This window comes from Lygodium microphyllum, chromosome 28 (assembly GCF_053477565.2).
Source record: "Lygodium microphyllum isolate KBCC chromosome 28, Lygodium_microphyllum_v1.1.10, whole genome shotgun sequence".
NCBI lineage: Eukaryota > Viridiplantae > Streptophyta > Polypodiopsida > Schizaeales > Lygodiaceae > Lygodium > Lygodium microphyllum.
In genome coordinates, this window is record NC_141162.1 from 124,098,239 (window position 1) to 124,242,417 (window position 144,179).

Genomic DNA, 144,179 nt, shown 5'->3' on the forward strand with positions numbered 1-144,179 from the left:
GATTTGAAATTTGTAACTTATGTATTTACTTTCAATCGATACAACTGAAACTGCAGTATATCCTAAATTTGCTATCCATAACCTTGTGGGTAAAAAATGAGGCTTGAAACGGCCTTGGATGGCCAAAAAAGCAATAAAAAAGCGCTAAAGAAGGGCATATATTTAGAATTTACAATGCTTTGCTCATACACTAAATCTCATAGCAATTTGAGATTTTTGTAGTAGCCTGCTTTCGATGCCTCCATAGGCTCTATCTGAGAGAGTGAAAGAATGAGAGAGCTTCTTATCCATTGCTTACTTGCTCAGATCCTTGCTTATTCTCGTTCACTTTGGCCATCAAAACCAACCTCTCAATGGTGCTACTCTAATACCATGTTAAGAATCGTGTGGTGGGGAGACTTGCTGAGCTACTACACTAAACACACACCATACACAAAATAGGAAGCTCACTCAAGAATATAAGAGAGGAGACTAAAACCTTTAATTGCTGGTTTCTTCTTCTTCTTTTACACACTACAATGTACACAAAGTATAGGATTGTGATATCTCCCACATAAATGTTGTTAAGATGGTCTAGGAAATTGCCTCCCAATGACATGTAGCTCCAGCAGTACTTCAAGCAATATCCCTCTACCAAAGTTGGGGGTCTATTCAATAATCTTTGGACACCATGATAAAAAAGGTCTACTCTCTATCTACAATCCTTTGAAACTCTGATCGCTACCTAATGGCGAGCAATTAGATAGCCAACATTGTTGGACTCTCCACAATCTGTGGTCCATAGTCTCTAGTGTATAACATAGATATTTATGTATGCATTACTTAATGCTCATAAACACACATTAGGGATCCAACATGAGTGATGATAAAGAAGGATTGTGATATCTCCCACACAAATGTTGTCAAGATGGTCTAGGAAATTGCCTCCCAATGACATGTAGCTCCAATAGTTTCCAAGGAATATCCCTCTACCAAAGTTGGGTCTATTCAATAGTCTTTGGACACCACAATAAAAAAGGTCTACTACTCTCCATCTACAATCCTTTGAAACTTTGATTGCCACCATATTGGTCCTTTGAACTCTCTACATTGTGAAGTTGCCTCCAATAATCCAAGACTCAACGTCATGTAAGCTAGCGACCATCTCAACTAGAAAGTAGTATGTTATTTGGCTCTTTGTCAACATACAAATATTGAGGATTCGAATGGAAGAGTATCTAGTTTGATCCAAAGAGCCCAATCTACACAATAGTCCCATGGCTTCTCACATAAGATAGAAGCCTCGGTCAATCAACGTACAAACCCCTTCGCTTAACATTGGGTAAAAACAAGTATACTCAAGAGTTAGCAAATGAGACATCTAGAAGCACTTTTCTAAAGTGGATGGCCTACAAGCAAGAAAGCTTATGTTTGTATCAATGCAAAGATGACTTGCAAGGGCTAGTTGCAACTTGTATTAGCCCATCAACTTTCTATGTTTGGTCAGTTTACTTAAGAGAGGTTATTGGCATTCTAATATGTTAGATTGATACTTGTGATAATTACTATGGTCATCTCAACAGTTTGTTGCTCACTATGGTTAATGATGAGGATGAAGGTGAAGTATAAGACTTGGAGACACTTCCTATCTATTTAGAGGGTGACACCCATACCATTAGAATAGCTTAGGACTATAGTAAGGGAATGATATCTACTCCGTCCAACAATACATTAAGCCTCCATCAACTAGGTTGTCGGAGGTGCCTTTGATGACATGTCTAAGCGGGCAACTTGTACTAACCTCTCTTATCATGTCCATGAGAGGATGCTATAGGGAGATGAGATTATCTTGCTCCAACTTGCTATTTGATTTACATCATTCAAATGAGCCCCTTTTGTATAAGAAATTGTAACCCTCCTACACCCAACCATTGCAATATATGCTCCTCCACCTAGCCCCTGATGGTCCCTTCATTTTCTCCTTAGTTCAATTGCTAACGATGTTCCTTTTCGATGACTATGTTGGGCTTGGAAGAATTCCTCTTCCAACTCACAACGGGGGAGGGGGCTTTGATTATGAGGTGGGCTCTTCCTATGAGGCCTTTTGCCCAAATAGGGTCAATGAATGATTGAACTTGTAGCACAACATATATTGGTTGGATTGCCTAAATGAAAATGACTATCTAGTAGTATGATGCTACTTGCAGCTATCATGTGGTCCACATCCATGCGCTAATCATTACATCTACAAATGATGTTAGCAAAATGGTCCCAACGAGATCATTGGGGTCTTGCACAAAGTGGTAGAACTTCACAACTAGTCTTGGTAAAAAAAGTGATGGAGTGCAAGGAGCATGGTGGCAATACTGAAAATATGAGATAATGAAGTTGCTCCACCAATATGAGAAGTTTTTAACATTTTCCCATGTGGGAAAAGGGGCCCTTTCCCCTTGTTTTTCACTATAGTGTTCAACATCTTGAGTTTTTTCTTCGAAAGCACTCTATACCTAGCTAGGTGCAGCTGAGGATAAGGGGATGTTGGCCCTTACAACCGCTTAACCCCAACTGCACTTACCTAGGTATGCCATCCCTCCCTCCTAGAAGCTCATGATGTTGTAATTCACAATGTGGAAATTTGTCTAAAATTTCATGGTAGATGATGCAGTTCCCATAGACCACAAAGAAGAGTAACCATGAAATGGCATATGCCCCATTAAAAGTCGCCTTAAAAATGTCAATGATATCAATGTGCAAGATGGAGTAAAGCCAATCTCAAAGAAGGGGAGCTATCTAACAACCCGTCCTTAAGGAAAGATCTCTTCATACTTTTAGGTTGCCCACATTGATTGGAGTGTTTTTCTTGGGTAGAAGGGCATTTCTATGAGGACAGAGGGATCCCAACAACAAGAAGCTAGCTAAGGGGATGGGAGAGGTAGGTGAGAGGAAGAGGAGACAACAATGTAGTGGCCAGTGGAAGAGCATAAATAGCATGGGGGATGCACGAAGTTGAGAGTGGGCAAAGGTGGCTAGAAAAGTAAACGTGAAGCATTCAACCTTTAAATATATAATGAAGCCTCACATATCAGGTGGGTTGTGGTTATATGCACTAGTTTTAATAAAAACATGCTCAAAAGGAGGCTTTTTCCATTTCTTCTAGCATTGCTTTGAATTGCTTTTCACGCAACGCTACTACCATATCCAAGACAACTTTCGCACATGGCTTGAAAGAAGCAAGACATTCTTTTCAACACCCACAATAATGGCCTATGAAGTTCAATGGTCTTAAGAGTAACCTCTTAGAGTGATTTTTTTGTGATACTAAACAAAAGCCTATGTGCCTAACTTCCTTAAGAGGATATAACTATGTTAACCTTTGATGAAGTAAACTTGTTGATTCAAGCACAAAGTCAAGCATGTGTGCCCCAATCTCGCTTAGATTAAACCTTGTAGGGTGTAAATCAAAATGCCGATTGTTATCATGGCTTCGATTGCAAGGCAAGCTTGTGATCCTATGGTACCCTTGGTTTGCATTAATTTTTTGGTGGTGGTTTCACATAATCTTGGTAGGCTTTGGCTTTATTGGTGCTTTTATGATTTCTTATTCTTTCTCCCTTTGTGTTATAGGTATGTCAATATGGATGATAGGAGTTGGAAGTGCAACTACCTCATCATCATTAATCTATTCATCCATAAAAATCTAAAATAAACAAAAAGCACAAGAAAGTGCTTTGGTAGAATGGAAATTAATGGAACCCTATTGATCTTTTGTTAATAATGTCAAGTGTAACTTACCTTTGTGATCTACTTTTTATTACAATTTAGATGCACAAGTTTCCTAGTGAATTTGATATCTAGAACAAAAAGTGGCTAGGATCTAAACGATGTGCATACCTAGATCTCTACTCTATAGTGTCGACAGTTAATCCCAAACTCTTAGTACAAACATTAGGATGTTTCCAACTTCTTTCTTTCGTACTTCATTACATCTTGTGTGCGTTATTGTAAATCTATGGTCACTAGGATACCATTTAAATCCTTCTACACTATATAAGTTCCAAATCTTCTAAGAGAATGTGATAAGTACGTGCACTTCAAGAAAGAAACCCTCCAAATCTTTAAGTTAAATGCTTTTATGTATGTATAAAAAATGTTATTCTCCAATGCTACTTACTCGTCTCTACTTAGCTTTAGCAACTTGTTTTCTTTTTGTGCCAATGGCACCCCAAAGTGGATTGTAAATAAAATTTTGATGTGTCTCTCTGTCTTGTACACCTCTTAAAGGATGTTTTACAACTTTCTTTCTTGCTTGCTTTCTCCTATCTACCGTTTTGACATAAATCATGCGTGGTCTACCTTTTTGCTTAAAATTGCTCTATATGTTTTTAATTTATTTCGCTTCACCAGACTAGTGAAACTGAACGTCTTTTGAGGTGAAGCTAGCTGCTAGAGGTGAAATGAAAAGGGGGGCAAAAAGTATCAGAGTCAACATTTTCAACTAACCAAGTATGATCTCTATTGTAAGAAATTGAACCTTGATAACGTGCCCATGCTAAATTCATGAATCCATGTCTACCTACATGTGCTAGACATCTATATCTAGCTGCCTCTACAAAGACCATCGAAACAAAACTTGGAACATAACCCTTGCAACAAATTCCAACAGCCACCATATATACTAGTACAATGGCTGTGTTTATCTTTGAAAGACTAGTAGGCTACTAGGGTGATCCATAAGAGAATGAATAACACGGCCATTAAAGTCTACATGTTGTATTTGAAATAACACCACACAATAGGCCTTCCAAATGAGGATCAATATCAAATATGTATATATTGGAAAGTACCTCTATTCCATGATAAGACATAATCTATTAACACAATAAAACTATATTTGTGACATACAAAAAGAAACAATCTTTCATTCTTGTTTCTATAGTTTAATAATTGAGTTTATAACTCAAGAGTAGCTTTCTTCTCACTTATATGTAAGGATTTTGTTGCATTGGGAATACATATAGGAAATACATTGGGAATACATATAAGAATAAGATAGGTGAAATGATATTCTAAGTGAGGCACAGTTATGGCCATGCACTCAAAAAATGTTGAATGTATTAGCAGACTGCAATGGTTATACTTACCTAGAGCGAGGGACGCAATCGACCCTTCTCACCAAGGTAGTCGTCGCTGTCGCGCATGTTGTGGTACAGATAGGAGCCTTGCGCACGGAACCCTAGCTGCAACTTCTCTGCAGAAAAACCTCTGTACTTGTCCTGCAAATAGGCATCTGTGATGTCCCCCATTCTTGTCAGCATGGTGCTCATGCTATTGAATGGCTGAGCTCGAAATTCATCCCAAGGCATCCACTGCATGCAATATGTGCTGATTCGTATCAATGCAATGGAATTGTGCGTTTATGTCTTGATTCGTATCAATTGATGGAATTATGGAGGAATAATTCTCGTTGTATAGGTGCTGATTTATGGAGCTAAGGGTCTAGCACAATGTGTTGATTTCGATGGAACTACAGAGGATTAAATCATATTGATCCAATGAGAATAGAGGAATATCCAAATCAATGTAACTGCAGAGGATCAAAACATATTGATTCAATGAAATTACGGAGGGCCCACTCTTTGCTAGTTGATTGAGAGTTGCAATGCAAGCTTGCTATCTTGAAACCATTGAACTATGATATCAATGGAACTACAGAGGAGTAATTCTTGTGGATTCATATCAACATAATGGGGTTATATGTTTCTGTTAATTCATATCAATTCTAAGCAACTAGAGGAGTAAATCCCGTTGTATGGGTGTTGACTTATGGACCTCGGGTCAAGCACAGTGTGTTGATTTGTAACAAGTCAAATGGAGTTAATTCTTGTTGTACAGGTTGATTTATGGACCTTGTCAGCGCGCAAAGGTGTGATTTGATTCAATTTCAATTTCAGCTTCAAAGAGTCTAAAAAGATTTTGAACCAGCAGTATTGTATGATGCATACAGTCCAATGGAATCATGAAGAAGTTAATTCTTGTTGTATAGAGCGAGACAGATCTACGGGTCTCCCAAAGGTGTAATTCAATTCAATTTCAATCTCAACTTCAAAGAATGCAAGGAGGTTTTGAATCAGTGCTGTTGTACCTTTGCATCAGCGATTTCAGTTTCTTGTATTACTATCTCGGAAGTTAAAGGTTGGAGCATACAGAGGAAGAAGAGATCAGATTTCCCAAATGCCATCCCATGCACCTGCCTGCAGGTATGGAGACAAATGGAATTATAGAGGAATAATTCTGTTGCGTGGATGACCCCTTACCTACCTTAAAAACTACTATTGGGTCCATTTTGAAGTACGGACTCATCAAAATAAGCATTGTCAGAGAAGAGTATGGATTGAGTCTATGTTACACACTTCAACAAAAAAAACTCGGTGGAAGAACAGGCACCTGAAGGCTAGAACTTCCATGAATTCACAATCCACCTGCCAAGATGCAAATAGCTATAACTTAATGGATCAGTTAATGGTGCACATAAGAGAGAGATTGTTCATATCTCAGACTACTACAGCCATGTTTGATTGACATACCCCAGTTTCCTCTTTGACTTCCCTCAGCACTCCATCTTTAATATCCTCTGACTGCCCTTAGACCCAAAAAAGATTACATTTCGGTATTAGACACAAAATTCACTGTGAAGTTCAGGTGGTACCATGTAATACAGCACTGAATAAACAGACCGCCTGCTAGTAGCAAAGAGAGCACTTGAAAATATGAGAGAGAATGATTGCATTGAAACTGTTGTACAAGGGAAAGAGTATCAGATAAGCTACACTAGATTAATCTTTGAGTTTAAAACTAGAGTGGCTATGTAGAAGATTCGTCATGACAGACATGTAATATTATTATTACATGGCTCATAAGTGCTTCATGTACCTTGTGGAAAAGCTAAAGGTATTAGCTTCAAAAACACACTCAAGATTGTTCATTTCCATCAAACTCACCTTCAAGAACACTGCCCATTTGAAAACAAAAAGCAGTCCACTAGAAGACCAATGACTGCTTACACTTCCCTTTTCTCAAGATCACAATTCCCTTTTAAGCAGCTAATAACTGCACATCACAATGCAACTTTTATTTGAGTTAACAATGCATATTCTCAATCACTCCTCTTTATCCTTGCAGAATTTTTTCTTACTAAAAATGTCTTTCATTACTGTTGGTTCCCAATGCAACTTGATGCAAAACACAGGTCTCTGAACAATTCGTTTTTGAGCCATAATTGTCCATACATAATATTCTCAATCACTCCTCTTTATCCTTGCACAATTTTTTCTTACTAAAAATGTATTTCATTACTGTTGGTTCCCAATGCAACTTGATGCAAAACACAGGTCTCTGAACAATTCGTTTTTGATCCTTAATTGTCCATACATAATAGCTAGGTTCCAACTTAAGCATGAGATACATATACACTTTGTTGTCTTGCAATCTGTCTAACATACAAATGGTGGACACAATCTTGGACAAGCGAACAGCATTCAGATCCAATGACAAGGACAATCATGGGCTTCAAGCATCTACTGTCTTACAATGTCTTACTGTCTCTCAAGCTAGATCAATTTTTATCCCCTTGTCTAATTTTTAAATTGTGTAGACAACTTCTCCAAGCTTTAGCAGGCTTTTCTAGCTGATTCTGATATGCTAATGTCATGTGACAGCAATTAGACAGATCCAAAGAAAGCTTTACTAATACTTCCGAGTTCACGGTTATGTATGAAGCAAAAACCCTTTGAATTATCCATAACAATTTATCTTGAATAAGTTGAGGCCATCGCAAGGCCATTGCTCTTTGGTCCTAGGATACTCTGCTACTAGGTCATAGCAGCCCCAAAAGCTGAGTTTAGATTATGATACTCTACTCTGGATCACATCTTCATGATTCAAGCCATCATTGAGGAGGGTAGAGCTCATGGGAGGAGAGTCTACTGTTGCTTTGAGAATTTAGGCAAAGTTTTCTGACTCAATGCTACATGAAGGTGATGAGATGGGGGATCTTAGCCTTAGTCAAAGGTAGGTCCAAGCCTCGAGAGGGACGTTAGAGGAGGTTGTCAACACCATTGGAGTGAAGCAGGGTTGCCTGCTACCACTTGCACTCCTCAAGATACATTGATGAGATGATAGATCTCTAATTGCATTGATAGGCTAGGATGGTTGAGAGCCGGACTTGAAGTAGCACTGATTCCACTTTTGCTCTATGCTGATGATATTGTATTCATCGCAGACACACCAGAGTGGTTGCAAAAGCACTTGAAGGCATTACAGACCTTCTGTAACCAACCTTTTATACATCAACAATTGTCAAGATGTATTGGCTCAATGATTCAGATTGATTTGATGCTCATTGAGCTTGAAATGTGATTTGTGTTTTCTTTGAGTATTTAAAAATAGGTTAAATGCTCATTTGTTCATTCAAAGGTGGCCAATGGCCAAAATGCCTTGTAGTTACATTTGGGTCATCATGGATGATATGCCCAATGTTGAGCTAAAACATGCTTTTCAGCTGATTAGCATTCTTAAACAGCCCCAAAACACACTTAATTAATGAAAAACTCTAAAAAGGGGAGTGGTCCGAGAGAGTTTCAATGGTCCCCCAAAAGCTCTAATTCTTTGGGGCACCCTTCAACATCTATAAATAGACAGGCTGCCCCCATTCAGCCTTATCCCTCCCGTGTAGGTTTCTCACCCTTGTGTGTAGATCTCAGCCATTAGTCTCCCACCACGTGGCGGTTTAACCTTAACGATTCCTGCCATCACCTCGTTCTACTGCTGCATTTTACCGCCGTGTTTTATTGTGGCGTTTTACTGGGGCGTTCTATTGCAGCATTCTATTGCTGCGTTTTACTGCCGCATTTTATTGTGACGTTCTACTGCTGCGTTTTATTGCAGCATTCTACTGCTACGTTTTGCTGCTTCACCCACATCATCAAGCATCATCCTCTGCAGTCGCCTCAGTCTCCTCACACTCTAGTGATCAGTGTTTGTTGTTTCTCTCACTCCGTCACTTCGATTGGTGGTCACAACACTTCAGATCCGTTTTTGGTGGATGCCATTCTCCGACACATTGCTATGCCCTTGAGTATCTGTACACTCTTACATTCATTTGCAGTATTCATTCACTTCAGAGTTGTGTTCTTCTCTCCCTTCTTCTGTTTGTGTTTGAGTTTTTGTGTTGGAGTTTTGAGTTTTTGTGTTCAAGGTTTGAGTTTTGCTTTCAGTGTTTGTATCTGTCTCTTTGTGTTTCTGTCGTGGTTGTACACTCTGTGTTTCCTCAGTGCAAACCCTAGCGGTTTTCTTCACTTGGTATCAAAGCCGATGCTCTTGTGAAGAGTATCCTGCGGATATTGTGGAGAGCTAGTCTTTGTGCGAGGCACACAATACGACTCGTAACCGAATCACAATGTCCCAGACACCTTCTTCTCCCGTTCCTATGATGTCCTATCAGACTTCTCCATCATTGGAGGCCCTAAGACGGCAATATCCACTCGGTGAGGAGGACGACACTCCACTTTCACCTTCACCTTTTTTTTCTTCTCCTATTCCAGATTTCACTAACATGATAGAGGACTTTGAGGAGTACTATCGCAACATGTACGGTAATGTTTACACCCCTCCTACAAGCTTTGCTACCACATTTGGACCAGTTGGTGAGGCTGACCACCTCTCTGATCATGGAGGATATACGGCATTCGGAACGTCTAGTGATTCATCTTCATCATCTCAGCCAGGTCCAATGTTAGGTTTGTACAATCCTTTTGAGTTGCATGGATCAAAACCCTCACTTGTTTCTTCTTTTGAGGTGCAGGGTCCGGATGGCTTTGCGTATGCGAACTTCAATAGAGGGGGCTCATGAAACAGACGGAATTCACGTACATCTACAGCTTCTGTTTCATTTGAGCATGTAACACACTTCTCACTTTCCTCCCATCCCACCCTCTTCTATCTCCACCCTTGATCATCTCTCATCATCCTTTCAAAATCTTGGATTACACTCAACATCCGCTTCACATACACTAGGGGTTAGATCTTCCACCTCCGCTCCTAGCACCTTCTCCTTCTCTACCCCATTCTCTACCTCTTTGCACCATGGTACTTTGTTAGGGAGAATGCCACCCTTTAACACAGTGCCTCTCACCTTTCCACAAATGAGTACACCCATTGTACCTTAGACAGTTGTGTTGGGCGTTCCCCTCGCTACCCCCAGATTCACCTCTCATATGACCACTCAAATGTAGGGGATTCCATCCTCGGCTTATGGGGCGTCATCCCACTTACCTTGGGTTACACCTGCGCAGGGATTTCCATATTTTGCTCCACGTGTTCCCATCCCACCTCCACCATGGGCTACTCATGTGGCTCCCATGCCCATGGCCAGTCCATCCCTACCTATGGATCCACCTTGCACACTCATGGTATGCCTGGTGGGCACTCTGGGACCCATTCCCAAGTGTACTCCACTCCCCCATTCTACCCACATTACCCTTTTCCCCACTACCTATTTCCGAGCACTACCCCTCCTGTTACAACGGCCACAAATGCTTTCACGGATAAGACTCGTTTTAACGGATCGAATTTCACCACTTGGTTGAATTTCATGCAACAAGTGCTTGAGTCTCAAGGTCTTTGGGACCTCATCATTGGTCTAGAGCCTATGCCTAGCTCACCCTGACTACACTCGTTAATGGAGAGCCTGCAATGCCACCGCCAATATTGAGCTGATGCAAGGATTGCTTCCTGAGTTTCACTCTCAGTCACAGCACTTTCCGCTCGTGTCAGAGAGTTGGAGTCACCTTCTCGATCACTATGCAGCCCGTGATCGTACTTAGCGCATAAATCTCGACTTTGAGCTTCAAGAGTTCTCTATTAAGGAAGGGGATGATTTGAAAGTCAAGCTGGCTGAATATAAGCAGTTACTCGCCAAGTTCGCCACTACTGGCTCTCCAAAGTCAGACGACGATCAGGTTACGTTCTTCTTGAATAAGTTGCCCGAAAAATACTTCAATTTCATTCAGCACATCATCTCACAGCCTCGATTGCCAACCTTCTACGAGTTTGAGTGTCAGTTCTTGCATTACGCACGGTTGCATGATCAAGTCCACAAGAAATCCTCATCACAACCTTATTCAAAACAAAGGGGGTTGGTTGCCTCTCCTTTTGGGAGGGAAAACCAACAATGGCAAGACCTCAAAAGATGTGAAGGCAAGCCAATCAAAGGGTGACTCCTCTTCCTCAGATGGAACCAAAGAATCTAGACCTATCTAGTAGCAACTTCCTAAGAAAAACCGGTTTTGCACACATTGTCAGAGAGCACGCCATGTATATGAGGAGTGTCGCTCCAAGGCCCAAGGTTTTCCACCTAAAAAGCCTCAGCAGACCGTTGTGACTGCATAGTCCAATGGAGCTACGCCTTCCACTCCTGCTTCATCTACTCCTTCAGCACCCGTTATTACTGTTGGACATGTGGCCCGAGCACAGCCTCAGTAGACAATCTCTTTCACTACCCCTGGGGGACTCACTGATTGATCTGCAGGTCCCAATCCCGTTGCACTTCATGCATCCATCTCACCTTTCTCTCCACCTCGTCAGGCATTCCCTTGGCAGAGCCCTACTACTGGGCGTAAGCGATGGTGACCACCTTCTTAGACTAGGATGTCTCTAGGTCCTTTAGGATACCCTAGGTTAGTCTAGCACCCATTTTTTCGCGGTCCTAGAGTCGGGCCCATAGGATTCATTGTCCTTAGCTTTTCCATTCTTAAGTCTTTCACTGCATTTACTCACACACATACACATTCATTGCATTGTCTTTTTACTTATATTGTACCGTACCTTATAAAATCATAAGGTACCAATTAGTACCGTATTTTATCGTACCGTACCGTATCATATCTCTTTCGTACTTGACAACCCTGGATTGTCGTTCTCTCTGTTTCTGCACTTCAGTTTATTTCCAAATAGTTTGCCATGCAAGTTTCTGCTACTTCAACAGGAAGAGGAAATAGGCCACCACATAGAGCCTGTGTCATGATGGTAATATGTTTCCGCCATTGTGGAATGAACTTCTTGTGGAAAGTGGCTTTGGTAATAAGAATCTCCAACTCTTCAATGGCAGCAGAAACTTTGCAAACATCCATTGAATTCTTCTCTTCTTGGCAATGCCATTTCTCTCATTTTCAGCCTCTTCTAATACTTGTTGATGGTAGACTTCCGATAACTTCGACTTGGCCATTATCTTGAGAGGGTGTTGCATAAGAATTTGCAAGCCTGATAGCAACCAAAAGACCTTGAATAATCCCCATTTCTTCTTCATATGCATCCATTTTTGCAATAGTATCAGTCACAAGATGAATAATATGAATAAGAGAGGCACTTTGAGTAGCCAAGAAATTGATAGAGGAGTTTGGTGGGGTCTGGTACTTAGAAGAAGTCTACAGACTAGTGATAAAGTCTTCTTCCTAATTTTCCTCTTTAGTATTTGATTCACATTTTCCAACTTGAATTGCAAGTTTTCTAGGAGGGGGTATTAAAGTAGGCTTTTGATCATCTACGTACATCTTACATAGGGCATCTTCTTCTCTACATAGTGTAGTCTCAAGGTATTCATGGAATCTGTAGAAATTGTAATGCAATCTCCAAGCAACCCTAACCGCTTCATCAAGATAAGAGCCCTCCATTTCATTTTCAATCAAAATCATGATGAGTGAGCACTAAGGCAGAAAGGGTTCCATCTGCCAAAAAATGTGTGAAGCCAAGACATGAGAGCGACCGGGTTTGGTAACGACTTCAAAGTCGAACTCTTGAAACAAAAGGAGCCATCTCATCATTCTTCCCTTCACATCGGCCTTGTTCATCAGGAAGGACATGGCTTCATGGTCCACGTCACTGTGTAATTTTGCTCCCTGTTAGTTACTTTCCAACTTGCATAATAGATTGGTCCTTTTGGAAGGGGCATCTACGACCAAAGAATGATTATTATTGAGTGATTATTGAGTATTGTAGTGAGGAAATGATGTACTATTGATTGAGAGAGAAAGAGAGAGTCAAAGATAGCCAATTCTATGCAAAACAATGTATCTATCTATAAGAGACTGTGAGAGAAAACTATGAAGACAATAAGATGAATACTATGTGATAGTTTTTCATTCAAAGTGGTGTTTCTCTTGTGTTCTCTTTGATTGGTTGATGAATTCTATGAAGAATATAAAGAGAATGGTGAATTTGTTGAAGTTAAAGCCGTGGGAGAATTGTTTCTATGAAGCTGCGTGAAGATTTCTTGCTCGTGGTGTTCTTTTTCTTGTTATGGTTCTCTAAAGAATGAAACAAGAGGTTGTTGATGTTATAAGATAGATTTTATTGCAGTAGAAACCCTTTTTCCTTAGTGTCTCTCTTGGGGCTCCAAAAATCAACTTGCTGCCTGAAGTTTGTAGAAATTAGAGTTTTAAAACCCTCATTTTCAGAATTGCAGCAAATCAGTCCTTTTATATATGGTTCAAGCACTTGGTGCTCGTGGTTTGGTTTCAATAAATTCCTAAAAGGGGGAGGGTTCAGTTTCCCTCTCAACATGGTGTCGACTCTCTCTCTCTCTCTCTCTCTCTCTCGGTGCCGATCACACCTTTCTCAGTTTCTCACTCCTCACCTCATTACCATCACCACCTGCAGATATCATACCCCACATGCATACTACCATACACTTCACTCATGAGCTCTCACATGTTTACTCACAGCATCTGGAGGAGCACATCACGTCACTTGATCCATACGCACCCCTTGATACACTGACCACTGATATCACACGCATTCTGCATGATTCTGCTACACTCAGTTTTCCACATCACACATACACGCACCCCCCTCGGACCGGTACCATGCCACAGAACAGGTGGTATGATCAGAGCAGGGATTCATAGAGATTCCGAGATATATGCAGATCTATATGCCACATCGATTGAGAGTTCTTATTGGACAGCTCAGGGTATCATCACATCAGCTTATGATTGAGAGTGGCAGAGCCAGTGGCATCCCACGGGAGGAGAGGATATGCCCCCTTTGCAGATCAGAGGTGGAGAGTGAGGAGCATTTTGTTCTCAGATGCCCGACATACTCAGAGTTGAGATCTAGATACACATTGAGCAGCTCACTTCAGGGATGTATGACTGATATGGATCAGAGATCATTTGGCCGTTTTCTGGGAGAGGCATGGCACATCAGAGAGCAGAGCACACAGCGGGTCCCAGTCAGAGAGGGGCCCACCCAGACGACTATTACACAGTTCTTTCAGACAGACAGAGTGAGAGCTACTGTACCAGCCTCCAGCCAGACCTCCGGGCTCACACTACAGCAGGCTGAGGACCAACGTACCCGACGCCGCACGAGGATCCGTGGGTTTCGGACCCCATAGCCACACCGACAGGAGATCCAGAGGATTCTTGATCTACATCGACAACAGACTGAGATCCGACGACACTCGACACATTGGATCTCAGATCTCCAGTTTGCTCTTTCTCCACCGCCGATGTACCACATCCTGCATCCAGGAGGGATCACCTGCTATTAGCGACTTCGACGACTGCTACTACATCCCAGGATAGTATATCTCCCTGCATCTGTTACATATACACATCGCACCACTTTATCACAGCCGACAGTTGTTCCCCTATCACAGCCGACATTTGTTCCCCTTTTGTAGCCATTATCTGGAGTACCAGAGCTACATATGCACATACACATACACGACACTTATCACACTCACAGCACCGTATTTTCAGTTTCCAGTTTTTAGCTTTTCATTCAGCACTTTTATTTTGGATAGCTGGACCTCATCAGTTGTATCACAGTTTGTCTCATAGGCCAGTTTTGGTCTTTAGAAGACGTTAATATAACTTTCTTTCTCTCTCTCTCTCTCTCTCTCTCTCTCTCTCTCGTGAAGATAATTAAATTAAGTAGTAAATATTTACATCAGACCATCAGGTCAGCATTGAAAATAACAAACATAAAGGAAAGTCTACACAAACTCTAATATAGAAATGTCACACAGAAAGAACAATTGGTGTGGAGAGAACAATATCCAGCCAGGGAGCAACAATGTTAGGAAAAACCAGATCAACAGACACCATACAGGAGATTTGCCACAACACTAAACCACGAATACAGGCCACATGTCCATGAATGCCCAATATCGAATAAAAAATGAAGGCATTCCGACTACACCAAATATGCCGCAAGGCTATCCATCTAAGGAAATGGAAAAGGTAGAAATCATTTGAACGCAAAGAGGTTATAGAGGTTATCTTTTCCATAATCCACGAACAAGCTGATATGCGGTAATGAGTCAACAAGAACCACACATGGGAAACAAAACTCCAAATCTGTCTCGCAACAAGACAAGAGACAAAGAGATGAAGCATTGTCTCATCACATGAAGTGCAAAATACACATCAACCAGCAGAGATCTTGCGCGCACGCAGCACATTCCCAGTAGGAAGAGCCCCAATAAACAGCCTCCACATAAAAACTTTTCCCTGATACGAACCTTAGATTTTTAGAGTTGGATGAATCTATCCTGTCACTTTTGTTTGCTATCCCAAATATGCTATACTTTATTAGCCTTACCCATGACTCATCTCTTGGCCTCCACCATCAGATGATATATTTGGTTAGCTGACCTTTTCTCGAAATCATCAGGAATCACAAACATCCAATCATACCAGGGAGACAATAGCTGCAATGCAGGCAAAGGATAGAACCTCAAAAGTCTGTGCTGTATGGCCAATCAAATATCATGATATCCTCTAGACACCCGAAAGTACTGACGAATACGCCGAAAAGAATAAAGACAAGCCTGCCCAAGAATGACACCATCCAAGACTGTCTACAACCCCAAACAAGCCATCCGATTGAACTTGTCTCGCTGCAAATCTTTATTAGGCCAATCCAACAACCTAAAGGTAGCCAGTACTTCACCTTGCAAGGAATTCTCCTCATGATGAAAATCAGGAGGGCGCCAAACTGCAAAACGTAACATTGCCTACCAAGATGTGATCATATGAGAAAGGAGAAAAGACTGGAAGACCTTAATAGATCTTGTGGAGTTAAGCACATGCCACCAAGAAGCATTAATGACCGTACTGACCGTACTACCATGAGAAATGCCAATTCATTTTATTAAAAAAATTTCTATATTTGTCCAGGGATGACTCTCTACACATAGTGCTTGCAGAAGAGCTAACCTAAAAGCAATCATATGAAAATTAACATCCAAAAGAGCTCCTCCTCCCATCCTTTTAGGACTAGTCACATGCTACCACAAAATCCACACCGGGCCCAGGCGATTTCCTTTCTTTTTCCATAACATGAATCAGATAGGCTGAACCAATTCCAAAAGAGACTTCTTGGTCCAAGGAAGCAATGGCAAGAAAAATAAAATCATGCTAATCATAATGCATTGAGCAACTTTAAGTCTCACATGGAGAGGCCAGCCTTGAGATTTCCAGTACATAAACCAATCATGAATACAAGATGCTATCCAATCCAACAAGGCACAAGGAGCTACCTCCACACCAATAGGATAATCCAAGTGTCTGGTTATATTTCCCTGAGGAATCACAATACCATGCCAGCCCAAAGCCTGCAAATTATTTCCCATACAAGAGAGCAGTGTAGATTTTTTAGCGTTAATATGAAGTCCCGATGCCATAGCAAAAAGTTTCCACGCTACCATTGCCCGATTAACATTCAAGCGATTAGCCTTAAGGAACATAAAGGAATCATATGCCAAAGATTGACCCACAAGTTGTGCCCCACTAGGAAGAGACAAACCAACAATCTCACGCTTCATGAATGGTGTCGCATCTTAAAAGAGGATAGGCCACCACAGCTAGGACTGCATCACTTTTTGAGTTGTTGCATCTTTGTTGAAATGTCCTTTTCCACCACCCTCTTCTCTCTCTTATTTTTCTCCCTTCTCTCTCCCCCTCTTTCTCTCCTTCCCTTCCTCTCTTTTCTCTCTCCTTCTCTTCTTCTCTCCCTCTCTTCTTCCTTTCCTTCTTCTTTTCCTCCTCTTCTCCTTCCTTCTCTCTCCTCCTCTTCTTCTTTCCCTCTTCACTCTCTTCCCTCTTCTCCTCCTCTCCTTCTTCTCCTCTCTTCCCTCTTCTCCTCCTTCTCTCCTTCTTCTCCTCTCTTCCCTCTTCTCCTCCTTCTCTCTCCCTCTTCTCTATGCCCATAGCTAATCCTTTTATTTCTTCCATGAGAAATAAATTAACTATAACGCTTAAAGAACCTAAGTTTGATTCATGTTCGTGGGGGCGTTTATTGTGTTGGTCGCTCCGCTCGCCTCTCCCGCATTATTGGTACCAATGGTAGCCTCAAAAAAGACGAGCTTACATGATCAAATGCCTTTTTAATATCAAGCTGAAGCATAACAACCTGCTAGCCTGAAGCTTTTGCATAGTCAATCCCATTCAAAATGTTGTGCATTATATTCCAGCCCTTAATGAAACCGTATTGACGTGGATGAACCAAATGCAGAAATACTTTCTGCAATCTGTTGGCAATGAGTTTATAGAAGATTTTGTATAAAGAACCCATAACAAAAATGGGTCTCCATTTTTTCAAAAAGGTAGGAGAGGGAACCTTAGGCAATAACCAAATGACTGCAATCTTCTAGTTTGAAGGCATGACACTAGAATTCCATACTTGCTGACACAGGCGAGTCAACAGATCCTCAAACTATTCAACATTGGCTGAAAACAACTCATTAGGAAGCCCATCCCAACCAAGGCAAATGGGACAACACCTCTTCCACTTCATCCTCTGAAATATTAGTATCCATTAAGGCAACCCATTCTGGCTGAACCTAGTTACTAACTAGATCACGAATGTATCGGGGAGCAGAATGTACAGCTTCAAAAAGAATCTCTTGAGGGCCCAACAATGATTTATAAAAATCAACAAACATTTGAATGATGGATGCAGGATCTGTCACCATAACACCTTGCTCATTCTTCAAACGCACAATATTTTCCCGAGCGTATTTCTGATGTAATCAAGCAAAGAATTGATGAGATTGACAGTTATTGTCATGCAAAGCTTCCACTCTGGACAACAATTTGTATTTAGCATATTCCTCTTCTTGTAGAGATTGAACTCAGCCTTTCAACCATTCAATGCATATAAGCAAGTCATCAGTGGTATCTCCCAATTGACATAGAGATAATGAATGGGCCAACAAATATTGCACATGTAACAATTCAATGCGTAAAAAGGAAGCATGCTGAATACCATACTTTCGAGATAACGAACGTGCATCATCCCTAAAAACAGCCCATGCTTCCATCCCTTCTGATAGGACCCTGGAGTGAAACGAATCAATTAATTGCTGAATACATTCCAGAAACTGATTTTGCAGCAGAAAGGATTGATTGAAACAAAGAGGCAAACAAGTTAGGAGAGCCTTATAGACATGAACATGTTGGTGTGCCATTTCCAAGATCAAAGGATAGTGATCAAACAAGACGTGCTATCGCTCCACCCACATATCAATGACTGCAAGGAGGAAAGAATCACTCTGATAAATATAGATCCTATCCAGTCTGGCCCATGTGTTTGGATGTTGAAGAGAACGATAAATATATCCTAATTGAGAAGGATGTATCCAAGACCACATGTCTTGTTTCAAAGACACAGCTGCTAGAGCGTCCCACGCCTGTCACTCTTAGGACCATCCATTGATGTGAAGTCATCTGATCCACAGATGTATGAGCATTAAAATCACACATAACAAAGCCTTGATGAGCCATGGCAAGGCAATGCAAGTCATCCCAAAACTAACAATGTTCACGAGCAGTAGAAGGAGCATACACATCCACTAGCCATAAAACCTCTCCCTCATATAGGATTTCCAAAATCATAAATTTGCCTCGATGGTCCTGAGAAATCAAAGATGGTTTGCAATGAAGATCTGACGGCCAACATAACTCCAGATTTATGTGGAACACGACCACTAAAAAATACTGTATAATCCTTATATACATATGATCCTGCCAAAGCATGTTGTTTATGCTCCACAGCACAAAAAACATCCCAATTCCCAGCTAACACAACTTTCCACAACCGATATTGCTTACTGCCCGAAGAAATACCTTTAACATTCCATAAAGCAATTATCATGATGGATAACAGAAAAGGAAACTACTGAACCCCCACTTTCCCTTTCCCTTTTATATAAACTCCTTTGGCTGCCTGAAATCTCTTCATCTTGCTTCAAATCACATCTACCAAATTTTCCCTTTGCAAACTGGCAATCAAAGCATGAGAAGGAAATTGTTGTTGCTGGAAACGGAAAACATCCCAAGGAGGCACCATCCTCCCACGCAAGTCAAAGCACATAGCAGAATCAGAAACCCTTTTTTCATTCGCACCAACTACAGGAACACGTGAAGGTTGAGGTTTCAAATAGAACCCCCTACCTCTACATTGAAAAGTCTAAGTGATAGGCTGTAGGGTTGGGCAAACAAGAGTTGACCGAGGCTCCTATCTAGCATTACAGCAAGCCACCGTGACCCAAGAATTATCCTGAGGAGCAAGTTCTAACCCACCGAAAGCGATACACGCTCAATACCAGCTTAAGAAGCAACCTTCTTTCCATCATCTTTTCCCTGTTGGACAATCGACTCAAGATCAGCTTTTGGTTGCTGAACCATCCGTTGGGAAGGATGATCTTGCATATCCATGCCAAGATCCATAGATCGCTGCAATACATCATGGCTTCTATCACATTCTGAAATGAAATGTCCCAATTGTCCACATCTGAAACAGTGTCTAGTAAATGTGCCTCATTTCAGCTCATAAACCAAAGTCTGCAACCCCAGAACCTCAAAATGAACTTTGGTCGGGCGAGATTTCCCTATATCCCAAAGCATACAAGCCTTGTTCCTATTGCAGGAGGCCAACCGAGGCTCCACCAGCACCTCACCAAGAGATCTCAAAACCAAGGGAAGAAGTCACCAAAGATGTGCAGGAAAATCAACCACCTCGACCCAAATTGGACATGCCTGCCTAAGTATCTCCTAAAACTCCGCCATAGGCCTCCATGGAACTATATGTACTAACTGTCCATCCATGAACAACGGGATACGTTGCATAATATGAGCATGCACTTCCAGGGAACGAAAAAGGACCTCAAAAAAGCCTCTCGTCCATCATAAATCTCTTCCACAAGGGGGGCCTGCACTTGCCCTAAAGCATCATCCCGACACATCTCCACATTGACAAGCATAGACTGCAACCAAGCACGGATTCTAGTGATCAAAGGAGTCCTTCCCGTAAAGTAAAAGATGGCTGCCCTCTCATGAAAGGTAGCAATCTGCTGTAGAACCAGATCAGTTCCCATAATAGTGATCACATGTTGCCCTTCCGGTAAAGACCTTGCTTTATCCTCATTGGCATGAGCATATTCCAACATAAGATTATTAACAGTGGCCAGCATAAACTGAAAAGACTCATCGATCTGAGAACATGAAGCATGAACATTTTGCTGAGGGAAATTTGGGGCACACAAAGCCAGTTCATTAGCCGACATCTTATGACGTTTACCCATCTCATCCCCATCCAATAACTGCCTAGAATCTTCAGCTGATGAATCACCATCTGATTCCACCAAGTCTTTATCGTCCCCATTCCCAATATGTTGATCTAGAAAGGCCATATCAATACCATTAGACACCTACAAATTTGCCATAACTAAGCTTTATGCTTATTACACAGTTTATCCCAACCCTGACTGTCTGTCATAGAACTGAACTGAATTTGTCACCTTCTACAGGCCGTTGTACCTCAGGACCTCTGCACAAATCTATACTCTGTTGTACTGTTTGTACAAACCTTTACACAATCTCTCCCACTCACACTCTGTCTTACCCGTGAGTAGAGAAGGACGTCACAGATAGACCCTCACACTCAAACGCAGAGCAGGAAGCCACGGTAATGTTACGTCGCAGAGCAAGAATGTTCACAATTCAGGTCGATGATGATTCATAGATGTGCTAGGGCAGGGCATGAGCAGGGCAAAAACGGACCTTACACAGGACAACCAGGGGATCTCAAGTAGCACACAAGACAGATTCAAGCGTTCGGTCAGTTTGCACTGCAGGGCAACCAAGAGTTCTCTAGAAGGCAAGGGCAAGGCTCGAAGTCACCCTGCACTGATCTGAGGAAGGAACTCAGGCAACACACGAGATAGGTGAGCACTTGCACTAGTCAAGGGAAGCACGTCCGCAGGCAGGTAGGCACGTCCGCAAGTCTGCCATTCTCTCTCTCTCTCTCTCTCTCTCTCTCTCTCTCTCTCATTTTCATGGTGATAATTGATCAAGTTGGTTAAGTTTAAAGTATTGTCATTCTCACGTTCTTCCTTGCACTTACAAGTTACAAAGCCGATAGGTTCGTATGAAAGGATAAAGAAAATGATGTCTGGCTACAAAGAGGGTGACCCCATCAAATAGTCTACTATACTCGATCCCCCCTTGGGGTTTCAACATGTGTGCCCTCCTCAACCTGGCCATTGTGACATGCCATTAAAGATTATGACCATTGTGTGATGCACTTCCCGATGCAATGAAATGTCTACCATACTCTATTATCTCCCTAGTGTCATGTGATGATCTCTGCATCTTTGTATCCTCTAAGAAGATCTCTCGATATATGACGCCATGTGTGTCATACATCATTGTTCTAACAAGCGGCAAATGGCCAAATACCTTGCATCCTAGATGGGACTCAATATCATAACAGCCCAGTAATTTGTGCATATGTTATATTCCATCAAATGGAAGCTCACCTGTTGGGCCACATCTCATCTTTCTCTCGCAAGCCAAGCTTTACTGGTCAACCAAGTCCTGTTGTTGGTGAGGCCTAGCATATAGCTTCTTGCTGATGCTTCTCTTCAACCTGTGTTTCTCAATTATGCCACTTAGTTTCAAACTTCTTGTGGTCCAATTCAGATGGATCCAATGATTACCACACCAAACTGGCTTCGTAACTGTCATCAAACACTCATTAGAGGAAGGCTTCAGGATTATTGGCCCAAAGTACCACAGCAAAGCCCTCTTGGGCAAGCTGGTGGTCCAAGGACTCATGCCATATATTCTTCATTTCAGACATCTTCTATAATTGGGATATCCTCAGCAATAGCCCACCATTCTCTTCACCAAAAGTCACGATGCCATGGCATGGCCTGAAAACATTCTCACATTCAAGGACAAGCATATTTCTGTTGAGACTTCAAGCTCATTATCTTGTGTGTGACCGACAGTATCTTAGTTGTGTTCAGTTGTACATGTGTGGGACATTTAATAATTAGTGTGACCTAACCAAAGTTAGTCATGGTTAGTGAAACCTAGTGTATGACTTACTCTTTAGTAAGTGTAGAATGACAATGGAATAATGGAAGAAGAATGAGAGCATGACTTAGCTCTCTGGGGCTCTCCTCTATCTGTGTCTCATTTTTTAACATGGTATCAGAGCCATCTTGGATGGGCTCTCTGCAGCTTAACAAAGTGAAGAAGACCTGAAGATTGAAGAGACAGGATCTCTCTGAAGAGGAGCAGGCTGCCATTGTTCATGCCAAGTAAGTGTTAGGTCATTTTTGTCTCTTTGCTATTGGAGTGTGCTTGGGTCCTCTCTAGAGTATTTAGAGGCTTCATTGACCACATTAGAGAGAGCATTGATCATCATTGTGATGGAGATCTACTGAAACACACTCAGGCTGCCAGCGTGATTGCACCTGATGATGTAGGAGATCCCCTTGGCTGCAAATCAAGGTAACAAGCATTGGTTGAGCTATCAAATGCTTACAAACATACCTTGGAAGGTTGTTGAAGACCCTGGAACTCAATGCTTGCCTGGGAGCTCAGCTATGGACTATGAGACAGAGTACGGATCTGAAATTAAGTGCAGGCCTATTATAAACAGGGAATAGGCAGCATACACTTGATCTTACATGCCGTATAGACCTCATTAAAGCATACATATATCTTGGAAGACATATGCATTATTTTTCATGCCTTTTAGCTGCAATTTCTTGAAGAAAATACACAAATCTGAGAGTTCATGACAGGCTGAAAATCTGTCATAAACTGTTGGTAGCAAGCATTGGTTTATGTTGAAGCACTCCATGACTTTGGTTGGCTCCTGTGAGATGTATGACTTGGCATATGTTTGGTAAAAGTCTTGTGGACTAAGAAGGGGATTGAATGCTAATGGTTGGAGCTGAAAACAAATGTATTAACATGGCTTTGGCCATATATGAACAGTAAATGCATTGTATGACACTAGCTCTTGAAGACAACACCTCTTTGAATGATGAAATGATCATGTATTAAACTCTAGTTGTGGTGGCATATGTATATGACACTTCGAGGAGTTTTTGGGCTGAGGTACATCTTGTTTTGACTGTGCTTGAGCTGGCTGCAACCTGCAGGAAGGTGATTTGACTCTTGTACTTGTTGTACATGAATTACCTTGTGCGCAGATTGACATGTATGGACTCCCATATGCAAAGGGATATATGTGACAAGTATTTTGGATTGAAATATCACTAATCTGAGCAGAGATTGATGCTGAAAACTGTCATTGCATTGTAAGGCTGAAACTGATCAGCTAAGAAGCCTTGGTTTGCAAGTAGTCTTATGGCAGTTTGGTATATTGATTTGGGAGGATGCAGCCTTGTCTTTCACATGATGCGTCTGGGGATAGACTCTTTGCCATGACATATGTAAAAGACAAGCCTTGCATTGGAAGGATGCAGTTTGGTATATTGATTTGGGAGCGTCGAATCATATGATGCCTTATGGTGACTAATTTACTGACATGATGCCTCACAGGAATGGCTATGTATGCACAGGAAATGACACGCAGCATAGCATTGAGCATAAAGGCAAAGTACCTTTAGTGATTCATAATGGTAGAAAGAATAATCTACATGATGTATTGTATATCCCATCTATTACTAAAGTTTGTTGTTTGTGGGTCAAATGACTGAGCAGAATCTACAAGTTCGGTTTAATAAGCATGGATGCTTCATTGAAGAGTTTAGTAATGGTTGCAATTGTTCGTGACCATAGACAAGACAAGATATTCACTTTGGATGCCACTTTACCATAGTTGACATCAGCCATGTTTGCTCATGGCTCAGGCACAATTAGAGACTTAGAAATATGGCATAAGAGAGTGGGACATGTTAATCTTCAGCAGCTACAAATGATGCAAAAGAAACAACTTGTGACAGGTCTACCCAAGTTTGCATACACTGATATTTGTCATGTCTGCGATGCTTGTCAATTTGGTAAACTGTCAAGGTTTCCTTTTGTCAAGCATGTACGGAATAGTACGCAACCATTGCAATCGATTCACTCTGATGTGTGGGAGCTAGCCCATAATGCATCTATATGAGGTTCCAAATACTATGTGATATTCATTGATGACTTTAGCCGCTATACTTGGGTATATATATTGAAAACAAAAGATGAAGTGCTGGCTGTTTTGAAGCAGTTTAGGAAGCAAGTTGAGAAAGAATTTGATTGCTATATCTCTTGTTTGAGATCAGACAGCGGTGGGGGGTATGTATCACATGAATTTGACAATTTTTTTGTTGAAAATGGCATACGTAGGCAGCTTATAAGCAGCTACACTCCACAATAGAATAGAGTAGCTGAACAAAAGAATAGGGTATTGATGGAAGTTGCTCGTGCAATGATGAATGAAAAGAATATGCTGCTCTATTATTGAGTTGAGACTGTTATGACAACCATGTATATCTTGAACAAGACTCCCACTGCGGGTATTCATGATGTGATACCCTTTCAGAGATTATATGGTTACAAACCTAATGTCAATCACATGAAAGTATTTGGGTGTATTATTTATGTACATATTCCTAATGAGAAGCGAAAGAAACTGGATCCGAAAGCACATAAGTGCGTCTTTATTGGTTATGTGCAAGAAAAGAAGGCATTAAAATGTTTTGATCTCTCTACACAGGAGACACTTGTAAGCAGGAATATTGTATTTGATGAGATGGCTACTTGGTATGCATCACCTACAGTAGTACTGTCTTATATGCCCTCTGCACATGCTTTTACAATTGATTTGTGGCAAAGTACTGCATTGATAGGTCCTAGTGTGACGAATGTATCTTCCTCTATATCTCCATGGACAAGGAGATTGCGTAGTTCTGGCTCACCATCCACTAACACCACTATGTCAATAAGGGGAAGATATAATGTGATGGACAGCAAAGGGAAAGAAAAATTCTTTGAGGATGCATCTAGTATGATGACACCTGGCATGATGACTTTAGGCTATGACTCAGCTCGCAATCTAGACAGTGAACTTGGTATTCCAATTGTGTATACGCCTGGTACTAGGCATAGCAAGTACATTCCGCCTCATGAGAGAGGGAAATCGAGTAGTACACCACAGCTCAAACGCTCGCAGAGGGTTAGGTATCCTGTGGATAGATTGACTTACAATGGTTACTCTACGAAGCATTATGCTTATATGACAAAGGTTATGGAAGTTAAGAAACCTGTCACTTATGCTAAAGCAATGATGGATAAGAATTGGTGCACAGCTATGGATGAGGAAACAAATTCCTTGGCTGAAAATAGTACTTGGGATCTTGTTCCACTGTTAGATGGGAAAAAGACCATTGGCTACAAATGGGTCTATAAGATTAAATGCAAGTCCGATGGTAGTGTAGAGAGGTACAAAGCTAGGCTGGTCACTAAGGGTTATGCTCAGCAGTATGGACTAGACTACGAAGAAACTTTCAGCCCTGTTGTCAAGATGGCAAGCATACGAATAGTGATTGCATTGGCCATAGTTTTTCCATACGTGAATCAAACGTCAAACGCAAACGCGTATGAAAGTATGAAACGAGTATGATTCAGACCCTAGACCTGAATCATACGTGACCCTAATTTTTTAACATATTCTTAACAAAATATGAGAAAAATACACAACTTTAAGATATGATAAACATGATAAACATGTGCTAATTTCAAAATAAAAGAACAATGCATAACTCTTGAGCTTTGAAGACTGAGACTCGAGAGTTTGAGTCAATATAGAAGGATTCATGATTCATCATTCAACTTTCAAGGAATTGACATGATACGTGATACATCTGTCATCAAGATTCAAGCCAAGTTGCCCAATGCCAACTGCATAGTAGACTAAAAACTGAAAGGGAACAACCAAAAGCAAAACTGAAAACTGCATAATAGAGTCACATCATATATCATGATTCATAATTCATCTATCATCAACTAATCTACTCATCATCTTCATCATTCTCAAGAGTGCAGTCCTCCTCCTCCTCCTCCTCCTGCTCATCATCATCATCATCAGCATCATTATCATCATCATCATCATCGTCATCATCATCATCCTCCTCCCTCTGATGTGGACCAAGAGAACTCGAGCCAGGAGCATCACTAGTGCTTGCCTCCCTCTGTGGCACTGGCAATGAGGCTACGATATCCTCTTCCTCTCGTATCTGCTGCAATGCAAGCAATCTATCATCATCCTTCTCCTTGTTAAGCATGTCCAATGTAACCTCAATCTTTTCATAGCCTGATTCCTTTTTTTTATTGATAAGACGAAGGTTTGTATGAATATATACAAGCTGCTCAGTAAGTTTTGGAAGCAATTTATTCCTTCTCTTTGTTTGAATCAGTGAAAATGTGCTCCAATTTCTCTCACAAGGAGAGGCACAAGATCCTTGTGAGAGTATTCTTAAAGCCAATTGCTGCAATCTAGGTACGCATGGGCCAAATGTCTCCCACCATTTCACACCCTGATGCATTCTTTTCTCATCTCTTGCAAGTGGCCGAGAAAATGCACCTAATTCCGACTTGTACATGTCAAGCTCATCACATAGAACACCCTGCATATCCACATCATATTTTGTGTACCTCTCTATCACTGTCATCCATCCTTCATGCACCTCCTTATCACTATCAGGATTCTTGGCTCTCCAAACAGGATGCAAAACAAAGGCTGCAGCATGTAAGGGTGAGTGCATCATATCCCATCTGTCAACACAAAGGCCTTTGATTTCTTGCACCCTAGACTCAGTCACTCCTTCCAAGGAATCCATTTTCTCTATCATCCGATCTGTCATCTCATACAAAAGCCCCATCATGGCCCCTTCTCTATCAGCAAGACGGAGGATTTTAAGAATGGGTGCACAAATCTTAACGATCATCTTGGCATCATTCCAAAAACATGCACCCAAAACAATCTCAGCTACTTCCATATATATGAGGGAGTACTCTTGTAGCTCCCTCACCCACGGTCGTGGCGTCGTGTTGTAGCGCGTTGATAGCTCCACCCACCCACCGTGACATAGTCCCTTGCTGAGCCCCCGGTGATCATGTAAATACTTTCCAGCTATGAATATGAAGTGAAGCCCTCAAGATGGGCCCTTGGGTATATCATGTGCCGTGTTATGTGCCATGTCGCGTTCCGTGATGTGTTGGGGTGCCCCGTGACGTGTTGAGGGGTCGAAATGGCAAACTTATGGAATGGGTCTAGTGCTGCCCCGAGGCCTAGACGAGGTCCCCAGGGGATCCCGAGCGGGTCTCTGAGAGTTGGAACATCACACTTGGTATTAGAGCCGCCTTCGCGGGTCCCTTTATTGTACGTGAAGCTTTCTTCCTTACCCAGGCATCACTAACAACCATACGCTGTAAACCATTGTAGCATCTCTCATCCAACAAGTTCACTAACATGATAAACATGTAAGCAAACCGTGTGGTCGATGGCTTCAATAGTTCTTTTTTATTGAATTGGCGATACAATGCCAATATTGTATGCTTGCGTGTAACAAATGTGACAACTTTATTTGCTTTAGCCAACACAGGGGCAATCCAAGCAAGCTTCCCAATATCTTCTAACAGAAGATCCAAGCAATGGCATGTACATCTAGTAAAAAAAATATTAGGCCACTCCTGCTCAATCAAATCACTTGCTCTCACGCAGTTAGCTGCAATGTCTATATATACCTGCACCACATAATCTGGGCCAATATCAAGGATCACATCTTTCAAGATGCCAAAGATAAACTCCTCGGACTTATATTCACCACTAGTATCAACAGCTTTTAAAAACACTGAACCATAAATAGATGTAGCCATAACATTTATAATAGGCCTACGCCTTGCATCTAACCATCCATCACAGACAATGTTGCATCCATATCTCTTCCACTTCTCCCTAATGTCAAGCAATTTACGGTCAATGCATTTGACCTCCTCCACAAGGTCCTTCGTACGTAGACTGTTATACGAAGGTGGTTTGTAGCTCTGACCTACTTGCCCAACTGCCTTTAGCCTGCCAAGAAAATATGGGCTCTTTGCTTTCCAAAATGGAATATCCTCTGTATAGAAGAAGCGACGAACAGCAATATCTGCCTCCTTTCTTACTTGCAAATCCCATGCTTTTGCTAAAGCACCCTGTGATTTGGCCACTTTCTTTTTTTTGCTCACATGCTCTTGAGAGCTTGATTGTCCAAGCTGCCCAACAGTAACACTTACATCTACATTGCCAGAGCCACGCCCACTGATATGAGAAGCATCTCCCAAATCAGATACAGCTGCATCAATGTTTGTTGTGGACCCTTGCTCTCCACCACCCACATGCAATCTACGACATATATCCTTTGCACTTTGTGGTGCAGCAGTGCATTTTTCCACACCAAGCCTTGACAATCCCAAAATATGTGCCCTTATGCGTAGTGGGCCACCATCCCAAGTGTGTCCACAATATTTGCATTTACATGTATTCTGCCCTTTTCCAACTGTTTTGACAACAGTAACATGATCCCATTCAGCTTTCCGCTTTCTTCCCATCTTCAAAAGTTAAAATCTGATACAAATTTAATGAAGACACGAGTCATAAGTCATGACATGATAGTAATTTTGCTGTGATCCATTGACCAGTCACCAATCTGAATTCTGCAGTGCTCTGGAGTCTGGACTCTGGAGTCTGCACTATGCAGCCTTTGAACTTGAAGTTTAAACTTTGAAGGCTGAAGCCTGAAGGCTGAGAGAGAGAGAGAGAGAGAGAGAGAGAGAGAGAGAGAGAGCTCTCAGCTCAGAGGCTCAGATAACCTCACACTGCACAGAACTTACAAACTGAGAGAGAGGCCTGTAATCTTCTCTTGAATCTTCAGACTTCAATGTTCCAACTTCCAAGTTCCAACTGGCCAGTGGCAACAACTTCAGTCTTCAAACTTCATATTCCAAAGGTTCAAAGTTCAAACTTCAGACTTCAGACTCCAGAGTTCAAACTTCAGAGTCCAGAGTCCAGACTTCAGGCTTCAGCTTTCAAATTTCAGAACTTAATTTTCAGCCACTCTGCAGTGACCAGTCACTGCAGTGTGCACTGTGCATTGTGCACTGTAGTCCCACGCTCCAGCCTCCAGGTCTGTAACCTCGAATCTCAATATTCAGCCTTCAGGTCTATAGACTGTGAAGTTGTGAACAGTGAAGAGTCTGGACTCTGAAGACTCACTGCAGTCTGCACTGGGGCAGCAGTATTTCCAAGTAGAGAGCTATGTTTTCCACAGTTTGTGGAGTTCCTCAGGTTGAGTTCAGTCGTTTTCAGTCACGATTCCTCAGGAGTGTGTTTCAGACTGCCTGGATCCAGGGAAAGAGTCGGCAGATAAAGGTGACCACATTCTGTATGCTTTTGTGTAAAGTTGTCAACATTTTTAAATTAAAAAAAACGTCAAGTCTGATATGGGGTTTTCAGACGTCTGTTTTTCAGACATTTACAGACGTCTGAAATTCATTTCAGATGCGTCTGAAAACAACTATGGCATTGGCTACTCCTAAAGGCTGAAAATTGCAATAGATGGATGCCAATAATGCTTTCCTCAATGGTGACTTGGAAAAAGATATTTATATGGATCAGCCCGAAGGATATGTACACCCTGAATTTCAGCATTATGTATGCAAGCATAAAAAAGTATTGTATGGGCTGAAGCATGCTCCAAGAGCCTAGCATACAAGGATCAATAATTACTTGTAGAGTTTGGGACTCACAGTTAGCAAGACTGATCATAGTCTTTTTACGAAAAGGACTGACAGAGGCTTGGTAGTGCTGGTTATTTATGTGGATGATTTAATAATCACAAGTGATGATGACTTTGGGATATAGAATGTTATGAGAATGTTGAAATCTGAATTTGATATGACGGACTCAGGTGAGCTAAAGTACTTCTTGGGTATTGAGGTGATCAAGGCTGAAAATGGTTTATGGCTGATGCAAAAACACTTTGCCATGGAAATGCTGAAGAAATATGGCATGACTAAATGTAAACCGCTTGATATATCTCTTGATCAGAATGTCAAGTTGGACATTAGCACTGGAGCTGAAATTGATGATGTGACTATGTACAAGCAAATGGTTGGAAGTTTAATCTACTTAACCATCACTAGACCTGATTTGAGTTATGCTGTTGGGCTCATAAGTCAGTTCATGCAACAACCCAAAAAGCCACATTTGGATGCTGTTAGACAGATTATGAGATATGTAAAGTCCATTGTAGATTATGGGTGTTCTATGAGAAAGATAAGGCCCTGAAACTGGTTGGATACATGGATGTAGACTGGGCAGGATGAGCATATGATCGCAGGTCTACGAGTGGTTATGCCTTTGGCTTTGAAAGTAGAATGATCAACTGGAGTAGCAAGAAGCAATCAACGGTTGCATTGTCTAGCACTGAGGCAGAGTACAGGGGTGCTGCATTGACAGCATGTGAGATTGCATGGTTACTCAAGCTTATGGGGATTTGGACATACAGGTGGATGCTCCGATGACTTTATTTTGTGTCAATCTCGGTAGTGTACTTCTGGCAACAAATCCAGTATACCAATCTAGAACTAAACACATTGAGGCACACTACCATTTCATCTGTGAGATGGTTCTTGCAGGCAGAGTGAATCTTATGCATGTGAAGACGGATAAGCAGGTAGAAAATATCTTTACCAAGTCTCTGGGTAAAGATAAGTTCAGCTGCTTCCAACAGCTACTTGGTATACACATTTTATCTTGAGCTTGAGGGGGAGTGTTGAGACTTCAAGCTCATTATCTTGTGTATGACCGACAGTATCTTAGTTATGTCCAGCTATACATGTGTGGGACTAAGTCGGATTACTCGGTGTGACCTAACCAAAGTTAGTCATGGTTAGTGAAACCTAGTGTATGACTTACTCTTTAGTAAGTGTAGAATGACAATGGAATAATGGAAGAAGAATGAGAGCATGACTTAGCTCTCTGTGGCTCTCCTCTATTTGTGTCTCATTTTTGAACAATTTCATCATCAAGAGCTGATTGAACAGGCAGTGGTCATCCTCGAGTGTGTTTCTAGCCAAAGCAATGTGGTTGATGACTTCAGTGAGGCTTTACCTTGGAGTTATGGCTGGACCTCATCAGTTAGCACTTGAGAGGACCCTTTTGGGCCACTGGCCCCTCATTTGTTGTCGATCGGCACACACCCTTTTTATCTTCATTTGTGGGTTCTCATCTTCATTATGTTCCCAAAATGTCATTGAGACTGGGTGTTAAGATATTCTGTCTGGCTCCAGTTTGGTCATGCCCAATTTTTGCTCAGAGCTCCTAAGTTTTAGGCACAGTGACCAATCTAGAATAGCATCCCAACAGTTACATACATGTATCTCACCTTTGTACTTTATTTCGAGTGACATTCCACCCCCTCCCCCCAACTCCCCTCCGGGCCCAGTGAGTTGTGTGTTTCTTGCCTTCTGCCTGCAGACGAACCGAATATAAGTTCCAAGTGTCTTAGATGGCCAAATGTCCTCTCTAGTGCAGAAATACTGCCTGTGCATATGTGTGTGGCAGACATCCATACACTGATCTCTACAATGTGAAACCAAATGATTGACGAGGGATAGATGAGGCATTTGCATGAGTGATGGCATTATGGTAAGAAAGATGTTATAAGAGAGACCTTACAAAGTGATTTGGCACACCATTGATGTTATTATTGTTTCTAAACTCATGTCTACAACTTTACTCAATGTATTAATTGTACCTTCTTATGAAAGAAAGTGCCTGAACTTCACCTGAAGAATCACTCCTGTTGGGAACTTCCAAACACCAGACCCTTGCATTGGACCTGAGACTTCTTGAACAACTAGAACCTGTACTTGAAAAAAAAGAAGGTAAAAAGTAACTGTTCATTTAGTACAGGTCATAAGACCAACTACATATTGGAAACAGAAGCATCTATATCAATAAGCTTTTCACATAGCTACAATAGTGGATATACAACCTCCTTTTTGTCATTTATGACAACTGCACCAACACCAACTTGATGAGATGCATTTGCTGGAAGGGTAGAAGAGGTTTCTGGCATCCAGTATGTCAACATAAGGTAATCTGGTTCAGCATGATGATACCCAAACCCAGCCTACAAAAGGGTTGTGATCCACAAATATTTAGTGTTTCCTATCAAAGTGGACAAACACTCAAGCATTAGCTCCACATGGTATACCAGATGCATGATGAACTTTGAAGCTGTACGATCATACATTATAAATCTAGCTTGAGGTTAACCCCCAAGAATATGTATCCCTACTGGTTCATGTAAACAGCACAAGTCCCTTTTAAAAATTTTCAAATTGAAGAGAGAGAAGAAAAAGGCTACATCTGATTGAGACAGATTCCATCCTACATGGACTACTTGAATCAATGCAAGGGTGATATTAGGAGAAATAAAATTCTTCTGTTATTGTGAAGTTTTAGGCATGCATATACAGATACATAGCTTGACTACACCATTACTATTTAATTGTGATTCACATGCTACTGTGCCCTGTATTTCCACTCCTGTGCAAAAAGGTATTTCCTTATGTACTTTTGATTAGGGTAGATTCACTATCATGGCTGGGAAACATACAATTGTGAATAGCTTTTGCAAACTAGGCTTATAAGTTGAAGCAAACATCAGAGTCTTCAGAATCAATTCAACAGTGAAATAGACAGATAACAACCTTTCCATTTCTGGTAACACCAGTGTCTTTTGTGTTATTCTTTATCTACAAGCAGTTTTTCTCAACATAAAGGATCATGATCACATTTAATCAGCTTAAGAAAGCCAAAAGAGTTTACTAAACGAAGACTTACACAGTAAAAAAATACATCTAAATCTTCATCATTGGACATCCTTTTGTATTCAGCTTTGACCAATTGATGAGAAACCCTGGTGCTGCCTCCTCTGTCTAGCATTACGCCATCTCTGGCACTTTGCATTACTCCTCTGTGGCCTAGGTCTACTACCTCCCTCACCCCTAAAGGAGGTTTGGCATTGTTGTATCCCAGGGCATTCTACTGCAAGATGTCCGATCATCCTACATAGGAAGCATTGGTTAGGAAGTCCTATATATGTGATTGGCTTGGTGAGAACCCCCCTGTGGATGGAGGGAATCCTAATGGTCCAAGGAAGGGAGTGTAAGGACTCTGTGTGTGATTAACTCACACTAATGGGTATTTGTATGGGCCTTCCACGACATCATCAGCAAAATGGCAGATAGAGACAGGAGAGGGAGATTGTGTTCAGCAAAGGCAAAGCTTTTTGCATGAGATTCATTTTTTGGGACATTATATCAACTAATGGTGATTTCGCATATAGGCAAAAATTGCCTCAACATTAGAAGATACATAATGCTTCTCGTGTAAGCCTATTAAGATTTCATGAGAATATGCCATGGGATGTATCTGCTAAAATGTAGCTAGAGGTTGAGGAGTTGGATGAAATTTTGGTACTCCAGCAGATATTGGCACATAAGAAAGAAGGATAAGACATAAAGTTTCAAAGCACTATCTAGTGAAGTTTTAGAATTATTCACCTAAGGATGCGAAATCGATGGAAGAGGGTGACTTAGCAAAATATCATCAATTGTTGTAGCTTTATCTCAATGCATTTCAACTTGAGCCGCCGACATAAGATCAGGCTCTTTCAAGTTTAACAAAGCGAGAGGTTCAAAGTACCACCAGATGCTCAAGGGGAAGGTTGTCACAACGACATGAAATTTTAATGCTTTACTTTTACCATTTGATTAAGTTACTAATGAAATGTATTGTGCAAGTCAATTAAGTCACAATTACAAGCCAAGGAGCTTCAGATGTCAGTGGGTGACAAAGGTAAAAGTTGTAATAAGTTATGCTTGATAGGTACTAGGTGGTACCTAGAGACAAATTTAACCTAGATCATTGATAAAACTCATGGTGGATCTGCAGCTAGATTGCTAGCTAAGGTGGAGGGAAATGAAATAGAGCCATTTCAACGAGAAAATGAATAGAAGAAACTAATGAGATAAACACTTGCAAGATAATGCTCCAACAATTACTTCTATTGCTTGTTTGCCATGAGCTAAGTACATCATTTAATAGCTTTTTGATAGTTTCCTCAACTCTCACTTTGCTTATGGGATAGACAACCTTTCCCTTTGGCTTATGCTTCTAGAATGTGCCTTTGGCACCAATCTTTGCTTGTACATATCCCTCTAGCACCACCCTTTCTAACAATAATTTCAGCCTTATTACATCAAAAATAATTTTCAGCAAATGCACGAGAGAAGAAGGTTGTTAAAGACTAGAGAATGGTCATTTCAGCCTAGTGGAGACTAAGAGAGAGAGAGGAGGCTGCCATAGATACCATAGGGCATTCCAGCCAGCTAAAGACCCTATAAGAGGTGGCGACTTGCCCAAAAGGGCCTATAGCAATTTACGATAGTGTTTGGGCAAGCAACAATCCATTTTGGGCTCCCAAGAAGCAGGTGATCACAACAAATGCACTTTGAAACAAGGCAAGAATATTTTCTAGCGGCGAAACTCTTAAATCTCTCTCTACAGTACACTCTCTCATTCTCCAGCCATTTCTTATCTTCCCTCAACAAGTTTCAGCAATTCCAACCACTAGGGGTGGAGAATTCGAAGATTCTCTGCTATAATCCTAATTTACAGTAAAAATTAGGGTTTTGACAGCCACCTTGAAAAGTGCACTAAGATTTTAAGGCCTGGAACTTGAATTCTAGCAACTTGAAATTGAAAGATTTCAAGGAGATTCATGAGGCTAGCTAACCCACATTGAATTTGGGGTTAAATTTTTCTATCAAGCAGCATAGTGAAGGCTAATCTCCATGCAAGCAAGGGGCAAATTGTTTTGAAGGCTTGTTGGTCATATGTGACAGCAAGATGCATTTGGAGAGCGAAGGATATCCAAAGCTATTCCATCCAAATTGCAATACAAGAAAAAGAAATATTGCAAAAGAGCTCCAATTTTGGGGCCAACAAGATATCATTGCATTTTTTAGTCTATGTGAATTTTCTTATTGTTGTAATTAATATAAAGTGTCCAAAACCTAAGTTATGCATTGGGAGACACGGGAAAAGTTGTGATACAGCTTTAAGTTGAAATGGGTTAGCACATTAGATGTGGATAGGCGCAGGCCAATTAGTGGGCAGAAATAAGAGGAGAATTAATTCATTCAATTGCTAATTGCTGAAAATTAAGTCTACAGGCTGAGTTTCACTTTAGAAGCTCTGCCACTTGGCAGCCAAGGAAAGAAGCTGACAGAGGCTGTGGTTGGCTATTTTGGAGGTGGACAACTACTGAGACAGTGGATTCCAGCCACCAAAAAGGCCAAGAAGTGTAAGCAACTGCTCCAGGAGGCCCCATGGCTGCAAATGACAGCATCTACAAGCTCCAGAACTGCACGTGACCTGTTCAAGGGACTGTAGACAGCAGGCAAAAGCATTCCCAAGCCTTGTAACGGCAGACAGCTGCTGTTCAAGGGATTTTATTTTTTTTTCAAGAAAAGAAAATTCTACTATAACATCTCAAAGAAAATCCCAGGTAAATACAAAGTACAAGGAACTCCATCAAGAGTAACTAAGTACATAAAAAATACAATGGTAACTAAGTACAAGGAACTCTATCAAGAGTAACTAAGTACATCAAAAATACAACGGTGTATGAACAACCAATCTCGTGGGCTAAAATGCCAAACTATCTAAGGGATGGTATGAAAGAAGGTGTTTGAATCCCAAATCTATAGGAAAGCCTCTCTTTTCTTCCTCATCCTCTCACATTTGCCTTGTATCCTCTCCCATCTCCCACAAGAGTGTGGACTATCTCTGTCCAAATCCTCAATAAAGACTCCCTACTGGATACATCTTGAACATCAATGGCATTGCTACATCTTGCAGTCCATGTGTTCCAAGCTATGGAGCTGGAAAATCAGCTTCCATCTATGACAATGTCCCTGTGGCCACTGTGTCTACGAGTAGTCTGAGGTAGGGATTGTACCCAGATGCTGTCCAATGATAAGATAAGAATTGCTCCCTTGAACATCATCATAGCCACACGTTGGACCTCCGTCCCGTGACCCAAGCTATAGCCCCCCATGTCATCACCATGGACTTCGATGTGCCATGGAGTACTATCCTAAGAGCTCTCCTCCAAACCTCCTAGGCTCTAGGGTAGTTCCATAGGCAATGTCTCTCTGCCTTCTCTAGCTCACCACATTGTGCCTCTTGAGTTTACTAACATCTTGTCTAGAGTATTGCCCTATAGGGGGAAAAAAACTCTATGAATTAACCCTATCACCAAATCGAGTCCAGTAAGAAGCTCTCGCACAAAATATGTATTTTGACCTAGCTTCCTTCATGGCATCAATCTCTGCTCTGACAATGTGCATCCTTTCAATTGTCCATCTGCATCTTGGATGTCTCTCTTCCTCTCTTCGTAAGGCAACCAATGACACTAGCGTGACTCTTTGCTTCTCTAGGAGGCTTTCTCCTCCTCATGGCCTCTTCTCTAAAGAAGGAACTAATCTCCTGTGGGCTCTCATCCAAGTCACTAGCTACTTGCCCAGTTGAGAAGGGTTTAGATCTCCAAATCTGTGCAATTGTCTCTCTAAGATTGTCTTCATAGAACAAGTGCTCTGGAACCTTAACACTCGAGTGGGGTCCCCCTATTCTCTTCAAGAAAATATGAATAAGTGAGTGGTTGGAGAGGATCATGCTAGGTATGATGCCTATATGGCCACCTCTATCGCAGGTCCAATCATCCACATAAAATCAATCGATCATAGCGAATGTCCTAGCTCCTACTTATAGCCATGTCTCTCTTAGAGAACTAAAGTTAACCTATGGACCTACCAAGCTCCATTGTGAACCACAAGTTCTAGCCTCTGATCTGAAATAAGAACTCCTCCCAAGCAACCTGCACTCCTCCCCTGATGATTTCTCTGTATCTGCCTCTCCTATCCTCAAGAGCCTCCACTATATTAAAGTCACCCCCTAAAATCCAATGATTGACCTATGGTAAAGACTAGTTGAGGGTAGTCCAAAATTGTCTCCTATCTCGCTAGCCATTCGAGGCATAAATGACCAATAGATCAACGAGTGGCTCCTCCACTCCCATCGAGACCCATATGGCTCTCCCAAAAATCAAGATACCGTAGCCCTGTATCAATTGAGTCCACTATTCCCCAAAGATATGCATACGCCATCCTATATCTCAATGGCACCCACAATTGCTGCCCAGTAAGTGTGACTTTGACCTAGCAGTAACTTTTTGCAACAACGAGATATCTTGTCCACCTAAAGATGGTACTCTTGTAGCATGAGAAAATCAATCGATCCTCCTACTAGAGCTTAGTGCAAATCCTGCTACACGAGGCTCCACTCCTGCCTAAAGTGTTGTCCTCCGAAACCTTGCACATTCCATGAGTATCCTCATGGAGTGCTTCTCAACCTCTCAAACCAGCATGGCTCTGCAGTCCATGCATGCATCTACCACCTCCTAGCATACGCCCTATCATGTGTCCTCTCCACTATCTCTATTACAAGGTGTAATGGGGGCCTCAGAGTAGGCATCCGAGTCTTCTACCTCCTACTCATTCTCTTGGGCCATCATGGCTTCCCTTGCTTATTGAATGTCAGGTACCAAAGATGGGCTGAGCTCTAGAAACTCAACCTAATGAGCCAATGGTGTAGGAGACTGTGGTGTTTCTGTAGCCTACTGCGACTCCTAAGGGGCTACTAGTGTTGTTGCCACTATGGCCTATATCACATCAATCCAAGATGTTGCCACAGTCAAGGGCTGAAGGATTTTTGGATCCTAGGCATCGGAGTGTCAATGGGACTTGCGAGGGGCAATAGTGGGTCCGCACACACTTAAGACCTAAGATCCTTGATCACTCTCCACCGTCCCTCTGTCTATCTCTACGACTCTAGGCCATCCTGCCCCTACCTCTTGTCAGTGCACACACTCTATCATCACTAACAATATCTCCTCCTCTATCTAGCCTTGAGTTGCCTCTTAACAGTTTGCATCACTCCTCTGCGTCTCTAGACTACCACCTCCGTCATCCCTGAAGAAGGTCTAACATTGGCATGTCTTGGGGCATTCTACTACAAGATGTCTAATCATCTTATAAGCAAAGCACTAACCAAGGAGGCATGTGTAAGAGATGGGCTGAATGAGGAAGCCCCTATGAATGGAGGAAATTCTACTAGTCTAAAGAAGGGAGTGCAAAGGCTCTGTGGGTACTATCACTCAAACATGTGGGTATCTATGTGGGCCTTCCAAAAATGCATCAATAAAAGTCCTATCCCTCTATATGGCATGGCTGAAAACACTACCAAGGTCAAAAAGGTATGGTGTGAAGTACTCACTAAGGCCAAGAAAAAGGATGGTGATGGCAATGCTATCTCCAAGTGACAAGTAGTGCAACCCTCAATCCATCTATCGAAGTAAGCCACTAAGCCCTTGACATCAAGCAAGCTAGTAGCAAGCACTACCCTCATTTGCTTGGATGAGCTGAAAGGAAGTATGAAGCACCTCTTTCTTCAGGCATGACTGGATGCAATACTTAAAACTACGGATAGTAGGTGGACGATCTCCACCCATTTTAAAGGCTTTTAGTGACAAATTCATCAATTTTATCTCACCTGAACCAGTTTTCATCTCCCTAACATTTCTCTCAGCCATTTTCAGCATTCCTCAACAGCAGCTGATGGGCAATTATTTTTTCTGTCAAAACCCTAAATTATAACACAAATTTAGGGTTTCCCATCCGCTTTGCAGACTGCCCATTAATTGATGACCTGGTGATGAATGTAGCAACTGTGATAGAAGAATTCACGGCTGATCTAATGGGTCAGTCCCTCTGTGTTTGTTTTGGCTTGCATGGGAGTGTTCTAGGACCAATTTGTGTCCAAATTGTAGCTAAATCAAGAGGGAATTTGATTATTGATGCTACTGGTTATTTGTGACAGCCCAGAATGTTGAAATTTGTAGAGGGATCAGCCAATCTCTCTTTGTACTACAAGTTCAAGCAATACAAGCTAGAGCAATACCGCAAGTAGCACCAGTTGTTGGAACTAATCAAGTGTCAACTATCAAAGTTTAGTTGGGTAAAGTCTTATTTCCAGATTTGTGAATTTTATGCTTGCTGTAAATTGTGATTAATCATGTCATCTACCACTCTATATAAGTAGGCAGGTGTAGGGAAGAGTGCGCAATGGGAGTGCAAGACAGAAGTGGAGCAACAGTGAGAGAGAGAGTGAGAGAGAACAAAGAGGTGAGTGTCCCAAATTGTGATGGTACACAAAGAATGAAGAATGTATTTATATGTTAGGGTACAAATAAGGGTGTGGTCACACCCGCAAAACTTTACACAAAGACAAAGGGACTTTACACCCAACAACCTCCCACTTAAAGGCCTGAAGTGGTACCTTTAAGCTAACCAACTCCTACTAATTGGATGCAATGCTCATGTTGAGTTTTTGCAAGACTCTTAGTGAGAACACTTGCAAGGTTATCTTGGGTTTTGATATTAGTCACTGTGACAAGACCATCATCCAAATCATGTTGAATAAAGTGGTACCAAATATCTATGTGTTTGGTACGTGCATGAAACATGGCATTCTTAGCCAAACATATTGAAGTACGTGAAGAAAGACCAAAATCCTTGACCAAACAGCCAAGTGAAATAGCTTCCTTAGAAGGTTCTCTGGCTGAAATATATTCAACCTCTGTATAATACTCAGTGCCACAACTTTCTACAACCTTGAACACCAAGAGATAGGGTGGCGGTAAAGGCACACCAAGGGGCTTAGCATCAACCATATTAAACCTGTCAACTACTTTGCTAACGTACTTATCTTGTGAGAGAAACAAGAAATGCTGCCCTCTTATCTCTTTTAATGTGCATGCCCAAAATGTGTTCAACTGCCCCCAAATCTTTAATAGAAAAGGTTGAACTTATTTACCTTTTAAGAGCATTCAAAGTACTCTTATGCTTTCCTACAATTAGCATGTCATCCACATATAGGACTAGCACAATAAGACTTCCACCATCAACCTTTTTAGTATATAAGCAGTGATCTGTATGATTGCATTTAAATCCATGGCTAAGCATATAGGTATCAAACTTTTTGTACCATTGTTTAGGGGCTTGTTTCGGCCCATATAAGCTACGTTTTCAGCTTCCAAACCAAATGCTCTTTCCCTAGAATGGCAAAACCTTCTAGCTATTTCATGTAAAAGCAATCTTCACATCCATCTGATCCAACTCTAAATCCGAGGATGTAGTGAGAGCAAACAAAACATGAAGTGTAGTCATCTTCACCACTGGTGAAAAGACCTCTCAAAAGTCTATGCCTTCCTTTTGTGTATAGCCCTTAGCAACTAACCGTACTGTGTACTTGGGTTTCCCATCAATGCATTTCACTTTGTAAACCCATTTATTAAAAATAGCTTTCCTATCCTTGGGCAAAGGTACAAGCTCCCAAGTGTTATTTGCATATAGAGACTTCATCTCTTCTTACATAGCAAGCTCCCACTTTCTCTTGTTTTCACATGACTATGCCTCTCTAAATGTCAAAGGCTCACCCTCATTAGTCAACGAAATGCAATTCAAAGATGGCTAAAACGTCTATGGCTACCATCTGACACGTGTAGACCTTACCCAATGATCGATATTGTTGGTGCAATGGGCCTACATCCTTAGGTACGTGGACATCATCACCAAGTTGCTGATATTTAGCATTTTCTTGCTGTTGTAACCTGTTTTCAGCGTGTACCTCTTGCTGTCCTATTCCATCTTGTGCATCTATTTGCTGTCCATTATCTTCTGGCTGTAGCACAATGGGCTGCTGCTCATTTTCAGCACCAAAAGGAACAGAATCTTCAGCTAATGGCTGGTTGTTGATGCTAAAATTTGACCTTCTTTTGTAAAGGTCACCTTGTGTGGCATGTTTCAGTAACTTTGCCTCATTAAATACTACGTCTTAGCTATGTACTATCTTCCTGTCCTGAGGGAGCCAAACTCTATGACCCATCTCTCCCTCATCTCCGTATCCCATAAAGATGCCCTTGATAGATTTCATATCTAGTTTGGTCCTCTTATCTATAGATACATGCATAAAGGCATCACAACCGAAGACATGCAAATGGTCATATGAAGCAGGTTTACCAAACCAAACCTCTTCAAAAATGCCATTTTCCAATGCACAATTTGGAGAGCGATTGCATACATGAACTGTAGTTTTAAGAGTTTCTCCCCAGAACTGCTATGGGAGATTAGCTGTGGACAGCATGTATCTGACTCTCTCACAAAGTGTGCAACTATATCTTTTAGCCACGCCATTTGATGCAAGATTATAAGGGACTGTCAACGTCCTCTTAGTACCATACATCTCACAAAAAATTTTGAACTCATTAGAAACATACTCACCCCCATTATCCGTCCTTTTTGTGTGGTAACAAAAGCATGAAATCTTTTAAAAACATCCAACACTTCCTTTTTGCTCTTTAACATATATACAAATGACTTTCTATTGAAATCATCAATAAAAGTAACAAAATACGATGTACCCCCATATGAATTAAAAGACATAGTGTACACATTAGAGTGTACTAAATCAAGAGCATTGGACTTCTTAACGATACCAGAGTAATAAGAAAACTTCACATATTTTTCATATATGCAATCATTACAAAATTTGAGACCAAAGCCTTTTACATCAAATCTCCCTAAAGATTAGAGAATCTGAAGGCCTTTTTAGCTCATATGGCCAAGTCTTTTGTGCCAAAGTTCCATCTGTGAATGAACTTCAGCCACAACCAAGAACTTGCAAAGTAATGCTTTACAATGCAAATAATACAAAGTCCCCTTTTTGTTGCCTTTAACAATCAGCATAGAGCCCTTATGGACCTTCCAAGATCCACCACCAAAGGTGATAAAATACCCTCTTGCATCAAGTTGCCCAACTGATAGTAGACTTTTCTTTATGCTAGGTACATATCTAACATCCTCTAAAATCAGCTCTTGGCCATTCTCAAGGACCAGATGAATGGTACCTACACCCTCTATCTCACATGCATAGTTGTTGCCCAAGTAAATCTTGCATAGACAACCTGTAGTGTATTCAGAAAATGACTCCAAAGAGGGAGTAACATGAAAAGAGGCACCGCTGTCCACTATCTATGATTGGCACAACCTATCATAAGCTGAAAGTAAGGCATCAATTACCTTCTTTTTAGTGATGTGCATATCACTTGTTGCTGCCATACTGTCTACATCATTGCATGAGGCTACAACAAGTATCTCTCCAATGTTAGAGAGCTCTTTAATGAACACACTAGATTCAACATTTGCCTTTACAACTTCTTTTAAGGGAGAGCTATCTTCATCTTTCTTGTCATCCTTCTTTTTCTTTCCTTGCTGTTTCTTTTTTCTTGCTCTTTCTTGTAATACTGGCACTCCATCTTTTTATGTCCTTTACACCCACACTGATAGCAAGTAACATCTTGTCGTTTGCCCTTGCTTTTACTCCTACTTTTGCCTTTATTTGTTGCACTATCTCTCTTCTCTGACCTATCTCTAAGATGATAGACTGAACCACTACTTTCTCCACTGGACATTCTTCTGATCTCCTCATTGAGGATAGAGCCCCTAACACTATCAAAGGTTAAAGCACGGTTGTTGCTAAGTGAAACAACCAAAGCCTCCCGACTATCAAGTAAAGTCATCAGCAAGAAAATAGACTTCAATTTATCATTGAAGGGCTGCAAGCCAAAGTCTTGCACCTAACTCAAAATTCCTATGAAATATAGGAGGTATGCTCCAATGTATCAAAAGTCAAGAGGTTTCAAGGTACATGCGTCTTCTATTTGATATGGATTCTTCATTTTGTGCATGTGGCTGAAAGCCTTTATCAATTATTAAGGAAGGGAAAAAAGTTTCATTGGGGAAGGCAGCATACAAAGGCTATTCGAAAGCTAAAGAAGTTGCTGAATTTTGCACCAACCTTGAAGAAGGCAGATTATTCAAATGAAAGGCCTATCATCCTTACTATCGATATGAGCCCTATTAGTATTAGATGCGCAGTGGAACAAGATGATGCTAAAAGGAATAGATATGCTATTAGATTTAGAGCAAAGGTGCTCAACGAGAGGCAATAAAAGAATCGGGCATTGCGGTTTATACAAGATATACAGCCAGTCAACAAGGTCACGATAATAAATATAGGTGTAGAACCTATTATAGATGAGTTTACAAAAGCCTTTACTTGCAAGGCTATTTATTCCATGGGGGATTTATACTCTAGCTATGATCAATTTTAGCTTGCATTAGAGAGCCGAGATATCACTATTATCAAAACACCAATTGGCTTGGTGCACATGTATACCCTTCCACAAGGTGCAACTAACTTAGTTGCCCACATGATGAATGCAATGCATAAGGTCTTGAGAGACTATATTCCATAGCTCACAATGCCCTTTCTTGATGATGTCCCTATTAAGGGCTATGAAGTACAAGAAAAGAATAAGGAGTTGGATGGTAGGGCTTGCAGGATATTGTTGTTGATTGTTGAGCTAAAAATGCATTAGCTTCACTCAAACAACCCCAAAACATGCTTAATTAAGGAAGAAACCTTGTTTATTTAAAAAGAAATGTGTTCCTAGAGAGTGTTTATATCCCATAAGCACAAACCCACTTGGGAGGGCCCAAACTTTCTATAAATAGGTATGTGACCCTCCATTTAGCCTTAAACTTGTTTTTACAAATTTCACGTATTTCAGCTTCCTACCCACACCCTGGACATGGAGGACATCGTGGTAAAAGCTGGCCATTGCTATCTACAACAACCTAGTGCCTGTTTCTAGCCTACCACACATTGTTCAGAGCTAATTTCAGCATGCCGATTGCTGCTGCTGGTTTTTTCTGCGTTTCTAGTCTTTCTCTCTCTTGGAACCTGCGTTTTGTCTTTCTCTCTCCTACATTGTCGTCTACGTTAGATCCCACCTTCCTTGGCTGCCTTTACTGGTGTTCGATATCTGGAGACTACCTTGCTGTAATTATCGATTCGTCGGGAGTATGACACACTCTCTAGCTCATTACCCCTGCCCTGATCCTTCAGATACACGAGTTCGAGGTACATTATTCATTCACTACATAGTGTATTTAATGCATGATCATTGTACATTCAATAGTTATATCATTTCATTCATTCTCTGTATTCATTGTCTCTAAGTTACCCTAACCCTTGATATGTTCTTCTATCAGTCTATACTTTGTCGTACGGTGTTATTTGTGTTTCTGTGTTAGGGTATTTCTTTACATGGTATCAGAACCGAGTTCTCTGAGAGAAACTTAGGCCTTGGCTTAAAAGCTCTACACAAGAAACAGGAATAACAGAAGGGCAGATGACATCAAACACTACTTCTGCACCACTTCTCACATCCAAGCTAAATCCATGGAGGAAAGGGTTGGAGTGGGCCTCACAGCTTGCTTTACAAGCTCCCAACATGGCCGGACAAACATTGGACTACCATGGAGTTCCAAGACCTTACGAGATCACTACAGCTAATACAATCTCATTTTGATGCACAAAGCCCAATAGCAGATAGAAGGTAAGCCTGAATTTCATCCTTTAGATTTAGTGCACCGATCTACTGACCATGCAGGAAGGGCAGAATCTCCACATAGGACCGGCCATCCGCAAGTGGGAACTGGCATAGAGTACACTCCATTGCCTTCATTCTTATTCTCTCCGATACCAGGTATGTCTACCATTTCAAATTATGTTAATGATGATTCCCCTTCTCCTATTGGTATAGATAATTTTCATTATGAAGGATGTATGCAAAATATTTTTTTATCTATGAGTAATGAGAAAGACACATATTTCTTTATGAACTCCAGACTAGGTAAGCAGTTGAAACAAGAAACTATAATTACTCCTTCCTCTTTCTTTCCTTCAAACAATTTTGTTTTCAAAGGTCAAAATGAAGTAGCTGCAGTTTAATAATCATTATTTCAATTTAATGCATCTAATGGACAAAAGGAATCCACATTATTCCCCACATCCACATCTATCACAATTCCATTTAATCTCTCTCTCATCCAATTCTCTTATTCCACTGCCGCATCTTTTCAATCCCCATTAACTACACCACATGTTGCCTCTCATATAGGACAACATATGTTTTCATTCACCACACCAGGGGGTTCTTCAAACTTAGACACAGCACTTAGGACCTCATCTCTTCCTCAGCCTCAGCCGAGTGGTGTTCCACCTTTTCGTCGCACACTTTCGAGATCAATGCAGCCTGGGTATTCCCCCCAGTCTCTCCCGAGTGTGGATCAATTGGTGCCACAGTTTGCCTCCATGGCATTACCTAGTGGACCCTCTAGTTATTATGTTGTGTCCTAGCCTATATTTGGATAGGGCTTACATGTCCCAGTGCCTCCACCTCCACCAACACCTTGTGAAAACATTCATGTTCCAGCACCTCCGTATCAATTGGCACTAATTGGACACTCACGACCTATTTCTGCCTACCCACCTCTTCCCCCTCCTTATTAAACACTTGGACCACCACCACCATCTTATCCTCCACATCCATCCTACCCCACATTCCCAACACCTCCTAGTTCTACCTCATCTTCCACCGAGCATGCATTCAATGAGAAAACTCCTTTTAATAGGTCAAACTTTACAACTCGGTCGAACTTAATGAGACATGTCCTTGACTCACAAAACGTATGGAATCTTGTGTAGGGGTTGGAACCCCAACCCCATCCCACACTTTGTTCTATACGAGATCATCCACTCATGGAAGACTAGGAATACCTCTGCTATTGTCGAGTTGATACAGGGCTTATTGCCTAAGTTTCATTCTTAGCTTCAGCATTTTGACTTGGCGTAAGAGAGATGGGCACACTTGACTAACCGCTATGTGGCTCGGGAAAGGACCCGTTGAATAAATCTGGACCTTGAGCTTCAGAACTTCAAAATCTCTGACCAGGATGACTTGAAAGTCAAGTTGGCTAAGTATCGGCGTCTCCTTGCCGAATTCTCCACTACAGGGACTCCTAAGTCCTCTGACAATCAGGCCACCTTGTTTCTTAACAAGCTGCCACGTAAATACTTCAATTTTGTGCAATAAGTGGTTTCTCTGTCCAATTTATCCACATTCTATGAATTTGAATGTCAGCTATTGTGTTTTGCATGGCTGTTTGATCAGTTTCATATGAATAATCCCTCAGAGGGAGCTCTTGTTGCTCATTCTCACAAGGGGCAGCAAGGCAAGGATAAACAAAATCAAACTTTAAATCAAAATCAAAATCAAAATCAAAATCAAGCAAGGGAATCATAAGGAAACTCCCAGTCTCAACTAAAACCAAGGTGGTAGAATGTACCTAAGAAGAATAGGTATTGTCAACATTGTCAAAAGGTTGACCATTTTGACGACGAGTGTCGATCAAAGGCAAGAGGCACAGCATCAAAACCCAAGTCACTGACCCCTGCCCCTCAGTCGGAGCAATCCCCATCAAGGGAGACAGGGTGATTGCAAGGGGCAGTGGAAAGGTCAGACTCACATTGCCACCGGTCAGCCATCTCAATCGACAACATTCTCAACTCCAAAGCGATTGTCTAATTGGTCTTCTGAGACCCACATCATCTCCGTAGAGACATCCGATGTGAGTTTCATCCACATCTGCGAGTTGCCTCCTCACGAGGTTACTGCAGAGGCCTACTCATCACAACAGAGCACATTAGCACCTGTTTGGATTGTGGACAATGGAGCTACACATCACATGACTCCTACAAAGAACATCTTCCGTACCCAAGCCCCTACAACCAGGCGGATTTGCGCTAGAAACAACTCCTCGGTCAAGATCCATTCAAGGTTACATCAGTTTTGCCACTGACAAGGGGTCCAAATCTGGCTTCACTGGACAATGTATATCATATTCCTCAGCTTAGGGTAAACTTGTTATCTGTTCAGTAACTTTGCCAATTGGGGCAAGCAATTTTCTTTACAACGATCACAATCAAGCTCCTTGACTCTTAGACTGCTTTAGTGATTGCTCGCGGTAAGGCTCAACCTAATGGCCTATACCACATGACCCATTTTTTTACCGAGCCGATAGCCAAGGGATTCGTGTTCCATAGCTACCACACATTAGCCACACAATGGAAGTCTACAAACAATGAGCGTCTTTGGCCTTTCTGCCTAGGGCATCTTAGCTATGACTCTCTTTACGAGTTGTCTTGCCGAGACATGCTTGAGAGCCTTCCTCGCCTGAAGCTAGCTCGAGATGTAGCTCGAGAAGCAATACCATATCCCGTTTTCTCAATAATCTAGACATAGAGCTAAGGCGTCTTCTAGATTCATTCACGTTGATCTTTGTGGGCCCACATCCACTGCTGCCTTGAACAGCGTGATGTACTTATTTTTTATAGTGGATAATCATTCGAGATACATGTGGGTGTACTTCCTCAAGCATAAGTCCAATGCTTTTACATATTTCTCTACTTGGGTGCTGCTGGTTCATAACTAAACAGGTCATCGTATTGGTTGTATGAGGAGTGATAATGGTCATGAGTTCATTTTCCATGAGTTTTCAAAGTTTCTACAGTAGCATGGCATCTCTCGCCAGCTCACCTCTACCAACTTCCCCTCTCAGAATGGAGTCGTAGAGCGTCGAAACAGAACAATCATGGAAATGGCATACTCTATGTTATTTACAGTAGAGCTCTCTGAGCGCCTTTGGGTTGAGGCTACTAACACTGCAGTGTATATTCTCAACCGGTGCCCCATTGCAACTCTTCCTTAAAAGACCCGTACAAGGCACTCTTTAGCTCTCAGTCCATCATATCCCACTTCAAAGTCTTCGAGTGTCGTATATACATACACACACCTGATGATAAAATAAAAAAGCTCACTCCCTAAGCTGATCTTCTTACTATTGTAGGGAAACTTCTTTGGTTAATTCATACTAGGCCAAACTTAGCTTACTCTGTCAACATTCTGAGTCAATATTTCACAGTACATACGATGTCACATTGGATTGCCTATCTTTCTGTGTTGCATTAGTTACGGTGTACTTATTCTTATGGCCTCACTTATAGTTATAGTTGATGTTAGCACGGATATATTGATTCTGATTGGGCAAGAGATCCTTACATCCGGTGTTCCCATGGCGGCTACCTCTTCACCTTGGGCACGACTCCCATTTCTTGGTCCAGCCGTAAGCAAGAGACAGTGGCGGCTTCCACGGCCAAGGTTGAGTATAGGGCTCTCTTCGATGGTACCACCAAGGAGCTTACAGGTGGCACTTCACTTGCCTTGTGACTCTCCCACCGTTGTCTACTGCAACAACTAGAGTGCCATTTCCCTTGCGGGCAATCTAATCATCACACCACAGATGTGACATGTGGAAGTCCACTTCCACTTTTCCAAAGAGCAAATTGAGCTAGGCAGTATCCGCCTAGAGTTTATATTTTCATCAAACAATTTTGTAGACATTTTAACCAAAGCAGTCAACTGGCCGGTTCTTGAGTATGGGTACACCCTTCCCTACTTCAAATTGATGGGGAAAGGGTGCTTTCCCTTCCAGTTTGAGAGGGGGCGGCTACTTCTCCTGATAGTGATAGTGATGATGCATACAGCTTTTTACATTCATTCATTCATTTATTCTTTTTGTATTATACTTTGGATATTTGTAACTTCATCCGCACTGTCAAGATAGCATGATTGTAAAAGGGCACTTAGGCAAGTGAACAATTTCCCTGCGAGGGCACTATCCAAGTGGCACCATTGCATTGCATTTTGCATGAGCATGACATCTTGCATCTCCCTTTGCACTATCCCATGCATTGGCATTATATCCATGTAAACATGCATCTCTGCGCATTTATTCCTTTTCGATCTTTTGGATTGGTCGACTCTAGATCCACCATATTCATGCCATTGCACATGGCAATCTCCAAGGTAGTTCTCCCTAGCTTGCTTGCTTGCTTTGCTTGTTTGTCTTACTTCACATCTTTGCTATGTTTGTGTCGTATACCTTAGTCATTTTTCTTTTTCACTGCCACCCAGTAATGGTGAGGATAGTATACTTGTTTTGTGAAGGTCTTGGGTTTGACCATCCCTTATCATTCTCCCGTTTGGGACACGGATACTCAATAGGATGAAAATTGATTTAAAACCCTCACTTAATGTTAAATCTATCAAAACTAGAAAGCCCTATAAAAAAAAGAAAGTCCATAACTTATTCCATCCGCCTTTGTAGAACTTGGTAGGCCACTGGCCAACCAACCTGCACCCTTTGTCTGATGCCCTGGCCTCTCTAGGGTGATCGCTTGGGCTCCCTTAGTAACATAACCATCGTCTCTGTAGTCTTAGTAGACCATTGGGCAGCTCATGAGCACCCTTTGTCCGATGCTCTGGCTACTTTGGGACGGGATGCCTTGGGATAAAAGATTTGGAAGGAAAAAAAAAAAGCTTGGCTGGCGTACTTCTCATGGCACCATTGTTGGGCTTGAAAGAAGGTGTTGAGCTAAAAATGCATTAGCTTCACTTAAACAGCCCTAAAACATGCTTAATTAAGAAAGAAACCTTGTTTATTTAAAAATAAATAAGTTCCTAGAGAGTGTCTGTATCCCATAAGCACAAATCCACTTGGGAGGGCCCAAACTTTCTATAAATAGATATGTTGTCTACCCTCCATTCAGCCTTAATCTCACTTGTACAAATTTCAATTATTTCAGCTTACTGCCCACACCCCGAATGCAGAGGACATCATGGTCCAAGCTAGCCATTGCTATCCATAGTAGCCTGGCACCTGTTTCCAGCCTACCACACATTGTGTAGAGCTGATTTCATTATGCTGACTACTGCTGCAGGTTTTTCCTGTGTTTCTAGTCTCTCTCTCCTGTAGCCTGTGTTTGTTGTTTTCTCTTCTACAGCCAGCGTTTGTTGTTTCCTATGTTTCTAGTGTCTCTCTTCTGTAGCCTGTGTTTGCTGTTTTCTCTCCTGCAGCCAGCGTTTTTAGTATTTCTCTCCCCTCAACTGCATTTTCAGTCTCTCTCTCCCCTGCACTACCATCTACATCAGATCCAACCTTCCTTGGTTGCGTTTGTAGGTGTTTGACATCCAAAGACTGCCTTGCTGTGATTTAGGATCCATTCAGAGTATGACACACTCTCTTGCTCATTACCCTTGCCTTGATCCTTGAGATACAAAAGTTCAAGGTACAATATTCATTCACTACATAGTGTGTTTGCTGTATGAGCATTGTATGTTCAATAGTCGTATCATTTCATTCGTTCTCTGTGTTCATTGTGTCTAAGTTACCCTAACCCTAACTATGTTCTTCTATCAATCTGTGCTTTGTCATGTGGTGTTATTTGTGTTTCTATATTAGGATATTTCTTCACATTGACCACATGACTAATTGTGATAAGATTTCGATCAATTAGAGGAAGTGCATCTCACTCTATCAGGTGCAAAATCTGTCTTTAGTGTTGAGGATGTACTGATTGTAGGGCATATATGTGGCCCCTACAATCAAAAGTCTTCACGAGTTAAGATTGATGGGATTAGAGATGCATGAGGTATACTCCAATGTATCAAAAGTCTGGATGTTTTTGGGTGTACGTATGTTCTATTTGATATGTATTCCTCATTTTGTGAATGTGGTTGAACGTCTTTATCAATTATTAAGGAAGGGGTAAAAGTTTCATTGGGGAAGGTAGCATACAAAAACTATTTGAAAGCTAAAGAAGTTATTGAATTCTGCACCAACCTTGAAAAAGGCAGATTATTCGGATGGAAGGCCTATCATCCTCACTATCAATATGAGCCCTATTGGTATTGGATGGGCAGTGGGATAGGATGATATTGAAGGGAATAAATATGCTATTAGATTTGAAGCAAGGTGTTAAATAAGAGACAACAAATATATCCGCAAAAAGAGGCACCGTTTGGGAGTGGTTACAGCTCTTAAATATAATAGAGAGTATGTTAAGGATGCTCATGTAGTGGTGGAGACATATTGTCTACCATTATTGGGTATGATAACCAATTGTGCTACTCTCGGCATTGCCATGTTGCGTCGGATAGCTTATATTAAATCACTTGACTCTAATTTATAGCATATTGCAAGAAGGAACAACCCAGTGGCTGATATGTTATCACGAGCACACAATGAAAATGAAGATGGCATGATGGATGAGGATGAAGAGAAAGAGTTTCTTCCTAAAAATGATGGAACTATAGCGGGGGCTGGTTATACAACTACTATATATACAGGTACATGTGTCTTAAATGCTGGTACATCTATCATAAATGTTGGAATAGTAATAAATTCAACAAGTACAACATGTATACTATCTGGGAATGTTGCTATTGTAGGAAATTCAGTAACAAAAAAGGAGTTTTCAGCCATGGGAAAAGTAGGTACACCAAGAAGAAAACATCATAGATGTAATATTTCAGCTATGGGGGTTTTCCTAAAAGAGGAATATAAAGGGGAATGGCTGAGAATCGGCCATATCTCAACACTCTATCCAAGATGGAAGAATGGTCAGGAGAGGAGTTCAAGAGGATAAAGAGAAAGGCATATCGTTTCTTCTTGAAGGATGGATGTTTATGGAAGTATACCAAGAAGAGGGGAGCTCCACTACGAGTTCTTGGAGATCAACTTAGTGCTAGTCAAAAAATGTCTAAGCGATGGTTTAGTCCATATGTGGTAAGGCGAGTATTTTACAATACTGCCTATTCACTTGCTGAATTGGATGGGACAAAGTTACACATGCCTATAGCTAGTAAACGGATTAAGCTCTTTAAGCAAAGGGAGTCTACAGCATATAAGTGCAAGGAAGAACATGAGAATGACAATACTTTGAACTTAACCAACTCAATCAATTATCACCATGAAAATCAGGGGAGAGAGAGAGAGAGAGAGGAGTCGATGCCACATTGAGAGAGGAACCGGCCACTCCCCTTTTACAAGAATTTATTGAAACAAAACCACGGGCACCAAGTGTCTCAACTATATATAAAGGAGCCAATTTGCTACAATTGTGAAAATTAGGGTTTTGAAATCCTAATTTCTACAAACTCTAGGCAGCAAATTGATTTTCTTCTTTAGTGTTTGGATTAGATCAAGCTAAGTAGAAAGTGTTTCTTGGTTGAGAGATAGATAGTAGAGTACAAAGCATGTGGTTGAAATTTTAGTATGAGAACTTGTTCCAAATAAAAAGAGAAACCTCCAATATGTAGGTGTGGTTTTTGGGTGCTCAAAAGTGAAAAGTAGAGATTACAAATGACAAGTATTTGTTAAAAATGACAAGTATAGGGACACTTGTCTTTTCAAAATGACACATGTCCTCTCCTAGATGCCGCATGTCACTTTTCTAGAGAAAGAAGCTTCTGAGTCTTCTACTGTGAAAATCTCTCAAATAGTTAAAATTTTGAGATAGCTACTGAAAACAAAATTGTTCCTTACGAAATTCCAAAGCCTTTGATGCGAACAGAATTTCTGTTTGAGCAATTTCCAAAAATAGTAACGTCCTAAATTTTAGTTATCATCAAATTTGGCTTTTGGAGAACTTCATTATATAGCTTTACCGGTTCATGTTTCGTTTCTTCAATCATGAGCATCTGATTTCAATTTCTAAAACCACTCATTATATGGGCTTCTAGTCAATGTGACTATTTGAGTATAAAAATCTTATTCATATAAGCTTTCTGGTCAATTTGACCACCTGACTAAACTTTTAATTTCTCTTAGGTATCTCATCAATGACGACCCAAGTATAATTATAGGGTATTCAAGGCATTGGCCACCCTTAAATAGAAAGATAAACATTTAGTCATATTTTAAAACACTTTACAAATCGCCTTTTAGAGTACATGAGCATCAAAATAATTTGGAATCATTGAGCCAATATGCCTTGGTAACAATTGATATACAAAAGGTTTCTCACACAGCATATGAATTGGATGAGTTGGATGCAGATATTGACCTTGATAGTGTGGAAGAAGAAGAGGATGACATGGATATGGATGAGAAAGACTTTGAATCTATTCAATATTAATACTCTGGCTTATACCAAAGGATGTATAGGTTCATAGGCCCAAGCAAACAAATTGATTGTATGAGACTACAGTAGACAAGCATAGTAGATTTAAAGATGTTAAAAACTATTTTAATCGGAAGCGAATTAATGGCGGCTGGCACATCTAGAATGGGCTTTGATACCCGGGGAAAGCCCCTACAAAGTTTGGTTGACAGCCAAGTTCATACACAGAAATTACAGGGTCGAAAATGGTGATGTCTAGCCAAGATTGCATGCTGTAAAGAATAGATACATGCTATACAAAAAATTTAGAACTGATACATTCAAAATTTGGTCCTAGTTTCTTTAGCAAAGTTGTAGATCACGAGCGGGACTACATTTTTGTTTTTTAAAGCTTAGCAATCCAAGTTACAGTTTGGAAAATACAAGCAGTTTTTTGTAGAGTGGTCCTACTTAAAGATACAACTGAAGATGATGGTAAGTGACTGACTTCTCAATTAGTCAACTTCTCTAACTTACTCATTGTCCCAATAGTAGGAGTTAGTCAAGTGGAGTCTTGAGAGTTCATGACCATGTGGCTTTGAGAGTGATTAGTAGTCACTTGAGTGACTTGTTTTGTGGCCTACGTGGCAAAAAATGAAGCGTGAGATCAAGAACACCATTCAGTGCAGATTTAGGAGCACCAACAAGACTAACTAGGCCACAAAGATGAGTCTTGAGAGTTAATGGCCATGTGGCTTTGAGAGTGATTAGTAGCCACTTAAGTGACTTGTTTTGTAGCCACGTGGTGGAAAATAAAGCGTGAGATCAAGAACACCATTCAGTGGTAGATTTAGGGGCACCAACAAGACTAATTGGGCAGTTGTTGTCTAGCATGACCACAAAGATGAAAGTGATGGCATGCTAACTAGGAGAGGACACAAGGGAAAGAACCAAAGAAAGTAAGTGGGTTGGAGACTCATGCATTGGAGTGGAGAGAGAGTGTGTACTAGGACTATTTTGGAACAATGAAAAATATGCGAAAAGAAGATAACGAGCTGTCCTTAAAGATCTTCATCTCTTACAAGGACTTAAGAGGTGATCTCTCACTTGATTCTTGGTCCCGAATATCAAGGGAGCCTTCCTTGATCATGAGAAAAGAGTTTTGATGGGTTTATGCTTTTCATGTGGACTGTTTTGGGCTATGAATAACAGTCAAGAACAGGGCAGCAAGCTGAAAATGGAGATCTGATGCTCAAACAAGGCTTCTCTTGAGGTCTACCGCTTGATTCTTGATCTCTGCCTTTGGTGAACATAGTATAGATAACAAAGATAGAGTTTCTCTTGGATTTATTCAATATCTATACCATGTTTTACTACTGTAATAAAATTGTAATTACACGGCTGAAGTGCTTTTGAAGGCCCGTAGAGGGTATTTACAAGGATTTATGCATTTCGATTCATGTACCTTGTCCATGGTGGTACTATCTATCATCTTTCATCAATAGATTGATGTATGCATGATATTTTGAGGTGTTACCTATAGCTTTTGGATTATGTTCAACATAGATTATTCATGTATTAGTGTGTATACTGAGCCATAGTCTCAATTTGTGTTAGGCTATCATCTCAAGTGTGTACACGTGCCTTAAGTCACTCAATTTCACCTCTATCTATCTCCATTAAATCTTCCAAATTCTCAATTATCTTTCTTTCATCTTGTTCCATCTCTCAATCTCCCTACACCCTTCTGTCTCTTACCCCTGTGGTGGACTTTCAACCCTACACACTTTGATAACACAACAGGCCGTTATGGAGCTTTGTGCATAGAACATGGCAATGATTCCATGTGAGAGTGAGCAACAAAAACAGAGGAACACGGAGAGGAGAGAAAGAGAGCAAGAGAGAAGATGAAAACACTAATGAAGCTGAAGGAATAACACTCTGATCTGCAGACAATACAAGGCTGCAAACAGTAGGCCCTTGCATGTATGAATGCCAAGTCAGTGAGGATGCCAGATAAATAACAGATGATGAAGATGATGCAGGCGATGATGATGTGACTGAGGTGAAAGACTGCTAGTCATGCAGAAGGCACACGTGTGGTTGCCTAATATAGGCATAGGTCAGAAGACAGGCTGACCTGCAGCTGATGAAATAAGCCGATCTGGTGCCAGTCTAAAAACTGGCCGACCTCTGATCATGGTTAAGCTTGCAACACTCAAAACTGGTCGCCCATCTGGAATACATGCCCCCCTAGCTGCCACATGGCCAAAACATGAAATGCGCTCCTGAAAACAGGTCGTGTACAGTGTGAACAGGCTGAGGACAGCAGTAAATGACAACACCGAATGAATCCACACAAAGAAGGCATGTCAGAGCTCCTCCACCTCCATCTCCATCAAACTCTGAAGGAGCTCACAACCGGAAGATGACAAGATCACAAATACTGCTAATACTAGTTGTCAATAATTATCACTCTGAGGTTTCATAAACTTGATTGGGTTTATAAATGAGCTGCGAGGTAAAATCTACACTAAAAAAACTTGATGCTACAGTTACCAGCCAGTCAGAGTAAGAGTATTTGTGTGTCAATATGACAAGAGCTATAAAACCTGATGCTACACAATCAACCAATAAAAACAAGTATTTGGGTGTATGTCAGTTATATAAGAGAGGAAATCTAACCTTACCTCAACAGCAGGATAAACCAAGTTTGCATTTTTTAAGGGTAATTTCAACCATATGCCCCTTTTTCCCTGTATTACACAGAAATGTACAGCAAAAGAGGATTGAACTCTCTAATAAATTGTGAAATTTTCAGTCTTTCTCTATCATTAAGTACAATTGAATAGCTTGGGAAATCCTGAATACCCTGATCAGTTTAACATTTTCTCACACAAATCAACATAGTGTAACTAGGAATTAGCAGTCAAAATGTAAAATATACCAACATGCGAAAAATTGCACATGCCCAAAGTAATATGGATTTGAAACATGCATAAGAAAACAACAATTAAAAACATCCTGGTATAAACTTTACAATTAGCTTATGAATTGTTGGGTATCTCACACGCCTTACTTACGCCTACGCTCATATGGGAGTGTGCGGGTGATCACTAGGACACTGGGGCACTTTTTACTCTCGGTAGGAGAGGTTTTTTCCCCCAGATTATGTGTACTATTTTGTATGTGCTTGTGGTGCACACTTACGGGCACTTACTGTGTTCGGGTGTGAACAGCCCCTTATAACCCTAAGGTATAAGGGTTATCATTTGTACTTTCAGCTTACACTCTATTCAGTACTATTGCATTGGGTGTCGTGCTCAACTCTGTCTCTCACTCTCACACTGTCTACTGCACTTCAGCTGCACCTCGATCCTCTCCCATCTGACATTTGGTATCAGAGCCGGTCAGCAGCTCTGTTCGGTTCCCGAGGACTTGCGTCAGCACTGACAGCTCGTCAGTACCTGTCTGGTACAGCACGTGCAGCCTGTACCTTCGTCAGCAGCCACGTCACTTGCAGCTCCAGCCGCCAGCGCAGCTCCACCCGCCAGCGTCAGCTCCAGCCGCCAGCGCACAGCTCCACCCGCCAGTTGCAGCGCGCCATCTGCAGACGTCTTCAGTCCAGGCGCAGCCTTCTCTGCCCAGCGCGCTGATTGCAGACGCCCCCAGTGCCACCTGTCCCAGCGTGCCACCTGGCAGGCGCCGTCAACATTTGTACCTGCGCGTGCCACCTGTCTGCAGACGCCGCCTCCTGTACCTACAGAAGCCCGCCACCAGCTACCGACTGCGCAGATCCGTCCCTGTTTCTGCAACCAGCTGACGCCTGGGCCTCTGTTCGCCAGCCTGTTCCTGTGCACAGACATTGCCTCGGGATTCGTGCCTGTCGTCAATCATTCTGCAGAGGTAACATTTTGCATTTTTTATTTCAACACAGGAGTTCGTGCAGCAGCAGGGTCAATTTTCTGCATTGGGACACGTGCTCTGTGTATGTAACAGAGCAGCAGCAGGTTCAGTTTTCAGCATTGGGAAACGTGCTGTGTCTGTCTGTGACACATTGAATGCACATTTTGGGGCTTTTGTAACAGACATTTGTGACAGAAATTTTGGGCAGAAAATTTTGGGGCTTTTGATGTTTTAGTGCTGCTGAGCACTAATTGCACCTTGGGAAGCGTGCATCAGTGACAGTTTTTTTTGAAAGAGTACCCTTTGCACATTAATTGCAGACTTGTGTTTGCTGCAATTTCTGGAAATTTGCAGATTTCCAGCCCGTACTGCATTGACATTGCTCTATTGCCTTTTGGAAAATAATGGCAAATCAGGGAGGAGATGTATTCACCTATGTGTCCAAGGAAGACCGATTGGATGGGAACAATTATTCCCTTTGGTCTTTCATGATGAAGAATGTATTAGTGGCAAAAAATTTGTGGGATTATGTCAGTGGAGAGGAAGCACGACCGGGAGTTGTGGCTCCCGCTACTCCTCCTCCAGGAGGACGTGCAAGAGGGCAACCTCAGCCCCTCCACCTCAGCCCGCTCAGCCACTTCCCCCAAGAACTGCAGCTCAGAAAACTTGGGATACACGGGATGCACAGGCTATGTCGCTGATTGCATTGGCAGTTCAGCGTTCTATCATTCCTCATATTCGTTCAGCAGCTTCTTCACAAGAAGCTTGGTTGATATTGGAGTAGATGTTTGCAGGAAAGAATGAGACTCGCATCTCTTTCTTGAAGAAAGAGCTAGAGACTCTAAAGATGAATGAGGGTGATTCTATGCAGGATCATCTCAACAAAATTCAGGACTTGCGGGAGCAACTCATGAATGTGGATGAGTACTACTCAGATGCGCAGCTGATTTCTACGACATTGAATTCACTGCCTCCCTCCTACTTGGCTTTTCATACTGCCTTGAACCTCACTATGAGGATTTCGAAAGAGCCCATCACTTTCATTCAGCTTGTCAGTTTGCTTCTAGAGGAGGAACAAACTAGACGGAACAGTGGTGTGGATGGTATAGCCTATGAGCAGGCTTTTATGTCAAGGCAGAAGGGTAAAAACAGCCAAGGGAAAAATGCTTCGCAGAGTTCTGGTAGTAGTAACACTTCACAGACAAGTCAGAAACAGGGGGGCACGCAAGCCAAGAAAGGAAAATGCCATTACTGCAAGAAGCCTGGCCACTACATCACTGAGTGCAGGAAGCGCATCGCCAAAGAGAAGAAGAAGGAGTCAGGGATGTCTGTTTCTGCAGCTCCTTCCACTGCTAGTGAGTCCGCGTCCTTTGTTGCAGACAGGGACTATTGTTTTTACACTTGCAGTTATGATGTCTCTTGGGCTGATAGAGCATTTAGCTCTACAGAAGATGCTGACACTTGGTTCTTTGACAGTGGTGCTTCACGGCATATCACATCTCGTAGAGATTTGTTTGTTTCTCTTGGTGCACCTCCCGTTGGGAAGTCTGTTCAGTGTGCTAATAATGCATCATACCCTGTTCGTGGTATTGGGGAGATTCAGCTTACAGCCATCGATGGCTCTATTCTCCGCCTACAGGATGCTTTGTATGTGCCTGGCATTAAGAAGAATCTGCTTTCCATTTCTTCTATGGCACGTTGTGGTTTGCAGGTCACCTTTGATGATGACCGTTGCATGGTCCGTGACAAGGAACACATGACATTGGTCTTGACAGGTTCTTTGTGTCATGGGTTATATGAGTTGGATGCTCTTTCGGTAGATCAGTCTGCATATTTGACATCCACTCTTACTCCTGCTATGTTAGAGGCAGAGTTATGGCATGCTCATTTGGGGCATGTAAACTATGGCAGCTTGATGCTATTACAGCGTACTCAGATGTTGGATGGATTACCTCTCTTGGAGAGACCTCCTGAGCATTTATGCGAAGGTTGCATTTTGGGGAAAATGCATCGTTTCTCTTTTCCCCGTGATGTTGCTTTTAGAGCAACAGCCAGATTGCAGCTTGTGCATTCGGATGTTTGTGGGCCCATGCAGACACAGTCATTGGGTGGTTGTTACTATTTTGTAACATTTATTGATGACTTTACACGTTTGTGCTGGGTCTACTGCTTGAAAAAGAAGTCAGAAGTGTATGATGCATTTTTGGCTTTCAGTGCACTTGTGGAAACTCAGTCTGGTTGCAAGATTAAGACTCTCCGTTCGGACCGAGGGGGGGAATACATGTCCTCTATGCTGAATTCTTATTTGCAGCAGAAGGGCATTATCCATCAGTACACTACTGCATATACTCCACAGCAGAATGGGGTAGCAGAGAGGAAAAATCGGTCACTCATGGAGATGGCCAGATGTATGCTGAAGGCAAAGAGTTTGCCTCATAGTTTTTGGATGGAAGCCGTCATGTGCGCTTGCCACATTTTGAACAGATGCCCTACCAAGGCCTTGAAAACCGTCACACCTTTTGAGGCTTGGCACAGCCGCAAACCTTCTGTTGGCCACTTCCGTACTTTTGGGTGTCTTGCATATGCCCATATTCCACAGGTACTTCGAAAGAAGTTGGACAACAAGGCTGTAAAATGCATCTTTATGGGATATAGCAGCGAAAGCAAAGGCTACAGACTCTATGATCCCGTGACCAAGAAGGTTTTTGTCAGCAGGGATGTTGTATTTGATGAAAAATCAGAATTATCCTTGGCTGGTTTTAATACATATCAGGCTGCCCGTGATGTCTTTGAAGGGCTGCTGCCCATCACATTTGGTGATTCAGCTGGTACTTCAGCAAATGAACCTAATGTTCAGCCAGCTGCTCCTATGGAACATGCAGTAAATCAGCACATTGCTGAAACTGAAATTCAGCAGGAACTTGTACACAGTCAGGAAGCAAGACAGGTGCCTAGATGGTACACGCAGACTATGAGAGATAGTCATTTGGAAACACCCTTGGCTGGTCGTACTCGAAGGCAAACTCGACTGCATGATTCAGCACATTCCATGGAGTTTGTTATGGCAGCATGTACTCATGATAATGAGGAGCCTGAATGTTTTGAGGATGCACGACATAGTGTGCATTGGATGACAGCCATGCAAGCTGAATTGGATTCTATTCATAAGAATCATACTTGGGATTTGGTGTCTTTGCCAGTTGGCAAGCGTGCCATTGGTACGAAATGGGTCTACAAATTGAAAAGGAATGCAGATGGATCCATAGATAAGTACAAGGCACGGCTGGTAGCTAAAGGCTACGCACAGAAAAAGGGCATTGACTATGAGGAGACCTTTGCTCCTACCTCCCGTATGACGACCATTCGGTCTATGATTGCCTTGGCTGCACATTTTGGTTGGAAAGTGCATCAGCTGGATATAAAGACTGCATTCTTACATGGGGAACTTCAGGAAGAAGTGTATGTACAGCAGCCCATTGGTTTTGCAGTTGAAGGCTCAGAAAATTTAGTATGCAAGCTGAAAAAAGCTCTATATGGTTTAAAACAAGCTCCACGAGCTTGGTACGCAAAGATAGATGCTTTCTTGCTTAGTCAGGGGTTTGTAAACAGCCCATCTGAGTCTACCCTTTATGTACATAAAGAAGGGGGATCCATGCTGATTTTGTGTCTATATGTAGATGACCTTTTGCTCACTGGAACACATGCTGATCAGATTTCAGCATTCAAAAATAATTTACAGCAAACTTTTGACATGTCTGACTTGGGTATTTTGCACTATTACTTGGGCATCCAGTTTGTACATGATGCTAGAGGCATTGGATTATGTCAGTCAAGGTACATTGGGCAACTTCTTGAGAAGTTTGGCTTACAGGATTGCAAGCCAGTTTGTACACCCATGGAACCTGGGCTCAAACTGTCATTACATGATGACAGTGATTTGTTTGATATCCATACTTATGCTCCAGCAGTGGGATGTCTCATCTATCTATGCCACACTCGGCCAGACATACAGTTTGCCGTTTCAGTTTTGAGCAGGTACATGCATCAGCCTCGTATGTCGCATCGGCAAGCTGTGAAGCGTGTGTTTCGTTACTTGCAGGGTACTAGAGCTCTTAGATTGCTTTATGCCAAGGGGGGACCACTGCAGTTACACGCTTACAGTGACTCTGATTGGGCTGGTGATTTTGATACTCGTCACTCCACTAGTGGCAATTGTTTCTTTCTTGGCTCGTCATGCATTTCTTGGCTTAGCAAGAAACAATCCACTGTTGCCACGTCGTCATGTGAAGCTGAGTACAAGGCAGCCTTCACTACTGCAGTTGAGTGCGTATGGCTTAGACGCTTACTTGTTGATTTGGATGTATCTGTTACGGAGCCTACTCCTTTATATACTGACAGTCAGAGTGCCATTGCAGTGGCACGGAACCCTGTGTTTCATGCTCGCACGAAACACATAGAGATTCACTACCACTTTGTCAGAGAGAGGCTACATGCAGGTGATATCAGCCTTGTCTACTGTCCTACCACCAGCAATGTGGCAGACATCTTCACCAAAGCTCTTCCACGAGACAAATTTGAAGCATTTCGCGATGCTTTGAATTTGACGCCCTTTGGTGGCGGATGATCCTTGTACACTTGATCACTCTTCACTCCAGGGGGGTTTGTTGGGTATCTCACACGCCTTACTTACGCCTACGCTCATATGGGAGTGTGCGGGTGATCACTAGGACACTGGGGCACTTTTTACTCTCGGTAGGAGAGGTTTTTTCCCCCAGATTATGTGTACTATTTTGTATGTGCTTGTGGTGCACACTTACGGGCACTTACTGTGTTCGGGTGTGAACAGCCCCTTATAACCCTAAGGTATAAGGGTTATCATTTGTACTTTCAGCTTACACTCTATTCAGTACTATTGCATTGGGTGTCGTGCTCAACTCTGTCTCTCACTCTCACACTGTCTACTGCACTTCAGCTGCACCTCGATCCTCTCCCATCTGACATGAATGCTAGTTGTGATCCCTGGTATCCCAAGCTCTATCCCCAAAAACCCCAAAATCACTGAAATCAAGCAGTAACAGTAACCGGTCAATACCACTCGCATTTTTGTTCCAAGCAGTCCCAAGGTTCTTAAGAACCAATGGACGCAAGACCAAAAAAAATCACTCTGTAGATAGTACTCTCTGAGAGTAGCAGATAGCGCCCTTTTTTATTGCAAATTAAAGCATGGACAATCATATACTTGGGGGAAAAAAATACAAAGAAGTACAAATACTCAAGTCTATGAATGCAAACCAAATGAAATAAATACAATGCCTTTTTTTCCACAAAATAAAAAATTCTATTCACCCCAGGAAAAGATCCTTCTGAGGTAAAATACAAAATACAATGAACTTTGTAGAGAGTAGCTAACTGCATCACAAATACAATGGTTATGTGAATAACCAATCCTCTTAGGGATGTCTACCGAAATGGGGGAAAGAAGCCAAGGTGGGGGGTGAAACACATCTGGGGGTTACCATCCTGTAGTGTGAAAAACAGGCTATAGTAAACCCATGTATGAGGGAACAATTGTTCAAGCTCCTAGTGATGGCTGGAATCCCCCTAAAGCTACTCGCAATGGCCTCAAAGAAAATGGATAGTGGATAACCGAATCTCTGCTAGAGTGGCATGTACAGAAAGGCGCTCTCTGCTGAATCAGCTGGCAGTAGGCCTTCCAACTGTGCCACTCTTTGAGGCTCCCAATAACCTCTCATACCTCCAATCACGATGCTGAGAGCTCCAATGCTGTCTATTGAGCAAAGCATCTAGGCCCACCATTGCACACAAGCCAGCCTCAATGATAAAGATTGTCATGCATCTCTGTCTCACAAGTAAAGAACATCCCTAACTACCTGATTGCTAGCAGAAAGCTCCCAAGTAATAAACCCAAGGTTTGGGCTCTACTCAAGATGGACTTGAAGGTCCCTCTGCACACTAGCTACACTACCTCACTTGACCAAAAAAAATGCTTCGGTGTCTCCATGCATTGCTCCAAGCAATGCTAACAAACCCCATCTTGCTGCATTTGAACCAATGAGTTGTCTATTGCTAGACCCCCATAGGCCGCCACCGGCCAAAGGAAGTATAAGATCCTCCTCAATCATAAGCTATCCCATAGACATCTTGAGAAGGTGCACCTAACGGCTAGGAGTGGGGCCCAATCCATCTCATCCTACATTAGTACATGTCTATCAACCCTTGCCATCTAAGTGAAGAAAACTCACAGCCATCTGTGAAACTAACAATGTGGTCCAGCTCCACTCCTTGTCAAAGTGCAGCAAATGCGGAAGCGTATGACTAGACTGAAAGAAGGAAAGGAACACAGAGAGAGGGGAGAGAGAGAGATCGACGACCCAATCAACTACTTGTAGCAGGTAGTATTTGCCGCCGATGAATTTGAATGGACCATAGCCTTCCAGCTCGGATCCATGGGAGTAGAAATAGACCGACACCCCTCCATCTCAAAGGTGGTCAAAAGCTGTTGCACATACCACTGCTAAGAGATGAAAATCCCCCCCGGAGCCTACCAAATCTCATGACCTAGAAAGAAGTGGAGACGTCCCATATCCGTCATCTCAAACATCTCATCTAGTGCTTGCTTTGTCTATCGACCTTCTTGGTATGGTCACCTATCAGAATGAGATCATCCATGTAAAGCATGAACAAACAACTAATGTGTGGGTACACAATTGGGAATCAGCAATGAAACGCCGATACCCTAACTTCGCTTGGAAGAACAAGTCTATCTTCTCATTCCAAGCACACGGAGCCTATTTGAAGCCGTAAAATGCCTTCTTTGAACAATAAACTTTGCCATCTAATAAGGAAAAACTGGAAGATTGCTCAACATCGATCTCCTCCTTCAAATCACCATTAAGGAAGGGAGACCTCATATCTAGCTTATAAATAGCCATCTCCTATGGTTGGGTAAGGCAAGAATGGCCATAATGGTAGCCATCTAAGCTACATGTGCAAAGATATCATGGAAAACTATTCTTGGCCACTATGTGAAACCTTTAGCAACAAACCGCACCTTGTGCTTAACCAAAGTGTCATCATTGCGGTATCTGGTCTTGAAGACCCACTCGACTCCAATCACCTTCCTATGAATGGGTCATGGAAAAAGATCCCAAGTGACATTCCCCTCTATGGTCTCCAACTCCTACTCCATAGCCTTCCATTAATGCTATGACTACAAAGCCTCCTTCACAGAGGTGGGCTCCCTACCTTGTATGGCACGAGTCATCGTACAGTAGTCACTACAGACAAGCTTAATGAAATGTGCTTGGTTCCTCAGAGAATGCCATGGGCCATCCTACGGCTGCCACTCCTCAGGAACTCCTTTAATCCTTGCATCATAGAGTGTATCACATGCCCAATGAGGAGGAGGACGATCCTCCCCTCCTTGCTCTGCCTCTAATGAAGTCTCTGGAACATCCATTGGTGCCAACTCAATAGGTGAATTAGATGGGGAAGCAATCTCCTCTTGCACTAATGATGGAGCCTCAAGAGGCATAGGCTCCAAAGGCACTGGCTCAAGTGTCCAACTATCAACCAGATCTCCAAGTATGGAATGCTCATCACCTCCCTCTACAACTAGAAACTCTAGACACCGAATATCGTGACTCATGTAGATCTCTCATGAAATGGGATCGTGAACCCTGTATCCCTATTACTATGAACTATATTCCATGAACACCTCCATTTGTCTAGTAGCCCTAGATGATCTCCTAACCCAATGCTCATTGTTTGCTGGCTATTCCTGCAAATTTCCATTTTCAGCTTGCTGTCCTGGCATTTCAGCCTGCAAATTAGCATTAACAGCTTGATGTCCTGGTTGTTCTTGCACATCCAGTGGCTCATTATTATGGGCAATAGCTGGCTGATCATTTCCAGAACTGACAACAGGTATTTGCTGTTGTACAAGGGGCATATTTTTCTGTCCAAAAGGTATTTCTTCTTGGAATACAACCCTACGGACCTCCTCAGTCTTTTCGAGCTGTTTATGTATGCGATCTTCCTGGAAGATAACATCATTGTTGCATACTACTTTCCTTTTCTCGGGATCCCATAATCTATACCCCATTTCACCTTCATCACCATATCCTAGGAAAACACATTTATAGGACTTTGGCTCAAGTTTGCTGTGTTTTTCCTTACATATGTGCATAAATGCTTCAACCAAACACTTTCAAGTGTGCATATGAAGGTGGCTTGCCCGAACACGCTTCTTGGAGAACTCTCCCCCCCCCCCCCCCCCCCCAAAGACCTGTTTGGTGACCGATTAATCAAGTGTACGGCTGTCATAACAGCCTCTGCCCAAAAACCATGAGGTAAAGCAACATGAGACGGCATTGTACAGACCTTATCCTATATGGTCCGATTCATACACTCTGCAACTCCATTTTGGGGTGGATTATGAGGGGCAATGAGCTCCCTCTTTATCCCTTTGCTATCACAAAATGCCTAAAAGGCCTTGGACACATATTCCCCACCATTGTCAAAGTGAAGACACTCAAGTGTCTTATCAGTCTGATTTTCAACCAATGCTAATATCTTTTTAAACTTGTCAAGCACTTTATGTTTGCTACGAATAGGGTAAACCCATACCTTCCGTATAGCATCATCGATAAAGGTGACAAAATATTTATTTCCCCATAAAGATAACCCTAGCATCTGACATACATCGGAATGTACTAACTCTAGAGAGGAAAAGATTTCAGCGAAAGAGACTTCTTATGAGACATTTGTGTATATTTACCATAAACACAATCATCACAATGCTCAAAATCAGCATAACAAAGACAAGGCAAGTAACCCAAACAAGAAAACACTTTCATTCTAGTTTGACTCATGTATCCCAACTGGCCATGCCACAAAGAAACACTTGGCTGCTCGGTCACAGCAACAACATGATCACTCACACTAGATACATGGAGGGAATACAAGGTATTGCGCTAATCAAGCTCTTCGTGAGCTGAGGTACATGCCGTACATGCTCAAGTGTGAAGACAAAACCATGCTGAAACTGCAACTGCACACTGCCAATACCTGCAATGTCACATACATAGTTGTCCCCAAGATTAACAATACCATGTCAACCCCCTGTATAGTCAGAAAACCACTCATGATGAGGGGTGACATGAAAAGAAGCACCTGAATCTAGAATCGAAGTATGCATGTCATCATCCGTATCTGCAAGTAAACCATGTGTACTAAAGTGTGAAGAGACCAAGAGTATGTCATTTCCACTGTCACTGTCATGAGTGACTACATTCACCTCTTCAATTTTAACACTGCTCTTCTTTGACTCACTCTCTTTCTTCTCTTCCTTACTATCATTTGTCTTCTTGCCCTTTCTTTTCTCCTTCTTCCATTTGTAGCACTCACGTTTAAAGTGACCCTTCTTGCCACAATAATGGCATTCAACATCCTTGCCACGTGATTTACAGCGTCCCTTGCTATCAGATTTGCCTTTCTGCTGTGATCTACCCCTAATATGCAAAGCACTGGAAGACTTACTAGATGCATTGTTCTGCCGATTCATTTCTTCCATGAGTAGAGCACTCTCTACATCAGCATACAAAGGGATCACATTAGAATTGCTCATAGCAATCCTGAATGTATCTCAACTCTCTGGCAGAGTGCAAAGCCAAAATGTAGCCTTAAATTCCTCATCAATCATGAACTTCAAGGCAACCAGCTGGCTGAAAATGGACTTAAACTCACTCAAATGAGTAGAAAATGTTGTACCCTCTTTCATACACAAATCCATAAGCTTTTTCAGCCAATAAACTTTGCCTTCGCCACTCTTCTGTGTATACAGTTCTTCCAGTCGAGTCCAAATAGCACATGCAAAATCCAAACCTTCAATGTTAAACAGCAAGACATCAGAAATCGATAGCTCAATGGTTGAGCATACAAGCTCGTTTAACTCATCCCAATCTTCATGTTCCATATCTGCAGGCTTTGCCCCTTTGGTCTTAATCGGCTTTGCCTGCTTCTTCTGCAACATGATATTGTATCATTGTTTTTGCCAAACTACAAAATTATGTGCTCCTTCAAGCTTCTTAATATTCATGAGATTACTGCTGCCAGTCATGATTTTCAGCCCAAATGTGACAAAAAAATTCAGCAAATGCAGGCCCTGTTGTGCTAAGAAATGCACTTAGTCACTTAAACAGCCCCAAAACATGCTTATTTTAGGGTTATTTTAGCCAAAATCCTAAAATGGGGAGCAGATCGAGAGAGTTAAGTAGGAGAGGATCTAGAACCCTAATTTTCTATAAATTGGCAGCTAGCCCTCCACTCTTCTCTCAATCTCGTTTTTGCAAATTTCAGGTGTTTCAGCTTGCTGCCCACACCCCGTTCACAGAGGACACCTCAGCCGAAGCTGTCCATTGCTATCTCTATCAATTAGCGCTTGATTTCCAGCCCTCTTCACACAATTTGGAGCTGATTTTAATCGTGCGACTGCTGTGCCTGCGTTTTTAGTCTCTCTCACCTGCTACCTACGTTCTTAGTCTTTCTCTCTCCTGCAAGCTATCATGCTTGCGTTTTCAGTCTTTCTCTCACCTGATGCTTGCGTTTTTAGTCTTTCTCTCTCCTCACTACTGTCTACATCAGATCCAACTTCTCACTGCTGCGTTTGCTGGTGTTCGACATCCGGAGGCTGCCTTGCTGCGATTTGAGATCCGTTCGGAGTACGACATACTCTCCAGCCCATTACCCCTACCCTGATCCTTGAGATACAAGAGTTCGAGGTTCAATATTCATTCACTACATAGTGTGTTTGTTGCATGAGCATCGTATTATTGAGCAGTTATATCACTTCATTTATTCATTGTGTTCATTGTCTCTGAGTTACCCTAACCCTAACTGTGTTTTTTTATCAGTCTGTGCTTTGTCGTACGGTTTCTGTTTATGTTTCTATGTTAGGGTATTTCTTAACATGGTATCAAAGCGTGGTAGTCTTTGAGAAACCTAGGCCTTTGATCTGAAAGCCCTACACAAGAAGTAAGAACAATAGTAGGTTCAAATGACTTCGAACACAATAACACCGATTCAGTCTCCAAAATCAACTATGCCGAGAACTGAGCGAGAGTGGGCCGATCAGCTTGCTCCACAAAGTTCCGACATGGTGGATGACACTCTGATTACGTGGAAGAACAACTAGGCAGGCTGACCTCTGAAGAATACAAACTGATCATAGCTTATAGACGAAAGAAGATTAAGGAGCTCGATTGTCCTTCAAGAAAATCTCCTAAATGAAGATATGCATGAATTTCTCTCTTCAGATTTTGCGCGTAAGTCTGATGATGTTGCAGGGCCGTCGAGACCTCCATCAAGAATGGGCCCCCCTGTTGGAAAACAACGCCCAGAGTATGTTCATTTATTTCATCCACTTCCATCCACTCTGATGCAAGGTACCATAGATTCATCTTTTGTGCCTTCTTCTTTTACTTCTACTTTGTAATATTCTGGTAAAGATCACGTGGAAGAAAGAGTATAGTTTGTTGACTACGGAAAAGGTCCTCTTGAGGACCAATTCTTGTATGTTAACACACATCGTGGGGATTATAAGAAAAAGCCAGGTACCTCTTCTTCTAACCTTCTTTCTTTTTGAAAGGGAGAGAATGATCGAAGCTTGGACTCGAGAGCTATGGCGGGACAGCAAGAGCAAGAGCAAGAGCAAGAAAGAGAGAGACAAGAAATGGGAACTCCAACAGTCACAATGTGTGACCGGGCCTTCCTTTATTCAAACTGTCACTAAAAGAATAAAGAATAAAGTGACGGTGACGGGCGCCCGCCACCTGCAGTGTGCAGTGGCGGTGACTGTCAGTGTAGTAATACATGGGCGGCTAGGCGGAGGTGCCTTACCCCCAACAGCCTCCCACTTAAAGGCGAATCTGCCCTAGTGAGGAGTGAAAAGAAAAAGAAAAAAGACGATACAACATGTACACATGTACAACAGGATGAGAAAAGACGTCATCTCATCCCACGCCCATCAACCTCCTGAGGAAGGCAAAGCGCTCTGTATAGAGGCTTTTCATGAGCAGATCTGCAGGATTCTGGTGAGTGGAGATCTTGACAAGATCAACAGACTTGTCCTCAACGACCCCACGTATGAAGTGATACCTGACCTCAATGTGTTTCGTCTTCGCATGGAAGACCGGATTCTTGGCTAACTGAATAGCACTCATAGAATCCGAATGCAATGTAGGGATAGCATCAATACCAAGATCAGCAACCAAACGACCCAACCAAATGGCCTCCTTGCAAGCCTCAGTGGCTGCAGCATACTCAGGCTTTGTAGTAGAAAGGGCCGTGCATTTTTGCACCCTGGACATCCAAGAAACAGCACCTCCAGCATATATGAATACATAGCCAGAAGTGGACTTCCTACTATCTGCATGTCCTGCATAATCAGAGTCAGTGTACCCCACGACTCCTATATCCTGACTGCCATAGCATATGCACATATCTGCAGTGCCCTTCAGGTGCCTCATGATACCCTTCACGGCATCCCAATGCTTCTTGCCAGGTGTAGCCATATAGCGTGCCACAACACTAACTGCAAAGGCAATATCTGGACGAGTGGCTATCATGGCATATATAAGACTGCCCACTGCGGATGCATAGGGAATCTTGGCCATCTCGGCCCTCAGCTCATCTGTCTGCGAACAATCAGCCTGTGATACCTTCACATAAGAAGGCAATGGACAGCCAATAGACTTTACGTCTTGCATGTGGAAACGCTCAAGGACTTTAAGAACGTACTCCCTCTGTGACAAGTAGAGGAGTCCTTGATGCCTGTCGCGTCTAATGCGCATACCAAGTATGTGAGCGGCATGTCCCAAATCTCTCATCTCAAACCTCTTCTTGAGCTGAGCCTTAAGAGCATCTAGCTCATCATAAGCTTTCCCTACTATCAGCATATCATCCACATAGAGGACCAAAATCAATAAAGAACCATCACGGGCTTTCTTCGTGTAAAGACACGGATCCATAGCACTCCTAATGTAGCCCTGTGACTGCATAAAGGCATCAAACTTATGATACCACTCCCTAGGTGCCTGTTTCAAGCCATAAAGACTTTTCTTCAATTTGCACACTAGGTGCTCCCTGCCAGGTTCTGCAAAGCCCTTAGGCTGCTCCATATAAATCTCATCATGCAAGTCCCCATATAAGAAAGCCGTCTTGACATCCATCTGGTATAAATCCAAGTCAAGCTGAGCAACAAAAGCCAAGACTAAGCGCAGGATAGTCATCTTAACCATAGGAGAAAAGACCTCGTCAAAGTCCACACCATGCTCCTGCTTAAAACCCTTTGCTATCAATCTAGCCTTGTATGCCGGCTTGGGGTGTCCAAGGGTACTTTTCAGCTTGTACACCCACTTGCATGGCAAAGCCTTCTTGCCCGTAGGCAAGGAAACCAAATCCCAAGTGTCATTCTTATGCAATGAGTCTATCTCACACTGCATAGCCCTCTCCCAAGAGTGACTGTCACCCCTGCGCATAGCCTCATCATAAGTGAAAGGCTCTCCTGCATCTGTAACCAAGACAGATAATGCATCGAGGGCTGAAATCTATCAAGTAGACGTCTGTCTCTAGTAGACCGTCTCACGGCAGGCTCTGCCGCTTGCCCAGCTGCCTATCCAATACCCTGACCATGAGCATCTACTGCAACTGTAGGCTGTCCAACTGGCTGTGCGGAAGCTCTCGGCTCCTCCTGAAATATAACCCTGCGAATCTCAACAACTCTCTCAGGCTGCCGATGCATCTTGTCTTCATGGAAGACTACATCATGACTGCGGATGACTTTCCGCGCCTCCGAGTCCCAGAGACGGTAACCCATCTCGCCTGCATCCCCATAACCAAGGAAAATGCATTTGACACTCTTAGGATCCAGCTTACTTCTCTTGTCCCTGGGCACATGGCAAAATGTCTCACATCCTAAGACATGGAGATGCATATAAGAGGGAGGTTTTCCAGTCCATACCTCCTCTGCAACCTGGAAATCCAAACCACTAGAAGATGATCTATTTATGGCATGCACAGCTGTACTAACTGCCTCAACCCAAAAGCTCTGTGGTAGGCCTACATGGCTAAGTATACTATGTACACGCTCTTGGATAGTTCTATTCATCCGCTCAGCCAAACCATTCTTGGGGGGGGGGAGGGGGGGGAGGCACGGTGTAGGGGGCGGTCAACTAACGCTTAATACCCCTCTCATCACATAACTGCTCAAAAGCACGTGAGACATACTCACCCCCATTATCTGTCCTCAGGCATTTTAGCCTATACCCAGATTGGTTCTCAACCAATGCAAGCCATCTTTGAAATACAACCAAGACATCGGATTTCAGCTTAATGGGATAAGCCCAAACTTTCCGTGAAAAATCATCTATGAACGTAACAAAATACTTTGCACCACCCATAGACTGACAAAACATGGGCCCACAGACATCCGAATGTACCAATGCCAAGGACTCACTCATACGTGGTCTACCAGACTTTATGTGTAGACCTAGTCTGTCTGCCATAAAGACAATGCTCACATGAATGAAAACATGCATAATCAAGGAGCGGTAAGTACTGCAAACCAGAAAGCATCTTCATTCCCTTCAAAGACATATGGCCCAAACGGGCATACCAAAGAGATACATGTGGGATAGAACCCACAGACAAAACATAATCAAGGGAAGAAGCTAATACAATCAAGGGATAGAGGCTGCCAACCTTGGCACCTCTCGCAATCACAAGTTTGCCATGAGTGATCTTCCATGCAGAGTCTCCAAAAGATACATGATAACATACGTCATCAAGCTGTCCAGCTGACAGGAGACTACGTGTCAAAGCAGGTACATGGCGTACATCCTGCATAACAAAACTACTGCCAGAAGGAAACTGCAGCCTAACATCACCAATGCCCACAATATCAAGAGAACTGTCGTCACCCAAGCACACAAAACCCAAAACAGTACAGTATAAATAAAACCACTCTCGACAAGGTGTCACATGAAAGGACGCACCTGAGTCCAAGAGCCAACACTGTGCATATATAGTGTATCTCTGTCATCTGCAAAGCACTAGAAGAAGTTGCAAGGATATAATCATCATCATCAACATCCTTAGACTGCATAACGTTGATCTTTTCAATTTTAATACTAGACTTTGCAGGCACTATGCTGCGATCAGAAGACTTATCCTGCACTTTGTCTTTCCCCTTATCTTTGCGCCTTTCATTGCGCAGTTCATGGCATTGTGGCCTAATATGGCCCTTTTCCCCACAATGGTGACAAGTAACATCTACATTCCTGCCACGGAATTTGCTGCGCAACTTCCCACGAGACTTGGACCGAGATTTCTGAGAATCCCGTCCACGGCCACTGCCACTGCCATGCTTTCCATATCCATCATTCCTGCCTCTAATTGTCATAGCATGAGACATACGAGAGGCATCCAAATTCTAACGATTAACCTCTTCCTGCAGAAGAGCACTCTTAACATCAGATAATTTCAAGGTAGCAGTAGAGGCACATAATGCAGTGCGGAATACATCCCATGACTCATTAAGAGTACCAAGCAAGAAAAGAGGAGTAACATCCTCTACAAAAGTGATATCCCGCGAAGTCAAGTTCTTGAGTATAGCATGGAACTGGCTCAAGTAAGCAGAAATGGTCACATTCTCCTTCATACGCAGATCCATAAGCTGCTTCAACCAATACATCTGATTCGCTGGACTTTTCTTGTCATAGAGATTCTTGATTTTATCCCACAACTGCCATGAACTCTGTTCTTCCTCAAAGACATTGTAATGAACATGTTCTGTGAGAGACAATACAATAGTGGACTTACATAACTCATCAAGCTCAAGCCATTCCTCATCTGGCATAGTTGCAGGCGGATGCCCGCTCAACCTCAAAGGTTTAATCTACGATTTCTGCACCAACACCTGCCAAATCTGGCTCTTCCAATAAGAGTAATTCGTACCATCAAGCTTAGTGATGTTGAAAATAGTATGATCAGTGACACGCCATAATGCACGCTGGAAGACTGTAGACAGTTCAAAACTGCTTGCTGTTTACTGCAGAAAGTGACCAAAAAATCACCAAAATCGAGAAAAAATGGCGAGAAAAGTAAAACCAAAGCTGCTGTCCACAAAGTACTAGTGAAATTACATCATTTCAGAATGTTTCAGCATGAAAAATCCATGTCAGTCCATACATATATGCTTGCTGTAATAAATTACAAATTTCAGTAAATGAGAGCTAACAGTGCCAAAATCAGATCCCAAGGCAATCAGATATTGCCAAGACTAAAGCCGGCATCATGCGGGCGTAACATAAGCATATAACGGTCGATAAGCATGAATCCAACACCCAAACATGTCATACAAACATCTGCTAGTGAGTAGGCACACCCCCCAGTCAACGGGGCAAAGTGTTCCTACCACTACCAAAACTTGACACAAGTAGATATCAGCTCACAAAGATACAGATCTAAATCTGAGACTCAGCTCATAAGCATACAGTTAACCAAGACATATAATGTATCATCCCAAATGGTAAGAAATCCCAAAGTCTCAAGTGTCTGTAACTGCTCAATACATAAAGGCACCGCCTGCTCAATGTCTGATAAGCATTCAAGAATGCTCCCACTGGCACAAAAGCCGTATGTACGAGCTCAAGAGCTCAAACCAAGGCAAGACACAGTGCCAACGACATAAGTCCAAGACAATACATCAATAGTACATCCCGAACATGTAGGCAATAGAGCATCCGTATGTAGCATCCATAAGCATGTAAGACATCAAGTACATCCCAAGATACAACTTTGGCAAGCCAATAAATAGCTCAAGTAAGCTCCGGAAATCCAAGGTCAAGCTAAGACCAAGCTCCAGTAGCAATAGGCTCCAAACAATGTAACTAGAATGTAGTAATGGCATAGGCTAAGCATGTCAAGACCGGTCAGACATAAGCAACATATATGCCATAAGTACAACCAAGATGGAGCATCCAAATGCTTTGCAAAGCGAGCTCAAGCTCAACCAATGATCCCGAATCAAAACCAAGCTCTATGTCGAGCCCCAAGTGTCAATACATCACCATATATGCCCGAAACATAGCCTGAAAAGCATAGACATAAGCATACATGAGTAAAATGACTTCAGCCCAACTGTATACAGCAGTGAGCCGTCTTGACAAGCTTAGGAGTCGGGAAGCCGAGCTCTGATACCAATTGAAAGGGAGAGAAGGATCGAAGCTTGGACTCCAGAGCTATGGCGGGAGAGCAAGAGCAAGAAAGAGAGAGACAAGAAATGGAAACTCCAACAGTCACAATGTGTGACCGGGCCTTCCTTTATTCAAACTGTCACTAAAAGAATAAAGAATAAAGTGACGGTGACGGGCGCTCGCCACCTACAGTGTGAAGTGGCGGTGACTATCAGTGTAGTAATACACGGGCGGCTAGGTGGAGACGCCTTTACCCCCAACACTTTTCAGTCTACTTCACAAAATCAGAATGAATTTGGTGTTCCTTTTTCTTCATTTGCATGATGCATCATCATCTTCACATTTTCATTTCCAATCATTAAATGATAAAAATGAACAAAATGCATCTGCACCTCATTTTCAAAACCCACCCATCCCACCACATTCATCCGCTGCTTCTCCACTTCCATTCACACCATTCACTTTTTCATTTCAGACACCTTATGTCGCACCGCACATCACACCAGGGGGTTATGGAAACATAGGCACATCCTTTAGGACCTCATCCTTACCTCTGTCGGGTGGTGTTCCACCTACTTCACACACACTTTGGTATTCCTCCCAATCTCTCCTAAGTGTGGATCAGTTGACTCCACATTTTGCCTCCATGGCTTTCCCTAGTGGACCTTCTGGTCATACTGTTGTGCCCCAGGCTCACTTTAGGCAAGGCTTTCGTGTCCCAGTGCTTTCACATACACTGTCATCTTATGGAAACATTCATGTTCCAGTGCCTCCGCCTCAATCGGTACTCATTAGACACTCACAACCTACTTCTGCCTACCCATCTTTTCCCCCTTCTCCTTATCAAACACATCCACCTCCACCATCTGACCCTTCACAATCTTATCCCCCACATCCATCTTACCCTACCTACTCGATACCTCATGGTTCTAGCTCGTCTTCTGCCACGCATGCATTCAATGACAAGACTCATTTTAACAGATCAAACTTCACTACTTGATCGAACTTGATGAGGCATGTCCTTGACTCAACCCCAACTCAATCCCGCACTTGTTCCATATGAGGTTATCCGCTCATGGAAGGCTAGGACTGCCTCCGCTATTGTCGAGCTGATGCAGGGCTTAATGCCTGAGTTTCATTCTTAGCTTCAATATTTTGACTTAGCGTCAGAGCGATGGGTACACTTGACTGACCGCTATGCGGCTTGGGATAGGACCCATCATATTAATCTTGACCATGAGCTTCAGCTTTTCAAAATCACTGACCAGAATGACTTGAAAGCTGAGTTTTGGCATCTCCTCGTTGAATTCTCCACTACGGGGACTCCTAAGTCCTCTGACGATCAGGTCACATTGTTCCTAAACAAACTCCCTAGGAAATACTTCAATTTTGTGGAAGGCATAATTTCAAAACCTACCATGCCTACATTCTATAAATTTGAGTGTCAGCTATTGCATTACGCACGGTTATTCGATCAATTTCATATAAATTTCTCTTCGAGAGGGCTCTTGTTGCTCATTCTTAGAAAGGGCAACAAGGGAAGGGAAAACAAAATCAAACCTCCACTCAAAATCAAAATCAAAATCAAAAGCAAAATCAATCCGGGGAATCACAAGGAGCATCCCAATCTTTCAAACATTGGTGGCAGAATGTACCTAAAAAGAATAGATATTGTCAACATTGTCAAAAGACTGGCCATTTTGACGATGAGTGTCGATCAAAGGCAAGAGGCACAGCACCAAAACCTAAGTCTCAGACCCCCGCCCCTCAGTCGAGCAACCCCCTGCAGGGAAGGTAGGGTGATGGCAAGGGGTAGTTTAAAGGTCAGACTCACACTGCCACTGCACAGCCATCTCAATCGACAATGTTCTCAACTCCAAAGGGCTTGTCTGATTAGTTCGCAGATGCCCACATCATCTCCATAGAGACATCAGATGCGAGTCTCGTCCGTATCTGTGAGTTACCTCCCGACGAGGTTACCACAGAGGCCCACTCGACACAGCCAAGCACTTCAACTCCTGTTTGGATTGTGGACAATGGAGCTACACATCACATGACTCCTATCGAGGACATCTTCCATACCCGAGCCCCTGCAGCCAGGCAGATCCGCATAGGAAACAACTCCTCGATCAAGATTCAGGTACAAGGTTGCATCATTTTTGCCACAAATAAGGGTCCAGATCTGGCTACGCTAGACAATGTATATCATGTCCCTCAACATGGGGTGAACTTGTTATCTGTTCAGCAGCTTTGCCGGTTGAGACGAGCCGTTTTCTTTACAGCAACCACAGTCGAGATGCTTGACTCTCTAACTGGTTTAGTGATTGCTCGCGGTGAGGCACAGCCTAATGGCCTATACCACATGACACACTTTTTGACCGAGCCGACAACCGAGGGCTCCGTGTTCCATAGCTTCCAGGCCTTAGCCATCTCTCGGGAGCCTAGGAACAATGAGCGTCTTTGGCATTTTCTCTTAGGGCATCTTGGTTATGGCTCACTTTATGAGTTGTCCCGCCGTGAGCTCGTTGAGAACCTTCCACGCCTAAAGCTCGCTCGAGATGTCTGTAAAGCTTGTCAACTCGAGAAGCAGCACCGTACCCCATTTCCTCAACAGTCCTCTCATAGAGCTTAGGCACCTCTTAGATTGATTCATGCTGATCTTTGTGGGCCCACATCCACTACTACCTTGAATGGCGCATTGTACTTTTTGATAGTGTATGATCATTCTAGATACTTGTGGGTGTACTTCCTCAAGCATAAATCCGATGCTTTCACATACTTTTCTGCTTGGGTGCTGCTGGTTCATAACTAGACTGGTCGTCGTGTTGGTTGCATGAGGAGTGATAGCGGTGGTGAGTTTATCTCCCACGAGTTCTTCGAGTTTCTACAACAGCATGGCATTTCTCGCCAGCTCACCTCTACCAACTCCCCTTCTCAGAATGGAGTTGTAGAGTATAGGAACTGGACAGTATGGAAATGGCACACTCTATGTTATTCTCAACAAAGCTTCGTAAGCGCCTTTGGGTCGAGACTGTTAACACTTCAGTATACATCCTTATTCGGTGTCCGACTACAGCTCTTCCTCAAAAGATCCCATATGAGGCATTCTTTGGCTCTCATCCTGTTATTTCCCACTTCAGAGTCTTTAGGTGTCGTGCATACACACACACGACTGACGACAAGATAGGAAAGCTCACTCCCCAAGCTGATCTTATTTTTGTGGAATATTCCTCTAAGACGAAAGTCTATCGTTTATTCGATCCTCGAACAAACAAGGTGATCGTTAGGCGGGATGTTGTCTTTAACGAGAGGGATATTGTGCAACCTTCTACACCGGATTCCGATCCGATTCCTTCTTTCACATCATCGGAGATCATGCCTACTAAGCCTGGTCTACTTCCCGCTCTTGACATTCCCGTAGATTCTTTAGTTCCTAGGTCCCCTTCGCGAGGCCCGTTACCTCACTTGTACCAGCCGACCTTGCGGGATTCAAGGATCCTACCACCAGATTCCACTACGGAGGAACCTAGAAGATTTGCCTAGCTTGCTCCTCAGGCATCATTTGCGTTGCTATTTACAACCGATTACATAGCGCATTCTGAGCTGGATACATGGCAGAAGGCTCTTACACACCCTCAATGGTGAGCGGCCATGGAAAAGAAGCTCAAGAGTATTGACCGAAATGCGACTTGGACATTGGAAGATCGTCCGACCCAAAAGAAAGTCATCGAGACAATGTGGATTTTTAGGACTAAGCTAAAAGCTGATGGGACTTTAGACAAATACAAGGCTCGCCTTGTAGTGCAAGGGTTTCGACAAAAGCATAGCATTGATTATGAAGAGACCTTTGCCCCTACTGCACGATTGACTTCCTTTCGGTGCTACTCGCGCTAGCTGCACAACATGGTTGGCTGATACATCAAATGGATGTCAAGAGTGACTTCCTAAATGGTTTTCTCAAGGAGGTCTATGTGGAGCAGCCACCAAGCTTTCCTTCTAGCAACTGGAGGAATAAGGTCTTCCGCTTGCATAAAGCTCTTTATGGGCTGAAGTAAGTGCCGCAGTCTTGGTTCCATAAGATGGATGAGTTCTTACAGACTCATGGATACCATTCTACCCCTTATGACCCGAACTTATATATTCGATCTACTACAAAGGGGGTTAGCTATATCCTGCTATACGTTGATGACTTACTCATCACAGGTTCAGATTCTACTACCATAGCCGAAATTAAGGTTAAGCTTCAAGCTACATTTAAAATGACAGACCTTGGTTTGTTGCCCTATTTTCTGGGAATGGAGGTAGTTCGTTCTGGGGGCTATATTTTTGTGTCACAGCAGAAGTACGCTTGGTAGGCCACTGGGCAGCCGACGCGCACCCTTTGTCCGATGCCCTAGCTACTTTGGGGTGGGACGCCTTGGGGTAAATCAAAATTTAGGCTGGCCTACTTTTCTAGCCCTATTTTGGGCCTGAGAGGGGGTGTTGTGCTAAGAAATGCACTTAGTTACTTAAACAGCCCCAAAACATGCTTATTTTAGGCTTATTTTAGCCAAAACCCTAAAATGGAAAGCAGATTGAGAGAGTTAAGTGGGAGAGGATCTAGAACCCTAATTTTCTATAAATTGGCAGCCAGCCCTCCACTCTTCCCTCAATCTCGTTTTTGCAGATTTCAAGTGTTTCAGCTTGCTGCCCACACCCCGTTCCCGGAGGACATCTTAGCCGAAGCTGTCCATTGCTGTCTCCACTAGTTGGCGCCTGATTTTCAGCCTTCTTCACGCAATTTGGAGCTGATTTCAGTTAGGCGATTACTGTGCCTGCATTTTTAGTCTTTCTCTCACCTGCTGCCTACGTTTTTAGTCTTTCTCTCTCTTGCAAGCTATCCTGCCTGCGTTTTCAGTATTTCTCTCTCCTACAGGCTATCATGCTTGCGTTTTTAGTCTTTCTCTCACCTGATGCCTGCGTTTTTAGTCTTTCTCTCTCCTTTACTGCTGTTTGCATCAAATCCAACTTCTCACTACTGCGTTTGCTGGTGTTCGACATCCGGAGGCTGCCTTGCTGCGATTCGAGATCCGTTCGGAGTACGACACACTCTCCACCTCATTACCCTTGCCTTGATCCTTGAGATACAAGAGTTCGAGGTTCAATATTCATTCACTGCATAGTGTGTTTGCTGCATGAGCATCGTATTATTCAGTAGTTATATCACTTCATTTATTCACTGTGTTCATTGTCTCTGAGTTACCCTAACCCTAACTTCTTTTATTAGTCTGTGGCTTTGTCGTACGGTTTTTGCTTATGTTTCTGTGTTAGGATATTTCTTAACACGCCCAAACTGTCACACAAGTGACCAAGGTACAGACAAGTACCAACCAATCATAAATGACCACGTAAAAACAGAAATTTCAGATCTGCAAATCAATTTTCAGAAGCACTAAACCTTGTGCTACAGCACTCCACAACTGATTACAGTTGTTTCAAGGGCAAATACATCACATTACATGAGAAGTTCCAAATTTTAGCTGCAATTTCTGTTGTACATACACCCACGGGCACAAAATTTGACACGCACAATCAAAAGGCCCAAAATTTTTGTGCTCAAAGCATCAACCATACATCTGCACTAACTCTGACATGCATAGAACAAGCCAATTTTGCCAAAATAGAGCAATTTCAGCAAAACCCCCAAATTTTCCAAGTGCTAGATGTCCAAATTGCATGGAATTAAACCTGTATGTACATAAAATGACCAAATGGCGCACAAATTTTGCCCAAACAGCAAAATCCTTAAATTGCACGGGGTCCAATATGCATCAATGTCAAGAAATTGGGTAAATTTCAGCCCAATTCTTGCATGTACATGAAAAGCCCCAAATGTCGGAGGCAAAATGTCACAGATTCTTGCAATTTCTGAGACAAATGGTCTTGCTCTGCATCACAATCCCCTAGGCCTGCAGCGTGTCACCTAGGCCTGGTTGCCTACAGCAAGGTCACCAACTGTCCGATTGTCCAGCCCGCCTAGACCATTGGCAATCTTTGCCTGGCGCCACACGTTGCCCTGTCACGCCCAGCTGCTACCATCGCCTGCTTGCATGATGTCTGCAGCCCGCAATTTGCAACTCCGTCTGTACCGTCCAGATCCTGCACGACTGCTGGAGCATTCAACAACTATGCTCTGATACCAATTTGTTATGCCCTATGGCATGAGGATCGAGACACGCACTGCTTTCACACAGCAAAGAGACACAGAGAGAGAGAGTGTGTGTGTGATGTGTGTGTGTGTAGAGTAGAGAGGAGAGTGAGCACGACTTGTGGGTACAATGGCGAGTGTACCTCTTTAGGTTTTTTTCAGATAGATATATATATGAAAGTACAAATGTGCTAAGGATGTGTTCACACCTGTGCACATATAAAAGGCACGAGGGCCCTTATTCCCAACATGACGTCATCTTCCAAGCTTCATTTACCTTGTCCAACTGTTGCCACCTATCCTCTTCCCATCACCTAGAGGTTTTTGTTTTGATCTGTCAAGAGTATGCTACACTCTCCAACTTATACTCTTTGCCTTAATCCTTGAGACACGGGAGTTTGGGGGTCAGTATTCCTTCATTGCATAGTGTGCTTGTTGCATGAGCATTGTATTCTATTCAAATTCAATCAATTCTCATCAGATATAGTGCACAAGTTTGATGATGTTATAGGGCCATTGAGACCTCCATTAGCAATCGACCCCCCCTTGGAGAGCGAGATTCAGAGTATGTTTCCTATTTTCAACCTATTTCTTCTACTTCGATGCAAGGTTCACAAGTTTCTACTTTTGTTTCTTCTTCTTTTTATCTTTCTTCACCACCTTCGCATCATATTGGTACCAAACTAAAGCAAGAGCGCCATATCTGGAACTTGGCAAATCCCCCATGGAAGACCCACTCATGTATGTCAATACAAGAAGGGGTCATTATAAGAAAAATTCAGGTATCTCTTCATCTTCCCTTCCTTTTCATTATGCTTCTAATAGTCAGACTTAGTTTGGTGCATCATCTTCTTTGCATGCAGCATCTTTACCATCATTTCAATTTCATTCACCTAATCCAAATCAATTTAATGTAACATCTGGATTTGCAAGCCCACCCACTTCTTCCATTGCATCACCATTACCATTCATACCTTTCACTTTTGCATATCAATCACCACAAGGTTTTGCACACACCACATCGAGGGGTCTGTCGCACAACCTTTAGGACCTCTTCATATGACCTTTGGGTTATGCACGGCATGGGGTTCCTATCCTTGCTTACCCAAGTGCCAATGAGTCGGTACCATAGTTTGCCTCTATGGCATTACCCAGTGGACCTACTATTCATTCTACTATGCCTCAACCGACATTTGGATAGGGCTTTGGTGCTCCAGTGCCTTCACCTCCATTGGCACCTTATGGAAATATTCATGTGCTAATGCCCTCACTATCAACACCATAAGAACACTCGCACCCTATTTTCTGCCTACCCACCACCTCTTCCTTCTTATCCCCCTCCCTCCTTTCCTTATTCTTCTTACACTACTTATCTAACACCTCATGGTTCATCTTCCTCTTCAGCCAAGCACACTTTCTCTAACAAGACTCATTTCAATAGGTTTAATTATTCCACTTGATCAAACTTGATGAGACATGTACTTGACTCTCATAACCTATGGGACCTTGTACAAGGATTGGAACCCCAAACCAATCCCACCCTTGTTCCATATAAGGTTGTCCATTCATGGAAAGCTAGGAATGCCTTTGCCATCATTGAGTTGATACAAGGTCTTCTCCATGAGTTTCACTCGCATTACAACACTTTGACCTAGCATTCGAGTGATAGGCATAATTGACTAACTGCTATGCGGCTCGGGATAGGATGTGTCATATCGCACTTAACCATGAACTGCAAAATTTGAAAATAACTAACCGGGATGACCTTAAGGTCATGTTGGCTGAATATCAATGATTTCTCATCGAGTTCTCTACCATGAGGGGTCCTAAGTCCTCTAATGACCAAGTCACATTGTTTCTAAACGAGCTTTCAAGAAAATGCTTCCATTTTACGTAGCATGTGATCTCACAACCTACCATGCCTACGTTCTATGAATTTGAGTGCCAACTACTATATTATGGTTAGTTGTTCGATTAGTTTTATAGCCCTTCATCCTTAGAGGGGGCCCTCACTACCACTTCTCACAAGAGATAGCAAGGGGAGGAAAAGTAAAACCAAAACCAAAATTCAAATCAAAATCAAAATCAAAATCAAAGACAAGCTGGTGATTTACAAGGAACCCCCCAATCATCTCTCAAATCCAAGTGGCAAAATGATGGCCATTTTGATGGTGAGTGTCGATCAAAGGCAAGAGGCACACAGCCAAAATCAAAGGCTCAGACCCTTGCCACTCGTCAGACAACCCCCAACAAGGAAGGTAAGGTGGTGGCAACCAAAATCAAGGATAGTGGCATGGTTAGACCCACACTCCCACCGGTTAGTCAGCACAGTCAACTTCATTCTCAACACCAAAGGGCTTGTCTAAGTAGTCTGTTGAGGCTCGGCTCATCAGACATCCGAGGATTCAAGTCTTGTTCACGTCTATGAGTTACCTCCCGATAAAGTGACTACAGAGACCTACTCTTCGCAGCTAAACACTTCTTGACACTTGTTTGGATTCTAGACAATGAAGCTACACATCACATGACCTCACCCAAGCCCCTATAGCTAGGTGTGGTTGAGTTAGGAATAACTCCTCGGACAAGATTCAAACTCAAGGTCACATCAATTTTGCTATTGTCCAAGGTCTAGATCGCACTACATTGAACAATGTCTGACATGTCCCCCAACTTGGAGTGAACTTGTTATTTGTTTAGTAACCTTGTCAGATGGGGCAAGCACTCTTCTTTATGGCGATCACAGTCAAGGTCCTTGACTCTTAAACTAGTTTAGTGATTGCTCATGGTGAGGCACAGCCTAGAGGCTTGTACCATATGACTTGGTTTCTTTTCAAGCCGACAAGAGCTTAGTATTCCACTACTTCTAGACTTTGGCCACCACACATAAGCTTACGAACAATGAGCGTCTTTGGCATTATCGCTTGGGGCATCTCAAGTACAACTCTCCTTATGAGTTGTCTCGCCTATGGATGGTTGAGGGCCTTCCACATGCCTAAAACTATCTAGAGATGTTTGTAAAGCCTATCAGCTAGGAAAACAACACCATACTCCATTCCCTCAGTAGTCTACACATAGAGTTGAGGCGCCCCTAAGATTTATCCATGTTGATCTTTGCGGGCCAGCATCCACTACTATCTTAAAGGGCACATTTTACTTCTTTTTTAGTGGATGATTTTTCTAGGTATATGTGGATGTATTTCTTAAAGCATAAATCTAACGTGATCACCTACTTTTGTGCTTGGATGTTGTTGATACATGACCAGTTGGTCATCATGTAGGTTGCATGAGAAGTGATAGTCATGGTGAGTTTATCTACCATGAGTTCGTCAAGTTTCTACACAAGCATGACATCTCTTGTAACCTCACCTCTACTAGCTCTCCTTCTCGAAACAAAGTCGTAGAGCCAGACTGGACAATCATAAACATGGCATACTCTATGCTATTTGCAATAGAGCTCCTTGAGCACCTTCGAGTCAAGACTATAAGCACTTCAGTTTACATTCTCAACCAGTAACCCACTATGGCAGTCTCTCAGATAACCCCATATCAGGCATTCTTTGGCTCTCGGCCTGTAGTTTCCCACTTTAGAGTCTTCATGTGTTGTGCCTATACACACACACTTGATGATAGGATAGACAATCTCACTCCTCGAGTTGATCTACTGATTTTTGTAGGATACTCCTTTGAGACAAAAGCCTATCATTTGTTCAATCCTTGAACAAACAAGGTGATTGTCCAGAGATATGTCATTTTTTATAAGAGGGACATTTTGCAATCTTCTACACCAAACTCCAAGCCTATTCCTCAAGATACACCGTCAGGAATAGTGCCTCCTTAACCGAGTCTACTATCCGCTCTTGACTTTCTTGTAGATTCTTCAACTCCCAAGCCCCCTTCCTAAGACTCATTACCTCGCTAGTACCAACAGACTGTGGAATTCAGTGATCCTTCCACCAGATTCCACTCTATAGGGCCCTAGAAGATTTACCTGGCTTGCCTCTCAAGCTTCATTTGCATCGTTGTTTACAACTGACCACATTCGGAGCCAAAAAGTTAGCAGGGGGCTCTTCAACTCTCCCAATGGCAAGAGACCATGGAAAATAAGCTAGAGAGTATTGACCGAAATGAGCCTCAGACCTTGCTGAATCGTCCGAGTCACAAGAAAGTCATCGGAACCAAGTGGATCTTTAGGATCAAGCTAAAAGCTTATGGGACTTTAGACAAGTACAAGGCTCACCTTGTCGTGCAAGGGTTTCGACAAACACAAGGTATTGACTATGAAGAGACCTTTACCCCTACTGCGCAGTTGACATCTTTCCATCTGTTGGTTGCCTTAGCCGCTCACCACAATTGACCAATCTATCAAATGGATGTTATAAGTGTCTTTCTGACCAATTATTTGGAGAAGTCTGCATGGAGAAGCCGTCCACATTTTCCTCTGCTGACCAAAAAGGTAAGGTCTTTCGCTTACGGAAAGCTCTTTATGGGCTGAAGCAAGTACCGCGGGCTTGGTTCCAAAGGATAGGTGAGTTCCTTAGGACTCACAAATACCATTCTACACCTTATGACACCAACCAATATGTCCATATCACTTCAGAGGGAATCAACTATATCCTACAATATGTTGAGGACTTACTTCTCACTAGCTTAAATTCTACTACCATAGCGAAAATTAAGGCCTAGCTCAGTTCCACATTTTAGATGACCAACCTCCATTAGTTGCCTTACTTTTTTATTATGGAGGTTGCTCATTCCAAGAGTTGTATTTTTGTATTAGAGATATGTTAGCTAGTCATCACCCGAACACGCAAGGCCACGTGGCTGGTAGGCACCTCGTAGCAAGCAGTAAGCCAGGTGCCACGTGGCCTACGGTCGCGACTACAACACTCGGTTGCATAATTGTAGCTGACTTGTATTTTTCTGGCCATTATTTTCAGCCTATTTATAGGCTTTGTCTCCAACAACAGTCTCAGTTAGATGTGTCCCATAGATTTCAAGCTGCAAACCGTGGAAACTGCCCTCGAGGCTAACGGACAGCGAGATCTTCAAGGTGGAGACATACGCACATATTCTCTCTACACCTGCGTATAATTCTACATCCTTATACAGCATTCTTCACCATAAATTTTCCGTGTTTCATTCTCTCTCTCTCTCTCTCTCTCTCTCTCTCTCTCTCTCTCTCTCTCTCTCCCCCTAAACGTCCTAGGCCTCGACACAGACACCGACAACACCTTCATAGGCGGATACAGGGGATTATTGCACAGGCTAGAGCTAGGCCCTCCATACCCACATGAGATTGTACCATTTGGAGCTCATTGTTACTAGATAGACTCTATGTTTTACACACAGCCATAGTTAGTTTCCTTTCTTATTTTGCTTTGTGCTACATATTTTGCCCAGACACTTGTACCATCATACACATGATCGTAACTCATGGTCTCATAGGTCATTTTGGCCTTTTGTAGACGTTAATATATCATTTCATCTGTGTGTGTGTGTGTGTGTGTGTGTGTGTGTGTGTGTGTGTGTTCACTCCTTGTCTTGGTCATTCGCTTCCACATTGCTTCACTCTAACATGGTATTAGAGCACTCAAGGACTGACCTAGGGTGGACCCATCTGAAGAGGAGATTTCAGCATGACACAAGGCTGTGTTTTCAGCGTTTAAGTACGAGTAGGTGGGCTGCGCATCAGAACAAGGCTGAGGCGAGTGTGGGTGTGTGAGAAAAGAGAAGATTTGCTGAAGCTACTGCTATTTTTTGCCATTAGAGAAGGAAGAAGGCTGTGTTTTAGGCCTTCAAGTGCAGATTTTACCTTTTCATTGCCTCTGGCAGGTGAAGGCAAAGCAGAACGAGCGAACCATAGCCCTAGCACGCTGTATTTTCACAGTTGGAGGAAGCTGCTCTTTGTGTTTTATGCAAGCATTGTAGGTGAAGATGTCTTCTGAGGCCGAGAAAGCATTTCAAGTGATCATGAACCGGAAGGTGCCCGTCCTACTAGCTCTTCCTTCACATCAAAAGCTCAATGGTGAGAACTACCGCATCTCGCGGGTCACGATGCTTGCCATATTGGAGTCCTATGATTTAGCAGAGCTTGTTACGAAGGCTATCCATCATCCTTCTTCATGTGACAATTCTCAACTCTCTTCCAATGAGAAGATGAAGTTGGCAAAGACTTAGGCATATTGGGATAAACTCAATGCTTGCATTCGCTCATTTTTATTTCTCTCATGTACTACAGCTGTTATCTCTCATACAAAGCATTGGACGGTGGCTAAGGAGATATGGTTGGAGTTGGATCAGATGTATAATCAGATGACCATCATGAAGCAAGTCTCTTTGGAAGTGCAAATGCGAACCATGAGTGTCAACAAGTCATCATCCATACGGAAGCATATCAACAAGCTAAGGCACCTTCAAATGTAGCTTCAAAACGCAGGGAAGGTGATCACTTATGAAGACATGGCAATAACTCTCCTTTCACAATTACCGCCTCGCTTCAGTGGTTTTTATTCTACCTTGATTGCTTCAGGGCAATCTGAGACTCTTCAATGGGAGCCTTCATCAAACAATTTTGCAGACATTTTTAACCAAAGCAGTCAACCGGCCAATTCTTCAATATCTTCTCCTCGGGATCGGCTTGGGTCTTCCCTCCCCTACTTCAAATTGACGGGGAGAGGGTGCTTCCCTCTTGCTTTCCCTTCCAGTTTGAGAAGGGGCGGCTACGTCTCTTAATAGTGACAGTAATGATGATTACAGTTTCTTCATTCATTTATTCTTTTGTATTGTACTTATGGACATTTGTAACTTCATCCGCAGTTAAAATGACATGATTGTAAAAGGACACTTGGACAAGTAAACAATTTCTCTGCAAGAGCACTATTCAAGTGACACCATTGCATTGTATTTTGTGTGAGCATAACATCTTGCATCTCCCTTTGCATTATCCCATGCATTGGCATTTTGTTCATGTAAATATGCATCTATGCGCATTTATCCCTTTTCGGTCTTTTGAAGTGGTCGACTTTGGATCCACCATATTCATGGCATTGCACATGGCAATTGCTTTGCTTGCTTCACATCTTTGCTATATTTGTATCACCCACACCTTAGTCATTTTTCTTTTTCATCGACACCTAGTAATGGTAGGGATGGTATGCTTATTTTGTCAAGGTCTTGGGTTTGACCATCCCTTATCACTCTCCCGTTTGGGACACAAATACTCAACAAGACGAAAACTAATTTGAAACCCTTACTTAATATTAAATCCATCAAAACTATAGAGCCCTAAAAAAAAAGGTTCATAGCTGATTCCATCCGCCTTTGTAGGACTTGATAGTAGGCCATTGGGCAACCGCCAAAATGCGCCCTTTGTCTGATACCTTAGCCTCTCTTGGGTAATCACTTAGGCTCCCTTAGTAAGATAACCATCGCTTTTGTAGTCTTAGTAGGCCATTGGGCAACCGACGCGTACCCTTTGTCCAATGTTCTAGCTACTTTGGGATGGGATGCCTTGGGGTAATTTTATTTTTTTTTTTAAGGGCTCGACTAGCTTACTTCTTGTGGCACTGTTGTTAGGCTTGAGAGGAGGTGTTGAGCTAAAAATACATAGCTTCACTTAAACAACCCCAAAATATGCTTAATTAAGGAAGAAACCTTATTTATTTAAAAAGAAATGTGTTCCTCGAGAGTGTCTATGTCTCATAAGCACAAACCCACTTGGGAGAGCCCAAACTTTCTATAAATAGTTTTGTTGGTCTCCATTCAGCCTTAATCTCGTTTTTTCAGATTTTAAGTATTTCAGCTTGTTGCCTACACCCAAACACGGAGAACATCGCGGTCCAAGCTAGCGATTGCTGTCTACAACAGTCTAGCGCTTGTTTCCAACCTACCACACATTGTTCGGAGCTGATTTCAACATGCTAATTGCTGTTGCTACTGGTTTTTCCTACGCTTTAGTCTTTCTCTCTCCTACAACCTACGTTTATTGTTTTCTTTCTCCTATAGCTAGCATTTTTAGTATCTCTCTTCTCACTTGCGTTTTTAGTCTCTTTCTCCTGCACTGTCGTCTACATCAAATCCAATCTTCTTGGCTGCGTTTGTTGGTGTTCGACATCTAGAGGTTGCCTTGCTGCGATTTGGGATCCATTCGAAGTACAACACACTCTCTAGCTCATTACCCCTGCGCCTTGAGATACAGGAGTTCGAAGTACAGTATTCATTCACTACATAGTGTGTTTGCTGCATCATCATTGTATATTCAATAGTCATATCATTCCATTCATTCTCTATGTTCATTGTCTCTGAGTTACCCTAACCCTAACCATGTTTTTCTATCAATCTGTGCTTTGTCGTACAGTGTTATTTGTGTTTCTGTATTAAGGTATTTCTACACAAGATGGCTACCATTAGGGCCGTTCTTGCCTTAGCCAACCATAGGGGAGAGCCAGTTTATTAGCTTGATGTGAAGTCTACCTTCCTTAATTGATATTTTATGGAGGAGATCTATATTGAGCAGCCTCCTGCCTTTTCCTCATCAAATGGCAAGGTATACAAGTTGAAGAAGGCTCCACGTACTTGGAATGAGAAGATAGACTCATTCCTCTAAGGAAAGTGAGGGTATTGGCATTCTTCTATTGATCCCCAACTGTATGTCCACACCTCAGCTGGAGGGTACACATTGTTCGTACTTTATATGGATAATCTCATCTTAACATGTGACCATGCCCAAAAGGTCAAGCAAACAAAGGATGCACTATATGAGATGTTTGAGATAACAGATATGGGTCTTCTCCACTTCTTTCTAGGTCATGAGATTTGGTAGACTCCAAGGGAAAATTTCATCTCCCAATAGCGGTATGTGCAAGAGCTTTTAACTACATTTGAGATGGAGGGATGTAAGGCTCTTTCTACTCCCATGAATACAATCTCGAAGGGTACAGCCCATGCAGATTCCCCAACAACAAATGCTACCTGCTACAAGCAGTTGATTAGGGCATTGATATGGCTCCTTAATACTCAACTACCACATGTGAGATAGTGTGGCTTTGGCGGTTGTTAGGAGAGCTTAGCTATCGTCAGATAGATCCTACTAGACTGCATTGCAACAATGAGACTTTCATTGCTTTAGCACAAAATCCCGTATTCCATGCTAAGTCAAAGCACATTGAGATACAGTACCATTTCATTCAAGAGGAGATCTTAAATAAGACCATTGATGTGGTTTACTGCAAGACGGAGCATAACTTGGAAGATTTGTTTACAAAGGCTCTTCCTCATACCATTCTTTGACAGCACTCCAAATCCCAAAGAGTTATGCCTCACCATCCAAGATCTGAGAGGGAATGTTAGAGATTTATTTATCCCTTGGATAAGTATTTGCAAGTTACCGTTGAACAATTAGCTCTCTCAAGAACAGTTACGCATCTTCTATTTATCAAATTGGACAACTCAATAAAATCTACAAGTCATTTCCAGCTTTACTGGGCAATTGGGTAGGCTAGGCATGCTATGCAAGTTGCCACATTGCAGCCACAATATTTGCACAACATTATTAGGCATTTATTTATTTAGTAACTGTATATGTGCAGCAATCAACCAGTTTTTATTGGTTGAACTAATTATTTTGTTGTTATTTTTCATACCTATTTATAGGCACCCTACCCCAATCATCATTCGCTTGGTTTTTCAGGTGGTGAGAGAGATCACCTTGGTTTTTCAGGTGGTGAAGAGATCGCCTCGTGGAGATACATTCAACAGCTTGTTTACACATTTGCCTTCTTTATTTCAGTATTCATCTACTACAGATTTCAGCAATCGATTGTCTCTTTTCTCTCTCCCTCTTCTCTTGTCTCTATTTTCTTTCAATCCGATCATACACTTTTGCATTTGCTGCACTCTAATAGCCACATATGTTGGATCACACTGGGCAATCTTTATGGCTCTTGTTTGCTCAGCATTGTGTCATCAATCAACTTCCAACTTTGGTAATTTCAATGTAGATGGCATATCATTTTACTAGAATGTGTTGAGATTCACCAATCACACTCACTAACAGCCTCTTTGTATGGAGCTTCAGGGCCAAGGACATGCAGGCTTACCTATCCCATATGCACAGTGGTGCCTACTGTAGTTTCCTACTTTCCTATAAAGCATTGTACTTGCTTCCTTTTCTTAATGCAATGATAGTACTCTTTTCTTATCAATAAAGTGTCAGTGTCATTGTCCATATACACAAGATTGTGTTTATGAGTCCAAGTCTCAATCTTGGAACCTAATTCACTTGTGTAACAAACAGTGTCTTTGTCTTCTCCATCATGAGTTTACTTTTCTCCTTCCATCCACCATAACTAACTGCCATGTCCTAGATCCGGCTCATTCCAACATGGTATCAGAGCTCAGTTGGGCATGGCCTAGCCTTGTCTCTGCTCTTCCAGCTCTTCTTTATCTTTCCTCAGCTTGGCTTGAGTTCATGACTTCACTCCCAGCTCCATTCTCACTCTACCTTCAATGAAGCTCCAACGGCTGCCATAGCCTGCAGGACCCTGCCTCCTTGGAGCTCTTAGATCTCTTGAACCAGGCAATATCTCCCCAAGCTCTCTTCTGGAGGATCATTCCTTGACTCCCTGCGCTCCTTTCTGCCACATCACAGAGGCACATCGGCAACTGACAGCCCTCGCATTGCGATTTTTCGTCCTCACTGTCCAGATCTACGCTAGTCCCGGTTCGTACAGCCGTTCGTCTCCCACGCAGTGCAATTTGGTCCACGACCTTAGGGCTTTGGAAGCCCATGTCATAAGCTCTCTATCCATAAAAAAAGTTTGGAAAATGATCAAGGCTACAACCCACACAGACTGAAAAACCAGGCCCTTGTCTCAAAAACCCTAATTCCACCATAGCCAAAATCTCCCGAGCTCATTTTTCTCTCATTTTCTCACTCCTGCTACTAAACCAATCTAAAGCCTACTAAATCTGAAGTTCCCAGCATCAAATCAAGGAGGGGAATATTTGGATTTTGAAGATCTTGAAGAATTTTGCAGATTTGGAAGACTCAAGGAAGAAGATACAAACATAGTGTCCATTGACACTCATCTAGTGCTCTTAGCACTTGTCTTGTGACACAACCAACTCTTCTGCTGCTGAAATCTGAGAAATTGGTGTTGATTTGCTGCTGTTTCAGCCATCCAACATGGAAAAAGACTCTCCAAATGCTCGGTTCAAGGGAGTCGGGTTTCACACCTAGCAAACCCGCATCAAGCTCATCCTAATGAAGAAGGGTCTCTCGGCCATCACAAATGGCAAAGAGAAGAAACCTCGAGATGCGGACCTTGCAATTACTTGACAGAAGAATGATGACAAGGCACAAGCCATTATTAAACTAGAATTGGATAACAGCTACATCCATCATGTGGATGCCTATGACACGTCCCATGACACTTGGGACAAATTGGATACCTTATTTGGTGCACAGTCAAAGTCGTTTAAGTATGGTCTATTGATTGAATTTTTCCGACTTGATATGAAGCCTCATACATCCCTGGCATCCCATCTGAACTACATCGAAAGCCTGCTTACTCAACTTGCAGGGATAAAGCTAAAAATGGATGAAGATGTTTGTATTGGTGTCTTGTTAAAAAGTTTGTCTCCTGCTTATGATAATGTATCAACCACTCTAACCAATATGCCTAATCCTCAACTTGTTGATATTAAAGCCTCTCTGCTAGAGGAAGAAAAGAAACTTAAAAGCAAAGAAGAGCCTAGCACTTCAAAGGATGAACAAATGTTATATGTAAACAACAGATACAAAGGTAAAAAGGAACCGCTCTTCTGTGACTTCTGCAAAAGGACCGGACACACTAAGAAGTTCTGTCATGCTAGAAAGAGGTCCCAAAAGGCTTATCTTGCAGTTGTGAAAGAAGAAGAAGACCATGGATCAAAAGAAGAAGATGGAGATAAAGATGAAGACCACTAGGATCGGAAGGACAAGACTCATCAGTCCTTCTACTCTCATTACTCTGATAGACTGTTTTAAAAAGTCTTGTATTTCCATGCCCTAATGCTTCCTGCCATAAGCTTTGTAAACTCCTCATGTAACTTGGCATTACAGTCCCTCTACACTTTGTGAGGCCCCTGTTACAGCCTCTAGATGTCCATCATGTTTTGGTGCCCACACTTAGCCTTTTCTACGACAGCCTCTAGTGTCTACCATGTTTGTGGTGTGCCCACACTTTGCAGGTGGTTCTCATTACAGCCTCTACACACTTTGTGCCTTTCTAGTTGTGATTGAGGAGGGGTGTTGAGATTCAGCAATCACACTCACTAACAGCCTCTTTGTATGGAGCTTCAGGGCCAAGGACATGCAGGCTTATCTATCCCATATGCACAGTGGTGCCTACTGTCGTTTCCTACTTTCCTATAAAGCATTGTACTTGCTTTCTTTTCTTAATGCAATGATAGTACTCTTTTCTTATCAGTAAAGTGTCAGTGTCATTGTCCACATACACAAGATTGTGTTTATGAGTCCAAGTCTCAATCTTGGAACCTAATTCACTTGTGTAACAAAGAGTGTCTTTGTCTTCTCCATCATGAGTTTACTTTTCTCCTTCCATCCACTATAACTAACTGTCATGTCCTAGATCCGGCTCATTCCAACAGAATGGGCTATGTCCCTTTGCTCCTTTTTGCTATTTCCTACTGATCTTCTAGGCTTTTCATGCAAAGTGCTAAACAAAATGCATCATTCAACGAAGAATCATTGGAAGTAGTAACTATGAATCAAGAGAAATATTTATTCTATGACAGGCAACTATTGTAGTTCACATAGTTTTGTACCTCAAAATCATTTATGTAACTTATGTTTTGCTACATGTCAACTAAATCAAGATGAAATAGAAGTTCTGTAGAAGAACCATGCAAACCTATCTAGACTAGAGTGGCCATAGGCTTGTGCACAGCTGTCTAACAAGCATGGGAAACCCTTACTTCCCTCTATCAAGTGTTTAATGGGACACGTGTTTGTGTAAGTAGCTTGAGATCGAGCGCATGACTAAGGGTGATTCAGTTGATGTATAGATTACTTGCATCAAGAATCTAAAGGAACACCTTGCAAATATCAATAAGATCATTCATGATGTAAAGCTTTGCCACTACTCTTTCTTTGTTGGCAAAGGGTAACACAAATCTATACTCTTTTGATAAGTTGGTCTCTTTGCTATCGTAGGAAGAGCAATCTTAGGTTAATTGCTTGGGCATGGCCATGGACAATCAACCATTTGCAGCCAGCCATAAAGGCAAGGAAAAAACATGGTGGCAATCTAGCCCTAGGAAAAAGGCAAGGAAGCCCCTTCTTCTAATTTTTATAGCAACAAGGAGAAGAAGAAGAAGAAACGATGTAACTACTCTTCACACAATGTGAAGAATGCACCAACACACATAATGGTCCATAGGGGGACCCTACCTGGCCACTTCACCTTCTCTATGCTAGATAGACCCATGAGAGATATCTTGGGATGAGAGTACCTCCTGAGCAATTCTACATTGTATCTGGCTTAGACATCATTTTATACTCTTCAACTTTGTATTGTTTACTATTTATTTTTCATCTAGTTATTTATTTTCCATTAGTTAGTCATAGCATTAGATGACAACCATTTTGTGACTTGAGAAATTCCCTGACTTTTCAGATGTAACATTTTGGTCTCATAGGCCGATTTGGCCTTTTGTAGCCATTTAACATTACTTTTCTCTCTCTCTCTCTCTCTCTCTCTCTCTCTCTCTCTCTCTCTCTCTTTTCAGTCATGATTTCGTCTTGAGCTTCAATCCATTCAGGATACATGACAGTTCCTAAGCTTCAAACGCATCCATCTCTTGTCTTGTAGGCGTTAATACAGCTTCCTTTCTTTCTTCTCTCGCTCCATTTCTTGGCTAGTAGACGTTATACATCTTTCTTCCTCTGTGTGTGTGTGTGTGTGTGTGTGTGTGTGTGTGAGAGAGAGAGAGAGAGAGAGAGAGAGAGACTCCGTACCAGGGACTTCCAATGGGAAAGGGACGCTCGAAGACATTGAAGAAAGGATGCAGGATCGGATGGCAGACAAGCAGGCTCAACGATAACTCCGTTGTAGTGGTCATCCTTGCTCAGCAGCAGACTGATACCCGACGAATTCATCATCATCGTCTCTCTCTCTCTCTCTCTCTCTCTCCACATCACAAGGCAACAGGAAGCTGCATCAGAACCATAAAACGTCAACAAGGTGGTGTAAAAACGTGTGCTTATGACAGGACGGACATACGTAGGACCAAACAAAGAACCTCCATCCACATCACAACCACTCTTATAGGCCTCGTCTATTCTCTTTTGCTCGTCTTTTCTTACATCAATCTTTCATTCTTCCTTTCATAGTAAGTTAGAAGATTTTGAACCCTCAAAATCCTTGGCCTTTGAATTGCCTAACACAACACACTAGAAAAGGATCAAATAACAAGGAGTCGTGCACACCAGTTATAACTATTCCAAGGATTGACATCAAGACAAGTTTAAACATTGTCGCAAGCAATTCGGTTTCTACATATAGAACACAGTTTATGAAGGATTTAGAACAAGATGACAATCTAGAGCAAGTCAATGCAAAGACTCGAGATTCAGTGTTAGCAAAATTGCTAGAAGAGAAGTAAAAGCTGAATTTGTAGGATGACAAACTTAATGAAAAACGAAAATCCACAATGCAAGAAGCTTCTTTGGATTGTGTTCGAGATTCTAAAGATCCAAATGACTTGTCTGATATGTTGTCACATGTTGCTAATGTGTTATCTATAGATGCTTAATTGATAACTAATTTTGTAAACAAGTGGGCGAATGTTTCGTCAATCAAAGGCCAAGTGTTTAGAAAATGGACACAATGTTATTTAAAAATGTTAAAGTGAGTATCTTGGGGCGAATTATTTGTCAAAATGTTTCTTTAATAAATGAGTTATTTCATGAGTTTATAAGTTCAAAAATTTGCAGTGTCACCCAAAATACCTCCAAAAAATAGCCAGTGGGCTGAAATTTACCCCTGATTTTACCCTACACTAGGAATCATATGCATGTGTCAATCAATGCATTGCTAAAAAGTCCATGGTTCTTAGCAACATGAAGCAATAGACATTTTCTCGTAAAAGTTAGATTCAAAAGTGTTACAAAATGGTTTTCTACCACCTCCTCAAACCAAAAAAAGAACTTAAAGATCTATTAGGTGATGTTAGTTCACATAGATATGTAAAATGCTTTCAAAAACAAAATTTATTATGGGATTTTGAGTGCAATGCATAGTTTCTTGTACAAACCTTGCTAAGTTGTATTTATTCTTAGCAGATCCTAATTGTGCATGTTTATCATTAAGAATTCACCACATTGTGTGGAAAGAAGAGTGAGGAGTAGGTTTTAGGTTTGCCAATTACTTTTAATTGAAACTCTTGCATAAAAACATGTTACATTGAAGGTTTGAATTAGTGATTTAAGATGGCGACAACAAACGTCAAGCTTATTCGGAGCCTTCTCACTAACATGCCCAAACAAGTCTCAAAAGGTAAGGCTTCTCAATGATAACAAGCACAATACCAAGGATTGAAATTATAAGCATCAATTTTATTAAGTACTACACATGTAGGTCGTGGTCCCCCTAAATCTAACTACTTCCATGCCAACTAGGGAACATTCACAACTTTCGGCCTCAATGTGTAGATATGGCATGAGAGGCTCATGAAGATTAGCATGTACATTTGATCATGTGAAGTTTACTCATCTCAACATCCTTTAAGTCTTTCCTATTCTATAAATCCCTTCTCCTCTCACACCATATGGTGTCACTAAGATTCTAGGTTGATGAAGGATTCCTTAATTACTTGAAGCCATGACAACAACTAGCAAGGGAGCAAACTCCATCCGCTTCCTTCATTATTCACCAATAAATAGTTGTGTGGCATCATTTACTTTCAACGCCACCTAACGATACAACTCAATCGAAAATGGAACCAAGAACCATGGACTAGACTGAACCATGTGAATCCTCTCTCTAGAACCAAGAAGAAAAATGCATATGTGGGTCTCCTTTTGTTTCATCATCCGAGCTTAAAGGTTATGGCTTGCTACTTGACAACACACCTTGCTAGTCCAACTCATGTCACACTTCACCTCTTCAAGGGAAGTAAAGCTTCTCAACAACCTCATCAAACTCTGAGAAATATGTTTTGACTATTGATTTTGGTTTCTTCAATGGCAACAATCACATCAAGCCCTAAAAGACACATCACAATCTAAGTTCTTATTCTCTTCTACATGCTTATCAACTCAAGGGCCATGTGTATGTAACCCTTAAGCGGCCTTTCTATTCCATGCCAACCAATGTGAAAATCACAAGATGGTGTATTGTATGTACAACACTTCCAAAAAGAAAGAGAGAGAGAATGAATAATAATAACAAAGAATAAAAAGAAATATACACAGATATATATTAAGTGTATATGCCAAAATACTAACTACTAACTCTTGGATGTTTTGTTGATAGGGCTTGTTACACTTGTAGACTAAGTTAAGCTACTTTTGCAACTACTTATATCAAGGCCCTAGTTATTAGCACTTGGACTCATAAACATAAGGTTGGGAATTCAAGTCCCTCTAGGTGCATTACTTGCTTGGACACCTAGCTTCACATATTGTGTTTGTGTAAGTCCATGCTCTTGACCACTCAAACACTTAATTGGTCCTCCTCCTTGGTAGGGTCACTATGGAGGACCCCCCCTCCTTAGGTGAGTGTTGGGGGGTGTGTCTTATGAAAAGAAAGGACCTAATTGTTGAGATTTCAATAGAATAGTCAAAATCTAATTTGTAGTCTATTAGTGATAGAAATTTACATGTAAGTCAACAAGCTCACTGGATCTTGTCATTGCATCTTAAATAACATCGTTTTGTCTTATCTTGTACTCCATAAAGTGTATAGTAGTATGACATCCAAGTCATGAATCAGTATATAAATCTCTTCAAGCTATAGATATAAGTGGAATATGGAGCCACTAATCAAACTATGGAAGCAAACTAGCTATTAGAGATTTCTTCAAGATACTCTACTATAAAGCACCTATTGTATTTCATCTTCAAACCAAAACTCTAAAATCCATAAGAGAGCAAACTTCTTTTGGATGTGTTGATAGGGTTTACTACACTTGTGGATTGAGTAAAATTGTATATATAATAATTGAAACCATAGGACAAACCAAGGGTGTGTAGACAAGAGTACTATTATACTTGATGTTCTCAACGATATGAAATTCACCACAAACTAATAAACATCGAAGTACATATGCAAATTCCTAGCATGTTTAAAGTTTTAATAACACATACAATGTAGCACAAATTGGTACTTCACTAAGCATTGTGGTTGCAATTCCTACAACTAGAATCAGATAGTAAAAAAAGACTATGTGGACAATACCTACAACTAGAATCAGATAGTAAAAAAAGACTATGTGGACAATTGTGTTACTAGCATGTTGTGGTTGCAATTCCTACAACTAGAATCAGATAGTAAAAAAAGACTATGTGGACAATACTATTATACCTTGAATTGGAATCAAAGGAGACACCAAGGTTGTGGATATAAGAATTTGTCTCAATAATAGTGGATTCATAACTTGATGGGCACTTAAGTATGCATGCATATTTATAGCATGCTTGAAGTGTGAATGACATGTAGAATGCAGCACTATCTACTACACATGCATGGAGCTTGATACCTAGTGATTATGTTGCCAATTACTTTAGCTTTAGATGCGGATCACAAATATCTATGTATTGTGCACACACACATATACACAAATATAGAGAGAGTCACAACCCAATTGGTAACTTTAAGTGTGGAGGCATATATTATTAAACAAACTGTCTTTCTAAATTATATTTCTCATTGTAATTCATAATCATAAAAAATACAATTGATGCTTTTGTATTTTATAAAAGATCTTTATTGTCTGGAATCAAACTTTTGCCTATGATTGTACATTATTAATTTAGTGACAAATATAACTAGTATTTAGGAATGTTAGGCCACTTTGTGACAAATTTGCCCCACAAAGCTACATTATAAGAGAAGCAAAGTTGTTGTTTGGTTCACTTCCCTTACTTCTTCCTCCTCGCATGTTGTTGAGTTTGGGATCTCTCTCTCTCTCTCTCTCTCTCTCTCTCTCTCTCTCTCTCTCTCTCTCTCTCCATTCCCTATATTTTCTCCCTCTCTATTCTCCCTCCTTCTCTCTATATTTCTTTGTTTCTTTGTGTGTGTGTGTTGGGTGGGGGGGGGGGGGGGGGGGGGGGGGGTGGGGCGCTTATTGGATTGGCTAGCATTGTTAGCCAAGGTTGATAACAGTGCTTTTTGTGGTGGAAGCAATCACACATAGTTGCTAATTGCTTCCCTTTGCACACAAAAAGGGCTAGTCTACATGCTTTGCATATAACACATAGTGCAATCCATGCATAATGATGTGCAAAACCATAATGAATATCACAAGAGGCAAACAATTGTACTTTTAAAAGTAAAAAGTCATGTTTTCAATTTGAAAACTTGAATGTAAGTTTTTATTGTTGATGAGTAACATAGTTTCATCATTTTGTTATAGACCAAATGGATACTCAAGACTACATAAGCATGTCCATATCACACTTATATATGCATCCATATACACAATTTTAGCTATTATAGCATTAATTAGCACTACCAATGGTACTAAAGCATAGTCAAATCCTCATCAACCAAAGATGTCCATATCACACTTATATATGCATCCATATACACAAATTTAGCTATTATAGCATTAATTAGCACTACCAATGGTACTAAAGCATAGTCAAATCCTAATCAACCAAAGATAATGAGAAATGAAAATGCATAACCAAGCAAGTTTCTTCCTCTTGTCAGATGCTCTTCTAGTGGCAATGACCTTGAGATTACAAATGATTTTAGCAAGAATTAGATTAAGTGATGCATTCTCCATTTGGAAAAACATTTCGGTAGGATGGTATCCAATTCTATTATGGAGAGAGTAGACATGATCAATTATGTATTTGGAATATTGAAATTTTGAGAATAATATTACCATATAAAATAGGGGCAAAGGCAAGAAGCATCCAACGGCAATGGCAATAGATTGATTGATGGCTCTTAGTTACCTCTTTATTTGAAGAGTAAAATAGAATTACATAGAGGAAAAAAGGAAAGAAAGATTCTTGGAGTGTAACATGAAGATTGACATTTACAACATGCTTTTAGAATGTATGATAAACATATTGATCTCCTCACTATGTTTTCAACTCTTATCTCAATCTCGTTACATGCATGTGGCTTGCTATGTTATTGATGGGTATGACTCTTCTATACAAACATGCTTTCAATAGGAAACTATACACAAGGAGGTAAAATAGATTTAAATGATACCTGTTTTCCTCTCTATTCCTTCGGTCTTATTTCTTGCTTTACTTACACTTGTCATCTTAATCTATTTCCTTGTGATGCTGCTACCAATGATACACTATCATGATTCACAAATATGAAATTGCAATCCAACCCATCAAAGAGACCCACCATTTCACATGAGTTGGGATATTTCATTATATTGGGCATGGGTGCATGCTTACATCCAAATAATCAATGGAAACATATATGGACATGGTTTAGATGATAGGCAAGGTGTTTAGAAAAAGGTGGTGCATGTTGAGGCAAGCCTTGAGGTGGCAGAGGTGCATATTTGGTGCGCGCATGAAACACATGATTTTTGGCAATGGTGATGCAACTCTGATTGTCAAATCTCAACACAGCTGGTTCTTCATCCTACACTCCTATATGCCATATGATCCTTCTCAACCATACTGCTTCACATGCAACAAAACAAGCTGCCTTGTACTTTGCTTCAGTAGAAGACAATGCCATTGTTGGCTACTTCTTACTAATCTAAGAGAAAAATCTTGAACCCAAAGAGAAACAATAAACTGAAATTGACTTCTTGGAATCACTGTCTCTTGCCCAATTTGAGTCACAGTTCCCCACAAGAGAAGTTCTGGAACTGTATGTGATACCATAGTTAAGAGTTTCCTTTAAGTATCTGAGCACCCGCATCCCAGCTTTCCAATGACTCTCATGAGGTCTGTTTGAGAACCTACTCAAAACACCAACAACAAAACTGATATCTGGTTCGGTGTTACACAAGTAGATTAACCTCTCGTACCTCCCAATGTTTGCTAGTGTTGATGTATCCTCAATGGATAACTTTGCATTCACCTCCATAGGTGTAGCTATCTCCTTGCACTTGGTCATGCCAAATGCCTTCAAGATCTCCCATGCATACTTCTTCTAAGAGATGAAGATCTTTGGTGGCTCTTACAGACTTTAATCCCCAAACAAGAGTGCAGCAAGACCAAGTCTGTCATTTCAAACTCAAAACTCAAAGCCTTTCGAGTTTGGTTGATCATATCTTCATAATCACTTGTAATAAGAAGGTCGTCCACATATAGGACAATCACTACAGACTTTTCACTATCCCTGTAAACATACAAGTTAGCATCTGAGGCACATCTTTTGAAGTTTAAGCTTTTAAAAAAACTTATCTATTCACTGTTGGTACCATGCTCTGGGGGCTTGTTTCAACCCATACAATGCCTTCTTCAGCTTACACACTTTGTTCTTAGAATGGGGGGGCTCAAACCCTGGTGGTTGAGCCATGTACACCTCCTCCTTGAGGTGACCATTTAAGAATGTTGACTTAACATCCATTTGGTAAGCTGGCCACTGCTTGTGGGCAGCCATTGCAAATATTGTGTAAATAGTGGTCATTCTGGCAGTTGGGGCAAATGACTCTTGAAAATCAAACCCTTCAACCTATGAAAATCCATGGGCAACCAGTCAGACTTTGTACTTTTCTAAGGTACCATCAACCTTGTACTTTACCTTCCAGATCCACTCGGTGCCAATAACCTTTCGCTTTGCTAGTTGATCCACTAGCTCCCAAGTGTCATTCTTTATTATGATGTCATACTCGGCTTGCATAACTGCCTTCCATGTTGGATTTGCAAGTGCTTCTTCTAAGTTAGTTGGCTCCTTTACTTCTCTCATAATCTCAGCCATCAAGGCCATATATGACTATGTGAGTAGAAGCCCTCCTTTCCTCCTCTATTCTCTGAGACCTCCTTGGTCCGCATTTGCCTTCTCCTCAACAGATGTAGGCATAGGATTATTGTGGTCATAGAGTTGCTTCACCCAACACGGCAATGGCTTTTCCGGTGGGATGTTGTCAGGTTGGTGAACTTATTCCTCATCATCTAAAGATGATGCTCCCTCCTCCTTAAGGATAGGGACAACTCTCGGGACACGTTCATAGTGGACTACTTCTTCGCTTGATGATAAAGTGGAAGAACTTGCCTTCTCCTCCTCCACTGTATGCGGATCCTCCTAGAACACCACATCATGACTCATGATGATCTTTGCCTCTTGGTCATATAATTTGTAAGCCTTCTACTCATCAGTACTAAGAAGATACATTTTTTGCTTTTTGGTTTTAACTTGTTTCTCTTCTCATCTGGAACATGTGCATAACATTCACATCCAAAAATTTTGAAATGTGAGACAGATGGTTTCTTACCAGTGTAAGCCTCACGAGGGGTTTTTGCCTTGAGAGCCTTTGTGTAGCTCTGATTTAGAATGTAGACTGTAGTATTAATAGTTTTAGCCCAAAAATGGTTAGGCAATCCCTTGCCCTTTAGCATGCATCTTGCCATCTCCACAATGGTGTGATTCCTGCGTTCAACAACACCATTCTATTGAGATGTATGAGGCATTGTCAATTGATGCTTGATCCCTTTACTCTTGTAGAAGTCCTCAAACTCCTTTGAGTTGAACTCACCACCACCATCTGTTCTAAATTTCTTCACAAATTTTCCTATTTCTTTCTCAACAAGTTTTAGCCATTCTTTAAACTTACCAAAAGCTTGAGCCTTATCATGAAGGAAGTACACCCACATCTTCCTATTGTAGTTGTCAACAATCAACATAAAATAAGAAGATTCCCCCAAGGCATGTGTAGGCATCTTACCACACAAGTCAGCATGCGCCAACTCTAGAGGAGCTTGTGATCTATTCTTGCTTTTCTGTGGAAATGCCTTTCTCTGTTGCTTGCCCATCATACAAGCTTCATATGGTTCCTTCAATTCAGTCTCACTGCAAGTAGTTAAGCAACCATACCTTGCTTGTGCATCTCCTTCAACACTGCAAATCCGATGTGTCCAAATCTTTCATGCCAAAGCTTACTTGTGCCCACTCCAGCGGTGGCTGTAAGAGCACTTAGCTCATACATGTTGTTCCTTCTTTCTCCTTTGCCAACAACTTTGCCAACATTGTCAAGAATTTTTGCACCTGTCTTCTTAACCTCACTTCATGACCAAGATCAGTTATGGCAACAAATTGATAACAGATTTCTCCTAATTTTAAGAACATACAACACATTTGAAAGATTTTTTACTTCACCATTTGCAGCAACAAAAGAAATAGTCCCTATGCCCGCAGTAGGGCATTTTGCATCATTTCCAACCGTCACAATGATGGATTCTTTTAGAGGCTTCATAGAACTGTATAGACCTTTCTTGTTGGTCATGTGACTGGAGGCCCCACTATCCAACACCCATGAGTCAGTGGTAGATTCTTCTTATGCCGAGGAGCACACTTCCTCAATGGTCTCCATGAATAACTCCAACTGTGCCTCAGTCGTATTGGCTATCTCTTCCCCTTTACTTTTAAGGGTACCATTTTTTTCATCTGTCTTCTTGACATGTTAATCTGTGATTGCATGTCCTTTCTTCTTACAGTAGAAGCACTCTCCTTGGAACTTCTTCTTACCAACCTTCTTTTTTTTGTCACCATCATTTTTGGTGGAGGAGCCACCTTTGACTTTTGCATTGGTAGAGAATGCAACATCTCCATTGTTGCTTCCTTCTCGGGCTTTCAACCTCAACTCCTCCTCCAGCAATAATGCACAAAACTTCTTGAAAATCAAAGCTTGAGGTCTCACCTGAGCATTAAGGGCAGTTACTAGCCCATCAAACTTTTGTGGAAAAATCCAAAGATACCTCAGAGCTAGCTCATCGCTAGTCTTTTGTATCCCAACACCAACCATTTGATTGCACAGATTCTTAATTCGAGTGATGAATGCTTCAGCTGTCTCTCCTTCAACAAACTTCTCCGCTACTAGTTGATTCTCCAAGTTTTGAATCCTTGTTTGGTTTTGTGTTTTATATTGACACCTCAGTACATTCCAAGACTCTGATGCTTTGGTTGTATATTGAATCAAAGTCAAAAGTTAGAACACTATCAAAACATCTTGTAACTAAGGCACACAATGCATCTGTTGTTAACCCCAAGCCGAGAAGGTGGAAGGATGAATGAAAAAGCGGAAAGAAGATGGAAAAGGAGCAAAGACACACAGGAGGCCTCTAAAGTTAAGCCGGGGCCAAAAGCATAGTTTTAAATAAAAGGCACCTCAAAAACTCCAAAAACTCTTGTAAAAGAGCGTTAGGCTCCCTCCTGTGCCACTTGTAAAAGAATAGTCGAATATAGGCCTAGGGCATGAAGAAAAAAGAGGGAATTAGAAAAAGGGACCTCGCCACAATGGCCAGTCATGTAAAAAGGGATGGGTGCCCATGGGGTTTTAGTGTTTGTATATATAAAGTTCAAAAAGTTAATGGAAGCTCATTCTTTGGTGTGTGCCCAACAAGAGCTCTTCTCTTCTTCTCTTCTTCTCCTCTTCTTGCTTGTGTGTGCTCTTGAGATAGGGAGTGTGAGAGTGTGAGGGAGTGAGTGAGTGGGAGTGAGGGATCAAGAGGGTGAAGCTCTTCACCATCTCCTCTTCTCTTCTCTTCTCTTCTCTTCTCTTGAGCGCGCGGCTATGGTGGATGGAGCTTGGAGATGGAGGAGGCTTGAGGATGCTTGAGCTAGTATCTAGGATTGTGGAGCTACCGAAGTGCGTGAGAGAGAATGCAACTCATATCGGCATCAAGGTAAGCTCACTACACTCGTAGGATCGATGGTGCGTCAGCTATGTGAGAGGTAGCCATTAGAGCTCGCTTGGAACGCTTGAAACAATAAGCGGTCCATGGGTCTTGGCGGTTGAGCGAAAGCTCCCACATTTTGGTTCCATTTCCAGGACCACGGATTCAAGCTTGAGCGCTTGCGCGCCCCATATCGAGCATCGAAGTAAGGGATTCTCCCCCGAAACGGAGCTTGAGGTAGGTAGGAAGGTTGGGTGTTTTGATCTTCAAAACAAGTAAGTATTTTGGGTTATTTTGTTTGTTTGATGATTGGAAAACAGGGAAAAATCATTTTAGTTTGTTGCTTTTGATTCTCGTTGCATTTAGTATAGGATAGAATTAGGAAAGCAAATCGGGAAAGGGTAGGGTTTACTGTTGCAAACAGGGTAAAACATGGCATAAATCATGCAAAAAAAAGGCAAAAAGCTTGCTTGGGATGCTTAATGTCAGCAAGTGAGTTATTGAGAGTGTTAAAGCCCTGTCCGGGAAGGGTTTTAAGAGCCAAGAGGCTAAGGGAGAGCTCATTTGCAACCGTTGCACAGAGAGAGAGAGAGAGAGAGAGAGAGAGAGAGAGAGAGAGAGAGGGAGAGTGTGTGTGTGAGTGAGTGAGTGAGTGAGTGAGTGAGAGCCCCCACAAAGATTCGATTCGATCTCGTCATCGGAGAGCCTACCTCTCACCCCAGGTATACCAATCACTTCCCTTGGTGCCTTAGCCAGGATTTGGAGTTTGTGCTTGGGATGATTGCCTGACTTGGGAGATTCATCGAAATCGTCATCGTGCGGCATTTGTCGCGTCGCGTTCGGCCCATCCGAACGGCCCTTGTTAGGCCACGTCCCAGACTCGGCCCTCAGACCCGCCCATTCGGACCTCGACCTGAAAACCCTTATCGACCCTCGGTCCAACATTCGACTCGGCCCATCCGAGTTACTCCACTTGGCCCTTGGACCAAACCGACACTCGGCCCGAAGTCCCCTCAGCCTAGGACTTGACTTGGCCCTCGGCCCAACATTTTACTCGGCCCGTCCGAGTTACTCCACTCGGACCTCGGCTTGTGAAAAACTTTTTGCACTCGGATAAGTGCGATTGGGCCCGTCTGAGTCACTCGCTCAGCCCCTGCAACTCGGACCAGTTGGGCCGAGTGTGTGTCTAACTTAGTTTCTCAGAAATTTGACCTGACACAATTGGAGCTCAGCAGCGCAACCTGTCGTAAGCTCGCCTGATGTTCAGAGCCTGATTCTGGCGCACCGAGTAGACAAAATCGTAAGGCGTAGCCACTTAATAGTTTGAGTGGGCTGTTGCAATACCTAGAAACCTAGAGACCTAGAGGCAACCCGCTGAGCCATAAAACCCTAATTGAGCCTAAAAACGGCAAGGCAACGTAACCAAAAGGCCTAAATCCCATCTAGACGACCAGAGAATTGATCTACAAAGCCTATCAAGCCCGAGGGTGCATGAGACGCTTAGAGGCTGTTTGCCGCACTCACCTTGAATTTTCGCACTTGAAGTGCACTTAAGAAAAACTGAAAGCCTGATTGAACACAAGTGCACCAGAAAGAACACACGCACGGAGTGGAGATAACTTGAGGATTGTATTTAATAAGTTAAGAAACTCACTCAGATAAGCCATTCAAGGAATCCATGAGTAGGAGAGAACCCACAGACAGAGATAAACCATCAATATGCAAAGTAGGACCAAGCAAGCAGCGCAAACGAAGGGGATTTGACAAACCCACTCAACCTGATCGATAGCTTGGCGAAGCACGAGAACTTGACTATGGCATAGGAAAGCTCAGACTGCAGGTCTAACGAGGAACTCAACTTGGGCGTCTTCCCTGAGGTTATTCAGCAACAACTGGTCAGCAGCTACAATGCACACGCCCGGTATGAGCACCGCGGTCGGACAGTAGATGCTATCATCGTAGACTTAGAAGAAGAGAGGAAGCTAGCCCATAAGGCCTTGCAAGGCATAGCCGCATACAATAGAGACCAGCAGGCCAGGAGTCAAAGGCAAAGCACGGAGTTGCATGAGGTATAGCGAGTGTTGAACTTAGCCGGCAGAAACCGAACGGATCACGAGAGAGCCCTAGAAGGAGACTTAACGTTGAGCAAACTTCTTATGAAGCGATTGTTAGACAACACCACAACAGAGCAAAGTGCTGCAGTATTGGCGGCCTCACTATTGGCAGGATTAGGAGCAACCCAAGGCTCTAAGAGCCAGTCTAAAATCCCAATAATTGCAAAGCAGCTCGACAAGTACCAACCCCATGATGACCCATACAGCTTTGTAGAGCAGTTCGAGCAAGTGTACGAAGCCAATGGCCTCAGTGACCTGACTCAGCATTCTCAAGCGTTCAAACTCTGCTTAGGTGACAAGGGCAGGACTTGGTATACAAGCTTAGACGCCGCAGAGTGGACAAACTTCAATAACCTAAAGAATCTCTTCATTAAGAGATTTGCCGAGCCTGAATACTCCGACAATCTCCTAGTACGATTGATGAATGTCAAGCAGAAAGAGAAGGAGGACATTCGCGATTACGTAACCCACGTAAGGAGCCTCTTTAAGAGAATCCCTACAGGTGAACGACAGACTGAAAGAGCAGTTTCAACTGTGTTCATCAACGGAATTCGAAACGAGGAACTGTATAAGGCTTTGGCAGGCAACCCGAGCTTGCAGCGAGACACGCTAGCTAGGGTTTTTGAGGAAGCTATCAGAGTTGATGATCAGCTGAAAGAGAGGAGCTCCAAGAGCACCAACTCAGAAGAAACCATCTTGCGAGGTTTGGAAAGAGCATCAACCTCTGGTGAGCGACCGGCCCTATCACCCCAAGATAAGGGGAAGGCCACCGAGATGAACCATGACTTGGCTGATGTCAAGATGGAGATAGTCAAGCTACAAGACCTATGGAGATGACCAACGCGGCCACACGTCCAATGTGTGTACTATGGCTGAAATCATTTACCGGCCGAGTGTCAAGACCCTCGATCGAGACCTTGTGCTAACTGCGGTAGGTTCGGTCACAACATTATGCACTGCAAATTGCTTAGGAGACTTTCATACTCCCAAGCATACGATCAGCCTTATCTAGTGAATAGACCACAGCCACTTTTCGGAAGGGGAGCCCCATTGGCCCTTCTTGCACCTAACGACATTAAGCCGCCTATCCCTAGGATGGACATAAACCCTACAGGTATACCTAGGCCGCTCGGTCTCTATGTGACCCATCCACCGAGTGACGCTCCAGTCCACTACGTGGAAGAGCCAAATGAGGAAGAGACTTACTTATACCCTTATGTCTCTCACGACGACGAGGGCAACACCGTCCTTATGGACTGTCTACCAGTACTAGTGATGGTGTTAGGGAGAGGACGGGGTAGAGGCCTAGGAGGGCAGATGTAGGATCCAATCGTCTGTTAGACTTGTGGTCACCCAGGCCATGTCTCATCACGTTGCCCTGAGAGGGAGCAACAGAATAGAGACAAAGCTGACCTAAGGTGTGTTGAGTGTGGAATCACCCATCTCTTCGTCGATTGCCCAGGGTGGAAACCTTCTGCAAATTCAACCGAAGTACCATCTGTCCCATTGGGGCTGTTTGGTGTCGAGAACCTTGATGGGGAGGCCACACCCATCTTGTTGCGGGTCATGACCCGTGCCTAGACAAAGCAGGCCAGCATATCACTACAACCTAGCAACCTCGATGCAGCCTTGACGGGAAAAAAGAGCCGCAGGCGAAGGAAGAGGAGGCCGGAGGCTAAGATCGCACTAAAAGCTGAGAGTGCTACAACTCTGCCTGTTGGAAAGAAAGTTGAGGACGCAGAGATGGAAACTTTAGCCCCTAAAACGGTCGAAAAGGGAAGTGCCAAGGTAGGGGAGTACCTGCATCCAAAGCGTCAACTGCATGGCATTCTCACCCCCTTGACCAAAGTCAGGAGATGCAACCGCACCGTAGACAGTACCCCTTAGGGCAAGCCTTGATGCTGCAAGCCCATAAATCAATCATGGCCATTGGCCATGACAATCCGGCGTAGGAGAGGGACGAGCAGCCGACGGCCTCCTTACCACGCTAGTGACCACCCCAGTGACGTTAAGCTTAGGAGACCTGCTTAAGCAGCATTCCACCCTATGGCAAAACCTCAAGTAGTGGGTCGAAGAATCACGAGAACAGCCAATGGATCTACAGGATCGGGATGCAGAAACACAAATACCGAGTCTAATGCTACACTCTGTACCAAAATCCTTGCACATTAATGCTTTCTAGGAAGGCATCAAGATGCATATAGTGTTACCAGTCCTAGCCTTAGGAGACACAACAAGAAAGGGGATCATAGACACGGGAGCCAAGGTAAGTGTGCTAAGCCACACAGTACTGCGGACCTGGGGAAACCCACCTGTTGAGACCGCTCAGTTTAATGTCACATTAGCAAACGGCATGAGGGTGAGGCCATTCGGGGTGCTTAAAGACTGGCCAGTGAAAATTGCAGGTGTCCAGTTCTCTGTCGACTTTATAGTCATGAAGGGGGTGGACTACGATGTCCTGTTAGGCCGGCCTTGGATGCACAATGCCGGAGTTATTAAAGATTAGGGTAACAGCTTGATATTCTTAGGCAACAAGACGGAAGCTGTGAGGGTAGAGATGGACACTTGGAAGACCTCACCAGTCAACTTGGATGCCATCTCCTCGATGCTCAAGGGTGACAGTCAGGTCAAGAAGTCTTATGGGCCCTTGACCAAGTATATCCCATGCCCAGAGGATGAGTGGGATTGGATGCATGTCCTTGCTATAGTTGACTTGCCATTCTCGGATCAAGAGATGCATGAGCAAGCCATCAAGATGATGGCATGACCAATGGCACACCCTCTATACCAGTTTGCATGATGGAATGAATCCTTCTTGGAAGACCTAAGCCCATCACCTTCCAAGTGCCAGGCAATAAGAGAGAACTCCAAGAGGCCCTGGAATACTTAATAGACAAGCTGGCTAACAATTCAGCAGAGCAGCAAACCTCAAACCACTCCAGGATCTCTTAGGCGAATCCAAGTGGCAATGGACCAGGGTGCATGACTTAAACCTTATGTACAACTGGGCCTTAGTCCCGGATCGACAACAAGAGATGTACCAAGCCCTACGAGACGATGAGCAGTTTGCTGCAGAGAAGTTTGACGATGAGTACGAAGACTGCCAACCCTTCAGTGATGGAAGTGAGGGTGAGATGGATTCGGTAGAATACGACACGGAGGGATATGAAATAGAACAAATACATGCGGATTCTAAGCTGCAAAAAAGAAGTGCCTACAAGATAGAGCGAGGACTCATGCACATAAATTGTGATGGCGCCTGATTAGAACACGTAGGAGCCATAGACCTTGAGCAAGAAAGGCCTAGTTCAACCAGGAGCGACACTAGTGCTTAGGGCAGAATCACCATCTGAACTGCAACCACAAGGGGAGACCCCCTCTTCTAACGAAGATGATGAGTTCGACTCTGAGTCGGTGGTGAGCTCGGCTAGCGACCCAGAAATACCTAGGACGCCCAAGACCCGACGCACAACCGGGGACTTACCTGTCCACCTGAGGTATAGACGATTGAAGCAGGGAAGGGCGAACCGACCCAGGGACACCCGAACAGACAAACAACGAAAACCAAGAGGCCTTCCTAAATGATTTACAAAATTCAAGAAATGAGATAGGGTAGTGATCTTGATGGGTAAGGGAAAACGAGTGAACCAATCGAGGGATCGGCCAGGGTCAAAGAGATAAACTTAGCCTAGGAAGGGGAGACACCCCGACCAGTCTTCATTGCCGATGACTTGGTTGAGGAAGAGGAAGCGAGTCTTGTCGCTCTCTTGCAAGAGTATGTAGACATATTCGCATGGTCCTTGGAAGAGGTTAAAGGGGTAAATCCAAGTGTAGTGACTCATAACATACCCATGACACCAAATTTAGCGCCGGTGAAGTAGCGACCGTACCCAATGAATCCTAAGCACACTCATGCTATCAAGGAAGAGATTGATAAGCTGATGAAAGCAGCATTCATTTATGAAATTGAGCACACGGAAGTGGGTATCACCTATAGTCATTATGATGAAGAAAAACGGATAAATTAGAGTGTGCGTCAATTACAAGAAGGTGAACCCTGCTACTAAAAGGGATAATTATCCATTGCCATACACCGAGCACATGCTTGAAAGAGTGGCAGGCAAGGAGGCCTACAGTTTTCTGGACAGCTTCTTAGGATACAATTAGGTGCAAGTGCATCTTGTCGATAGGCATAAGATGGCCTTTGCCACTGAGTGGGGCGTCTTTGTATACATAGTCATGCCTTTCGGGTTGACTAATGCCCCTGCCACCTTTCAACGTCTCATGTGCACCATATTTAAAGACATGCTTCTCAAGGAGTTAGAAGTCTTTGTCGATGACCTCTGCATTCACTCGACCTGGATGGAACACTTGAACAAACTCCAAGCAGTCTTTGACCGGTGTCGCCTATATCATCTCTCCGAAACCCTTGAAATGCCAGTTTTGGGTGAAGCATGGATGCATCCTCGGCCACATGGTGTCAAAGAATGGCATTGCCACTGACTTCTCGAAGGTCAAGGCTATTGTCGACCTTCCACCCCCAACCAACTACAAGGGAGTTCAATGCTTCTTAGGCCATACGGGATACTATCGACGGTTTGTGTTAAATTATGCATTGATAGCTAGACCTTTATACAAGTTGCTGATTGTCTTTGAATGGAATGAAGCATGCCAATGAGCATATGAAGAGTTGAAGAGGTCTCTAACCACATCACCAATTCTACGAGCCCCGGATTGGACCATAACCTTCCATGTGCATATCGATGCTTCTAAAATTACTGTGGGGGCAGTGTTGTGCCAACCTGGCGAGCACAACCTAGATTATCCAGTGAGCTTTGCTAGCAGACAACTCATGGAGACGGAAATGAATTACTCGATAATGAAAAGAGAGGGCTTGGCCATGGTGTTTGCTGTGAAGAAGTTCTGACATTATCTATTGGCTACACCCTTTACCTTCTTTGTAGACCGGTGGCTCCTTCTGCTTTTGAAATTTGATGCATAGCTCGGTGGCTCGTTCTGCTTTTGGAATTTGACTTTTTCGTGGTTGTACGGAAGGGAAAACACCACTACATGGCTGATCATATGTCACGCATCCCCATAGGAGAATCCGCTGGAGAAGGCATTACCGATGAATTGCCAGACGCCCACCTCTTTAACCTCTCCAGTGGGCGGGAGGGACTTATTCAATGCCGATCTAACGCTATATTGGGCAGATGACATAGTCCAAGTGCTTGAGCATGGACTGCTTGAACGACCAATAGAGAAGGCAAGACTGAGGTGACTCATTTTCAAAATCCAACCCTACCAGTTGATAGCAGGCCAACTATATCGCTTAGGGCAAGATGGATTGCTGCGCAAATGCGTGTGCGAACATGAGATGCACGACGTGCTCTCGGAGGCACACAGTGAGATTGCTGGTGGACACTTTAGCGGAGATACAACGGTCCACAAGGTGTTAAGAATTGTGACGAATGTCAGTGGACCAAGGTCATGATTTGCAAGGATCAAATGGAGTTGACCCCAATCATTGCACGACAACCCTTCGAAAAATAGGGAATCGACTTCATGGGACCCATCAGCCCCGCTGCACAATATTCTCAGGACAAATACATCATTGTGGCCATAGACTATCTAATGAAGTGGGCAGAAGCGAGAGTAACCCGAAAGAACGATGCTCGAACGACTGCCAAGTTCTTATGGGAGCAGGTGATCTCACGATTCGAATGCCCCATCGAACTAGTCAGTGACCAGGGGACACTTCATCAATGAAGTAATAACTCATCTCCTATCCACCTTCCTAATTATCCATTGGAAATCCTCTCCATACTACCCTTAAGCAAACAGCCAGGCAGAATCCACAAATAAGATTCTTGTCAACGTCCTAACCAAGGTAGTCTCAGCCTCACGCAGCGACTGGGATAACAAGCTGATGGCGGCCTTGTGGGCTTACCGCACAGCTTACAAAATAGCCGTCGGACAGACCCCCTTTAGGCTGACCTACGGAATTGAAGCAATTCTCCCTGTAGAATTCTTCGTGCCTAGCCTACGAATTGCACTTTAGGAGCGATGGGAAGGAAATGAGGCATGGATGCAATGCGTAGTAGAGCTCGAATGCCTCTCAGAGACTCGTCTTCTAGCCACTCATGCACTCATATGTGAGAAGCAACGACGCAAGAGCTGGTTTGACAAGCATGTCAAGCAACACAACTTCAAACAAGGCGACCTAGTGCTCCTATACTCAGTTAAGGGGCACTAGCAAAAAATGAAGTTTCGGGGTCTTGGATCAACCGAACGGGAAACGTTGAGCTCGAGACTCTAGCCAGCGAAGGAATAGGCTTCTTCAATGGCAGCCATGTCAAGAAATACTATTCCCCCACACATTCTTTGTATGAACCACCAATGTTGGAACCACCAGTCAACATCCGAGTAGCCACCATCACTAAAATCAATGACGAGGATGAGGAAATCATGGAACCTACATACCTGCACATCACGGTCACTGCCAAGCGAACATGCATCTTCAATGCCTTAATTGACGAGGGAGCGGACTTCAATGACTTGACTCACGATCATTGGACCCAACTTGGCAAACCGCCACTACAACCCACTAACGCCATATTAAATCCAAATGAGGGCCACTCTTATGCACTCCTCGGTAAGTGCTGGGCTGCCATTTCTATCGAGACTGAAACTGTACCAATGATCTTCTACGTGCTGCCAAACACCAAGGAAGCGGGCAATGAGACGCTGCTAGGGCGAACTTTGAAGAAGCAAACTCATTGCCACGTCGATTATGAGTTGCAGCGCCTTCACCTCGTCATAGGCAACATCTGCATTGCTACACCTTTCAGCAAGGGGTGCGCAATGGAACAATCCGCACGACCACCAATAGAACTATTAGCATCCGAATCTAAGGAGAAGGGTAGTACTCGGCCACCACCCACCACCTCTCAAGAACCACTACTCGTGGTAACAAAAGCTAAGGCTCAACAACCTAGTTTCCAATGGAGGCCTAAACAGTTGCAACCGCCGCCTAGGAGTCGTCGCACATGACCTCATAAGACCCAAAGCTCTAAACCTAGGACACCAAGGCACAATTATAGCAATCAATGCATGATCAGGCGAAGGTGGGTCCCTGAAGCCCTCCTGCATGTGCAAGGCTACTACAAGGGGAATGCTTGGTTATGGATCCCTAAAGCCCACAAGGCCAAAACCACCACTCATATGCTACCCCCAAGCCTGATCACCCCTAGCCCCATCAAACCTCAAAACCATAAGCCGCAATGCTCCCTAGGCCCACATCCATCAAGCCCATCCATACATATGCCCGAGAGAGTTGAACAAGTCTATCAGCTCAAACGACATACATTGTCGCATGACCCATTACCCACTAGAGCCCATTCGGCTACAATGATCCACTCTGAAGGCATCAGTCCATCAGAAGTAGCTGTTGCTTCCCCAGCCCTAAGCCAGGAAGCCCAACCGCAACCTAAGGCACACTCGCAACCACAATTGTCCATTGTCAAAGGCTCCAGTGCTATCAAACCCCAACCACCAGCATTTCTTAAACCCTCCTATGAGTGGAAATCTTTTTTAACACTGGCCTTAGATCTAGCCGAAGATACAGGGGATGATGTGGTTGATTGCATTAGATGGCTTGATACCACCTTCAGAGAGCTAGCTCTGAGATATGACCGCTTGGACTTAGACTTGTTGCCCAAGCCTTTTGCAACCGAAATTCGCACGATGCCTTGTTCTTGGGAGACGTTTGAACTTGCCTTCACAAAGGCAGCAAACTCCGCTGCTGTATTGCTCAACAGTGAGGTCTCTAAAGAGCAAGCCCTCAAACAGCGCCTCATAACACCATATGATCAGCGAACCACTTCTGCCATCACCGACCAAGAAATTGCAAAATTATCCAAACTTGCTGGGACTGAATCCCCATTCATACGGCATTGGTACACTCTTAGGTTGCAATGGGAAGTAGAGGGATGCTGAGTCATGACCAACGCAAAGCAGCACTACACAATCAAAACAACGGAGTATTACCCCACTTATATCACGCCAACCTTGTATAGAGTGTTAACCACTCTTCGTGACCACCCCCTAGAAGAGCACATCAAGGGACACCCTTACCTCGATCTCCTACTGACTGAGGAGGAGCTACACATTGCTAGCCCTGGTGCCTCCGGTGACTTTCTAATAGATGTTCTCACTTACATAACACACGTTGGCACTCACCCTTGTGACCTCAATCGCGCAGCTCAGTTAGAGTACAACCCCGATTTTTACACTTGGTTCCTACGCTGGTGACTCCTAAGACCCATTACCGAAGGCCCTCAACCTCCAAAACCTTCAATCCTAGTAAGGATTCTTCTCAAGCTGGGAAGGGAAGGGGAGTGAGGTGAATCAAGAGATCAATTAAAACCAATGAAAATCAAGCAAAACGCATAAGCACGTAGACAACGAGTGAGATAGAAAAATGTCAAGAGAACTATGAAATAAAGGGCAAAAAGTTAAAGCTGAAAGAGAAGACTCCACATTGGATAGAATTTTAAGGCTTTCATTCAATAAACACATAGAGTCTTTCCTTTTTAGTCTATGACTTTTCTTGCGATTTGTTAATTTGAAAGCACTAATGGAAACTGGGGTTTGGGAACTGTGGTCTATGATAGGAACAAAAGATGTCGTAGCAAGACCGTGCCCACCGACTTTCGTTCACGGAAGAGGAAAGAGCGCAGCACAACATCACTCTGGAGAGCCGTACCTACAACCAGCTAAAGTTCTGAACCATTCACAATGTAGAAGGTTGGGTGGCCAAGGAGAAAGCGGCTAGGAGAGTCGTTGAAAAATGCAACTTCACCAAGTACCTTGAAAAATTTGCGCAAGAACCTGACCACACAAAGTGTGTGGAGTTCCTCAGGTCTTACAACCTCTACAATGAGTGTGTCACCGTCACAATAGGAAGGGGATAAAATGCCAAACATGTATACAGGTTCGCTTAACCCTTGCTTTGGTGGAGAAGGCATTGGGACTGAAGCCAAAAATAGAGAAGAAGTAGGAGAGGGATGTGTGTGCCATGTTGAAGATGAGAGAGGAGGACATGCTGACAAATGACGGCATCAGTATCCAGGACATCCCTAATGCGAAAACTAGATTGCAGGCAAAACTAGTACACGTGCTCTTCTCCAGCCAGCGCTACAACACCTTGATGCACCGAATCAGTGTGCCTGTGCTGGAGAACATAGCGGCTCACACCCTGCATGAAGTCGACTGGAAGGGCTATGTGCGCAAAACTATCGACCATGCGGCTAAAGCACTAGCTTTAGGAAGCACACCCGCAGGAGGAGAGTCTCCAGCTTCTAGGGCCACGGAAAGAAAGAAGGCCTCGTTCATTGCCTATGGAAGCATTTTGACTGCGCTCATCCAGAAGGCAGTGAAAGAGATGCATGATGCAAAAGAAGGGGAAGGAGAAACGCCCGACAGGTCACCCCCTCATCAGGACCAAGAGAGATCCAACGACAGGGCCGAGACTGATAAGGAAGGGCAGGGGCAAGAAGAGCAATCAAGCAAAAAGCAGGTCAAGGAACCCAAGAAGAAGACAACATAGAAGAAAAAGAAGCCAGATGAAGGCTGCAGGAAGGAGAAAGAGGATTTGGAAAAGGCAAATAAACAATCCCTCAACGAGACCGAGGAGAGGGAGAAGGAAGAAGAAGAAACAAAAGAACAAGTCAAGAGGGCTAAAAAGGCATCGAAACATGAGGATGAGAAGACCAAAAGAGAAGAGCAAGAAGAAAAGGAGAAACTGGAGGAAGAGTACAGGAAAGCTAAAAAAAAAGGCAAAGAAGAGCTGCGGAGGAAGAAGAGGAACTAAGAAGGAAGGAGGAGGAGGACTTGGCCGAAGCCACATGCCGGTCCATTGAGTAGCAGTGCAGGGCTGATGATCCGGGAGCCTGGAGCTAGCTGAGGGAAGAAGGGCCTAGCTCTAGCACACAAGTACCAGAAGTCGCGCTGCCCACTGTCCTTGAAGGCAAAGACAAGACCCTCCTCCATCCTATCCCCACCCTCATGGCACCCTCCACCGAACCAACCATCCTCACCCCTAGCATCCCCACGAGCATGGAGGTTTCCAACTTCGTGGCCTGGATGCAATATTTTATCAGTAAAGAAATGGCCCAGGGGAAGAGCACAGAAACCATGGCCACGGGGCAAAAGAGACCAGCCGCAGTGAGTCGAGATAGGACCAGAAGCATCCGAGAGTGGAAGCCTCGACCATCCCAACCCACACGACAATGATGCCACCAGCGAATTAGGAGGAGTATGTCGCTGAGTTGCTCTCCCAATTGGAGAAGGCGAAGGAGGAAAAGAGGATGGTTGTGGCTGAGTTGGTGGCGGAAAAGGAGTCAGTAGCTGCCTTCCAGCTTGAGAAAACCCGCACAATAGCTATGCAACAATGATAGATCTTTGACCTCAAGTAGGAATTAAAGGCCAAGGAAGACATGGAAGAAAGCTACAAACAGTGGCTCGAGGATGAAAATCAAGAACTGGTGCAGATGCAGCGGGAATACAAGCTCCTCTTGATACAACATGGGGAATTGGAGGCGAAAACCGCCAACATCGAGCAAATGATGGAGGAACTAAATGCCAAAGAGGAGGAGAGAAAGCAAGAGAGGGAGCAGCAGCAAAGGGAGATTGAGTCTATGACCGATCAACTGCACCTGGGAAGGAAAGAGCACGAGAATATGAGTAGAGAACTCAAAGCCCAGGAGCAGAAGCTCGTAACCCTAGCATAAAAGCAAGGGGAGAGCATGGAAGGAATGAACAAAAGAGTAGAGAAATGGGCCGCGCAGAACGAGAAATGGGTGAAGACACTGGCACGGTGCCTCGCTTTGGTGGAGAAAGAAAAAATCCTTGCAGAAAGTAAAGCAGACACCGCCTAGACAGCCTTCAGTGCCCAGCAATAGGCCTTCCTCAATACATTACTGGACACGACCCGACCAGAGGGAAAGGAGTCGTTGGAGGTGGTGTATAAAAAACTGAGCATAGCACGCAGGGTCCTGCATGCGGGGCTACAGATGCCACCCCAACCTGCAGAGGTTAGGCTAAGCTTAGAAGAGCAACGAAAGTACCTACTACTAGCCGACCTAACCCCCTAGGAAGTGGATGCATTGGGCTTTGAGGAAGGAGTGCAACTAGAAGACCGATAGGGGGAGGAGACTGACCTCGAATTCGTCATGAGGAGAACCAGCGAAGAGCTAATTCCACAACCCCCCTCGCCGCATGTTCAAGAACAGCAACAGATTGATCCACCCTCGGAAAGACAAACCATGCGAAGGGAGAGACGGAGAAAATTAGTTGAAGAAACCACGCGAAGGGAGAGACAGAGAAAATTAGTTGAAGAAACCAGGAGGCAGTTAAGAGCCAAACCAGTCATGCGGCTGTCCTCACCCCTCCCACCGTGCCCCGATGACCTCCCTGTTTGATTCCACGCGAAGCTGGTGATTTGGGAATGACAAGAAAACGAAAAGGACCCTTTCACCTTCAGCTTCCTCATGCCTAACAGCCTGGGGAGGGTCCTACCGATCAAGGTGATGGAGGAGGTGATCACAACTGGCGATCGATTGGGACAAAAATGGCTGGAAGAAAGGGAGAAGATCCCCACTCTATGGGGGACGGAGGAAGCAGAGTTTTGGCAAGACAAGGTGTTTGAAATACCACATATTGTACAGGGCTACAATTGCCAACCCCTGTGGAGTAGGCGAGTGTGCGATATTAGCATGCTCACCTGTATGGCATTTTGCAATACCCTACCCTATGAGAGGAACGACCCCACATTCATGGCGTATCCTCGTAGGATAGGTGTGGATTTTGTTGCCACCCTCCATGGGCATCATGATTTTCCCATCATCTACAATTCCAATGCTGCCTCCTTCGAGCATGCCCTCCTTTTTGACTCGGGAAGCCTAAATGATTCCATGATGCGCTTTCTCGCGGATTTCTCTTCATGCTCCGATCCAACCTTCATAACTACCTGTAATTATCTTAGGCTACTTAAGCTACTACTCAAGCAGGACTCGATCCCACAAGAGCGTGGCTTGCCTCCCCTCTTTTTTGACCCCAACGCCATTGACATTGCGCCATGGTGCATTTAATGATGAGAGCTAGCCTTCTTCCCTCCTTTTGCCTAGATCTCCTAGAGGATATGAATGACAACCAGTTTACTAAGCGCAACCATCCCTTCCTCTCCACCACCTCCCTCCACGTCCGCATGAACCTCAAAGGGTACATGCAAAGCCATCAATTTTTGAGGAAATCCATCCGACCCCCTTCTCTGCCTCAATCAGACAAGGAAGATTAGGTACAGGCTGTCGTTCTACTAGTGTAATACAAAAAAAAAGAGAGCAAGCAGAACATTACACATGGAATAACCAAAACAACTCACTTACACAAGCACTTAGTACCATATAAAGCACAATCCCTACACCTAGGGGTCCTCAAGTTAGGTGTGCCCGGTGGCTTCGATTGGCCAGCTCTGCCCCTAATCCCTAGCCCTTTTGCTCCCCCACTTCACGCTTAGGGCCCATCAAGGGTAGGACATACCTAGGGAGGTCCACTTGCCTATGGTTAGACCTGTCACCCTAAGCTACTCGCACTGCACCTCTGGCACGAATGGAGCCCCCAAGCGTGGGATATTACCAAGGCTACCCTGTGGTTAGACCCAACTCCCCATTCCACCAGTACGGGCACAATGCACTCCACACTAAAATAGACACCCCCCTCCTTAGGTGGAGCACCGCACCCTGTCCTTTCAAGCATCACCAAGGCGACCAACCATCGACTTCGGAGGCCCTTGTCAACCACTTGCTATCCGTTTGACTTCTCCAACCAACCTTATTACCACGCTTCCATGAGTACCCGAGTTTACACGTTGCCCTGCCCTTACACGACTGCTTCGCCAACTGCCTCTTAAACACCAATAGTTGACAAGAGTGCCATGGGACTGGCACCCGTCTCAAAGGGGGGTAATGTTAACCCCAAGCCGAGAAGGCGGAAGGATGAACGAAAAAGCGGAAAGAAGATGGAAAATGAGTAAAGATACGCAGGCGGCCTCTAAAGTTAAGCCGGGGCCAAAAGCGTAGTTTTAAATAAAAGGCACCTCAAAAACTCCAAAAACTCTTTTAAAAGAGCGCCAAGCTCCCTCCTGTGCCAGTTGTAAAAGAATAGTCGAATATAGGCCTAGGGCATGAAGCAAAAAGAGGAAATTAGAAAAACGAACCTTGCCATAATGGTTGGTCATGTAAAAAGGGATGGGTGCCCATGGGGTTTTAGGGTTTGTATATATAAAGTTCAAAAAGTGAATGGAAGCTCATTCTTTGGTGTGTGCCCAACAAGAGCTCTTCTCTTCTTCTCCTCTTCTTGCTTGTGTGTGCTCTTGAGAGAGGGAGTGTGAGAGTGTGAGGTAGTGAGTGAGTGGGAGTGAGGGATCAAGAGGGTGAAGCTCTTTACTATCTCCTATTCTCTTCTCTTCTCTTCTCTTCTCTTTTCTTCTCTTGAGTGCGCGGCTATGGTGGATGGAGCTTGGAGATGGAGGAGGCTTGAGGATGCTTGAGCTAGCATCTAGGATCGTGGAGCTACCGAAGTGTGCGAGAGAGAAGGCAACTCATATCGGCATCAAGGTAAGCTCACTACACTCATAGGATCGATGGCGCATCAGCTATGTGAGAGGTAGCCATTAGAGCTTTTGGAACGCTTGAAACAATAAGCGGTCCATGGGTCTTGGCAGTTGAGTGAAAGCTCCCACATTTGTATTCCTTCATTTCCAAGCTCATAGAAGATCTACATTCAGAGGAATCATCACCCTATAGAATTTGATGGGCTGTGGGTAGGCTGTAGTTTTGCATCAGTTAGTAGGCTGTGGTTTTGCATTAGTCCCCAACACAATCTCCAAAAGCTTATAAGAATCAAGGATAGTTGTAAATTTGAACACAAGGTGTAGTTTGTACCATCTAACTTGCCTTCGTTGAAGGTTGGTGGACGAATCCTTAGTGTTTGAATAGTTGGTACAACAACACCACCTCCTACACCGCTTCTTGATGCTCCTAAGCTGCTTCTAAAAGTCGAAATAGTTCCTCTTTGCTGTTGAAGCCCTTGCATTTTGCACATTCTTTGATCCCAAGAGTCCCTTGGGCTCTGATACCATGTAAAAATTACATGGCGCAGCAAATAGAATCTGAGAAAGAGATAGAGAGTACGCAACAGATAAGAGGAGAATTAAAAAAATTATTTAGCTCCAAACAAATGATATAAAGATGGGTTTGTCCACTCGTGCACTTCCACTGTGAAGCTTAGATGGCGACCTAGACAGAAGATAGGTGAAGAGCTTAAGGCTAGCTGGAACAACTATGACTAGGTGAAAGATAAATGATAGATGGCTGTGAAGGGGTTTAGCTTTTATAGCCCATGAAGGCAGTTAGGTCGGCTTGATTGACCTACCATATGAGTCTCCACTAGTTAGCCAAGGAATATTCCCTTTACCATCGAGCCAGGGGCGTTTCCCTTAGACCCCAAAACAGGGGTCCCTTTTAACTCCCTTACCCAGCAACTCGATGCAATATGCCTCTAGTTGCTACCAACTTAACTACTCCATCTAACCCAAAGATTAGACCCACAATGGTCACCTTTTTTGCCATCCGGTCACATAGATCTCATCTAAGATACAAGTCAGGACTTAACCAATATCCAGGCTCACATATGGCTTCTCCTCATAATGGGGGCCTTACAAATTTGAGCACCATGGATTATTGGTGGCACCTTATGAGGGTGGGGCATTGAGCATATCTAACATTGTGCACTCTGTTGCACTAGCACTTGTATTGGCACACCTACATACTCTTGTGTGTACACTTTTGTACCTAGGTTTGCATTGTGCATTGTATCCACAACCCAATGCACTTATTATAGTTGCATTCTCCACACATGTTATATCTGTTGGCACCTTACATTGAGACACTACATTCTATTCGATCTCTAGTGCACATGTGACATGTTTGTCTCTCTTCCAATACGAATCCATGCCCACCTTGTTCACAAGGGAGGCTCGGAGGGGAAGGTCGTCAAGCCTCGTACCAGCACTTGTCTCACCAATGGCATAGCCTTATGCACTTGAGCACTAGCGCACTAGCACATGCACTTGTGTGCATTAGAGTGCAATAGGACCTTGCAAATGGATTAAACACATCCCTTCATATAACCGATAACATTCTTGCACACCATCGTACACTAGTTTCACCCTAATGCATTAGGAAAAATGCATTACTCTAGCCCACATGCACTTGTAAAAGTCTCATTCGTCTCAAAACTAATCCATGCCAACCCTATTTACAATGGAGGTCTAGAAGGTAGAAGGAGAGAAGATAATGACCTCTTATGATGCACTAGAGTGTGCTAGTATGTTGTGCTTATGTACGTACACACATGTTCACATGTGTGCATTGGTGTGCTCTTATGCACATTTGAGTGCACATGCACATGTATTGATACTTAAGTCCCACCTTAATGCACTACCCCTAGAGTTAGTGATGTACTAAAGGGTCTTTTCCTGAGTGCGTGCAGAAAACTTCCGCCTTCAAAACAGGCCCCGAAATGGCCTCAAATAAAAAAAACAAGGTCGCCAAGGGCTAAAGCCCTGTCCCGCAGCATATAGTGCCCTCTTGCTTCACCGCGAAGGGCGTCTCAACCTGAGACAATGCACTCCTGCAATTTCTGGCTGTGCTACCTGCAGAGATCTGCTCCCAAAACAGAAAATGAAAGCAACACTGCTCCTCTTACCAGAACACCGCGAGCTTGGCTTGCTTTCTTGAGCTCCTTACCACGAACAAGGCTCTGATACCATGTCAAGATTGTGGGAGAGAAGGAAGGAGTCTCACTTGTAGCTTTCTTGCTTGCACAATGGGGGAAGACACACAAGGGTGGAGGTTGAAAACTGTTTTTCTCTTCTTAGTTGTGTAAGCCAAAAGAACTCTCATACAAAGAAATAGAAGAACCCTATATATGGGTCTCAAACCAAACTCAAGTAACTAAGGTGGCATACTAACTGAGCCACGAACTAGAGTAGATAAGGATAGCTATCATGTAGCTATTATTCATGGGCGGTGTACCAACCGCGTCTACAACTGACAAGTCGGTGACATAAATACACAACGGTCACCCTGGCGTATCACGAGTGGAGCTCGATATCTCAACAGGTCTATGAGCCATCCTTAATAAAAGGAATACACATTGGGGCCATTTACCATGATACAGATTATTGCATTATGTCACAAAGTTGAGCATTGCACATTTCAAAAACATTAGAATACCCACCTAAATCATCGTGTGCACTCATCTTGACACTCTCCAGACACTACACATAGAGCATACCAATTTTCTAGTGCACACATGCACATGTGCATGCACCTTGCACCATAGTGCATAGTGCGCATGTGCACCAATGCACCTTGTGTCTCTTGTGCATTCCATAGTGCACCACCCTACACCTAGCCTAGCATAATCACCATTCAGCATAACCTTTCACTTCAGCATGCACTCTTGCATTTGTAGTCCACTATGCACTTAACCATAACACAGCACCTATATCACTACATCCTAGCGCCCTTGTGCACTAGAGACCCTTATGTTCCAATGCATCACCTTTGCACACATAACTTAGTGAATACGCATCACAAGTGCACCTAGCACTTGTGCACACCATAACACTCACCTCATTGCACATTAGGACACATGTAGTGCATTAGATACGTAAGCCACCAATTTACACATACTCAACCTTAATGCACACTAGTACACTTGTAAACTCATTAGAGCACATGTGCATTGATGCACTTGGCACCACATCATCTAGTGCATGCAGCCATTGGTGCATTACCTAAGTACACATGCATTGGAGCTCACACTAAGATCCTTCATGCACATAACTCTCACATATTAAATTGTGCACATAGATAATACGACTCACCCTTAATTGTGGATGGATGCATGAAATCTACTTCTCTCAAGTCCCTTGATTCTCATCCTAGTGGAAGGGGGAAGTTCCTTGAGATTGAAAGGGTGACTTGCTAAGTGCACTTGACATTCTACCCTAGTACACCTGCACACACATGTGATATTGTGTGCCTATGTATAGTCATTCCACCTAAGTGTACATGAGCACTAAGGCCACCTCTCATCCACTGCATCTTAGGATTCACATTCATAGAGTGCAATTTATTGTCACACCCACTAGCATTGTAGTGCATTTGGCATATGCACTCATCCCATACCCTTGCATACTGACTCTGGCATACCATTCACCACACACATATAGGTGTAGGGCACATAGTTTGGATCATACATTTGCACACACATACACCCTCATACACATAACTAGTGCAAGTGGACCCAAGGAGTAAATGAAATGATAATAAATATACTTTTAGGATTGAACATAAAATGAAGGACTGAATCACAATAATTAAGAGAACCAAATGGGACCAAGAAAAGACTAGATTGAGTACTTGTGTGTTGATTGTCCAATAAATATTGTAGAGTTATTGTCTTGTGACATCACAAATTGTTTGGAAAGAAGAAAGCATGTTTGCGCATAAATCACATGCACCAACTAAATTGTAATAAGAGAAAATTTGCTTGTTCAACACTTAAGGTTCAAATAAAGATAGAAGACTTAGAAACAAAAAATAGAATAACAATCAGAGAAGTACCTAGGACTTAAATAATCAAAGATGCAAGCACATGTGCTTGTGTAGTGGACAAAACCATCCAATGCCTACATCAAGTAGACACGCTAGCCATAGTAGATCCATAGATGTTGAAAACACCCCCATTTGCAATCTAACCAATCAAGTCATCTAGTTAGTCCATTGAAAAGTGAAAGAAACCATGACAACAACCTAGTCTTCCTAGGGAATAGGGAGGAGGCATTTTGTATCAAGATGAAATTCCTAGAAAAGCTCACCAATCAACTTATATGCTATCTCGACACTCTTATGTGAGGATTTTTACAACCTTCCAAGCTTCCAACCCTTGGTGAAGGGAGCTACAAGCTCAATCCCCAAGACCTACTGACTGCTTATTAGTCAAGTGTTTCAAGCCGAGTGACCATGGCTACCTCTCGCATAGTCGATGCGCCCTCCCTACCTATGGGGTGTAGTGAGCTTACCTTGATGCCCAATCGAGTACCCTCCTCTCTTGTGCATGTCGGTAGCTCCACAATCCTTGAGGTAAGCTCAAGCAATCTCAATCCCTCTCCAACAAGCTCCATCCTCCATAGCCGCGCGAAACAAGAGAAGAGTAGAGAATAGAAGAAGATGAAGAGAGGAGATGGGGAGCTTCTTCTCCTTGATCCCTCACTCTCACACACTTACTCCCTCACCCCCTCACACTCACTCACTCCCTCTCTCAAGCACAAGCAAGAAGGCAACAAGAAGAGAAGAAGAAGAAGCTTTTTGTGGCACACAAGAATGAGCTTCTTATTCACTTTTCAAGTTTATATACATGCCCTACTTCCCAGGGCGGTCATCCTCAATTTTTACATGGCCGGCCATGGCCTAGGCCCTTTTTCTCCATTCTTTCGCTTTCTAGCTAGTCTTACCGCCCTTCTAAGTTCAGAATTTGCATAAGAGGGAGCATGGTGCTCTTTTATAAGGATTTGAGAGCATCTTTGCATTTAAAGGTGTGCTTTCTTGCTTTTAACTCCTCAAGACTTCGGCGACTGCGCCTTGGAACCTTTGGCGGTTGTTTCCATTGTGGGAGCTTTCGCTCAACCGCCAAGACCCACAGATCGCTTATTGTTCAAGTGTTCCAAGCGAGCTCTAATGGCTATCTCTCATCTAGCTGATGCACCGTCGATCCTACGAGTGTAGTGAGCTTACCTTGATGCTTGATCGAGTACCCTCCTCTCCCTTGCACTCCGGTAGCTCCACGATTCTTGATGCTAGCTCAAGCATCCTCAAGCCTCCTCCATCTCCAAGCTCCATCCTCCATAGCCGCGCGCGCAAGAGAAGAGAAGAGAAGAGAAGAGAAGAAGAGAAGAGGAGACGGTGAAGAGCTTCACCCTCTTGATCCCTCACTCACACACACACACTCACTCCCTCCCTCAAGAGCACACACAAGCAAGAAGGAGAGAAGGAGAGAGGAAGAAGAAGACTCTTTTTCCCACACACCAAAGAATGAGCTTCTCATTCACTTTTCAACACTATATACAAAGCCCTAAATCCTTTTTGGGTGGTCATTCCCTTTTCCCTCTTTTACATGCCGGCCGTAGCCTAGGCCCTTTTTCCCATTTCCCACCATTCTAATTTATCCTATTCCCAACTAATGCATACACTTTGCACAGGAGCGAGCCTGGCACTCTTTTACAAAGATTCGGGGGCGCTCCCACATTTTAATGGTGCGCCCTTTTTCTCTTTTGTTGTTTTGGGCCAACACCGAGGATTTGTGAGGGTCGTGCCCGAAAATTTAAATTTTTCAGGGACTGGTTACCGGTCAAGGTGCCTTTTTCTGCTTTTATCCTGTGCCTTTTTTGCTATTTCCATTTTTTCCATTTTTCGCTCCTCTATGCTGTGGGAAACACGGTAATATCCATGCTTTTGGATTTTTTCCGGACTTATTATTCTTCTCGGTGCCTTCTCCATGCCTACCCTACACCTTTTCCTGCTTCTTAGATTTTTCTATTTTCTCGCTTTTTCCTGTTGCCGGTGTTGTAGTAAACATTACCCCCCTCCTAGCCGAGTGCCAGTCCCATGGCACTGATGGGTGGTAGCTTGGAAGGTGGTAGTGTTGGTGGCTAGGTGGCATTTTGAGTTTGTAGACATGCCCTTGTCGAGGATGGTGTTGGAGGGATTCATCCTTGAAATTGAAAATGGTGTTGAATTGGGTCCCTCTGAAAAGGTGTCTTGACAAATATCTGCCCTTGAAATTGAAAATGGTGTTGGGGCGGATCCATTGGTTGATATGCTTTTTCCTTGATATGACCCGATCTTAACTTGCAAGGCAAAGTTTTGCACTTCCTAAGGGGTGTGTTTGCCTCTTTGTGGTGCGTGCAATGCATGTGGCGGTGGAACTGGGAGTTGGATCCCATGGTTTTGTCCCACACTTGAGGGCCCAATTCGTGCATCGTCATGGGTGCAGTCCAGAAGTTAGGATGACATGTTTGGTAGTCTTGCCTTCGATGTGCCCTAAGCATGAGGTGGCATTTCTTGAAAGGTTGTCATGCTATTACAGGGGTCAATTCCATTTTTTCCTTCCACACGGGGACCTTGGTCCTTTGGCACTCATCACAGTGTTTGACAAATCTAGCTACGTCACGGAATAGCGTGGGCCACCACAGTTGAGACTGCAGTACCTTGCGGGTTTTCGTGTCTCCACTGAAATGCCCCCCAGCGATTCTGGCGCGTGCCTCTCTCAATGCATCGTGCATCTCATGTTCGCACACACACTTGCATAGCAACTCATCTTGCCCTAACCTATAGAGTTGATCGACAATCAGCTGATAGGGTTGGATCTTCACAATAAGCCTTCTAAGCTTGGCCTTCTCGATAGGTCTCTTGGGCAGACCGTGTTCGAGCACGTGGATGACATCGTCAGCCCAGTATGGTGTTAAATTGGCCTTGAATAATTCCTTGTCGCTGGACATGCCAAAGAGGGCACATCTGAAAGGTCGTTTGTTATGCCTTGTCCAGCGACTTCACCTGCGGGACATGTGATCTACCATGTAATGCTGTTTCCCTTTGTGTACAACCACATAGAAGTCAAACTCTAGAAGGAGCAATAACCATTGTGCAATGCTTCCTGTAGCGCAAGAGGCTTGTTCACTAGATAGAATAATACTTGATGGTCAACAAGAAAGGTAAAGGGTGTGGACAAAAGATAATGTCTAAATTTCTTAATGGCAAACACCATGGCTAGCCCCTCCCTTTCCGTAGTGGAATAGTTCATCTTTGTGTCAATGAGTTGCCTGCTAGCAAAGCTCACTGGGTAATCAAGGTTGTGTTCACCAGGTTGGCACAGAATAACTCCAATGGCAAACTTAGATGCATCTATATGCACATGGAATGTTCTGGTACAATCTGGGGTTCGTAAGATAGGTGCGGTGGTAAGAGCTCTTTTCAATTCTTCGTAAACACGTTGGCATTCTTTGGTCCACTCGAATACAATTATCAGCTTGTACAATGGTCTTGCGATTAGTGCATAATTCAGTACGAAGCGCCAATAGTACCCTGTGTGACCTAAGAAGCACTGAACACCCTTATAATTGTTGGGCGGTGGCAAGTCGACAATAGCCCTGATCTTTGAGAAATCAGTGGCGATGCCATTCTTGGATGCCATGTGCCCTAGGATGCATCCATGTTTCACCCAAAATTGGCACTTGAGGGGGTTCAACGAGAGATTATAAAGTTGACACTGCTCAAAGACTGCCCATACCTTCTCTAAGTGTTCCACCCAGCTAGAGTGTACGCAGAGATCGTCCACAAACACCTCTAGCTTGCATCTGAGCATGTCTTTGAAGATTGTGCACATCAAGTGTTGGAAGGTTGCGGGCACATTCATTAGCCCAAAGGACATAACGATGTAGGTGAATACCCCCCAGTTTGTAGCAAAAGCAGTCTTGTGCTTGTCATCGGGGTGTACTTGCACTTGATTGTAGCCCGAGAAGCCGTCCAAGAAATTGTAGGCTTCTTTACCTGCCACCCTCTCAAGCATGTGCTCGGTGTATGGCAATGGTAGTTATCTCTTTTCATAGCGGCATTGACTTTCTTGTAGTTGACGCACAGTCGGATATTTTCATTTTTCTTCATAACAATCATTATTGGTGATACCCAGTTTGTGTGCTCTATTTCGTAGATGAATCCTGCTCTCATGAGTTTGCAATCTCCTCTTTTACTGCATGGACATGCTTTGGATTCATGGGGTAAGGGCGTTGTTTTACAGGGACAGCATTAGGGACCATAGGGATGTTGTGGGTCACAACCCTGGGGTTGACTCCCTTAAGTTCATCCAGTGACCAGGCAAACACGTTCACGTACTCTCGTAGGAGAGCAACAAGGCTAGCCTCCTCATCCTTGGTCAGGTCATCTGCTATGAATATAGGTCAAGGTTTCTCACCTTTCCCTGCCAGGTTGACTTCCTTGACCTTGGCAGGTTCTTCAATAGGCTTGCTGGTCTGGCCCTGCCTCTTTGCTCCTAGTAGGACCACCACTCTGTCACCCTTCTTGAACTTAGTGAAGCACTTGGGTAGGTCCTATGGTTTCTTCTATCATTCTGTGTCTAACTCTTTTGTTTGTTTCTTTCTTTCCTCCTTTAGTCAATTGCGCCTTAGGTGGACTGGCAAGTCCCCTTGGTGCGTTTGGTTTTGGATGGCATGGGTATTTTAGGGTCACTCTCTGTACTGAGTTCAGACTCCGAGTTGAACTCATAGCCCTTACTGGAGGAAGGAGTCTCCCCGGGTGGTCGTAGTTCAGTAGGTGCGTTTGTCCTAAACACAAGTACCACTGGTGATTGGGCAATTCCAGTCTGCTCATAATCCACTGCCCCAATGCATTCCAACCAAGAGTGATCGCAATCCAATCTCTTAACTCCTCTCTTGATCTCATATGCATTCCTTTCTCGGGGCTCAGAGTCTGCTCTTATTTGCTCTATCACCCTTCCATCAGTATCGTACTCCACGGTATCCATTTCCTCTTCGCTCTTCTCACTTATGGAAGAACAATCCTCATATTCATTGTCAGAACCATCACTCCCTGACTGCTCGTCATCTCCTGGGTCATCCTTTCTAGCCTCTTTCTCATTGGTGACTAGAGCCTAATTGTATAGCAAGTTTAGGTTGTGAACTTTGGTCCACTTCCACTTGTGCTCACCCAGGAGGTCTCTGAGGGGCAAGAGATTAGCGAAAGGATTAAATTCCAATCTGCCTGTCAAATACTCTAGGGTTTCCTGAAGTTCTAGCTTATTATTTGGGACATGGAAAGTGACAGGTTTGGGCCGACCACACGCACTCCTTGCCATCATGCAAGCAGAGTGGTACTGAGTGTTCCTCATCTGGCGTGCACATGGTTTGTGCGGCTTGCTTATACTCCTCCTCATCGTCTGAGAATGGGAGATCGATGTTTGCAAGGACTTGCATCCAATCTCGCTCATCCTCAGGGTAGGGAATATACTTGGTCAGAGGCCAATACAATGTGGTTGGTTGTGTGTCACCCCTCAATGTGGCTGAGATGGTATCTAGATCAACAGGTGTTGTCTTCCAGGTATCCATCTCCACCCTTACTGCCTCCTTTTGATTCCCTAAGAAGATTAGATCATTGCCCCAGTCCTCGATGATTCGTGCATTCCTCATCCAGGGTCTGTCTAGCAGGATATTGTAGTCTACTCCCTTCATAACAATGAAGTGTACAGAGAACTGGACACCTGCAATCTTCACTGGGCAATTCTTTAAAACTCCGAATGGCCTTACCTTCATTCCATTTGCTAATGTGACATTGAATCTAGTAGTCTCGACGGGAGGGTTTCCCCAGGCTTGCAAGACTGTGTGGCTCAAGACACTAACCCCTACGCCCATGTCTATGATTCCTTTCCACGTCATGTGTCCTAGGGCCAAGATAGGTAGCACAACGTGCATCTTGGTGCTCTCCCAAAAAGCATTTACATGCATAGATTTAGGCACTGAGTGCAACGTGAAGCTCGATATCTGTGTGACTACATCGTGCTCATGCAGGTCAACAGCAATCTGCTCAGTTGGTTCCTCCACCTAGTGCTTCAATTCCAGCCAAAGCATCGGATGCTGCCTAAGCAAGTCTCCTAGGTTCAGGGTTATTGGGGTGGTTACTAATGTCGTGAGAAGGTTATTCGTCATTTATCTCTCCTCCATTTCCACACCTCTAGGCCATTGGCCTTGGGTGTTTTGCTGGCCCGTGGCTCCTAAGCTTCTCCTGGGTGGTGCTACCCATGGCATATGCGCATCTCTTGACCTTGGTCGAGAGGGTGAGACTGGGGTGCTCACACTAGAGAAGTCCTCATTGCTTTACTTCAGTTCACAGGGTATGAACATCAGGGCAGCCATGTCTCTTTGCTTCTTGTGAAGCATACATCTCCCCATTGCATTTACCCTTCAAGAGGGAGCTTCCTTGAGTCCTTAGGGACCCCCACACCTAGCCAAAGCTTTGTTGTAGCTCCCCAGTCCCTCAAAGAATAAAGGTGCCATCAATGTGGCTACTCACAGGCCACATTTCAGTTTCCCTCTAGTCCAAAGCATCTCTCCCAGGCCTTGGGCACTCGAAATGGGTTCACAAAATGCATACAATTTTGCTTAGAGCTTGGCATTGAAGGCTTTGATAATTGGCATTGGGTTTGGATCATTGATATCTATTAGTTCTAGGATTGTTATAATAGACCATAGGCAATGTTACATTAGCATTTGATGTTTATGTTTGGTTGGCATTAGTTGTTGATGCCATTTGGTACCTGATTGATGCACAAATGTCACGGAATGCTGAGTTTCGATGTCGAATAGTAGCTTGAATCCAAGTTGCTTCTTCGGCTTTGAATCCTTTAACTTTGGGGCCTTTTGGTCTTCTGCACTTTTGGCTTTTGCACGTCAGTCATACTATGCTCCGGTCTTGAAGAAGTCTTGAAAAAGAAGGCTGAAGAACTAGCTCACTCCTCCTAGTTGCCTTTTTTGATCCTTCACGTTGATCATTATCTTTTTTACACTTTTCTTCAACAAGTGCTTCAAAACCTTGAGATTTTGCAACATAAGCATAGATGGAGAAGACATCTACATGATCATTCCATCCAGTTCCTTTTCTAATTGCATCTCCTGTGAATGAAAGTTTAGATGAAGAAGCTTTACCTTTCTTTTCTACGTGCAGTGCATAGGACCATAAAGGAGACTTGCATGAGGCATCAAATCTCAGCTCAAGTAATCCAATCTTTTATGATTAAAATTTAAATCTTGCTAAACTTTGCATCACCACCCATACTTTATGAATAGTCCATATTAATTATAGAGTCTTAGATCTATAATTGCCTTAATTATTGTAAGTATGTGGACAAAGAATTGGAACCTAATTGATTTGCAAGTTGAGGTGTACATAGCCTAATACACTCATCACCCATGAGCTAGCCAAAGGGGATCTAAAAAAGAACCAAGTTCTCAAATTTCTTTTCAAGAAGTATAGTTTTTCAGTATTACTTACCCAAACAAAATCAAACAAGGACAAGGCCTCTAACTTCTATTTTTGTTTAGACTTTGATACCATGTAAGACATGTCCACTTCGAAAACTAGATGAGTAATGTTTGGTAGTCATACAATTGTGCTTGTGCTCAAATTGAAGTTATAGTATTCAAGTTATGACAAATCCAAAGATTTGACCACATGTCCCAAAATTATTGGAAAATTCTCATATTTTTCAATATGGTGTTTTGGGTTGTAATGTGCTAATATGTTTGTTGATGGTTTGATTACTTCTGATGTGTTATGATTGTGTCTATTTGGTTATGTTTTTGGTTCTAATGAGAGTTTGAGGTTGTGAGTGATTAGGTTTGAGTATAATTGAATATGATTTAGAAGGTTTTTGAGGAGTTGGAATGGTTATGGTTGAAGCTTAGAGGTCTTGTTGTGTTCTACTGACCTTGTGTGATATTTTGTTGAGTTTCTATATATCTTTATAAACCTCTGTATGCTTCTGTATGTGTCTTGATGGATGTTTTTTAGCTTGAGGATGTGTTTCTATGAGTGAGATTGTGAGGAATGTACTAATGTGATGCAGGATAAGTTTCAACAAGAGATTCAATTGGTTGCCTTGTATCCATAATGTCATATCATATTATGGTATGTGTGTATGCCTTTTTCAAAATGGAATTTCTCTTGAGTGAGTTCTGGAACTGCAATACGAGATGATGAGTATCCTACTAGAGAGGTCTACTCATCATCTCTCTTTGTGGCTTATATCAAAGCACAATGCTTTAAGTAAGGCATAACTATGTCTCATCATATTTATTCATGTTTTGATAAGGCATTTGATTTTCAATGAATTCGAGAGTCATGGCTGTACCAGCCATCCACTGGGTTGTGCTAGGTGTTAGCCATGGCTTAGTACATCATATTTACCCTTGTCTATAACTATTGCCTTAGTCTATGCAGTCTCTTAATGTGAATAGAATTATTAGATCACATGACATGGAGCTATGAGAGGTGTGGCTTGAAGGGGCATTGCCATTGCATCATTTTGGGAGATCATGATCTGTGTTGTGATGGGATTTCATGAATCTAAATATCCTTTGAGAGTTTCACCATGCTCCTATTATGTTTTTATGTTCTAACTCGGTCATATTTACTATTCTCTATCTCTTGTGTGTTGTCAAAACTATCATATGATGTTTCTTCATGATTATATAGAGTTACCCATTGAGTTTTATTTGTATTTTTGAAAGGTGAGAAGGATCGAAGCTTGCACGCGAGCTATGGTGGGAGAGCAAGAGCAAGGAAGAGAGAGACAAGAAATGGGAACTCCAACAGTCACAATGTGTGACCGGGCCTTCCTTTATTTACTAGTCACTAAAATGAATGTAAAGAATAAAGTGACGTGAGCAGCGCCCGCCACCTGCAGTGTGCAGTGGCGGGTACTGTCAGTGTAGTAATACACGGGGCGGCACGGCGGAGGCACCTTTACCCCAACAACCTTCCACTTAAAGGCGAATATGCCCCAGAGAGAGAGAAAGAAAAGAAAAAGACAGTACAACTGTACATAGGTACAAGGAATGAGAAAAGGCAACATCTCATCCAACGCCCATCAATCTCCTGAGGAAGGCAAAGTGCTCAGTAGTGAGGCTTTTTGTGAGCAGATCTGTAAGATTCTTGTCAGTGGAGATCTTGACAAGGTCAACAGACTTGTCCTCCATGACACCACGTATGAAGTGATACCTCGGCTCAATGTGTTTCCTCTTCGCATGGAAGACCGGATTCTTAGCCAACTGAATGGCACTCATAGAATCCGAATGTAGTGTAGGTATAGCATCAATCCCAAGGTCAGCAACTAGACGGCCTAGCCATATGGCCTCCTTGCAAGCCTCAGTGGCTGCAACATACTCGGCCTCAGTGGTAGACAAAGCCGTACACTTCTGAATCCTGGATATCCAAGAGATAGCACCTCCAGCATAGGTGAATACATAGCCAGAAGTGGACTTCCTACTATCTACATGTCCTGCATAATCGGATTCAGTGTACCCCACGACCCCTGTATCCTGGCTGCCATAGCAAATACACATATCTATTGTGCCCTTTGTCAAGATTGTGGGAGAGAAGGAAGGAGTCTCACTTGTAGATTTCCTGCATGCACAATGGGGGAATATAAACAAAGGTGGAGGCTGAAAACAATTTTCCTCTTCTTAGTTGTGTAAGCCAAAAGAACTCAAGTACACAGAAATAGAAGAACCCTATATATAGGTCTCAAAACCAAACTCAACTAACTAAGGTGGCATACTAACTGAGCCACGAACTAGAGAAGATAAGGATAACTGTCATCTAGCTATTATTCATGGGCGGTGTACCAACTGCATCTGCAAACAACTGACAAGTCGGTGACATAAATGCACAACGGTCACCCTGGCATATCACGAGTGGAGCTCGATATCTCAACACTCCCCCTCGAGCTCAATCCCAATTCCTGCACACCAAGCAGGTCTCTGAACTTGCTCAGCTTCTCTGCGCCCAATGCCTACGTGAATATGTCAGCTACCTGATCCTCTGTGCTGACATAAATTAGATCAATAAGACCTAGTAAAACTCTCTCTCGCACATAGTGATAATGCACCTCAATGTGCTTTGTTCTAGCATGATAGATTGGGTTATTTTCCAAGTGTATACTACTCATGTTGTCACAATAAATGACAACTGGCCCATCTGTAGGCTGATGCATATCATAAAGTAGCTTATGCAACCAAGCTACCTCACATGCAGCCATTGCTGCACCCCTGTACTCAGCCTCTGTGCTCGACAAGGCAACTGTAGGCTGTTTCTTGCTGCTCCAAGTGACTGCAGCACTCCCAAAAGAGAACACATATCCACTGGTGGATCGTCTATCAGAAATACTACCAGCCCAATCATCATCAGTGTATCCATGCAACTGTATCTGAACCCCAGTCTCATAAAATAGTCCATACTGCAATGTGGACTTCACATATCTGAGTATGCATCTAGCCACATCCAAATATGGTTTCCTTGGAGCCTGCATAAACTGACTTACCAATCCAACAACATAGCTCAAATCTAGCTTGGTAATAGTCATATAAATCAAACTTCCTACTATGCGTCTGTACATAGTAGGGTCTTCCAGAAGCTCACCTGCATCTGCGCTCAGCTTCACATTCTGCTCCAAAGGAACTGAAATAGGCTTACAGCTTGTTATCCCATATTTGGACAGCATGTCCAATCCATACTGCCTCTGCAAGAGCTGTATCCCACTTGATGATCTAATCACCTCAATGCCCAAAAAATAACGCAGCTCTCCCAAATCCTTCATCTCAAACTTGTGCTTCAATAGCATTTTCACATGAAGAATATCTTCATCACTGTCACCTGTCATAATCAAATCATCAACATAAATGACAAGTAGCATAATATATTTCTCTGTTTTTTTCACATAAAGTGAGAAATTTGCCTTGGAAATCTGAAAGCCAATAGTGACAAGATACTGTCCTATCTTGTCAGACCATGCTCTAGGTGCTTGCTTCAAGCCATACAATGCTTTCTTCAACCTGCAAACAAACTCAGGATGAACAACATGCACATAACCTGATGGCTGCATAGACCTCTTCTTGCAAATCACCATGCAAGAAGGCATTCTTTACATCCATCTGATGTAAAGACCATCCCTTTGATGCAGCCATAGCAATGACTGCTCTTACGATTGCCATCCTTGCAACCGGACTGAATGTTTCTTCATAATCAATGCCATATGTTTGTGCATACCCCTTGACTACTAATCTTGCCTTGTATCTGTTCACAGAACCATCTGCATTGTGCTTCACCTTATAATCCCACTTACAACCAATTGCATTCTTACCTTTAGGAAAAGGTACCAATTCCCATGTAGCATTTGCTTCCAAGGCATCCATTTCTTCATCCATGGCTTCCTCCCATTTTTCTTTTCCCATGGCTTGCTCAAACGAAGTGGGTTCTAGTTCCTGTATCACTTTGACCATATAGCATAGTGAATGGCTGTAAATCCATCATATTTCAGCCTATCCACAGGATACCTAGCTCTGGTAGACTTGCGCAAAGTAGGTTCACTCCCAAGTGCTCTCAAAACATCCCTGGTCTTCCTTACTCCAGGTGTAACAAGAGAAGGGATACCCAACTCATCATCAATGCTCTGTTTTGAGCCATTGGATTCACCATCCACATAAGAGTGACCTACATTCACATCAAACATGGGCTGATCTACGTTCTCTTTTACTTTTCGTGATACCTGAATACCACTATCTGCATTGCTTTGAGAAGATTCTCCTGATCTCAATCTGCCTGTCCATGGCGAAGAATGTAAACCACTGCTAGAGGATGCTCCAGGTCCAGTAATATTTTGTGACTGCTGCTGTGAATTCTGTGTAGCATTACCATTTTGTGCATTTGCATCATCAATCACATTTACTGGTTTATACCAGCTACTCATCTCATCAAAAACAACATCTCTGCTCACTGTAAACTTACGAGGAGAAGGGTTATAGCATCTATACCCTTTTTGCTCTGCAGAGAGTAACCAATAAAGATACACTTCTCAGCTTTTGGATCCAACTTGGATCTCAACTCATCTGGCACATGAACATAGGCAATGCAACCAAAAATCTTCAAATGAGAAATATCTGGTTTCCTACCAGTATACCTCTCCTCTAGAGTCATCCCATGTATTGCTGCAGTGGGAGTCCTGTTCATTATGTAGACTGTTGTAGCAACTGCTTCAGCCCAGTAAAAATCTGGCAAGTCTTTTTCGTTGAGCATGGCACGAGATACCTCTCCAATATGCCTGTTTTTACTTTCTGCAATTCCATTTTGTTGTGGGGTATGACTGCATGAATATTGCTGCTTTATGCCATGCTCCTGCAGGAACCTTGCAAACTCATTTGAGAGGTACTCTCCCCCTCCATCTGACCTTAGGCATTTTATTTGTAGGCATGTTTCTTTTTCAACCATAGCTTTAAGAGTTTTGAAATGCCCAAAAACTTCACTTTTCTTTTTCATAAAATATACCCAAACTTTTCTGCTATAGTCATCAATAAAAGTGACAAAATAATGACAGCCTCCAAGAGATGCAGCTTTAGTAGTCCACACATCAGAGTGGATTAATTCCAATGGCTTCTTACTCTCTTGAACATGTCTAGGAAATGGTTTCCTTGCCTATTTTCCAAATTGACAGGCTTCACATACCTTATGCATTTCTGCAACCTTGAATTTAGGCAATCCCGCAACAATATTTTGAGCCTGCATTGATTTAAGTCACTGTACATTAACATGACCAATGCGTTTATGTCAGATATCAATATCTGCAACTACATCGGTCCCATGTGCAAACATTGCTGCACTCAATTCAAGCATGTCTGCATCCAACGTAAACATTCTGCCCTTCTTCTTTCCTTTTGCTATCAAGCGACCTTTATTTTTCATATCCTCAACAAAGCATCCATGAGGATTAAATCTGACCTGCAAGCCCTGCTCAACCATTTGACCAACAGAAACTAGATTCTTGGTGATATTCGGGACATGAAATACATCGGACATGTATTTCTTTTTCCCATCCTGCATAGACAAAGGAAATTTTCCAATCTGCACAATAGGATGTGCAGTATCATCACCAGTCTCCACAAATCCTGGTTTTTCCATTTTCCTTGTATCCTCCATCCATTCTGCATGACCTGTCATGTGGTTTGATGCACCTGAGTCAACATACCATACATCATTGCTTTCTTTTGCACTTGTCACAGAATTGTTCATGTGCTGTACCATAAACAAATGCTCATTTCTGTCATCACCCTGTCTACTAGAAGATGCATAATTCCCTTGTTGCAATTACCCATTCATGATGTCATTCTGCTTTTTATAGCAGTCTTTAGCCATATGACCCATTTTACCACAGTAGTAGCATTCAACATTGCTGTTTGCATTTTGGCCTCTTTGCCATCCACCACAACCTCTTTGGCTCCCCCTGCCTCTAGAGTTACCACGTCCTCCTCCATAGGACTGGTTTTCTTGAGTTTGCTGCATATTCTGATTTCTACCACGGCCTCCAGATCGGCCTCCTCTACCTCTACCTCTACCTCTTCCAGCATTTGAGTAGAAGACAGCTTCTTTTGAAGTTCCTCTTGAAGAAGATGCACCACCATTTCTCTGCTCCTCAAAAATTAGAAGAGCAATCAACTCCTCAAAATCAGGAAATCTTTCACGGACGGAAATGGATGTTCGGAACTGTGCATAATCCTTTCCTAGACCATTCAAGGTCATAGAAACTAAATCATCATATTCCATTGGCGACCCAATGGAAGCAAGTGCATCTGCAATCTTCTTCACCTTCATGTGGTAGTCATTGATGCTCATATTTTCTCTTTGCACATTGTGCAACTCTTGCTTGAGCTGCATTTTCCTGGCTTGCGTATTTGTACTATACATTTTTGACAAAGTATCCCATGCCTCCTTTGGCGTACTTGCATCTTGAATATGCACAATCATAGAGTCTGAAATACTGATAGACAGCCAGTACATAGCTTTCCTGGCTCTCTCATGCCATGCTTTAAATGCCTGCATTTGCTGTTGATTGGGAACATCAGGAAGAACTGGTTCTTCTTCATTTCCTGCAACGAATTCCCAATATCCTTTTCCCATAAGGAAATTCGTCATTCTGAACTTCCATGCTTGGAAGTTGTTCTTGTCAAGCTTTTCAGTGACAATCTGTGAAAGAGAATCAGACGCCATTACAGAATACTGCAAAAAATTCTGTCACTGTAAAAGACACAGCTTCAGCCTCACAAGGGCAAATCTGCAAAACTGAGAAAGTGGTATTTGACCACATAGTCACTTTCTAGTGACGATTTTGCATCAACAGGCAACAAGGATGATTATGTAACTCCCAATGTCTCTACACACGGGTACACAATGCAATTTCTACAGTAACTTTTCACCGACTTGTAGAACAGTGGTCGCACAACATAAAACAGGGCCTTTTCCTGAGTGCATGCAGAAAACTTCCGCCTCCAAAAAAGGCCCCGAAATGGCCTCAAATAAAAAAAACAGAGCAACCAAGGGCTAAAGGCCTCTCCCGCAGCATATACTGCCCTCCTGCTACACCGCGAAGGACGTCTCAATCTGAGACAATGCACTCTTGCACTTTCCGGCTGTGCTACCTGCAGAGACTTGCTCCCAAAACAGAAAAATGAAAGCAACACTGGTCCTCTTACCAGAACACCGCGAACTTGGCTTGCTTTCTTGAGCTCCTTACCACGAACAAGGCTCTGATACCATGTCAAGATTGTGGGAGAGAAGGAAGGAGTCTCACTTGTAGCTTTCCTGCTTGCACAATGGGGGAATACACACAAAGGTGGAGGCTGAAAATAGTTTTCCTCTTCTTAGTTATGTAAGCCAAAAGAACTCAAGTACATAGAAATAGAAGAACCCTATATATGGGTCTCAAAACCAAACTCAACTAACTAAGGTGGCATACTAACTGAGCCACGAACTAGAGTAGATAAGGATAACTGTCATCTAGCTATTATTCATGGGCAGTGTACCAACCGCATCTGCAAACAACTGACAAGTCGGTGACATAAATGCACAACGGTCACCCTGGCATATCACAAGTGGTGCTCGATATCTCAACACTTTAGGTACCTCATGATACCCTTCACGGCATCCCAATGTTTCCTGCCAGGTGTAGCCATATAGCGTGCCACAACACCAATTGCAAAGGCAATATTTGGATGAGTGGCTATCATGGCATACATCAAACTGCCCACGGCTGAAGCATAAGGGATCTGGGCCATCTCGGCCCTCTGCTCATCTGTCTGCGGACAATTGGCCTATGATACCTTCACATAAGAAGGCAATGGACAGCCAATAGGCTTTACGTCCTGCATGCGGAAGCGCTCAAGGACTTTATGAATATACTCCCTCTGTGACAAGTACAGGAGTCCCTGATGTTTGTCGCGTCTAATGCGCATACCAAGTATATGAGAGGCCTGTCCCAAATCCTTCATCTCAAAGCTCTTCTTCAACTGAGATTTAAGAGCATCTAGCTCATCATGAGCTTTCCCTGCTATCAGCATATCATCCACATAGAGTACCAAAATAAGCAATGAACCATCACGGGCTTTCTTCGTGTAAAGACACCGATCCATAGCACTCCTACTATAGCCCTGTGACTGCATAAAGGCATCAAACTTATGTTACCATTCCCTAGGTGCCTGCTTTAAGCCATAAAGGCTTTTCTTCAACTTGCACACTAGGTGCTCCCTGCCAGGTTTTGCAAAGCCCTTAGGCTGCTCCATATAAATCTCATCATGCAAGTCCCCATGTAAGAAAGCCGTCTTGACATCCATCTGATATAGATCTAAGTCAAGCTAAGTAACCAAAGCCAAGACCAAGCGCAGGGTGGTCATCTTAACCATAGCAGAAAAGACCTCATCAAAGTCTACACCATGCTCCTGCTTAAAACCCTTTGCTACCAGTCTAGCCTTGTATGCTGGCTTGGGGTGTCCAAGGGTACTTTTCAGCTTGTACACCCACTTGCATGGCAAAGCCTTCTTGCCCTTAGGCAAGGCAACCAAATCCCAAGTCTCATTCTTATGCAAGGAGTCTATCTCAGACTGCATAGCCCTCTCCCAGGAGTGACTGTCACCCCTGCGCATAGCCTCATCATAAGTGAAAGGCTCTCCTGCATCTGTAACCAAAACATAATGCATAGAGGGGTGAAATCTATCAGGTGGACGTCTGTCTCTAGCAGATCGTCTCACTGTAGGCTCTGCTGCCTGCCCAGCTGCCTGTCCAACACCCTGACCATGAGCATCTGCTGCAGCTGTAGGCTATCCAACTGGCTGTGCAGGAGCTCTAGGCTCCTCCTGAAAGATTACTTTGCGGATCTCAACCACCTTCTCAGGCTGCCTGTGCATCTTGTCTTCACGAAAGACTACATCCTGGCTGCGTACTATTTTCCACGCATGCGGATCCCATAGGCGATAGCCCATCTCTCCTGAATTACCATAACCAAGAAAGATGCATTGAATGCTCTTTGGATCCAACTTACTCCTCTTGTCCTTGGGCACATGGCAGAATGCCTCACATCCAAAGACACGGAGATGCGCATAAGAGGGTGGCTTATTAGCCCAAACTTCCTCTGCAACCTGGAAATCCAATCCACTAGAAGGTGATTGGTTTACGACATGCACTGCCGTACTAACTGCCTCAGCCCAAAAGCTCTGTGGTAGGCCGGCATGGCTAAGCATAGAGCGGACACGCTCCTGAATAGTCCTGTTCATGCACTCAGCAAAACCATTCTGGGTGGGGGTGTAAGGGGCGGTCAACTGATGCTTAATACCCCTGTCATCACAAAACTGCTCAAAAGCACCTGAGACATATTCTCCCCCATTGTCAGTCCTAAGGCATTTCAGCCTATACCCAGTCTGGTTCTCAACAAGAGCAAGCCAACGCTGAAAGTCTGCCAAGACATCAGACTTTTGCTTTATGGGATAAGCCCACACTTTCCTAGAAAAGTCATCAATGAAGGTAACAAAGTACTTTGCGCTACCCATAGACATACACGGCATGGGCCCACAAACATCTGAATGCACCAAAGCCAAGGGCTCACTCATGCATGGCCTACCCGATTTCTTATGCGTAGACCTATTTTGCTTACCGTAAAGACAATGATCACACGAGTCAAAACATGCATAGTCCAAAGGCGGAAGATATTGCAAACCAGATAACATTTTCATTCCCTTCAAAGACATATGCCCCAAACGGGCATGCTAAAGTGACACATGTGGGATAGAACCCACTGCCAAAACATGGTCTACAGAAGACCAAGATACAACAAGAGGATAGAGGTTGCCAGCCTTGGTGCCTCTAGCAAGCACAAGTCTGCCTCTGGTAATCTTCCAAGCAGAATCCCCAAAACAGACATGAAACCCTGCATCATCCAACTGTCCTGTAGACATAAGACTGCGCATAAGCGCAGGTACATGATGTACATCCCTGAGCAAAAAGGAAATGCCAGTGGAAAACTGCAACTGAATATCTCCGCAACCCACCATATCAAGAGACCTGTCATCTCCAAGCCTGACTGATCCAGATACAATACGGTAAGAGTGAAACCACTCACGGTAAGGCATCACATGGAAGGACACACCTGAATCCAATAACCAGCACTGTGCATACATATTAGGTGTCTCAGTCAAATGTGAGGCATCAGAAGAACTGGCTGCAAGTATGAACTCATCGCCACCATCGGAATCCTCGGTCTGCGTGACATTAATTTCCCCAATCTTGACGCTGAACTTCGCAGGTACTACGCTGTGATCAGAGGACTTCTCCTGCACTTTGTCTTTCCCCTTATCCTTGCGCTTCTCATTGCGCAGCTCATGAGACTGTGGTCTGATATGGCCCTTTTTCTCACAATGATGACAAGTGACATTAGCGTTGTGCCCACGCGACTTACTACGCGACTTTCCACGAGATTTAGACCGACCCTTTTGCGAGTCACGACCACGATCATTCCTGTCATTCCTGCCTCTAACTGTCAAAGCATGTGAAACACGAGAGGCATCCAAGTTTTTGCGATTAATCTCTTCCTGCAGAAGAGCACTCTCAACATCATTTAGTTTCAGAGTAGCACTAGAGGCACGTAGGGCAGTGTGGAATACATCCCATGCCTCATTCAGAGTCCCAAGCAAGAAAAGAGAGTTACTTCCTCTCCAAAGGTGATATCCTGCGAAGTCAGGTTCTTCAGTATAGCATCGAACTGGCTCAAGTGAGTAGACATAGTCGCATTATCCTTCATGCGCAGATCCATAAACTGCTTCAACCAGTACATCTGACTCGCCAGACTTTTCTTATCATAAAGATTCTTGATCTTATTCCATAGATCCCATGCACTCTGTGTTTCCTCAAATACATTATAATGTACCTGTTCAGTGAGAGACAATACAATCGTGGACTTGCATAGCTCATCAAGTTCAAGCCAGTCATCATTGTTCATAGTTTCAGGCTACTCCCCGCTCAATCAAAGTGGCTTAATCTGAGATTTCTGCACCAAGACCTACCAAATTTGACTCTTCCAATAAGAGTAGTTGGTACCATCCAACTTTGTGATGTTAAATATGGCATTATCAGTCGAAGAGGACGCCATAATGCGGGCTGGAAATGCACAGACAGTCTAAAACTACTTGTTGTTTTATTGTAGAAAATGCCCAAAATCCACTGAAATGAGCTCCAAATGGTGAGAAAAGTGTTCCAAAAGATGCTGCCCACTTAGTACTAGGTGCGATACACCAAACCAGGATATTTCAGCATAAAAAAAATAATGCTCAGTCCACCAATAAATGCTTGCTGTAATAAATTTCAAAACTGCAATAATGAGAGCAAATTGTCCCAAAACTGGATCTAATGTCAACTAAACAATGCTAGGTCCAAAGCCGGCATAAAGAGGACAAAGCAAAGCCAAATGACAATGAAAATACATGAGAATAACACTGAGAGATGCCAAATAGCATCTGTTAGTAAGAGGCACACCCCCAGACAATCTAGGCAAAATGTACCTGCAACTGCCAAAACCTGACACAAATAGGTGTCTGCTCAAAAGAAAGCGGATCCAAAACTGAGACTCAGCTCATAAGCATCCTGTGAGCCAAGACATATACTCAATGCAACATCCAATTGTCGGAGTATAATCCAAAGTCTCAATACATCTGTAACTGCTCAATGACATAGATTGCTCCAATACATGTAACTGCTCCAATAGCATGTAATGTATGAAGCCTAACTGTCATGCCAAGTGGGTCCAAATGCCAATGAATACCAACCAAGACGGAGCTTATGCGTAGCTCAAATACATTCCATAGACTCAAATAT

The 144,179-nt window shown here is 43.0% G+C and overlaps 2 protein-coding genes across 2 annotated transcripts; both read right to left on the reverse strand.

Moving 5' to 3' along the window:
- Positions 1–4,830: 4,830 nt before the first annotated feature.
- NUDT2 (nudix hydrolase homolog 2) lies at positions 4,831–95,214 on the reverse strand. Its single transcript, XM_087670171.1, has 8 exons — positions 94,880–95,214; positions 56,181–56,246; positions 32,384–32,521; positions 32,175–32,252; positions 6,564–6,614; positions 6,424–6,458; positions 6,122–6,230; positions 4,831–5,345 (listed from the first exon to the last, which is right to left on the reverse strand). The coding sequence occupies exons 1-8, from the start codon at positions 95,057–95,059 to the stop codon at positions 5,121–5,123; spliced, it is 882 nt and encodes a 293-aa protein (XP_087526297.1). The 5' UTR covers positions 95,060–95,214; the 3' UTR covers positions 4,831–5,120.
- Positions 26,354–29,049, reverse strand: LOC148011953 (uncharacterized). Its single transcript, XM_087669884.1, has 2 exons — positions 27,715–29,049; positions 26,354–27,341 (listed from the first exon to the last, which is right to left on the reverse strand). The coding sequence occupies exons 1-2, from the start codon at positions 28,932–28,934 to the stop codon at positions 26,354–26,356; spliced, it is 2,208 nt and encodes a 735-aa protein (XP_087526010.1). The 5' UTR covers positions 28,935–29,049.
- Positions 95,215–144,179: the final 48,965 nt, after the last annotated feature.

Coding starts and splice junctions, on each gene's coding strand:
- LOC148011953 (XM_087669884.1), bottom strand. CDS start 28,934: ATGGGAAGAAAGCGGAAAGCTGAATGGGATCATGTTACTGTTGTCAAA. Junction 27,342..27,714: donor GCTTCACGTACAATAAAGGG/ACCCGCGAAGGC, acceptor CTCCCTCATATA/TATGGAAGTAGCTGAGATTG.
- NUDT2 (XM_087670171.1), bottom strand. CDS start 95,059: ATGTGGAGAGAGAGAGAGAGAGAGAGAGAGACGATGATGATGAATTCG. Junction 6,615..32,174: donor CAACAGGAGTGATTCTTCAG/GTGAAGTTCAGG, acceptor GTCTAAGGGCAG/TCAGAGGATATTAAAGATGG. Junction 6,231..6,423: donor ATGGAAGTTCTAGCCTTCAG/GTGCCTGTTCTT, acceptor CCATACCTGCAG/GCAGGTGCATGGGATGGCAT.